This window comes from Callithrix jacchus, chromosome 8 (assembly GCF_049354715.1).
Source record: "Callithrix jacchus isolate 240 chromosome 8, calJac240_pri, whole genome shotgun sequence".
Classification (NCBI taxonomy): domain Eukaryota; kingdom Metazoa; phylum Chordata; class Mammalia; order Primates; family Cebidae; genus Callithrix; species Callithrix jacchus.
The window spans coordinates 13,717,369-13,860,947 of record NC_133509.1 but is presented as its reverse complement, the minus strand read 5'-3'; the positions used below and the strand labels follow the sequence as shown (position 1 = coordinate 13,860,947).

Sequence of the window (143,579 nt, the reverse complement as noted above, 5' to 3'; positions counted from 1 at the left end):
CCTGACTGGTAGGGATATAAACATCTTTGCGCACCAGTTCAATCGCCTTAAAAAGATTGTCAATGTCGAGCTTGCCATCCTTATTTTTATGCAGTGTTGAGGCCAAGCTCATCAGCTTGTTTTCTGGAATGTTCTTAATTTGCTTCCTGTTGCTGATGAGCTCAGTGAGACTGATGACTTTCTCCCCTACTCCCCCTGAGCCCTCTGCCGGACCCAGCTTGCCAGGCCTCTGATGCATCTCCAGCTCTATCCACCAGATGATCTGCTGAACTCTCTTTGTCAGTCTCTTGGTGGCTTCAGATTTTTTTATGTATTTTTCTTTGCTGGTCTCAACTTCCTTCTTGATCTCTTGCAAGTCATCACTATAGTCCTGGACATCCCCCTTCAGCAGCTCCAGCTCCTCGTTCTCCTTGGTCAGGGGCCTCTTTTGCTCCTTCAGTTTAGAACAGGCGTCGTTAAGTACATCCATTTCTTCTTTAGTCATTTCCTCTTCCTTCCAGACCTCCAGCACAGGGGCAGTGTTCTTCAGGGCCTCTGAGGGCAGGATCACATCAGGCACTTCTGGCTGCTGGTCAGCCACTGGCCTCTCAGAGGTGGCTTCTTCCACTTCCTTTGTTTCCTGGGGTAGATTCTGCGGCTCCTTCTCCCCATGCTCCTGCCTCCTCCTGTAACGTGGCCTCCAATTTCACTGTGCTGTCCACCTGCTCACCCTCAACCTTGGCCGCTTTCACCTGAGCTCCCTTCACCACTATCTCCAGAAGAGTCTGCAAGGTGCATTTGAGCTGGTCAGCAGGAGAGAGGGTGTCTGGGAGGCACAGAGCTCGGGACAATAAGAGCAGTGATAGGGCACATGAGGGTGGCTGAGGTTAAGCCAGCCAGGCAGACCCCACCAAGCATGAGCTCCACCCCTCACTAACTGCAATATCTTGGCTTGGTCACTGCCTTTCTGGGGCCTCAGTCCTCATCTGTAGGATTATAAAATAACAGCACTATCCTGGTATAACTGTGGCAGGGAGGAAAATGCCTGGCACTGAGCCTGGCACACCTCAGTGTCTTACAAACACATTTCCTTCTTTACCCTTTAGGAATCACCTCCAATCCAGTATCCCTGCCTTCGCGCTGCTTTTCCTGACTCCTCCCAGGTCAGCACCACCTTCCCTTCATCCCACCCATCCCACCCTGGCCACCCAGAGGAGGGAAAGATGGAAGGCTGACAGCAAGTGGCAGATGTTAATGGCGTTATGTGCCAACCATTCTTCTAAGCATGCTGTATGTATTAGCTTAGATATATGCACCAAAAGAAGGTATGGTCTAGAAAAACTGCTACCACCATACTACAGAAAAGGAAAGTCAAGGTGCAGAGAACTTTAGCAACTTCCAAGATCACAGTCAGTAAGTGGCGGAGCCTGGGTTAGAACCCAGAACCCACATTTTAGGAAGAGACATAAAGGAAGTGAAGATCCTCCACCCTGGGAAGTGGTAACTCAGCAGGGTGAGAGCATCCCACTCGCTGTACTAGTTTGGCTGTGGGGTTTTAAGGGCTGGAGGCTTCCTCCAGTGACCTCAACTTCCTGGGTTAACTGAGGGGATGCTTGTGCCAATGAGGGAGGCGGCGCCCCTGTGGAGCTGGACTGAGCATGGTGCAGATGCCAGATTCCCGTTATCCTGTAGTGGGACGGGGTCAGGGATCTGCCAGTCTGCCTAACCCAGGACTTCTTGAACTTCAATGTGCCCACAAATCCCTGGGGATCTTATTAACATGCAGATTAAGATTCAAAGTCCCAAGTTGGGCCCACGATTCTGCCTTTTTTTTTTTTTTTTTTCTGAGATGGAGTCTTACTTTGTCACCAGGCTGGAGGGCAGTGGCATGATCTCAGCTCACTGCAACCTCTGCCTCCCAGGTTCAAGCAATTCTCCTGCCTCAGCTTCCCAAGTAGCTGGGACTACAGGTGCGTGCCACCATGCCCAGCTAATATCTGTTTTTGTTTTTGTTTTTAGTAGAGATGGGGTTTCACCATCTTGGCCAGGATGGTCTCGATCTCTTGACCTCGTGATCCACCCGCCTCGGCCTCCCAAAGTGCTGGGGTTACAGGCATCAGCCACTGCGCCCAGCTGATTCTGCATTTCTAATAGGCTCTAAGACATTGTTGATGCTGCTGCTACAGGGACCTCATCTGAAGAAACAGTTCTCTGTGGGACCCTATATCTCCCACAGGCCTCACTTCCTTCACTTGTCTTCCGGCTTCTCTCACTCCGCTTGCCTGATTCTCCAGCTCTGAAGTGATCATTCTCCCCACTGCTCCACCTCTCAGGTGGCAGGACAGCTTCTGAAGGGCATTTTAAGAAAAGTCACCCAGGGAACGGCCAGCCAGATGCCATACTACTTAGCCAACATGGACCAATCTATGAGCTGGGCCTAGTACCATCCATCACTTCTGAGATCCCAGAACTGTGGCTTCTGGTGAAAAGCAGCATTTATATCACCTGTAAAATGTAGAAATGATCATAGTACCTGACCTCAGGGTTGGCTTGAGGATTGAATGAGTCAGCACATGCAAAGCCACCCGCTCAGCCCCTGACACAGAGTGAGCACTGCTTACGTCTTAGATCTCACTTTGCTGAATGACTCTTTAACAGATGTGGGTTTGATGCTGGCCCACAGATGACTGCATGCAGTAGTCCTCAGAGTTAAGCATGCATCAGAATTGCCTGCAGGGCTTATTAGATACGAACCGCTGAACTGTGCTCCAAGGTTTCTGATTTAGTAGGTCTGTAGTAGGGAGCTGAGGATTTGCACTTATATCAAGTTCCCAGCTGCTGCTGATGCTGCTGGCCCAGGGACCAACTTTGAGAACCTCTGATCTAGGAGCAACTCCTGCCCCTGCCCTACAAAGAGCCTGAAAGCCAGTGCTGGCAGTGCTGGGCCAGGTCACACCTATAGTTAGAAGCCCTACTAGCCAGGTGCCCTGGGCTTCAAGGACACCAGAGAGGGGCTTGTCTGAGGCCCGAGGTCCCTCCACAGGCCTCTCCTGCAGGCCCCCTGCCTCCTTCCTGGCCCAGTGCCCCGGCCCTCAGAAGGCCCCTCCGCCCAGCTTTGTTTGCATTCCTGGAGCCTGCGTCAGCCTGGGCAGCAGGCATGTCTATACAGGCTGGCCTGGAGCAGCTCTGATGGCTGGTCCTGCACTCCAGGCCTTCTGGGCTAGGGCCACAGTGGCCACGCAGGGCTCACTTTGCAGGCTTGTGACTCATGTTTCCTCCCGGATTCCGGGAAATGACTTCCTGCTGCTGCTGCCGCTGCTTTTTTCTTGTTTAATGAGAAGTTCTCTGCAGACTTCCATGACAACCTCAGGATGGGGAGGCAGGGGGAGGAGGAGACCAAATCTATTCCCAAGAGGGGCCCCAAGAATTCCCATCTCTCTCACACATGCGCACATGCTCCTACCGTGTTGCCAGCCCCGGCCTGAGCCCCCAACCCACCATGGTGCTTTGGTCCAGGAGGGCCAGCCCCAGAAACGCTTGCTTTTATTAAAAAGGAATGGCCTCACAAAGGCACAACTGTAGGAAAGGTTGTAATTTGCCCAAATAAAACTTAATTTGATCCATGAAATAGCTGTGGTTTATTGTGTAATAGATGTGCTCTGTGTTTCAATTTAATAGAAGCCAATATAATAGGGGGCCAGTGGGGGCCTCCAGAGGCCCACCTCTTCCCCTACTCACAGTAGGGCCACACTGTGGGCCCACCCCAATGTTGAGACCGTCCACCAGGAGAGGATGGAGAAGGGCTGGCCATAGACCTCTGGCCCAGACCACGGAGGCTGGTGGGAGAGAGAGCCTGGGGACAGAATGAGTACGAGTGCTTGAAGGGGAAAAAAAGAGGAAAGAAATGAGAACCACCCTTTTTCCAAAGCAAGGCTTCGGGTGTGTGAGTCTGAGGAGGGGGCTGTGGGGGCTGAGTCACTTTCCTGTCCACTGCTGGAATTTGGAGGGAGGGGTGTCTCTGCTAGGGGCTGTGGGAGAAATAAGCCTGGGTCTGTCCACATACAGGAAGTGTACGAGGAAGGGATGTGGAAGAGTATGGAGAGTATGTTGAGGGGATCCCTTTGAACAAGTCTTCAGGGACAGTTCCTGGGGTGGTGGGCAGCTGCTCTGGTCCCCAGACCCTGTGTGTGCAACCTGTGCTCGGGCTCAGGGCAAAGGTAGTACAAGCCAGGGGGAGGAGAAAGACAGGAGTGGGGCTTAGTCAGGTCTGGTGAGGCTCCCAGAGATGGTCCCATCCAGCATCCCTTGTCCCCAGCCCACCCTGGTGGTGCAGACTGAGGCCTGGAGAGAAGGAGTGAACGAGCTCAGCTGGCCCTGGCCCTCCTCCCATAAATTCTTAGTACGCACTTAGATCAGGGAGGGGGGTAGGGTGGGATGCCAGGCTGGCTTTGCAGGACCCACCTCCAGGAGTGCGGAGCCACTGACAGCAGCAGGGGAAGGGGCAGCAGGTAATGCTCTAAGCATGTCACATGCATCATCTCACTTAGTCCTCATGACAACACACTATGGTAGGTATTGGTGGCCCCATTTTTTACCTGAGGAAATTGAGGCTGGGGCAGTGGCTTGTCCAAAAATCACAGTGACCCCTCAACCCTCTGCTGCCTCTCGTGAGCAGAGACAGTATCCACTCCATCCCCCCGGCCTTCTGGATTCTGGGACTCTGACCCCTACATTTAAGTTATTCCTCATTCATTCTTCCCATTGGGTGCTTTTGTTAAAAAGGCCTTTATTTGGCTCACCGTAACCTTGGGCAAACTTCTGAGCCTCAGTTTTCCGATTCGTAAAATGAGAATTGCATGCATCTCCCAAGGGCTGTTCTAAAGGTTAAATGAGATGCCACATGAAAAGCACCTGAGCCAGGGCTTGGCACTCAGTAGGCACTCACAGGTACTCATTAAATTCATCTGTTTCTAACAACCCCCATTGAGAATATCATAAGCCAGGTAAGTTCTGGATATTAATTTGAGAGGGAGAATAGCTGGGATTTGAATTCCAACGCTGCCATTTACTCACCAAGTACTGGAACAGGATCTCATCTTGCCTCTCTGAATCTCAGTTTCATCATCTGTAAAATGGGCATAACATTACCCATCACAGGGATGATGGGACAATTAAATGAGATAATGGATGCCACATAAAAGGTGTTCAATCGGCCAGGTGCGGTGGCTCACGCCTGTAATTCCAGAACTTTGGGAGGCCGAGGTGGGCAGATCACCTGAGGTTGGGAGCTTGAGACCAGCCTGACCAATGTGGAGAAACCCCGACTCTACTAAAAATACAAAAATTAGCCAGGCGTGGTGGCACATGCCTGTAATCCCAGCTACTGGGGAGGCTGAGGCAGGAGAATTCACTCGAACCCAGGAGGCGGAAGTGAGTCAAGATCATGTAACTGCTCTCCAGCCCGGGCAACAGAGTGAGACCCCATCTCAAAAAAAAAAAAAGGTGTTCAATAAACAGTTGTTATTCATCATCATTATTACTGCTTTCTAAATGCTATTCTGAGGGCTGGCCTCCAGGGTAGATGACCAACCTGTCTAGTGTGATGTTCCCCCGCTTAATCTTGCGCCTGTTGGCTCCTCTCATGAGAATTTTTCAGTCTGTCTGTGAGTTGGGGTTTCTGCCCCGGGGCTGAGAGAACCCTCTGTGTCCTGTCTGCCCCAGAAACAAATCACACATGAATTCAATGACTGAAGGAACTGAAAGCAGTTACCCTGGACGCATTTGCAGGGCAGTCTCCTCTTTTGTTCTTCCAAGGAAATGCCACAGCACGGCCAAACCCACTGTTGGGCGGGTTGGGGGGCAACATGAGGGGGAGAACTTAGTCAGGGACGGTGGCAGGAAGCCCTCTCTGAAAGCCACGAGAGATGAGATGCCCCCCGCTCCTCATGAGGACCCTGGGCTGCTCCTTTCCTCATCTGCTGCCCTGACAAATCCCACCAGTGCCCACTGGACCACAGGGAGGCCAGGAGGCCCAGTTAGAAAGCTGGGCTATGACCAGATGCGGTGGCTCATGCCTATAATCCCAGCACTTTGGGAGGCCAAAGAGGGAGGATCACAAGGTCAGGTGTTCAAGACCAGCCTGGCCAATATGATGAAACCCTGTCTCTACTAAAAATGCAAAATTCACCTGGCGTGGTAGTGGGTGCCTGTAGTCCCAGCTACTTAGTAGGCTGAGGCAGTAGAATCACTTGAACCTGGGAGGTGGCAGTTGCAGTGAGTCGAGATCATGCCATTGCACTTCAGCCTGTGCGACAGAGTGAGACTCTGTCTCAAAAAAAAAAAAGAAAAGAAAAGAAAGCTGGGCTTGTTCATCGAAAGCTGCACCATGGGACTTGTATGGGACTGGAGCCCTTGAAGACTGTGATTCACCCAAGGCCACAGCAGATCTGTGTGCATGTGTGTGTGTGCGTGTGTGTGTGCCTGCGTGTGTGTGCATGTGTGTGCGCGTGTGTGCATGTGTGTGCATGTGTCCGTGTGTGCATGTGTGTGCGTGTGTGTGCGTGCATGCGTGTGCATGTGTCCGTGTGTGCATGTGTGTGCACGTGTGTGCGTGCATGTGTGTGCATGTGTCCGTGTGTGCATGTGTGTGTGCGTGTGTGTGTGTCTGCACCTGCTATATCCGTATGTCGAGTGATTTCCCTTCATCTCAGTACTTCACAGGGTGCTACAGGGATCAAGGGAGGTGGTCATGTGCAGAAGTCCACTATTAAATGATACAAATGTGAGGATTTATTTGTTGTCTTTTAATAGAGTCAAACTTCAATAAAGCACTGGCAGCCAGAAATGTTTCATTGAGATTTAATGGCAAATCCTTTCTGTGCAACATTTTTTGTGGAGAAACTTTTTATAATTATAATTCATAATGAAGTTTAATAGAATAAAAATGATATATGATCTGTGTAGGAAATTTCAAAAATGTGGGAAATGATAAAAGAAAAAGGATACAAAAATCATTCCAGAACCCAGACGTATTCACTGGCTATTACTTTATGCTCATATACGAAAGCATTTATATCATTAGAATCATTACTGTAAATCTGTGTGCATATATATATACCATTTTATTATGCCAGGGACTGAATTCAGTGCTTACTACATTTTCTATGTATATATGTATAAATGAAGTATCACATTATATACATGTACGTTTATCACCTGCTTTTTTTTCCATTTAACATTATGTAATGATAATTTTTCTTTTTTCGGTTTTTTTTTTTTTTTTGAGATGCAGTCTCTTTCTATCGCCCAGGCTGGAGTACAGTGGCGCAATCTTGGCTCACTGCAATCCCTGCCCCTCGGGTTAAAGCAATTCTCCTGCCTTAGCCTCCCGAGTAGCTGAGATTACAGGTGCTCACCATTATACCTGGCTAATTTTTGTATTATTAGTAGAGACGGGGTTTCACCATCTTGGCCAGATTGGTCTTGAACTCCTGACCTCATGATCCACCCACCTTGGCCTCCCAGAGTGCTGGGATTACAGGCGTGAGCCACCGTGCCCGGTCTCTAATGATAATTTTTCTACATAATGAAAAATATTATAAAACATGATATTTTTCTTTGTAACAAGAATACATGTGTATGGTAAGGTACCTAGTCCAGAAAAATAGAAAGTAGAAAGAAAAAAACCTACTTGTACTTCCATCTCCCCTCCCATTCCCCAGATGCAAGTGCTAGTAACAATTGGGCATAGTGTTTAAAAGTTGCGTAGTATTTTGACACATAGATGTGCCATAGTTTCTGTAATTTCCTATTACGGGACATTTAGACTGCTTCAGAATTTTTTCTGTTATAGACAAATGAATATTTCTCAGGAAAGATCCCCAGAGGCAGCCTTGCTGGAACAAAGGGCACAAACATTTTTAAGGCTTTTGATCCAGATTGAGAAACTGATTTCCTGAAAGCGGCTGCCGTTAGAGCCCCATCCGCATGGAGAGAACATGCTTTTTGCCCATCTCATTTTATCCCGGCCCCACTGAGCATGACTTAAAAAAAAAAACGCTTTGGCCCAAGTCATCAGTGAAAAACAACATCTCCCTGTTTTAATGGAATCTTTTGTTTTCTACTGAGATGAAGCATTTTTCCCATATACTTAGCCACTGAAATTTTCCCTTTTGATTTTGTTTTTATATCCATTGCCCCATTTTTTCTCATTCTGGGCAGTAGGCTTTTTTCTTTTTGATTTGTAAGTGCTCTTTACATATTTCTTTTTATTTTCATTCTATTTATGGTGTGTTTTGATGTCCAGAAGTTTCTAATTTTAAGTATTCAAATATACGCATCTTTTCCTTTATAATTCCTTCCATTACTGCTGTGCTTAGAGAAGCCCTTCCCATCCAGAGATCAAAATCATGAACATTTTATGTTAGTTATTTGATGATTTCATTGTTTTCACATTTTGCAGTCTCATCCATCTGGAATTTATTCTGCTCTGTAGAGTGAGGTGAACATGGAGTTATTCGCTCCCCTCCCCATCTCCCTCCACCATCTCTTCGGTTGCCCCAGCTCCACTTCTTAAGCAAAGCTGCCTTTCCGGGGAGTTCCGCGAAGTACAGCAGCTCCAGGCACTGCGCTGTCACCATCTGAAGACCCCTCAGTCCAACATCACCTAATTTAGCCAACATGTGCCACCGCCCTCGCCTTCTCCTGGGACACACCCAGCACGACACAGTTGCCACCCTCAGGCAGCTCCCAGGCTAGAGAGGCAACAGGCCTGTGAACAGACAGTCACAATAGCATGTTCGAAAGGCCGGAACAAAGGCAGGGGTCTGGGGGCTGTGGAAACCCTCGGGGAGGACTCAGGGGTTACCTGTGCCAGGTGAGGGGAGGGATGCATCCCTGAGGAAAGGACAGGTGAGCAGGAACATTATCAAGCCAAAATAGTAAAAGAATCCAAGGCACACACCAACAGGTAACCCCAGGGGATCACAGTGGCTGGGCCTGGGCAGGATGAGACAGTTGTCACTATATGTCATTTGGTCCATGTGCATGTATCTCTTAATAAAGACATGAAATGGGGCCAGGTGTGGTGGCTCATGCCTGTAATCCCAGCACTTTGAGAGGCTGAGGTGGGCAGATCACAAGGTCAAGAGATAGACACCAGCCTGGCAGACACATGGTGAAACCCTATCTCTACTAAATATACAAAAATTAGCTGGGCGTGGTGGCGCGCACCTGTAGTCCCAGTGACTCGGGAGCCTGAGGCAGGAGAGTCGCTTGAGTCAGGAAAGTGGAGTGAGCTGAGACCGCACCACGGCACTCCAGCCTGGCGACAGAACGAGATTCTGTCTCAAAAAAAAAAAAAAAAAAGACATGAAATGTTCACAAGATCACTGTTTTAAATGAACAGAGAGGAATTTCTGTTCTGCAGTTCAGCAATGGAGGGTGAAGGGCCTTCTAGGAAGAGCCTATGCCAAGCCTTGGGGTCACAAACCAGGAAGGCGTGACCGCTCAGCCTAGGCAGGGTGAGGCGCTGCAGACCAGGAAGGGCCTTCCATTCCCAGGGAAGAGCTCCGACTTGGGCGGGCAGCCGCGGAAGGCTTTGCACCAGCACTGTCTTGGCCAGGGCTGCTTTTTAGAAAGACCCATCTGGCTGCATTGCAGAACGAGGAACGAAAATCACTCCTGGGGTAAACAGAGAAACCCAGGATGAGACAGCTATGGTGATGTCACAGAGAGACAATTACGTACTCAGAGCCGTGGTCTCAGGCTGCCTCTTCCAGCCTGGAAGCTCCTCCCGGAAGAAGGTGAACCTGTGGACATCTGGCATTTGGTCACTTTGGGACCCTGTCATGGGGGAGGATTCTGGGTCTGCTCTGCCCAGGCCCCAGCCTCAGTGTGCTTGGTTTCTCTGGCAGTGACAGTTAGAGGGCTTGAAAAGCTGAGGAGCCCCAAAACAATTAGCCTCTGCAGCAAGAAAGATCTCAGGCCAGACCCTGACTTGGTCTCTTATTTCTCGTGAGAACTTAAACAAATAACTGAGATCCTGCCAGCTTCATTTTTCTGTATCTGCACAACGTGACAAAGGGGTTAGTGCGAGTACCCAGTGTGAAGTGTCCCATTAGAGAATGTACATAAGGTTCCATGTGCATGGGCTCCCATTATGTTACATGTAAAGTACAATACCACTGTATAAAAGGAGAGTCTGGGCCGGGTGCGGTGGCTCATGCCTGTAATCCCAGCACTTTGAGAGGCCGAGGCGGGTGGATCACCTGAGGTCAGGAGTTTGAGACCAGCCTGGCCAACATGGCAAAACCCTGTCTCTGCTAAAAATACAAAAAATTAGCTGAGCATGGTGGCACATGCCTGTAATCCCAGCTACTCGGGAGGCTGAGGCATGAGAATTGCTTGAACCTGGGAGGCGGAGGTTGCAGTGAGCCAAGGTTGCACCACTGCACTCCAGCCTGGGTAACAGCCTGGGTTTAAGTGAAACCCCACCTTAAAAAAAAAAGAGGGGGGTAGGGAGAGTCTAGAAGATGCATTGCCTAACTCAAAGCCATATCTGGGATTTCAGGCACAGGAAGGCAGCTCATGAGAAACCCTGGCCCAGACTCTGATCAGCCCTTTCCACTCTGCTCTGTCCATCCCACGCCCTCTAGCAAGCCTTTCATTCTCTCCTGGGCCACGTCTCAGACCACATCACTGTCCACATCAGTACCTCCCATTTTCCAAAGCGCTTTCCTGTTTCTTTGCTCATTGTCTCCTCATCACAGGACCTAAGCATGTCTTAGATCCATTTCACAGATGAGGCAATGAAGATCCCCCCATGAGGAGGGGGTGTTAGGGAACCCACCAGCTGCTCCATCCTCCCCCAGCCTTCTAAGCCTCCCAAGGGTGGTTTCCAGAACGAAGAGACATGAAATGCCACAGGACAGGGTCTGTGGGGCCCATGAAAGAATTCCAGCAGTTGGCCAAGCATGGTGGCTCACATCTGTAATCCCAGTGCTTGGGGAGGATCACCTGTGGTCAGGAGTTTGAAACCAGCCTGACCAATATGGAGAAACCCCGTCTCTACTAAAAATACAAAATTAACTGGGTGTGGCAGTGCATGCCTGTAATCCCAGCTACTCAGGAGGCTGAGGCAGAAGAATCACTTGAACCCAGGAGGTAGAGGTTGCTGTGAGCACCGATCATGCCACTGCACTCCAGCCCCGGCAACAAGAGCGAAACTCCATCTCAGAATTTAAAAAAAAAAAAAAAAATTGCAGCATCTTGAATGAGGGAAAACTATTGAGGCTGAACTTAGGGAGCACTGGAACTGAAGTCACGTAGATCTGGTCCCAACGCTGTGCCAACACTTGGTTGTGTGACCTTAAGCAATCGCTTGACTTTTCTGATCTTTTGCTTCTCCTCTGTAAAGCAGGCACCATCCCCCAGAAACTGAAGCATTACTGTGAGCATAAAACAAAAGGCCTGATGGTGCAAGAGTTATCTCTTACCACTGTAACAAATTACGTGTCTTCGAAGAGACTGCCTAAAGGCAGTAGGTCCAATCTGCCCTGTTTGTCTACACCACCAATCAGGTGCCATTCATCACTCCATGGGATGACGCACGCTCCCCCCACCTTCTAAGGTGTCAGAAGAACGATGCGTGTGGGGTGGGGCAGACATCCATAAGTGCTGACAGGTATTTTGCATGGGAGGTGCAGGAGCTGGACTACCTCATGCTATTTCCCATAACTTCTTAGTTTTTCGGTAAGGTTAAGGGAAATGGCGATCAGATAATGGTCAGAGCCGTCTGGTGGAGGATGATCGATCCAGAGTCATTTAAATGTAAGGCACTTGCAACAGTTTGGGAGAGCTGTACCAGGGCATCTTCCACTGTGAGAAAGGCTCCCGGATCTCAAGTGTCCACGCCTGCCCAGGTGCTGGGGTGCTGCTTTCTTCCACCAATCAAAAGCGCCAAGTTCCATTGCAGTAGCTATACATTCACCTTTTTTCCACTTGTACTTACTTTTATTCACACCCTTCTTTCAGAAGCATCAGGTACAAGAGCAACAGGATATTTGTAAAAAATGTAACCAGAATTCAGTTTGAACCCCCAAGAGACCAGCATGGGTAACGTGGCAAAACCCCATGTCTACAAAAATACAAAAATTAGCCAGGTGTGGTGGCATGTGCCTGTGGTCCCAGCTACTCAGGAGGCTGAGGTGGGAGGATCGCTTGAGCCTGGGAGGTCAAGGCTTCAGTGAACCTCTTGTCCAAGCTATCAACTGTAGGTTGTATCAACTAGGCTGGCCATTCAGGGGAAGTCAGAAGTACAAGGCCCAGGAATTGCTAGAGCAGAATCTCAAATTTTCCAAATCGATCTTTTTTTTTTTTTTTTTTTGAGACAGGGTTCTCACTCTGGTGCCCGGGTTGGAGTGCAGTGGTGCAATCCTAGCTCACTACAGCCTCGACTTCCCCCAGGCTCTCCCAAGTAGCTGGGACCACAGGCATATACCACCATGCCCAGCTAATTTTTCTATTTTTGTAGAGATGGAGTTTTGCTATGTTGCCCAGGCTGATCTTAAAGTGATCTGCCCACCTTGGCCTCCCAAAATGCTGGGATTGCAGGCACAAGCCACCATGCCCGGTCTCAAAATTGGTCTTTATAACGCCCTTACCTTTTTCATCCTGGTCATTACCCAGGAAGTGGCCTAGAGTAAATAATCCCTTTGTGGAGTCAGCCAGAAGCAATGACCAAACTGCCTTACTCAGGTGTGTAGACTAGGAGATGGTGAAACTGAGCTGGAAACCTCAACCCAAGTCTTGAGGAGGTTGTTCCAACTCTCAACAACAGTGTCGGATGCCGGTGAATGGCAGGAAGCATGGAAGGTCATCGAATACCTTGACGGTCAGCCATTGTTGAGAGCTTTCTGCAATCAAATGCACATTCTTTTTAATGCACATTCTTTTTTTTTTTTTTTTTTTTTTTGAGATGGAGTTTTGCTCTTGTCACCAGGCTAAAGTGCAATGACACAATCTCAGCTCATTGCAACCCCCACCTCCTGGGTTCAAATGATTTTCCTGCCTCAGCCTCTCTAGTAGCTGGGATTACAAATGCCCACCACCACGCCCAGCTAATTTTTGTATTTTTAGTAGAGACGGGGTTTTACCATGTTGGCCAGGCTGCTCTTGAACTCCTGACCTCAGGCGATCCACCCACTTCCGTCTCCCAAATTGCTGGGATTACAGGCGTAAGCCACTGTGCCAGGCCCAAATGCACACTCTTATCAAGCTGTAAATTGTCCAGAAAGCTGAAAACATGACACAAATAAGTTTCAAGGACTGCAGTGTTGTAGCTGGAACTGGCTGGTGAGACTGCAACAGCAACCCCCGAACCCGAAAAAGCGTCAAGAGCAGTGAGGGAGCCAACAATAGCTACCAGATGGGGCCAACGCTCCAAAGTGGTCAATCTGCGATAAGCAGACGGAGGCCATGCCCACTGAGAGACATCCAGGTCGGCTTTCGGCAGGAGTCACGAGTCTGGGCAATGGCTGAGGCATCGAGTCCTTTACTTTGTATACCTCTATGAAATAGGAGTGTTGTCATGTCTGGCAGGATGACAGGTCCAGGCAGCAATGGGGGCAGTCTGGGCAGAGCAAGCTTGTCAATCAGTATCAGAGCACAGGCCCCTTATGATGGGCACTACAGGAGTGACCCAGGCAATTCAATCAGCAGCCTCAAACGTTTCCAGTTGGCGACCCCAAAGAGGGCTGACTTTAATCTGCCAGTCTGTGGTTTTCCAAGTGGTAGATCAAACAACCAAGCCATGGGCTATGTCCAAGAGTCAGTAAAAATATCACAAGCTTCATCAAAGGGAGTGGGCCTGAACTGTGAAAACAGCATGAAGTTCTCCTCATTTCTGGTTCCACAGAGCTGACACTGAGGTCGGACAGCCATAGCAGCCTGGTGGACAAAGTTGGGTTTTGGCGCAGTTGAACCATCAGTAAACCAGGTCAAGTCATTTGGGGGAACCTCTGTGGATCAGGGTCCTTCGCTTCAGGTGGTAGAGTGGGGACTGAGATGCTGCTGGGCCAGGCAAGCTATGTTGTTGAGTCCATCATTTCCATTGGATGAAGAGAACTTGTTGGACCCTTCCCACCTTGTGAGTCATTGAATCTGAGTTGACCCACCCCAGGTGGGAATATCAGATCATCCAGTCACAAGGCCCCTGCTTAGTTAGGTGTTCAATTGCACCAAGCCCAGTAGCAAGCTAACAATTTATAAAGGAGTATAAATCATATAAAGCTTCTCCCTTGGCTGGGCGTGGTGGCTCACGCCAGTAATCCCAGCACTTTGGGAGGCCAAGGCGGGCGGATCATGATGTCAGGAGTTCGAGACCAGCCTGGCCAACATGGTGAAACCCCGTCTCTACTAAAAATACAAAAATTAGCTGGGCATGGTGGCAGGCGCCTGAAATTCTAGCTACTCAGGAGGCTGAGGCAGGAGAATCGTTTGAACCCAGGAGGCGGAGGTTGCAGTGAGCTGAGATCATGCCATTGCACTCCAGCCTGGGCAACAGGGCAAAACTCTGTCTCTGAAAACAAAAAGCTTCTCCCTATAACCAGAAGCTTCAATCAGCAAAATCACCTGTCAATTTTAGCTTATAGCTCAAAGGGGTCATTAGGATTGAGGGACCCTAAAGGTATCAGCACTTCTCTGTGTATGAATTTTCCCCATTGAGAAAATCTCAATGGCCCTTATGGGACAGGGAAGCACAAGAATCTAATCTGCCAGCCATTTAAATGTAGAAGCCACAGTAGCAGTATATTGACGTGGCCCAAAGGATCATGTTAGTTTCCCTTCCCCACAGTGAACCCTACTCAGTATATTAGCTGAATCCAGGATCTCCTCCCAACATGGGTAGGATGTTGACTTGGCTGCCTGTCTCCTGCAAACCCATAAAAGTTTGAGTTCTCTCCAGAGTTACTCGGTGTGCTTGACTGAGAGCAAACTTTAGCCCCCTTGGGAACGAGAAGACTTTAGCCCCACCCCAATCAGCTTACTCCTTACAGCAGCTGAGGTTGGGGTAGCAGAGGGCACAATCAGAGGGGTGAAGGGAGAGAGTGCTTCGGTGCCAGTAAGCAAGGTGCATTTACTTTTGGCTTCAGCCAGCACGGTGGTTGCTCGTGGCCAAATGAAGCAGTTCACTCAGAGCCCTATTTTGGGACATTCTAATATTAGTGTATTAGGACATTCTTGCATTGCTTTAAAGAAATACCTGAATATCTAAGACCAGGCAATTTATGAGGAAAGATATTTGATTGGCTCATGGTCCTGTAGGCTAGACAGGAAACGTGGGGCTGGCATTTGCCTCAGGAAGCTTCTACTCATGCGGAAGGCAAAGTGGGAGCAAGCCCGTCACGTGACGGAAGCAGGAGCCAGGAGTAAGGGAGAGGTGCCAAACACTTTTAAACAACCGGGTCTCACCCAGTCTCACAAAGACAGCACCAAGCCATGAGGAATCCGCCGCCAGGATAAAACACCTCCCACCGGGTCGCATCTCCAGGACTGGAGATGACAATTCAACATGAGATTTGAGCAGGGACAAATATCCAAACTGTATTAAACAGTCATCGTTGTTGACACCTCTAGCTTAGTTTTAGTGATACCTTGACTCAGCAGCCGTAGCCACATTACTTTCTGGCTGGGGCCAGGGGATTTATGTCCAGAGACCGAGTTGGGCCTGACTCGCAGACAGTGCAGCAACTTGTTAAACATGATCACCTGAATCCAGGGCATCTGCTGCCCCAGATATAAGATCTGTTAACTTCTTATGTGGTTTCCACATAAGACCCAGGGGATTTTCCAGGGTGGTGGGGTTGACAGCAAAAGTTTATCTAGATTTCTTTGGGTCAATTTCTCATTCTCTAATGGGTCACCATTGGTATTGCAAACCCAGCATGAAGCATTAAGAGCCCTAATACCGCCGGGCATGGTGGCTCATGTCTATAATCCCAGCCCTTTGGGAGGCTGAGGCGGGCAGATCACTTGAGGTCAGGAGTTCAAGACCAGCCTGGCCAACATGGTGAAACTGCATCTCTACTAAAAATGCAGAAATTAGCCAGGTGTGGTGGCACATGCCTGTAATCCCAGCTACTCTGGAGGCTGAGGTAGGTGGATCACTTGAACACAGGAGACAGAAGTTGCAGTGAGCTGAGATCGCACCACTGCACTCCCTCCCGCCTAGGCGACAGAGTGAGACTTTGTCTCAAAAAACGAAAAAATAAAGAGCCCTAATACAAACCAATTCTTCATCTATGGTGTCCTGTAGGAGTTTGTCTGTTTCAGAGAACCCCCCACCCCGCCCTCCGCAAGCAGCCAAAACTTCCATCTATTCCCTTAGAGCAGCCAGGGCTCATTGTAACAACAGCAACAGATAAACAACAAAAAAACTGAGACCTATTGCCGTCATTTCCAAATGGATCTAAAGTTGGCATGGTAGAGGGCAGGAGGGGCTGAGCGTTGTCCTTCTTCCTTCACAAGCGTCATGTGCCCATCCCCTCCTCTCCCTAGTGAACCTGCCTAAGTTGTAACAACCCTCTGGTCTCCGCCCACAGCAGGAGTGAGTTTCCCTCCCTTCACTCTCTGGTATATGGCCATCTCTGTAATTGCTATCTGAAAGGCAGTGGCACCTTCTGTCCACCCAGGAGAAAGCTTAGTGCTTCTTTGTTTCAGTGGGGGAGGGATTGAGGATGGCCATTAGATTGGCAAGGAAGCCCAGAGACGAGGTAACAAACACCAAGGCACTGTTTTGGCAGTTATTGCCCACGTGACCATACAATTTGGTCAACATGTTTGCTGCTGATTTCCATAGACTTCCCTCAAATTGCACAAATTGGCTTGTGAGACCATTTCTCTGTCAGCATCCCATCCTGATCACCAAAACTGTCAAGAACTGTAAGCAATCTTGAGATTTTATCCATTTTTTCAATAAGATAAGAAGTTAGCTCACTGCTTCATGAAAGACATGAGAAGACACAAGACTCCTGGGTCAGAGACAAAGGACTTCTTTCTGCTCCTCATGACACAGAACGAGCCACATCATAGTTTCCCTTGTGATGCCAAGAGAGACAGGTGATACCTGCACACTCAGTGGAGGTCCTTACAGGAGAAGAACCCTGGACTTAGGGCACCCAAATCTTTTATAGTGGGCAGTAAACATGCCCGCCCTTTGTACCGAAGGGAGATACTATATCTTCTAATGCTTGTGGCTATATATATCCTTGAAAAGATAGTCCAGGACAAAGGCCGTCAGTGCTTCTGCTTGCAATATTTGCAGAGAGACCCATGGAGAATTGTCTCTAAACACGATATGCTTTCTCCTTTGATTCCTACATGATAGAGGATATATCCCCATTTTACATACGAGAAAATCAAGGCCCAGAGGAAAATAAAATGCCTAACTTCACACAACTGGAAAATGATGGAGCCAGGATTCAAACCTGTGTCCACTTTCACTTTCTCTGAAGCTGGCCCCTCCATCATCATCAGTAGCTCAGGAATAAGGCTTGATGGAGAAGATAGAGAAATCTCTCTGTTCAAGGATGGTTTGCATTGACTCTGGGAACTTTAGGTGCCTAGTGTCTCCTCTCTTCCCAATCATGGGCAATTCAAGAAGAAACTTACATCAAAGGTCTTTGGTTTCTCCTGGTCACTTGGGAGCCCACCCCCAAGGCTTAGAAACTGTCACAGAAGATGTTTGATGACATCTCCTGCTTCCTCTGGAACCTGGCCAATCCTCACCTAGCAGAGCACTCAGGCTCAGATTTAGACAGAACAAAGCTTCCCAGACGTATGGACTGACAATTCCTCAATTTAAAAATCTGCATGGCTCAACTCTGGTTCTTTTCTGCAAGCTGTGACAAGGACACCTCTCATCATGGCCAGGGTAGAGCAAGGATCCTAGATGTGGGCCCAGATGGTGCCAAGTGGCCCAGGAGCCAGACCTCAGAGCCCTGGGCCCTAGAGTGATTAAGGCTCAGGAGCCACCAGGGCAGACCCAGTGCTACTCAGCTTTCTGGGAACCTGATGTGGCTTTTGACATTATTGATATTATATTTGGGGCAGCACAAAGCAGAGAATTCTTAAAGGGTCAAAGTAGTTGTCATCAGGGCCAAGAAGGCAAACATCCTTGCCCCACGGGTAGAGAAGGAAAGGAAATGAGGGGTCGTGGGGGAATCACCACTTCCAAAAGATCAGCTTCTAATACACAGGCTCTACTTAGAAAACACCAAAACGCTGCCCATTTTAGGCAACTTACGGAACTTGGCCGACATTGAACAGCCTATTTTGGAGGAGATTTTTTTTTTCTCCTCTACAAAGACTCATGAATAGTTGAGTTTCTGTTACAATGTTAACAAAAGTGCATCTTGGACCCAGTGCATATATGCTGTGGTGTTTATGTGCGTGTTTTCCTGGGCATTCCAAAAACTCCATTTTGTTCATTGCTCAATGATGAGAAATAGAAAGCAAAACCACTTTAAAAATAAACAGTTCCGATTTGCTGGTTCAAGCAGAACTGACCAAAAAAAAACTGTCAACAGACATAATAGTTTATTTATTTAATTTTTAAGTTTTTTAAATTATAGAGACAGAGTCTCACTATGTGGCCCAGGCTGGCCTCAAAGTCCTAGGCTCAAGTGAACCTCCCACCTCAGCTTCCCAAGTAGCCAGGACTACAGGCGCACACCATCACCACACCTTGCCCAAATGTGATTATTTTAAAAAATTCAACAAATACTAAATATCACTCAGAATGGGCCAGGCCCTGCTTAACTACTTCACAAATATTAACTAATTTAATTTAATTTCCCTGACCACCCTAATCTTATGCCCATTTTAACAGATAAGGAAACTGAGGCTCAGAGACTGTAAGTATCGTGCCTAAGTCACTTAGCTCAAGGAAGAGCTGGGCCTGGAGCCCCAGAAGTTGGCTCCAAAGCCTGTGTGCTCAGCAGCTGTGGAAAGTCAAGTTCAGAAGTGCTGCCACCAGCAGGGGCATGGGGGTAGGAACACCAGCTCTGGAAAGGGATCCGAGTGTGAGATCCAGCTCTGATACTCACAAGCTGTGTGACCTTAGCAAACTTGTTTAACTTCTCTGAGACTCATCTATAAAATGGAATAAGGATTACATGACATAATATAAATATAACAAGTATATAACAAGCCCCTTGGTAATTGATAACTGCTATGAGATCACTAAGTAAGAGTTCTATTGCTAGCAATTGTCCCAGCTTCTCTCAGCAGGTTCAGTGTGAAACTTCACCTTACCTGCCTCTCTTGGAGCACAAGACTTTTGGGTGAGGGGCAGGGGTTCTCTTGAGTTCCTGAGTTCCCCCAGAAGCCATCTGACCTAGACTTTTTTCTTTTCTTTTCTTTTTTTTGCGACAGAGTTTTGCTTTTGTTGCCCAGGCTGGAGTGCAACGGTGTGATCTCAGTTCACCACAACCTCCACCTCCTGGATTCAAGTGATTCTCCAGCCTCAGCCTCCCCAGTAGCTGGGATTATAGGCGTCCACCACCATGCCCGCTAAATAATTTTTTTGTATTTTTAGTAGAGATGGGGTTTCTCCATGTTGGTCAGGCTGGTCTCAAACTCTTGACCTAAGGAGATCTGCCCCCCTCAGCCTCCCAAAGTGCTGGGATACAGGCATGAGCCACCATGCCCAGCCAGACTTTTTATTTGAAGGGGCAGTTGAGGCCTGGGAAGGGGGGAACTCTCCCAGCATCACTTACCCAGGTCTCCCATGGTACCCCAGAGAGTCCAAGGAGGTCAAGTTGAAAACCATCTCTCCGGGCCGGGCATGGTGGCTCACGCCTGTAATCCCAGCACTTTGGGAGGCCGAGGTGGGTGGCTCATGAGGTTAAGAGATCGAGACCATCCTGGTCAACATGGTGAAACCCCATCTCTACTAAAAACACAAAAAATTAGCTGGGCATGGTGGCGCGTGCCCGTAATCCCAGCTACTCAGGAGGCTGAGGCAGGAGAATTGCCTGAACCCAGGAGGCTCAGGTTGCGGCGAGCGGAGATCGTGCCATTACACTCCAGCCTGGGTAACAACAGTGAAACTCCGTCTCAAAAAAAAAGAAAACCATCTCTCCTCGGCTCAGACCATAGATTCCCAATCTCAGGCTCAGAAATCCTGGACACTTAATCTACACTCCACTAGCCCCATTATTAGTTGTTTTGAAAATGGTTAGAGAGGCTATAAGGCAGTTTCACAGGCTGTGTGCCTAGTGATGATCAACCTAGCCTGAACATCCTCTCCCCATCCCCCCACAGCCTCCTGCAGCCCCCCAACTGGGCCAAGGTGACACGCACCCCCTCTAGGTTCTCAGGGCTGCTGGAAGTCAGCAAAGGCTCAATATCCCAGGGTGAAGGATTTAAAAACCTGTCTTCATTCGCCTTTCATTGAAAAGCATAGGGAATGCAACAATAAGAATGTGCTTAATGCCACAGGACTGCGCACTCAAAAAAGGTTAAAAAGGCAAATTGTATGGTATGCATGTTTTACCACAGTAAACTGTAGAAAACACAGGAAAGATGGAAACCATTCTGAAGATGGTTGGGGGTGATGACTGCACAATCATATAAATGTATTTAATGCTGCTAACTGTTCACTTAAACATGGTTAAAATGGGAAATTTTTTTTAATATCTATATATATATATATATATATATATATTTCACTACAATGAAAACAAAATGAAGCATATGATCTGCACCCCAACCTTTCTGGCCTCTCAACTGCTTTGCTCAGGCCAGTGCTGGCTTCCCAGAAGGCTTTGCTGCATTGCTGAGGCTGGCTCTGGAAGAAGCTTCAACTCATGCGCTGGCCTCCAACTGCTACTGTCTTGCTGTGTGACACTCGTTAGCACCCTGCCCTCTCTGGGCCGCAGTTCCGGGATAGCCATGACACTAGACGCACTCTGAGGCCTTTCCCAGTTCAGATGTTCCCTGAGTCTGTGGTTCTAATCCATCCCATGGACCCCCTCCCCACCTCGTCCACCTCCCACCACAAACCAGGAATTCTTTTTTTTCCTCCTGTACTTTAATAGATGCAAACAGCAATTCTTGCCACTACACTCTCAAGGGCGGAGGAGGGGTGAGTGATCTTCGGGGCCTGTAGGGAGAAGCCAGCTGGGGGTTGTCATGGAGACACATGATGCTAATAAACATAGCCCCCTCTACATGCATGCTTGGTCCCTCGGAGTTTACATAACTCGCCCACACCCACTACCTCCGTGTTCTTTTCATTCCACAAACATTCAGGGAGTCCATCCTTTGTATCTGCCACTGGGCTGGCCCCTGGCCACGGGGGCAAGTAAGATATGAGACGTCTCTAGCTCTTGGGAGTCTCCAGGGGAAGAAAGAGTAGAGAGCGGTGTGGTCAGAGCCAGGATGGGGCAGGCTGGGAGACGGTTGAAAGGAGGGGACAACTTGGGCAAAGGCCTGAAAGACAGACAGAGGCAGACAGAGATTTGTCTGGAGTGCAGTGTCTGAAGGGGGTTTCTGGGGTTGCGCTGGGGCTGAACCCGATTTCCCTGGAGCCTCACTCTGAGAGGCAGGTCTATATCCTGCGGGTATAAGGAGCCATCAGGCACTGGGAGGAGGGGCGGGTTGGATTTGGGTACAGATCATCCGGGCAGGTGGAGGATGGAGGTGGCAGGAGAGGGGTCAGGGGAGGGACGCGACTGTGGATCACTGATTCTACTTCCCAGCTGAGGAAATGGGTTCACACAGGTCAGGTGACTGCCCTAGGCCACCAGCAAGTTGAAGGATCTGGATCTGAGTCTTCACACTTGAGGAGTCCCCACACCAAAGCTTTGCTCACCTCGCTGAGCTGCCTTCCAGGCCCCCAAGTCATACCTGGGAACACCTGATGAGTGTCTCTACAGGCCAGAGTTCATCCAATCCTCCCAACAACCCTAGGAGGGTAGATACTCTTATCTCATTACTCCTCACTTTTACAGATGAGGAAACTGAGACAGAAAAGTCAAGTAACTTGCCCAAGGTCACACAGCTGCTAGAACAAGGCGGCTGCAGCCAGAGACAGTTGGAGCTTTTATGTTCCTTGCAATGTGTGGGATGGGAGTTTGCAGGAGGGGACAGATGGGCAGGGAGTGAACTATGGAAGTGTGGAGCACCAGGAAGTCTCCAGAGATGAATAATGTACGTGCATGCTGTGTGACCTCAGGTCACTCACACCCCCTCTCTGGGCTTCAGTTTTCTGAGACAAGAACCCCAAATCTCCAGGCTCCCTGCTCTCTTCCCATCTGTTCCTCACATTCCTTTGGTCAACCCCTCCATTCCTACCTTCAACATACACACCCAGAGACTAAGGCAGGGAAGGCGCCGGAGATCGGGGTGGGATATGGAATGGATGGGCGAGGAGAATATAGGGACTAACCCTTCTCCAAAAACCTAGTCAATTGCAGGAATCCTTTGGTATCGCCTTGGTTTTTGGGGGCAGTAAGTCCTACCAATCTTGCCTCCCGGGGCCTGCAGGGACCGGGCTCCCCAACGCTCTGCAAAGACCCAGGGCTTGTTTAGAAAGTGTCTCTGTCGGAGCCTGAGTCACCCAATCCCTGGGTGGTCTAGGGGAAACCACAAAGACTGGGTGAGGAGGGAGGACAGCAGGTCCCGCCACCGCTGAACTCAGCAGCTACACCAATTCCCAGAACTCAGTTTCCTCATCTGTAAACTGAGGGGCTGGAAATGGACTCTCAGGCCCTCAAGAAGGCAGCCACAGGACCTCTCCCTGACACTCAAGGCCACCTGAGGACCCCAGGGAAGTCCTCAGCTTCAGAGCAGGAGATAGCTTCAAGGTTGAGATCCCTGGAAGAAATCAGTCTTTCAGGTGTGCATATTGTCCCCCAAGGTACAAGCCTACTCCAACAAAGCCAATCACATCCAGGGCATGGGGAGAGCTCCAGACTGGCATTTGAGGTGGGGGCTTGTTCCTTCCTCCAGGGAGCTTGAACAAATGACCATTAATGTCATCGTCAGCTTCTTTATCTGTAAGGGCTCCCAAGCAGTGAGTTAGTGTCACTAGTCATTCCTCCAAGCACATTCTCACATAGGGCAACCGGTTATGAGCCTGCAGAGTTCAGACGGAAGGGCCAAGGCCAGAGCAGTGCAGGGCAACAGACTGAGGAGAGAGGCACGGGGACTCCCACGCTAGGTTTGGGCCTCGGGGTTGCAATGAGAAGGGGTGTAGGAGTTTGAGCTGGCAGCAGAACCAGGAGAGTTTTCCTTGAAGGGCAGGGTAGGGCCAGTGAAGCTTAGCTCTGAGAGGCAATGTCTGCCGGGGATGGTGGTTCATGCCTATAATCCTAGCACTTTGGGAGGCCCAGATGATGGATCATCTGAGGTCAGGAGTTCAAGACCAGCCTGACTAACATGGTGAAACCACGTCTCTACTAAAAAAGTACAAAAATAAGCCAGGAGTAGTGGCAGGTGCCTGTCGTCCCAGCTACTTAGTAGGCCAAGGCAGGAGAATCACTCGAACCCAGAAGGTGGAGGTTACAGTGAGCCAACATCACTGCACTCCAACCTGGGTGACAGAATGAGACTCCATCTCAAAAGAGAAAAAAAAAAAAAAAAAAGCAATGTCCTCTGCCTGGCTGGTCGCCCTCTGAGAATCTGGGGGACGGATGTGGGATCAGGAAACCTGGGTCACACTCCAACATTCCTTGATTACAGGGTTGAGGTGAGCACTTCCCTGCTCCAGGCCTCAGTTTCCTCACTAATAAAACGGGGCTGTCAACCCCGAAGATGTCAGATCATAATGATCACTTCCACATCCAGGCATTGCAGAGTGGAATGGCAAGAAGCCCCTCTCAGGAGACTGGCATTGGTGGGCACCAGGCTCAAGGGGAGCCAGGATGGGTTCAGGGTTCAAGGGATCCTGCAATGATCCTTAGGAGGCCCAGGTCTGCTCATCTCCCTGGCCCACTGAGAAACCAGCTCACCTTCCCCACTGCCCCCTGAAGATCACCCCCGCTCCTCATCTTGGTGTTTGAGATCCCCCAGCTACCTTTCCAGCCCTGGCCCTGTATTAATAATACCACCTGGGTCAGGTGCAGTGGCTCGCACCTGTAATCCTAGCCCTTTGAGAGTGGATCACCTGAAATCAGGAGTTCGAGACCAGCCTGACCAATATGGTGAAATCCCGTCTCTACTAAAAATACAAAAATTGGCCGGGCATGGTGGCATGCGCCTGTAATCCCAGCTACTCGGGAGGCTGAGACAGGAGAATCGCTTGAACCTGGGAAGCAGAGGTTGCAGTGAGCCAGCCTGGGCACAGAGTGAGACTCTATCTGAAAAAATAAATAAATAAAATAATAGCTGCTGTGTCCTGATGGCTGAACAGGTACTGCGTGGCATGCTTCATTCTCCCAATTCGTACCTACTTCTGAGGTGGAGACAATCTTATTCCCATCTTACAAACGGTAACACCCACGCATGTCAAGAAGTCATTGAAGTCACTCCGAGGGGCAGAACTGGGATTTGAACTCGGGCAGCCTGGCCTCTCCTGCTTCCTGGTCTCTGCCACCCCCAAACTCTTTGCTCCTGCACCTTCTGCCAACCTTAGCCTGCAAGCTTGCTGCTCACTTGTCCTGTGAGGACCAGAGGTCAAAGCACTGAACCCTCCTACGAGGCCTCCTGATTCCCCTCTTTGGCACTCCCACCGAAGTGGTTGCTTATTCCGTTTGGCTGTGCACCCACAAACTGCCTGTGAGCCTGAGGTATCTCCCAGACCGCTGCTAGAACAAGAGCTCTCTGAATACTCCAGTGAGACAGACATCCCTGCTGAGTGTTTTCATAGCAGGGCCTCAGTGCGGAGCACCCTGGCATGGCCAGCTGTGGTCAGCCCAGAAGCACCGCTATGCCTCAGTATGGGGTGAGAATTACGGGGGCGGGGGGGGCAGTCTATTGGTAAATAACTATGGGAAACAAAGTTAAGCGGTTTGACTTCTTGGAGGATGTGGCAGCGCTTCTGGCATTCATGACCTTGTGTGATCCCTCCCACATTGTAACAGAGATGGTTTGTATGAGCAGTATGGCAGAAGTGATGGCATGTCACTTCAGAGATATAGTTACAGAAGACAGCAGCTTAGGTTGGGCATGGTGGCTCGTGTCTGTAATCCCAACACTTTGTGGGGCTGAAGTGGGAGGATCACTTGAGCTCAGGAGTTCAAGACAAGCCTAGGCAACATGGTGAAATCCCATCTCTACCAAAAATACAAACATTAGCCAGGCAGGATAGTGTGCACCTGTAGTCCCAGCTACTCAGGAGGCTGACGCAGAAGGATCATGTGAGCCCAGGGAGTCTGAGGCTACAGTGAGTCATGATAGGGCCACTGCACTCCAGCCTGGCTGACAGAGTAAGACCCTGTCTCAAAACAAAACAAAAACCAGCAGCTTCACCCTTGCTCTGTTGATCACTTGCTCTGGGGAAGCCATGTTGCAAGGAGCCAGTGGAGAGGCCCATGTGTAGGGATCTGAGAGATCCTGCCAGCAGCTACGTGAGCGAGCTTGGAGCAGGTCCCCCAAACCCATCAAGACTCAGATGACTGCAACCCTGGCCGACAGCTTGATGGCAACCTCATGAGAGACCCTGAGCCAGAACCACTTGGCCAAGCTGCTCCCAGATTCCTGACCTACAGAAACTGTGAGAGATAATAAATGTTAGTTATTTTAAGCTGCTACGTTTGGGGATAATTTATTATGCAGCAAAAGATGATACATAGGACTTCTCAGAGCACTTAATATGTTAATATAAATGTCCAAGATAAAAGATATACAATGCAACATTCCTCTTCATTATCTGGCCAAGGAGACCTTCTTTTTTTTTTTTTTTTTTTTTTTTGAGAATATTCTTCAGAAAGCTGATCTAATGATGTCTCTGGCCCTACAATTTGATGTAACTTCGAACCTTGATTTTGTGTCACGAGCAAGTCATTTATCCTTCCAGAACCTCAACTTTTCCCTTTTACAAAGTAGAAATAAACCATCTGCCTTTACATAAATCATTAATACAGCCCTGGATGGGCAGATTCTGAGCTATTTTTGGCTGGGGGTGGGAAAGAGCCTGTCTAGGTCCTAAGAGAATCTACTCACCATGGGGCTCGAGATGGCTCTGCAAGGTAGCAGGTGGGTTCAAGGCCCATTTCAGTCTTTGTTCCCCAGGCCGTTTCCACAAAGTGGTGAGCAATAGTGCCTTCTTCAGGCTTGCTCATAGCTCAAAGACGGTGGGTGTGGGCCTGGGCCCTTCTAGGCTAGGACACGAACCTCCTCTATCAGACTGGAAGAGCTTGTCCAGGATAAAATGGCCAGTGGATTCTCCCTTTCCCCACCCCCATCCCTATCCCTATCCGGGGGACATATCACAACCATGGGCAGGAAGGAACAACAGAACCTTCTCTGGTTTATTTCAGAGTAAATGTGACTTTCCTCCCTTTTCAATCTGTTCTGTCTTTATCCAATAAAAGTAAAACTTGCAAACCGAGGTGAAGTTTCAGGGTACATGACGGGTTGGAAATCCACTTAAACCCTACCTGCCCCTCTTCGTAAAAAGAAGACAGTTAAAAAAAAAAACTATAATGCAAATACTTTATTATCGAGTGACTGGTATTAGCTTTTTGTCTGGGCGTTAATAGCTCAAAAACCATACACCAAACCCAGGCTCTTCCACCTAGCTCTGCTGTATCATTTTTGTTTAATATATATATATATAAAGGAAAGAAGAGGAAGGAGGAAGAGAAAGAAAATATATCTGTATTGAAAGAATTATAAGCCAAAGTGCGTCTTTCTTGTTTTGTCCATATACACACATTGCACCATACATAAATAATTACATTGTAAAAATGACTCCATAATTACAAGTATAATATATATTTCCATATAATATATAAAACTTTATATTAAATCTAGGTAGATGATATCTGGGGTTTTCGTCCGTGGGGGCTGTGTCTCTGGGCATCGGCTCCTCTCGAGGCCAGCAGGTGGCTCCTCCCACCTGCCCCTCCGCCTGGGCCGCCGCTATCTGGGGTTGTTGAGGAGGATCTCCAGCCAGCAGGGGCAGGAGGTGATGAACTGCCGGGAGTAGCAGGGCCCCCAGCCCTTGGCGAAGCTGATGCGGACGCTGTTGGGGTCGTAGGGGCCGTCGGCGGCCTCCGGCTCGGGCGCGTGCTGCAGGCCCGAGCGCTCGAAGTCGAACACCTTGATGGAGAAGCCAGGCGGCACCTTGCGCACGACCAGGGCACGGCCGCCGGGCACGTCCAGCGTCGGGGAGTTGACGAAGATGGGGTGCTCGCCGCGGTTGTAGGCCCACACGCCGTCGGGCTCCTTGCTGAGCAGGATGCCGAAGCCGATCTTGCTGCGCGTTCGCCGCACCGACTCGCTGCGCTGCTCCAGGTTGAGCTGGCCCAGGCAGAAGCCGCTGCCCTGAGGTAGGTCGTAGAAGATGCTGACGGCCTGGTCATACACCGCGTAGAGGCGGCCCACGCGCGTCCGGTGCTCCCAGTACGCCACGCTGCACCAGTGGCTCGGCTTGGTGGCGTCCGGAGACATGCTGGCGTCTGTGGGACAAGCACAGGGGCCGCCGCGTTATTTGGGGTGGGGAGGTAGGTGCTGCTGTCTGCACAGTGGGAGCTGGGTAAGGTTTCCAGCATCCAGTGGTCATGTGGGCACCGACTGTGTGCCAGGTTGTCCTCACGAAATGCAGCACACAACGGGACATCTCTTTCACACACGCAACGTCACGCAAAGGAAGAAACAGAGGTCATGAGCCACACAGTGCAAGCCAGAGAGCACCTGCTGCATGCTAGATGCTGTGAACCAATAGACATGAACCCAACATACCCTGCCCCTGACTCTTCTGCTAGCAGGAGAGAGACATCTGCCTGCACCCCGGAAGGAGGGACTGACTGTGGGGCACCCACCGTGGACCAGGCATGGAGCACTGTACTTCTTATTCATCACAGCACATGGGACTCACTTGCTCCTCATGATCACTCTGCAAGGACGCCACCTTCTCCTCATTCTACAGAGGAGGGCACCCTGCCAGGATTTGAACCCACTAGTCCAAGTCCCAACCTGACAGGACTAGGCATTTGGGGGATGGGAGGAGTGAAATCACCACATTCAAGGACTCAAGCACAAGAAGGCGGGCTGGGGGTGGGGGGATGTGCCCCAGGACCCCTTCCGGCATGGAGCAGGGGGATTCCTGTGGTGGCCTTGTTATAAATATGACTACCTGACTGCTCCCTGCCTCAGCCTCAGTCTCCTGGTACCGCCCACCTGAGTTGGCTTTCTTGGCGGGAAATGCAGGTTGGCACCAGAACTGCAGTCACTTCTGCATGGCAGAGGAGCTGAGGGTCCCTAAATGACAAAATGGCTCCTCAAGGGCTCTGGAGATGGCCAGCAATTCTGAGGTGTGTGCTGCTCCTCTCTGGGCCTCAGTTTCCCCACTGTATAGCAAAGGGGTAGCTGTTACTGAAACCCCTTGTCACTCTGACTGGGGGCATCTGTGTGTCTGGAGAAGTTTAACAATTTTCTGAGACCAAAGTTCAGACCAGCACAGGCAAGGGTGCTCCCTGCTCTCACGTGGCCTGCTTCTCAGATTCCGACAGCTGGCCTTTCCTTGGAGCTCACAGCTCTGAGAAGCAGGCAGGCACCCGTAACTGCACAGTGAGGTGACATGATTTGCCTGCCACACCTGCTTCCACACAGGTCCCTGGCCAGGCCTGTGCAGAGGGAGGCATTCTGCTGGAGGCTTGACAGAGCAAAGACAGGTGCTTCATGGCTGTTTCTCCGAGGAAAACTGATCACAGTCCAACCAAATCCCAGAGGACAACACTTCTAACAGCTTAACCTGGGAGCTCGAGTGAGGCCAGCTCTGGCTGCCTTTACCTTGCCCTGGCCTTGCCCCTGCCTAGAGGTCCCAGAAGAACTGGGTGGCAGGGCCCCTGGCATCCCCTTACACACTGGGAGGCCCACCCAGCCACCTGGCAGGAAGCTGTCTGCCTCAGGACATCCTGGAGGCTGACCGCTCTGCTGTGGCTTTGGGCTGGACACAGGTCCAATGAGTGTGCCCCTTGCCCTGTGCCTGGTACTGAGGTCCCAGACACAGGTCCCCAAGTCTGCTGGTGATAATCCAAGTTCTCACACCAGCCCACAGCTTGGATCATTTTGCCTCACAGTCTCCAGCGAGGCCTCTGATACTTTCAGCTGATGGTCAGGAGAGGAGGAAGAGGTCCTGCATCCTGCCCTCAACTGAACTGCCCCTTAGCCAGTGGGCAATAATGACAGAAACAGCTCAAACCCATGGGAGGTCATCAGGCTGCAGGCACCAGGCCAGTCTCAGCAGGGGGGCAGTTGGAAAGAGCCCAACTGAGCTCCAGCCACCCCATGCCAGTGTCCCTCTCCCCACCCATCTATCTGGCATAGGTCTGGGAGCCCCCAGGGGCCAGAAAAGCAGCACTGTGCCAGCATAACCATGAAACTCCAGTACCCACATTGCTCACCAACCAACAAGAATTCCATGAGTGTGCCAGGTAGGGATGCAAAGAAGAGATGCCTGGAGTACACTGGGAGACGGGACAGGCAATGGCGTTCACGAGTGCCTTCTATGAGCTCCACCCCTTCTTCACAACAGCCTTTTTCACCTCTACTAGGTGAGGAAACTGAGGCCCAGGGTACACACCAGTGAATGCTGGGGCCGCCTCAGTGCCAGGCCACATTCTAGAGGGGAGCTCTTCTCCACTCTCCAGAGTGTTCAGCCCTGGCCCCTCCCTAAAACCTGTGCACTAAGCAAGTCCCTCTCCCTCCCTAAGCATCAGTTTCCCTATAGGTAACCATGACTGCTCTCATGGTCCATGAGTCCTAGAGGTGATTTTTTACAAGCTGGGGCATCACTACTCCCACTCTTGGAGGACTCACTGAGGGAGTGGTCACTGCTGCCCTCTTCACAGACAAGGCTCTGAGACAGCTGCCCAGCCACAGAGTGACAGCACTACCCTGTCCATGGAAAAAGGCAAAGTCTAGCTGGAGAAGGGCAGGGGCACAGGGCATGGGTGGAGTGACTTTCTTTTTCCCAGCTTCTGAAAGGTTTCTGGCTGGGAAGTCTAGGAGGCTGAGGCAGGAGGGTCACTTGAGCCCAGGAGTTTAAGCCCAGCCAGGGCAACAAAGCAAGACCTCATCTCTACAAAAACACTTTAAAAAATTAGCTGAGCATGATGGTGTACATCTGTAGTCCCAGCTACTCGGGGAGCTGAGACAGGAGGATTGCTTGAGCCCAAGACTTTGAAGTCACAGGGAACTGTCATTGTGGCACTGCATTCCACAGAGTGAGACCTTGTCTCAAAAAAAAAAAAAAAAAAAAGAAAGGCTTTTGGGTTGGGCGCGGTGGCTTACGCCTGTAATCTCAGCACTTTGGGAGGCCATGGCGGGCGGATCATGAGGTCAAGAGTTTGAGACCAGCCTGGCCAACATAGTGAAACCCTGTCTCTACAAAAAACACAAAATATTAGTCAAGTGTGGTGGCCGGCACCTGTAATCCCAGCTACTCAGGAGGCTGAGACAGGAGAATCGCTTGAACCCCAGAGGCAGAGGTTGCAGTGAGCAGAGATCCCAGCCTGGGCAACAGAGTGAAACTCTGTCTCCAAAAAAAAAAGAGGAAGAAGGAGAGGAGGAAAGGGGAGGGGAGGGGAGGGGAGAGAAGGGGAGGGGAGGAAGCTTTTCAATTCAAGGACAGATGGGACTTCCTATCCCCCTCCTCTCAGTTGCCCCCATCCCAGCCAGGTCAAACTCCCCTCATCCCCCCACCTCAAAACCTATGTCCCCAGCCTAGCCCCAGCGCTCCTTATGGTACCCTATGACTGGGGATGAAGCCACAGAGCTGCCCTTGGGCTGTGCCTGCCCTGGCCATCCAGCTCAGGGACACCCAGGGCAGGAGCCAGGCCCCATCCCCTGCAGCTTCCTTGGTTGAACAGACTGGCTTACACCTCATCAGGTCTGTGCTCCTAGCCAAGTCTCCCAGATTCAGGGACACAGACTGCCACTTCTGGGAAGCCCTCTCTGAACTGTTCCCTCCTGGGGCACCTGAACTGTAGCTCCTCCCTTGGCCTTAACAAGTATCTGTGCTGCTTGTCACTGCCCCCCAGTTGGTCTACACTCTCTGACTAGGAAGGGGTGGGTCTCCATCTATCCCAGGGCCTTGTACATCCCTAGGTCGCTCTCTTGGAACGTGTTATTAGGTTGGTGCAAAAGTAATCGTGGTTTTTGCCATTGCTTTCAATGGCAAAAGTCACGATTACTTTTGCACCAACCTAATAAAAAGGAAGAAGCCAGGAAATAAAATACGTCCTAGTGCCTGCACATTGCCCTCACCCCACGGGAATCCTGCCCAGCAGGTGGGCTGGGGGGCTCAGGCCTTCAGGCACTGAAGGGTGGTGGGTAAACACTGAGGTCCCTTGTCTGATCCGGAGCGGGAGCCGCCCGCTCTCAGTCTCAGGACTTCAGAGCTTCAGTATCTGCCGACATTGTCTTGTCCAAGAAGACCCAACACTTAGGGCTTCCACAAACCAACATGTTTTTTAACAGGGGAGTTGGGAATGACACAGGGCAACCACTGCAGCCTCGACCTCCCAGGCTCATGCGATTCTCCCACCTCAGCCTCCCAAGTAGCTGGGACTACAGGCGCCCACCACCACACTCAGCTATTTTTTTTTTTTCCTAATGTAGAGACAGGGTTTTGCCATGTTGCTCTGGCTGGTCTTGAACTCCTGGGACCAAGCAATCTGCCTGTCTCGATCTCCCAAGTGTTGGAAGGACAGACATGAGCCACTGCACCTGGCCGACCACTGCTTTGCCACATACAGACTTATTTTCGAACTTATTTGTATTTCTTTCACCACGGACCAATGAAAACTTAGTCTTGAGACTGACCTGTTGGGACCACGAATGGAGTCCAATAATCTGGTGACCCAAAGACAGCACCCTGGGGAGCATTGAAGGACTAGCCCAAGGACACACGGCAGTGGGCGGCAGACCTCCGGCCAGAACTTGAGAGCCCGGGACTCTACTTTAACCCATGCTGTGTGATCCAAAAGGTTTCCCAGTGAGACCGACCTAAGGCTGCCACCACAGACTGGATGTGTGGCCATCGATCAACACACTGCTAACTGTCCCCAAGCCTCAGTCTCCCTGTCTGTAAAAGCACCGATTCATAATAAAGTGCCCCACCATTCACACATCTTTGAATTTTCTGGAAACTCCAGCAAAATCAGCTGGATGCAGAAGGAAGGAGCTACCTTGTTTACCAGCCCCAGTGTTGGCCTTACCCTTCAGGGGCCAGGGATCTTTTAGTGGGGCTGGGAGTCACGGCCCAGGGTCACCACTATGGACGGTCTCAATAGTACTGTGCTGACAAGGCCCTTTGCAAACTGCCAAGCATCGTACAAATGTTAGGGATTAGCCCTTAGCCTGGCACCTACAGTGGAAGAGGTGCTCAGTGAGTGACGGAATGGAAGAACAAAGCAATGAATGTCTGAATGTCTCTGTTCCCTCACACATGTGCATTCAGATTTCATGTGGAGTGTCCAACACAAGCTGACATGCTCTCTGCAACACCACGAGTGAGAAGGTAGTGCTCCCCCTAACCTATGGTCCCCCGCTCTGTACTTCCCACAGCTGCACAGCCCCTCCTCCTACGTCTCTGAGTCATAAGCCCAGGCTGCCACTCAGGTGAGGGGACAGTCTCTTGCAGATCTTTTTCTCGTGGTGGCTCCTAGGTTGTGGCACCGCCATCTCCCACAGCCATCAGCCTAATTAGGAATCAGCTCTTTAATTGCAAATAAATACCAGGGAGTCAGACCCGAGTGAACAACATCAAAGATGACCGAGCTTTGACCGAAACTCCCGCTCACTGCCCCCTGCTCAGGGCCTGGCCTAGTTCCCAGCCCTGCTGGGTCCTGCTGGGAGGGTTCTGTGGGGAGGAGGAGAAGAGCTGTGTCTGGGGTGGATCTGGCAGAGTGGCACTAGCCTGGGAGGAGTCCTGCATCCTGGCCCTGATCAGCAGGTCATCTCCCTCCTTTGGCCTGTCTTCCCATCCGAACAATGGCATCATTACTCTCCCCAGCTCTAAATTTCCACGATTTAGTTAACGTGCCTAGGACTAGCAGCTCTAGTCCTAACCACTGAAACTCAGAAACCAGCTCAGATATCTACCAACAGAAAACCAATAAACAAAAACTAGGCACATTCAGCCAACGGAACACTACTCACCAAGAAAAAGGAGCACGCTACTGACACCAGCAACAAGGTGCATGAATCTGAAGAGCGTCCTGCTGAGTGTGGGAAGCCAGACAGAAGGTTCGCGTGTATTTCCACTGAGGCAAAACTCTTGAGAAGGTGAACTAATCTACAGTGCTGTAAATCAGAACAGTGGCCGGGTGTGGAGGCTTATGCCTGTAATCCTAGCACTTTGGGAGGCCAAGGCAGGTGGATCACCTGAGGTCAGGAGTTTGAAAAACCAGCCTGGCCAACACGGTGAAACCCAGTCTCTATTAAAAATACAAAAATTAACCAGGCGTGGCGGCCCATGCCTATAATTCCAGCTACTCGGGAGGCTGAGGCAGGAGAATCGCTTGAACTGGGAGGCAGAGGTTGCAGTGAGGCAAGATCATGCCACTGCACTCCAGCCTGGGCAAGAAGAGCGAGACTCTGTCTCAAGGTTAAAAAAAAAAAAAGCCAGGTGTGGTGGCGGACACCTGTAATCCCAGCTACTCAGAAGGCTGAGGCAGGAGAAGAGCTAAAGCCCAGGAGGCAGAAGTTGCAGTGAGCCCAGATCATGCCATTGCACTCCAGCCTGGGCAACAAGAGTGAAACTCTGTCTCAAAAATAAATAAATAAATAAAGCAAATCAGAACAGTGGGGAGAGGGAGACAGCTGGGAAGACGCACAAGAGAACTTTCCAGCATGATGGAAATGTCTGATTTCTTGATTGGAACTATGGGAACTTGGGCATGTGTGCTGTAAAAAGCCACACCCTGTACACTTAAGAGCTGTGGATTTCATTTTAGGTATGATACCTTGAAAAAATTTAAAAGAAGAAAGTGGTAATGTCTTGTGGCTATCCTAGAGTGGCCCCAGCAGGGCTCCACAGTGGCCCAGGGGACAAGCCCTGTTCCCTCGCTCCCGGTGGCACCCACATTCCTGCCACCAGAGGGTGGTGGCTGTCTGTGCCGAGGAGGAGGTGGAGGAGGAGGCGACTGGCCCCAACAATAGGCCTTCTCCCCTGCACAGAAATCGGCCCCTCCGTGGCCAGCATTCTTTCCTCTTGGCCTCTCTGCCCAGGGAGGGTGCTGTGAGCCCAACATGTAATTTTGTGGGGGCACGGGGGCACCAAGGGGGCTGCCTGCAGTCTGAGGGAGGCAGGGAGTGCTGAAATCCCAAGAAAAGCCTTTTGCTTCTTCGAATCAGCAGTTTTCTGTCAAAACAAAGGCCAGGAACGTTCCTGTGTGCTCCCCCGTGGACTGCATGCTCCAAGAGCCTGAGCACAAACTGCAGCCTGCTTTCTTCCGGCTTCCCGCTTTCCTTTTGGCCAGACTGCCCTGGACTCAGCCATCCCCTGCAGGAACCAGCGATGTGCCCAGCTTAGACTCCAGGGTTCAAGCCATTCTCAGGAGGCTGAGCCTGAGTCCTCCGGGTCTTCGGGGGTCTGGCCGGGAGGTCCCTGCTCCTTCGCCTTCCAAGTCTTTGCTGCTGCTTCACACCCACCTGGGCCACAGCAGCCACCCAGGTGGCTCTCTAGGGCTGGACGGAAAGGGACCCACTCAGCCCCTCGTTAATGGGCCTGAAACAAGGGCAGACAGGCCCAGACCCCACTGAGAGTGAAGAAGAGAGACTCGAAGTCTCAGAAGCCCAGAGAGGTTAAGTGACTTGCCCAGGGTCACCCAGCAAGTTGGTGGCAGAGCTGAAGAGGGGCACAGGGCTGGCTTTTTCAATCTCCTTTGCACAGGGCTGCACTGAGGCCTCCTACCCCCCTGGAAAACTCCTTTCTTCTGTCCTGTGTCATGCCTGTGGCTTCAAGTTCCTGTCCAACCGGCAGCTTTTCATCTGTGGCTCCCAGGCCTGGGAGTAATTACGTGGCCCTGCATCTGGTTAACCTAACACCCCTTTTAAAGCCTTGTTTGCCATTAGATAAGTAGTTTTTGTTATCAAACGTAGAGGGAAAAAGGAGTTTCCACTTGAGTCTCCTTTGTCGTTTTAAGCTACAGAAATGGCTTCAGTTTTTGCAGCAAGTCTAGAGATGCAGCACTAATTAGACGCTCTTTTTCTTTTCTTTGTGAAAGGAGGGGAAGACCAGTTGTTGATCTACCAGGCTCGGGTAGTAAAAGCAGAGAAGGAATATATAGAGGGCCATGTTAATGGTCAACAGCTTAGAACGAGCCTCTCTGCTGAACTCTTTCCAAAAGCTGGGCCCGGCTGACAGGAGTTTCCTCTTGTTCGCTCCCACCCACCCCTCCCCACCCCCAACCTCAACTCCAACACCTTTGGCTCCTAGAGGAAGCCTGGCTTCCAAGGGGAAGTTCCTAATCAGTCATTACATCACGGGCGGTCTGGCCACCACCGCAGCCTGCCTGTACAGGGCCACCTCGGGGGTTCTTTTGGTGGCTGGACTCTACACTGGCCACCACCCTCCAGACAGCTGCTCAGCTGGTCTGCTGGGGGTAGAGGGAAACCCACAAGACAGGGAGTGTGATGGGAACGGGGAGGCCGAGTGACAGCATCAGGAGGAGGGACACGGAGGAACGTGCAGTCCACATGGCTGAAGTGCAAAAACAGGCCCAGAGGTAAAGCGACTTGCCAAGATCACAGTGGAAATTAGCAGTATCCTGCAGAGGGGTAAAAGCACCGACTCAGGAGCAAAGGTGCCTGCGTGTGAGTCCCAGCTCTGCCACTCAGTAGCTGTGAAATCTTAGGCAAGTGCCTTCACCCTTCTAGGCCTCAGTTTCCTAACCTGTAACACCGGGATGCCATCACTCAAAAGAGGCACTGCATCATTTATGATTACTAATATTATTACCACCATGCAGCCTTATTTACATATGTATGTAAATTATATGATAGCGTGACTCCGCCTGTATAGTTCATAAGGGTATTCATATTCGGTAGTAACACGTGCAAACACAGTATCTGCCAGTGGAGTTGAGGATCAAGCGGAAGTAATAGTAGTCACGATAATATAATAAACTAGCTCACATTTAAGAAACCCTTATCAAATAACAGGCAGCATCCGAACCCCTTAAGATGCACCACCTCAACATTCATTCTCCCATCTTTTTATTTATTTATTTATTGAGATGGAGTCCTGCTGTGTCACCCAGGCTGGAGTGCAATGGCACGATCTCGGCTCACTGCAACCTCCACCTCCTGGGTTCAAGCAATTCCCTGCCTCAGCCTCCCGAGTAGCTGGGATTACAGGCACCTGCCACCATGCCTGGCTAATTTTTATATTTTTAGTAGAGACGGAGTTTCAGCATCTTGGCCAGGCTGGTCTTGAACTCCTGACTTCATGATCTCAGCTTCCCAAAGTGTTGGGATTACAGGCGTAAGCCACTGCGCCAGCCAATTCTCCCATTTTAAGATAAGGGAGCTGAGGCCTGAAAGTCTGGAAACATATCTCAACTCCTCAGCCAGGAAGCTGCAAAGCAGGATGTGAGCTTCCATCCATCTAGGCTTAGAGGCGTGGACTCCTTGCATTACTCCTGCAGTTGCAACGTGTGGGCTGCACAATCCAAGAGGACTTCAGGGCGATGGCACAGAGACCATGCTGTAAGAAGCCAGCCACGTCCACTCCAAGTCATCACGTGGGGGGGTTCTGCAAAGACTGGAAGTTAAAAGGGGTCCTCAGTGGTGACAGCGCTACGACATGCTGCCCACCTTCCTAGGAGGGTAGTGGGCTTTTCAAACACCATGCCCTAACAGCTATTTCTGGCCCCTATGCAGCCCTGTAAACACACTTTTTGGCTTTTTTTTTTTTTTTGAGATGGAGTTGCACTTTTGTTGCCCAGGCTGGAGTGCAATGGAGTAATCTTGGCTCACGGCAGCCTCCACCTCCTGGGTTCAAGCAATTCTTCTGCCTCAGCCTCCTGAGTAGCTGGGATTACAGGCGCGCACCACCACGCCCAGCTAATTTTGTATTTTTAGTAGAGATGGGGTTTCTCCATGTTGGTCAGGCTGGTCTCGAACTCCTGACCACAGAGATCCTCCCACCTCAGCCTCCCAAAGTGCTGGGATTACAGGCGTGAGCCACCACACCTGGCCACTTTTTGGCTTTTAAGTGTAGTTTCTCCCCCACACTCAAATATTCTGCCCCTCTAAAATACAAAAGCAAGTATTTTGTAGATGGGCTACACTCATAAGAATTCGTCTTGGAAAAGGGCTGCTGGTCCTGGCTAGTCCCTAGCTAGTCCCCGGGGAGCGGGAGGCGCTCTACACTCTTCATGCATGATCCTTTTTGAACTGTGCAAGTCCAGGAGGCAGAATCCTCCCCATCCTCAGGACAGACCCAAAGTCAGAGTGCAGCACAGGAATTCTGATGGACCAGCCTGATCCTGAGCCCACTGTCTCTCCACTGGGCCCTCCTTGGTGCTGTCATATGCTCCCTGAGCTCTCTGGGGTGGTGTTCAGAGTCCCCCAGTTGCAGGAGGGGTTTAGGAGTGATCTGGGGTATCGTGACGGTTGGAGGCCACCTGGCTGGGCTGTACCCAGCCTTCTCGAGACCGAGGGTTTTCTGCAGGCTTTTCTCTACAGAAAGGCCTTTCTTTCAGTCTCGGCGCCCCGACGGCAGCCTGCTCGGCCCCACGTCTCTGGTGGAACAAAGTGGCGGCCTGGGCTGTGATGGGTAAGGTTTCCATTCTTTTATCTCTTGCAGTACTCAAACAAATCCTGAACAGTTGAACTCATCTTGCAATGACACACAACAAGCTTTTTTGCCCAGGTCCTAATACACAGGCCTGCTCAGTGTCTCCTCCACAGACAGTTCCCCCAGGAGCTATTAGGCCTTACCACTCCAACGGCAAGGGGACCCACCAGAAGATGAAACCCGGGGCCCCACTCCCATAAGCATGCCTCTACCTGCCCTCCACCTACAGCTCACCCGTCTGGCCCTGCCGAAGAGATCGTCTCCCACCTGCTAAGGCTGTTCTGGGTTCCCGGGGCCCAGGCAGTATGACTTTTCTCTCCAGGTCCTGGGGCTCCCTGGTACGGGCTCCCTTCTTCACTACACTCTCTGCAGGCAGCCGTAGCTGCGAAGAGCCACATGGAGGCTGGTGGCAGAGCCATCTCCTGCATCAGAGGACTCATCCATCAGACTGCACCAGAAACAGTGGTGCTGCCCTCTTAAAAGAAACCCCAACAACTTAAGCCTGAAAAGGAGAAGACCACCTGGCAAGCAAACAGGGAGCCTCTCAGGCCCTTGGGGAGGAAAGGATCCCAGGTGGGGGAACTCTGGTTCCCTGTGTCCCGGAGGGAAGGAGGGGGGACAGGGAGAGCCAGGGCAAGATAAGCAGATTATAAAATCAGCCCCGGTTTTGAGAAGGAACCAGTTTCTGCAACAAAAGCCTCTGAACTTTGCTCCCGTTCCAAGTCCTCTTTTGTTTTAACACAAAGTCAGACTCCAGCGTGTGTTTGTTTGTTTTCTTACTCAGAGACCACCTGGAGTGGGAAAGCCTTGCTTTCATCATTGCCTCTGGAAAGGTTCTAAAATAACAGTGTACGGGACAATGAAGCTGGGTACCTCGGTTCCCAGGTGGCAGCTGTGAGATGGCAAGGGGCCCCCAAATCCTCCCAGCCTGTGGGTCTGTACTGCCTAATGGCCGAACTGCTGGATTCACTCTTACATCAGGCATTAAATGCCCAGTTTCTCCGACTGAACCCAACCGTGATGTCCCTGGCTAATCTGAGAACATAGAGACAAAATTGGCCCTTTGGGGGTTCAGAGAGGGACAGCTTGGGCATGCATCAGAGGTAGAGGGATGCTGGTTTGTAGCAGATGATGGTATGCTTCAAGAAAGCGCTTCTTGGCATGGCGTGGTGGCTCACACCTGTAATCCCAGCACTTTGGGAGGCCAAGGCGTGAGGATAACCTGAGGTCAGGAGTTCAAGACCAGCCTGGCCAACATGGTGAAACCCTATCTCTACTAAAAAGACAAAAATTAACTGGGCACCCGTTATCCCAGCTACTTGGGAGGCTGAGGCAGGAGAACTGCTTGAACCCCGGAGGTGGAGGTTGCAGGGAACCAAGATTGGGCCACTGTATCCTCGGCAACAGAGCAAGACTCCATCTCAAAAAACGTGTATTTCTCAAATACAATGTGTATTTCTCAAATACAATGTGTGTGTGTGTGTTTTTGGCAAATCTACTGCCTTAGACTGCTTAGACCCAATATAAAGCCATAAAAGCAAAGTACCTAAAAATTGCCCTCAGTTAGCCTGTCTCAGCTCTCGGGAACAGGCACCCACACTGTGTGGACATGTCCCAGGGGGTAACCAGGTAAGGTACCCACAGCACCCTCAAATGCTCGGCCTCACCATCTCCTGCCTCACTCAGCGTGCGTTTCATCCATCCCACTCTCTTGATCTGGAATGCTTCCTGAGACCACAGCTGATGGAGAGGTGAATTGGTGCGAATCTTCACAGCCGTGTTACTGTGGGCAGGCGACCACATCTCTGACAACCAGGACCAGCTACCGAATTTTGAGGGCCCAGTGAAAAATGAAAATGCAGGGCCCCTTGCTCCGAAATTATTAAGATTTTCAAAATGGTGAAAGCAGAGCATTAAGTTAAGCAGAGACCTCTTCCAAGCAAGAGCCCTGAGTTACCCATACATTGGACACCCATGGAGCAGGCCCTGCCAGGGGCTGGTTTTCTCCAGGAGATTAGCTAACTCGTAGGGGTTAAGGTATTTAGAGAAGGGCCTGACAGTAACCGGCACTCGGTGACCATGAGTGTCCTTCCCCATTGCCCAGTACTTGTCAGAAACTTGCTCAACCATCCAGACACCACTGTCACTTCCTTTGGAGAGCCCTTGGGTCTCAATCATACACCCCTCTTCTGTGACACTCTAATTTCTGCTGTCAACAGAAGGGTATGTGTCTCTACCCAACTCATCCACCAGCGGGCTGGCCTGGGATTCAGCTAGCCTGATCTCTCCTCTCCTCTCCAAGGACCTGGTACTATGTGGCCTAACAGAGGTGCTCTCAGCAATGGGGAACTGAATATAAAAATTCAGAGACTAGAAGGGGTTTTGGAAACTCATCTACCTCCTTTCAAACCCAGCCCCAGGTTTGAAAACGGCACTGTGGCAACATTGTTCCCATTTAACAGATGGTACTACTGATGCTCAGACATTAGGATGTTAGGTAGGTGGGGAGAACCACTGTCCCCATTGGCTGATCCTCATGATGCAGCCTAGTTAACAGAATGACAAATTAGCTTGCCATGTGTGAGGCTTGTTTTAGTGGATCAAAATAAAATAAAATCACCTAAAGCCTACAAGTCATCTTACATGGCAAAGGGGGTGGATTACTCTGGCTTACTAAGTCTTTGAAGGTAAATGGGACAGGGAACATGGCTTTGAATGGAAAAGCAAAGAATGGGGTGGAGGAGCTGGTTTTCTTATTTGCAAACTCTCAAACGCAAGCCTCATCTAACACCAGTTTGTTCTTATTTACCAACTAGACAGAATCATGTGACCTTTGCAAGTCAAACATACCTGCCTCGCTTTACACTAAAGAGATAGGCTGGACGTGGTGGCTCACGCCTGTAATTCCAACACTTTGGGAGGCAAAGGTGAGAGGATCACTTGAGCCTGGAAGATCGAGATCAGCCCTGGCAACATAGCAAGTTCCCATCTCTACAAAAAAAAAACAAAAACTTATCCAGGCATGGTAGCATGCTCCTGTAGTCCCAGATACTCTGGAGGCTGAGGTGGGAGAACCACTTGAGCCCAGGAAGCCGAAGCTGCAGTGAGCCATGACTGCACCATTGTACTCCAGCCTGGGCAACAGAACACGACCCTGTCTCCAAAAAAAAAAGATGCAGCTTGGGATAATCACTCCAAAATTAAAAGTACAAAAATGGGGCACTAGATAATAATCCTTGCATTAAATCCTTTCCTTTAAAATAGGCTTTAAATCCACACCTCTTTGGTGAATGCAGAGGTCTATATACTGAATTTTCTTAAAGTGAGGATTGCCTCGATAGATCTTGGGCTATTTCTGGAACAAACAGGAATGCTTTATAATTAGCAAAAGGCTAATATTGACTGGAGAGACTATTAATCCACAATTAAATACTAATATTTACTGCAGAGAAGGCAGTAACACGAGACTTGACCGTTCCCAACAAAAATGTTGCAAAATGCCCTACTGGCTTGGCAGAAGCATATGGCTCTGCTGTGGCTACCCTTCTATTCTCCGTGGCTGTGCTACTGTGCAGGCAAGCTGAAGCTGCTTGACGCATCCATGCCAAGCGTCCAGGCTGAGTTGCCTTGTTTGATTGGGGTGAAGGGTGCAGAGGAGGGAGAGACAGCCAACCAGTACATCCATCCTACCAGGCCAATAGGCAGACACAGCCCCATAGAGAGACCCCAGGACCCACACCTCTACCCCAAGTCCAAGACTGGTTTCCAAGGTAGGAGGAGGCCAGGCTTGGTTCCCACAGCCCATGCCAAGAAGGTGGTTCTATCCTCATAGATGGTAATAGGGGGAGTATTCTTTTGAACTGTGGAAGGTTTCCCAATTCTGCAAGGCCATTCATAAATGACCTTGTTTCAGCTTATGGAATATAAAGTTCAGAGGTTTGGTGACTGCCCCACGGCCTACAAGGTTAATGACAAAGCGATCAATGTTCCTTCCATTGCCACTGCCACCCGCCCAGCATCTCGAAGAAGGTGAGTTATTATCTCAGTAACAGTTTCGTATTTCTCAGAGTGATTCTTTAGCCTGTGTCTGGGTAAAAGCACACACTGTGTGACTAAAACCAACACAGCAGCAATAATGAGGGCAGTGATCACAGTCGTCACCAGCTTCGATTGGGTCTCACATCCCCAAGGTTAACCTTTCAGTGAAAATGGGCATGCCATGTTTTCCACGATCCAGTTCATAACTGTAAATTTCTTCTAGAGAAGACAAGAGTCCCAGAGAGACATCTGGGCTGAACTTGCTGATGGCAATGCCCAAGTGCCTTCTAGAATGGTCTCCCCCTCTGGAGGGCTGTTTGCAGCTACAGGGACCTACGTGATAGGTGGGAGGAGGGAGCGCCTTTCCTGAATCACAGGGAGGCCTTGCTGGGGTCTAGCTAGCAAGCAACTTACAGGCATGGGCCCAGCAAACATTGACAGAGATTCGCTAAGTAGGGACCTTGCTTAGGGTGCTGCAGACACCCTTTTGTCATCTCTGGGTCTCCTATGGGAATCCAGTGGCTACTGAGTGCCTATGTCCACGTACCCCATCTCCTTCAATGCTGAGAACAATCCTAGGAGGCAGGTATCATTTTACAGAGGAGGAAATGGAGGCTCAGGGAGATTAAGCCCCCTGCCTAAGGTCACACAGCCATCAAGCCCCAGTCCGAACCCAAGGCAGTCAGCCTCTGCAGCCATTCTTCCTGCCATTCATTTCTCTTCACAGAGTACGTCCTGAACGGGGCTTAACTTCTAGCCTGTACCTAGTTCCAACAGGCAGTCAGCACAGTCCCTCTCCCTGACATCTCCCACGGGTGTGACTCGCGCCTCCTCCACGAGGCTGGCGCCTGCCCCCTGCCCCCCATTCCTTCCTCCTCCCTTCCCCATGGGCACAAATGGCCCTGCAGGACGCCAGCGTCTGCATTCCTAGAGCACATGCCCAACTCAGGCCCACTAAGGAGGATCCTGAGTAATTCAGCCCATAAATCATGGCCATTGTGAATTTCCCTTTTAGCCACAGGCAAAGTCAAACTTTTCCTTCCCCCACTGTAGTTAACCACTCTTTGTTCACTGTATCTCTTTCAGCTCCGTCTGGCTGGGGGCCAGCTCTCAATTATTAATTAATCTGGGAGGCGCAGGTTGCATTCCTGGCCACCTAACCACTTCCTCCTCAGTGGGGAACTTGCAGGCCGGGCCTTTTGAGTTACATCAAGCGTCTCACAACATCCCAGCCCTGTCTTGTGGCCACTGCTGCAAGCAAGGACGTCTAAAACCAGAGTCAAAAATAACAGCAGAAAACCCGAATACCCAGAAGTCACCCTTCCCAGCTCCATCCCAGAGCACCAGCCCAACCTGCCGCCATCATCATAAAGCCACGACACACCTTGGTTTCTCCTGTCTGTGAAATGGGGAGACGGGCTGGGCGCGGTGGCTCACGCCTGTAATCCCAGCACTCTGGGAGGCCGAGGTGGGCAGATCACCTGAGGTCAGGAGCTCAAGACCAGCCTGACCAACATGGTAAAACCCTGTCTCTACTAAAAACACAAAAAGTAGCAGGGTATAGTGGCGGGCGCCTGTAATCCCAGCTACTCGGGATGCTGAGGCAGGAGAATCGCTTGAACCCGGGAGGCAGAGGTTGTAGTGAGCTGAGATTGTGCCATTGCACTCCAGCCTAGGCGACACAGTGAGACTCCATTTCAAAAACAAACAAACAAAAAAAGAAACAAAGAAATGGGGAGATGTTCCCCCACTGAGTACGGCTGTGGTCTGTGTGTAGGAAGCGGGTGTCAGCGAAATCAGCAAGCCCTCCCTTCTGGTAATTCTCACTCGTCGGAAAGGGAGACACCAAGACCTACGCAGCAGTCCTGAGGCTGGGCCGGAGCAGGGCTGCTTCTCCCCTTATCCACTCACTTTCTCCTCGCTGGATGAAGTAAAGTGCCAAGCGGCTGGGGTAGAGGGGACAGCATGGGTGAGGGCTGCGACTCAGCCTTATTAAAGTCATTTATGCATCTTCAGAGGTAGTGAGGGAGAGGACAGAAGTATGACCCCTCTTTGCTGGTCAAATTTTTGGGAGGCCTTTGAATGGACAAACACCCCGAGACACAAAGGGACCAACCCAGGTATGAGATGGAGCCCGATGGCGGTGAAACCCAGAGGTGAAATCTGAGCACAGTGTCTTTAATTGCTAAAAGTAATAAAGAGCTTTCCCTCCTTTTAAGTTACAAGTTAGAATGGGTACTTGATGTCAGCAGCAATGCTGAACCTTTGTTGCTAGCTGGATGGAAGACAGAATGAAGCCGTGAGATCACAGAAGGACAAAAATGACAGAGGCGACCTACCATAGCAAGGACAAACACTTATGTGGTCATTGCCATCCAGTGTCCTAGTCTCCTTTTGGTCCTCTCCCTCCTCTGGACCCATACACAGCTTACAATATGTCAACCTCACCCACAGTATCCACCGAGCTATCGACTGTGAGCTCCAAGGACTCAGCACCTTTGGATACACAGTCTAGGAAAGGTCTTTCAATCTCATGCTTTCTGCCTTCCATGTTATATCTGCTTTTGATGTGATAACACAGATGACTTGGCCCCATGTCTTCACATACTCTAGGGAGGAAGGGACGCTTTTGTCTCTTGGCTTCCCTTCCCTAAATACTGAGGCTTTCAGATAAAGCACGAATCCCACCAAGATAAATTACTGGGCACATACAATAAAGTACCATGAATTAGGACTCATAAATCCAGAGTCTGTAATAATTCCGAAAGCAGCTGGGTCGAAGCTAAAAAAAAAAGTTTTGATAAACAAATGCAAAATATAAATAAGGTCCAGGAGAACTGTTTATCCTTCTAGCACTGTGTAAACAACTGGCATACCAATTACAAACTGCTCTTATCTGTTCTCAAAAGCAGATCTCTGCACGACCTCTATCAGGAAATATTATCCAGTTAGTATCACAGTCTACGGTATTTGGAAATCACAAAACCTGGTTTCTTAGACAGTATCCTTTCCAATTGCCCACCATCCAATCAGCCTGAACTGGTGAGGAGCCCCTGAGCCGTGAGTGTTCTTGCTCTGTGTATCTGGAAAGGAAGTCCCGTGGATGGCTGAGGCTCCCCAGCCATGCTCTGGTACTCAGGGCCGCCCCGGAAGGAGCAGCTGCCCTTGGCTCTGACATGCCAATGTGCCAAACAGTTATCTCCATGCCCATCTTCGAGAAGCAGTGTTTCCTAGGGCGTCTGGCCAGGGGACCCTGCCAACACGGGCATTTCTAAATGGGCAGGGTGGGGCCCCACCTGAGTGGAAATCCCTCAGGCGTCAACTGCAGTAGATGAACCAAGGACAGCCCACGTTTGTGGCTTCCTTGGTGATTTCCATGTTAGCTGGGCCCCAGGTTCTCTCCCTGGGAGGAAGCAGCATTTCCAACCCTGGGAGGGACGATAATAGGAATGAAGAGGGGCTGAGAGGCCCCAGATAAGCTGGGGAGTATGGAGTGGCAGGAAGAGGCCCTGGGCGAGGTGGTGCAGCCATCGAGTGGAGAGGGTGCGTCGGTCCTGGCCCGAGAGGGACAGACTGCAAGGCCCCAGAGAGGTGGGCAGGGAGCCAAGCTGGAAATACCAAGGGCTGCTCCAGCTCGAGGAGACTGCCCTGCCAAGTCAGGGAGGCGGCACTGACAAGAGAATGGCAGGTTCCGGCCGGGCCAGTCCCCAAGGGCACCAAGTCAGGAGCAACCGCCTGTGTCTCTGGGCACGTGGGGGCTGGAGCCATGCCAGGGAGACCCAGAGCCGCCAGTCTCCCCAGGGTGCCCCTGTCCTGGTGCTACCCTGCAACCCACTGGCCTGAGGACTGCAGAGCCCCACCAAGTGATACGCTGACCTTGTGCAGGGAGTCAGGTCTGGCCACCGGGCTGGAAGGCTGCTCTTCTCCCCTCACCTTCTGTCCCCTAGTTCTGGAGGTGCTCGGCAGAGCTCACTGAGCCCCGCATGCAAGGGGGCCCTGCTGCCGCTTGCCTTAAGGGCACTTTGGACAGCTTCTGGCTCAACAAGACCCTGACCGCACCCACTGGGTAAAGGAAGCAGCCTCAGAAGGGGATCCCAAGACTGGCAGGGATCTCCCTGCTGTGTCCTTTGGGGACAACACCTCCATTGGAACAGGGAAGCCAGGTGTATTGGTGAACTCCTTTTTCTCTCTCTCTCTACCAACTCCTCTGCATCTTCCCCTGGGGCTTCAAAAATTGCTATCAGGTAAGACCAACAAAAACACTGCGGTTGGGGCTTGGCACTGGGCATGCACCCTGCCACCAGATGGACATCTGCCACAGACACCACAGGTTCTGAAGCTGACCCTTCATCAACGGTACAGTTTGATGGGAAGGATTCTTCATCTGTATGTCTAGAATCTGAGCATCCACCAGGTTCAGCCCTCTTTTCCCTCATGGCATTTACTCTAAAACTGGCAGACCCACACAGAGCCACTTCCCAGCAGGTCCTCCTTGTTGGAGTCTGACCACCTCTACCTCCCCCAAAGCCCCTCTCCAGAGAGTGCTCCCACCCCCCCAACCCCCCCACCCAGAGGGCTGCCCAGGCCTTGAACACAGAGCGCTCCATCCAGAAACCCTGGAAGCAAATTCCCTGAGGGGAAAGAGCGGATAGGATGTTTTCAAGAACATTTCATTGTGGGTTTGGGTTTCAGCCAGCAGAAGTGCCACTGAGGTGCCAGAGAGGCGTTTCCTTGGGAGACTGGACCCCTCTCACCTGCTTGCTAAGCGCCTACTGTGTGCAAGGATGCACCCGCGCAGGCACACGGGAGGAATGATGGATGCTGTGGCGAGGGAAGACTGGAGGTGGAGAGAGGAGAAAAGAATGCGGGAGTCCAAGGAAATCAAGGAAATTTGTTTCTGTAAACATCGTTCCTTCCTGCTGGTCAGTTCCAAGTTTCTTTAGTAGGCGATACACGTGTTATTTTTTGCTCTCACATTGAAAGAGCCCTCCCTCAGACTGGAAGAAGGACACAAACACTCTTTGCTGCTGGCCTGCAGGAGGTGAGCAGTCGCCCAGGACTGAGCCGACTGCAAGCCTGGAGACATCCCAGCCTGGGAGTTCTGAGCATCACTTCCTTGCTCCCAGTTCAAAATGGACTCTGGTGTCTGAGGAATCCGCACATCACCCCAGTGGGTGATGTGACTGTCACGGGGTGAGGTGGGCATGCCACCCTTGGGTTGGCAGAAGCTCTGAAAAGTACAGGGTGCTGTGGAATGCACTGTCTAATAGCAACGGCATGCGTATTTCAAAGAAACCTGGAGGAAGTCAGGGGAATCTAAAGCATTCCTTGGGAATGTCTGGGCTGGAGATCATTCGGCCTGACCTCCTCCCTTTACAGAAGAGGGACCTAAGGCTCAGAGAGCAGAGGTCACTCATCCAAGATCATCCAAGAGGGTAGGGCCTTACAGCTAGGGCTGCTGCCTCCGAGAAAGGGCCCCCGTCCTAGATACCACCAGGCCCAAGGAACGGAGACAAATAATCCTGGTGAGTCCAGCCAACATGAATTATTTTTGCAAAATGGTCTGTTTATTTGTTCTTGTGGGTAGAAGGGAGCGAGTCCTTCCTCGCATTGCTGTCGGAACAACTCCCCGCCTGTGCCTGAGAAGTGACCCGCCCCGGCTGGCCAGCACCACCAACTCTCAGGCAAAGGATGTGCGTTGCAAAAATGGGGCAAAGTTTCCTATTCTGAAGATAACATTGTAAGACACAGGAAGTCTGAGAGCAGAGCCTGGTTTCCAGAAAGGCTCTGCACACCCGTTCACAACCCCTTGCATTGTACGGGGCTGCTAGAGATCCTGAGGCCGAGGGTGGGGCAGGAGGAACGGGGACAGTGCTAGGAAGTGACAGAAGCCACAGACCAAGTAAGAGCCCAGAGAGGAGTTTTCCCAGCTCCCAGCCTCACTGCGCCTCATGGCCATGCAGACACCCCTCTGAGTGCTCCCACCCCCCCAGCTGAAAAATAAAAGGGTTAAAAGAGGCAGTGTTTCTCCTGCCCTGTGTCCAGATTCCCAGGCCCCGCCCCTGGATATTCTGATTCATGGGTCCTGGGTGGAGCCCGGGAATCTATGTTTTTAACAAGATTTAGGAGGCCCCTTTTCTGACTCTGATAGGTTATGATCCCTCGAGAGGAGGGTTCAATGGCCTGGCACGGTGGGGAGGGAGCTAGCTTCCTCCAGGGAGGGATGACAGGGGCAGGAAGGAGACCAAACCAAGTTCACTTCCTAGCATGAGATGGACATGGTTGGTCCCAGTGCCAAGCCTGGGAGACTGGCCGGGAAGGCGACACTCTGGAGCCGTTGCGGATGGCCCTGATGAGTATGTCTGGGTGTGTTTGAGGGCAGGCCCTTGGGACACTGTGCACCTCCCTGTGGGATTTGGAGTCAAGGCCCACAGTTCAAACCCTAGCTCTGCCACTTCCTAGCTGTCTGTCTGGGATGAATGCCTCAGCCTCTCTGGGCCTCAGGTACATGAGACCAGGAGCAGCCACGAGGATGAATCATTGGAAGGGGGCTGAAGTATTAATCGATGACAAGTCCTTCAAGCCTGTCACGTGCCAAGCACGCCCTAGTTCTCACAACAACCCTACAACATAGATGTTCTCAATTTTCAAAGTCACCGGTGACGCGGGATTCACAAACATCCAGTGTGACTTACGCTCTGGCATGCAGCCTTCCCCCAACGCTGCCTTCCTTCCCTTCTCTGGATGCAACAGGCAGTCCCTAGCACCCATGACGGGCACTGCTCCGCACGGGGCACCAGGAGACCGAGACACATCTCTGCCAGCAAAGCTCCAAGTCCAACAGGAAGAAAAAGCGTGACCACAAAACAGTATTATAAATGAGGGCAGCGAGGCAAGGAGCAGAAAGACATCACATCCATCTAGAAAGGAAGGTTAACAATCAGGGATTTGAAGGCTGAGCGCAGTGGCGGGGATGGTGGGAGGGACGGGGAGGAAAAGTGGCATTCCAGGTGTGGGGAATGGCATGGGCAGAGGCACACGGGCAGAAGACAAGGCCAGAATGGTCTCATTTGACCAGACTGCAGAACTTCATAAGGGCTAGTGAAGAACAGACCACGCAAGGCCCTGATTATCTGGCCAGGATAAGCACCTGTGTGGTGGGCACAGGGATGGCAAGGTGTTGAGCAAGGAGAGCCAGGACCCAACCAGTTCCCAGGTTCAGGTACACACACCCCAACAGAGGGCAGGGACCCTGCTCACACTGCCTCTGGATCTCTGGATCCCACCTGGTGCCAACAAGTGGATGCGACTAATACTAGAAGACAGGTGGATTCCACAAGAGCAAACTTTCGGACCGTACAAAGTACTGAACATTCAGAGCTTTTGTTCCTGGTCTTTATTTGTGAAGACTATTCAGAGGTAAGACAGACCACCTAGCTTAAAAAATAAAAGGAGTAGACCAGGCACAGTGACTCATGCCTGTAATCCCAGCACTTTGGGAGGCCTAGGAGGGTGGATCACAAGGTCAGGAGCTCGAGACCAGCCTGACCAACATGGTAAAACCCCAACTGTACTAAAAACACAAAAAATTAGCAGGATGTGGTGGCACTTGCCTATAATCCCAGCTACTCAGGAGGCTGAGACAGGAGAATCGCTTGAACCCAGGAGGTGGAGGCTACAATGAGCCGGATTGCACCACTGCACTCCAGCCTGGGCAACAGAGCAAGACTCCATCTCAAAAAAATAAGAAAGAGAGAGAGAGAGAGAGAGAGAAAGAAAGACAGAAGAAAGAAAGAAAGATGGAAGGAAAGAAGGAAAAGAAGGAAGGAAGGAAGGAAGGAGAAAGAAAGAAAGAAAGAAAGAAAGAAAGAAAGAAAGAAAGAAAGAAAGAAAGAAAGAAAGAAAGAAAGAAAGAAAAGGAAAAGGAGTGAACGAAGATCCAGCAAAGTACAGTGGGACAAGCATCTATAAACGTATGCACATGTAGATCATCAAATTTACTGTGCTGCATGCAGTTCACAGTTGCAAAAATATAGAACCAACCGAAGAGCCCATCTATCAATGAGTGCGTAAAGAAAATGTGGTATTCGGAATACTACCCAGCCATAAAAAGGAACGAACTAATGTCCTTTACAGCAACTTGGATGGAGCTGGAGTCCATTATTCTAAGTGCAGTAACTCAGGAATGGATATCCAAATACTTAGGATGTCCGCACTTCTAAGTGAGAGCTAAGCTATGGGGATGCAGACACATGTAGAGTGATAGAATGGACTTTGGGAATTTGGGGGTAGCAGGGAGGATGGGACGAGGGTGCACTACATATTGGGTACACTGTACACTGCTCAGGTGACAGGTGTACTAAAATCTCAGAATTCACCACTATGCAATTCATCCATGTAACCAAAAACTGCTTGTACCCCAAAAGCCATTGAAACAAAAAAGTTTACTGTGTCATTCATGAATATTTCTCTCTCTGTCTCTCTCTCTCTCTGTCTCTTCCTCTCTCTCTCTGTCCACTAGGTCTGTCCACTTCTGAAAGCACAATTATAAAGCCCCACTTTTCTGGGGGTTTATCAATTCTCTTGTTTCTGTCCATTTTTTATTTAGGTATTTCAAAGATACGTTGTCAGGTGTACAAACATACTTGATTATTGTACCTTATAGATCGTTTTGGTTTCTATATAAATAAGGAATCCGCAAAAGAGAAATGTGGCCTGCCAGCTGATTTTATCGACTTCTTTTGGAATGTAGGCATAGTCACTGTTTTATGTATTATCTATAGATGTTCTCGGGCTGCACTGGCAGAGCTGAACGGTTGCAACAGGACTGTGTGGCCTGCAAAGCCTAAAATGTTTCCTATCTTTTTTACAGAAGCAGTTTGCTCTGAATTCTGTAGAATATGCCTCTCAGTTCCTGCTGTTTTGCCTGGAATTTTATTACTTCGTGTTAATATTGCTCCTCTTGCTTTCTTTTTCTTTAGCATTGACTAGTAAGTCTTCTCTCCATTCCCTTTAGTTTCAACCTTTCTCCATAATTTCGTTAAGGTGTGTCTCTTCTAGATTAGCATGTAGCTGGATGTATAAAGACAAAATCTGAGAGTATTGGAGATAGAGGCTCACCCTGTTGCCCAGCACAACGTCAACTCACTGCAACCTCCACCTCCCAAGTTCAAGTGATTCTCCTGCCTCAGCCTCCCAAGCGGCTGGGATTACAGGCACCTGCAACCATGTCTGGCTAATTTTTGTACTTTTAGTAGAGACAGGGTTTCACCATGTTGGTCAGGCTGGTCTCAAACTCCTGACCTCAGGTGATCTGCCCACCTCAGCCTCCCAAGTGCTGGGATTACAGGCGTGAGCCACTGTGCCCAGCCCCAAGAGCATTTATCTTTAAATATATTATTTTAACACATTCATATTTATTGTTATGAGTATTTGGACCTGCCATGCTGTTCCATGTTTTTTGAAATTTATCATGTTTTGCTGTTGTTTCCATCCTGCTGAGCTTTGGAAATCCCTCTCAGGAAAAGAGTGGGATGGGGAAGAAAGAGAGGCTTCTGCTTTAGCAGTAAGTTTAAATTCTATATAGAGAGAATGTCACTACACTACTTGCATAATCACGTATTATTTCATATTAATAATAAAAAAGAGTTTTCAAGAACCAAGAGTCATGAGTGTACGAGGATTTCTGTGACTAATTCTCAGGTCAGCAAAAGTTCCAGTCACACTTTCCTGCCACTGCATCCACCCATAGACACACAACGACAACAACTTTCTATCCATGGAGTAAATGTGGAGTTTGCTTTAAGGAGGGTCCCACACCCACTCCATCAGACCAACAAGAAGCTGGCCCTTCTGGGCTCTGCTGGTGGCCACGGGAAAGTGCTGTCTAAGGCAGGCACGCGTGTCTGAGATCTATCCCTGCTGCCCCTAGTCAGGCCACAGCACCACGTCTGCAGAGCCTACCGTGGTGCCCAGGACGCCTGGCGCATTCCATGCCACTCTGTTTTCCTGCCAGCACTTCCTTCGAGGCTTGGTGGACATTCTGGCGTCCAGACTGTGTGAGCAGAATGCAGTGCTCAGGAAAGCCCTGGCCAGACCCCCCTCCAGGCACTGAACTGCTGCCCTTGCGCCTCTGCCAGAGGAGGGGGGCCCACCTTCAGAATTCTCTTCAGCCCTCCCCAGAGTGTCAGAGCCAGGCAGGACCTCCAAGAGACTTCGGGATAAGAGCCAGAAGGGGCAAGCATCAAGGCAGAGCAGCCCCCAGCCTGGGAAGCAGGGAGACCCAGCCTGAGGGTCCCACTGGCTGCCCCTCCAGAGTGAGCCTGGGTTCAGGTCTGCCTCCAGCCAGCCCACACCATCTCTGGCCTCTGTTCACTCCCTGGGTCTAATGTGTTTACTGTCTCCTGAGTCTACATGAACCCCTTATTCTGGGGGACTCCTCCTTAAAGAAAGGGTGGCTGGAGGTGGTCCCCAAGCCAAAAGTAAAGTGGCATTTCTTGCTATGTCTGACACCCCTAGATACCAGCTTCACTCCTTCAGAGGCAGGCCAGGGCTGCACACCACGTCTCCTTCTGTACCCTGGGTATCAGAGTTGGCAGATGGTGAGGCTGTTTAGTGTTCCCTGGATGTGTGCGGTGTTTGCTGTGTCTCGCTCCAGCCCCCTCTATTAGATCCTATGGTGTTGCTGCGAGATGAGGACTATCACCTACGCTACAGATGGGGAAACTGAGGCTCAGGGAGCTTAAGCAACGTCCTCAGGACACAGAGCTAGTCAGCAACAGAAGCTTGCCATTGCTAACCCCAAGCCTAGTGATTCTCAGTCGGAGTTTTTCCACTGCCCACAACTGTCTCAGGGAGACATGAGGCAGGACTTCCCTCCCAACATATGATCATCAGGCCCAAAGCTCCCTGTAGGGGAGGAGGAAGGAGTCTTCCCAGGGAGGAAAAACAGCCAAAACAGCCACAGGGGTAGCATCTCCCACCCCCCACCCTCACCTCTGTGCAGGGGACACAGCTCATGCTGCAAACCACTCTGCCCCGAATTCACTGTGTGACTTTAGACAAGTTAATTCCCCACACTGGGCTTTGGTTTCCTCAAACCCAAGAGGATTTGGTGTCCTATCGGAAACTCTGGCGTCCCTTCTGGCCCCACCAGTCCAACCTCCACTGGCAGATTCTGCCATGTGTACGGGACCCTCCCCTTTGTGGGTATGTGGGACGGAGGGGAGGGCAGACAGAACGATGGAAAACAAATATTTTCAAGGGATGGGAGTAAACACCACTGTTGGCATGGCAGCGCCAGTGGAGCTGCTGAACTAGAATCCTGAAACCGTTAAAAATAGGAAAAGAAACGGTACAGTTCACATATTTTGCAAAGCTAAGTTAAATCAACATCTGCAAAAAATATCCCTGTTAAACGGAATAGCAGGATTTCATTAAGTAAATTGCAAGTTGGCAAAAATTCTGAAAGAAAGGGGAAAAGCCACGGGCTGGCCTGTAATTTAAACCTTATTTTAACTGTGACAGCATGACTGCAAAGGGCTCCGTTTCCAAACGAAAGAAAAAAATAAAATAAAATCTAAAAAAAAAAAAAATTTTTTTTTAAGTGCCTCCTGCACTCTCAGGCACCCCCCCCCCCACTCCCAGCTTCCACGTACCCACAATATTTTCAGTAATTATAATGTTACCTAGTTTTCCCATGGATACAACAAATGAGGGACAGAGAGAAGGGGGAGGTGTGGGGAAGAAGGAGGAAAAAGTGAACACACAGACAAAGTCACCATTGTCACCTCTAATTAGGTTTTTTCTTTTTACCAAAATGGCTTAAAGCACAGAACTCTGGGAATCTTTTCCTTCCTCCAGGAGGCCTTTCTGTTTAACCCCACTGTGGGTTCCCCTGGCATGAAGCCCCATACAATGGTAGGGGCCAAGCCCAGCTCAGCCCAAGGAGGAAGAGACTGCCCCCTTCACTTGCTGGGATGACCCTGCTACTCACCTCGGGCTCCTCCCTCCCTGAGCCTCAGGTCCTCAGCCCTGGAATGGGGTGACAACAGTAGCCACTGCCAAGACCCTGGAGTACCAGCACTGCACTGGAGGACAGGAAAGCCCTTTGTAAAACCTAATTAGTTTTTGATGTCCCAAAAGTCTAGGGACAAGTCTGGGGCTCGTCCACCTGAAGCCCAGGTAAGCAGATGGCTGCAGTAGCAATTTCATGAACCTGTAAGCAATTGTGGACACAGCCTTCAACACTCAAGATCCTGCCCTACATCCTCTACTGAGCACTGCACCCTTTCCCCTCACAGCTGAAACCCAGGGTTCCCTGCATCAGTCCCTGGGGTGTCATTCAAGGATGGTTCAATACCTACATTGTGCTTCTCATAAAAGATACTTGAGCAGAAGGGATCATCTACTTGGTTGTTAAAAAATCTGTTTTCTTATTTAGCAATGGAACACACACTCGCCTCTCTCCTCTCACGAAGATTATCTTACTGTTGATGGATGCAGCAAACCACCATGGCACTTTTTTTTTTTTTGAGACGGAGTTTTGCTCTTGTTACCCAGGCTGGAGTGCAATGGCGCAATCTCGGCTCGCCGCAACCTCCGCCTCCTCAGTTCAGGCAATTCTCCTGCCTCAGCCTCCTGAGTAGCTGGGATTACAGGCACGTGCCACCATGCCCAGCTAATTTTTTTTGTATTTTTAGTAGAGACGGGGTTTCACCATGTTGATCAGGATGGTCTCGTGATCCACCTGCCTCGGCCTCCCAAAGTGCTGGGATTACAGGCTTGAGCCACCGTGCCCGGTCTGGCACATTTATATCTATGTAACAAGCCTGTACATTCTGCACATGTACCCCAGAACTTAAAGTACAATTTTTTTTTAAAAAGTGAAAAAAAAAAAAATCTTACTGTTAACCCTCGTACCTAAAAGGATGAATGTGAAGCCAGCCTATCATGCTGGCTGGGCCTGTGAGTCCATGAGAACCTGCCTGGCACCATCCCGTGAACAAACAGAAATTTTTGCTGGACCCTCAAATTGTTGGTGACTCTTCAACATGGCAGTGGCCCTTTGTACTAGGCCATGACTCCTCCTCATCACCCCCAAACTCTTATGAAGGCCCTGAAAGGATAAAGATAGCAGTGGAACGAATAAACAGCTTTTTTTTTCTGCACACAAGTGATCTGCTGCCAGTTTCCAGAAAAAAGCAAAAATGGACTGCATGAGAGTGTGCAGTAATTTACAGGCCCAGAGAAGGTGAGGTGCTTGCCTAAGGTCACACAGGAAATAATCAGCAGAGGAGAGGATTACAGGTAAGAATAAAGCAGCCTATCACCTCAGTCCCTACTGGAATTGTATCTGCTTGGTGAGGTGAGACACAAAGTACCCCCAGCCCACACAGCCTCCCCTTAGCTAGCACTGTTACCTCTGCTGGGAGCCACAAAGCCTCATTCTGTCCTTTCCACTGTTATCTTAAATGGACTTTTAGCTCCCACCCTGTTGGGAGCTAAAAGTTGAAATGTGCCTTTCTTCTGAGCCTCAGTGAATCCATCTGTAAAATGGGGATTATAATTTATCATATCTCATCGTCAGGATAGTTATAAGGATTCTGGGAGACACTCTACATAAAATGCCCAACTCTGTACTGAACAGCTAGTTGGTGCTCATTCTGCATAACCCCACAAAGCCCAGCACAGAAGGCACTCAGAGAAATCACTAAATCGTATGAAAACGAGGATAAATGAATCCTACCCACCTTGTAGTATCAATGCTGAGGGACAGAAAATGGACACATGCATTCACTGAGCTCCTGCCTGGTACCACTGGTTCTACTTCACGAGGGGCCTTGGTGGACGGTGTGTGTCCACGTGCAAGTGGAAGGTGGTCAGGGGAGGCTGTTTAGAAGGTGCAAGCATGAACCCCTGAATACTGCAAAGCTCAGTCCAGTCTTTCTGGAGCACAGGAAGAGCCTGCCCATTCCCCAGGCAGTGACACCCGGAGCTAGGCCAAGGTCTGACCTTTCTGCAAGTATAAGTTTCAGCTTGACCCCTGCCTTTGATTTGAGACCACAAGCGAGAGGTCGGCCCACTTATCCAGAGTGGCAGAGGTTGAAGAAGTCCAGAGAATACAACTGAGTCAGGTGGAGAGACCGGAGGAATGAGAAATGTGCCCTTGTTTTTGAAGACCAGGTAGCCATAGCCTCCATTTATGGAGCACTTACTCGGCATATTCTCAACTCAATCCTGAGATGGGATTTTTACTTTTACAAAGCAGGGCAGATGAGCCATCACCACCCACCTACATGTCACTCATGTAGAGCTGACATCTGAACTTGAGCTCGCAGGCACCCTGTACACTGCCCTTTGGGGTCTCTGAGGGCAGGGAATGCCAGGAAGCTGGCAAAGAAATGAAACCCAAGTCATCCAGCTGGGGCACCCCTGAGCTAGGACCGAGGAGTCCTGGCTCCCTGTTTGGGGCTCTGCCTCAGACCTAAATCTCCAAAAGCGTGATGAAGTCCTGCAAGAAGAGGAAGAAAAAATATACAAATTTCCTCTTCAAGTTAAATGAGGATCTTTGAGGAAGGGAGGCCTGCGTTGTGCAAGGTGGGGAGCCAGTATTAGATCCCACTGGCCCTCCTGCCATGGGAGAGGGCTAGAAGCCACAAGGGTCACTCCTAGTTCTGCCCAGTTCCTAGTATGGTGCAACTTTGAGTAAGTCACTTTCCTTCTCAGAGCCTTGGTTTCTCCACCTGCAGAATGGACTCAGGCCCAGAAATAAGACCCTTATAAAAGGTCACCCAAGGGAGCTGAGGCAGGAGGAGGGATCAGGAGAAGAGATGGTGCCTTGAGCAGCAGTGCTGAGTGTTACAGGAACAAGGGGGTGCCACTGGGGCTCCTCGGAGATGGTTCAATGCAGAAGGACTCATATCTGCCCACAACTCTGTGACTGGGGTGACAGGAGGGCAGGCTGGGGTATAACAGGCTGCTGGCACTGGGATGGGCACTGGGATGTCCTGGCCCCTCCCTGGACATGCCCTCTTACAGGACCCATCACCTTTCCCACATCCCAGATCCTAAAAGTGCTGAGAGGCTCTGATCAGTCCTCAGGGGCCTTTGTGGGAAATGCTTGGGAGGCTGCAGAGAAGAGGAAGGAAGACGAGGGGCTTTAAAACCTGGGCTGTGAGACCCCAAACAAGCCTTCTCCCCTCTCTGGGGCCCTTCAACTTCACCTGCAAAATGGCAATAATTAACACACAATTACAACTTTCCAAGGGTTGTATGTCACAAGAATTCAGTAAGACAGCACACTGAAAGCATGCAGCACATGTACGCCTTTGGCACATGCTACGACTGTCCCCCTACACCTTCTCCCTGGACGCCCCTGCTGTCCGCTGCACTAAACATCACCTCCTCCGTGAAGCCTTCCCACACTTACCTAGACAATTCTGCTGGGTTCCTACAGCAAAATGTTTTGATCTTTATAACAGCTTTCTGTATTTTTTTTTTTAATTTTTAATTTTTTTAAAGAAGATGGGGACTCACTCTGCTGCCCAGGCTGGAGTGAAGTGACACAGTCATAACTCACTGTAGCCTTGAACTCCTGGGCTCAAGCAGTCCTCCCACTTCAGCCTCCTATGTAGCTGATTACAGGTGTGTGCCACCACACCCAGCTAATTTTTAAATTTTTCCGTAGACACAGGGTCTCACTATGTTGCCCAGTCTGGTCTTGAACTTCCAGCTTCAGTAATCCTCCCACCTCACCCTCCCAAAGTGCTGGGATTCAAGGTGTGAGCCACTGTACCTAGCCCTAGGTATGTATTTTTAAATTAGGAGTCCGCTTCCAGTAAACTGTGAGCATTTTGAGAGCTGAGGCAAGAGCTGGTAGACTGACCCAAGACCATCTATCCTAGTGGAAGAACTCAAAACACCCTCCCCAAAGTCACACAGAGAGCCAATGCCAGACCTGGCCTTGAACCTGAATCTTCTGAGCATGAGCCCAGGGCTCTCTCCCCTGAGACCCTCCTCCACCAAGATCTGTGGTCTGTCAGAAAGTGGGGAGGGCCCCCACAGAGGCAAAGCTGCCAGCACTGACCCCGGCCAAACTCACCCCAAACTGACCTACAAGAATCCCAGAGTCCTGAGACCTAGAAAAGATTCCTGGGCCTCAGTGACTCCCGCTTGCAAGTGGGCAATGCTCTTTCAACCTCCCTCAATGGTTTCCTTGAGGAGCAACTGAAAAGCTGGATTATTAACTGCCTGAAAAAAAGGGGTGCCATGAAATGAAGGGATCTTTATTATGTTCATAAGCAACTATAATAAAACATACTTTACATAGCAACTTCCTATGGAAGGAGGAGGAAAGGCAGGCTGGCCCTCCAGGGCCCAACTCCAATCCTGGCCATCACTAAGTCACCGTGTGACTTGGAGAAGTCACTGGTGTCTCTGAGACTGTTTCCTCTTCTCAACAAAACAAAGGTTTGGTCTGGCCAATCGCCAAAGTCCCTCCAGCTCTGACATCCTGCTCTGTGCCTGGCTCTATGCAGGTGTGGGGGCGGGGGTAGAGCGAACAACTCAGGCATCCAAGCTCTGGTGAGTCAAACATCTGGCACAATGACCCACTGAAGACAGGGTGAGGGCCACAGCCAGAGCACAGCCAGCCACCTCCTCCCGCCACTGGCTTCACACTTCGCTTTGACCTGGACACGGGCCAGTCACATCAGGAGACCAGTGTAGACTAGGGACTCAGGAGGCCAGGACCTTGGGTCTTAGTTCCTACGGGCCTCAGTTTCCCACTGTGAAAGAGGCCGAGATAGACCCATCCAGCCTGCCACCTCACAGCCTGATGGGAGGGCCATGGGAGGACATGCGCTATTGGCCAGGAAGGGAAGGGAGTGAGAACAGTCCCGGGCATCCACTATGCGCTCACACCAGGTACTGTTCATGGACTACCATTCAAGGCTCACAATCGGTGGGGAAGTAGGTTCAACAGCTTCTCCGGGGCCACTGGCTACCAGGAGGCCAAGCTGGGACTGGCCCCACCTTCAGATTCTGGAGTAGGAGGTAAAGGCTGCAGGACTGAGCCCTCTAAGCGAAGATGATCACCACCATCACACTCTGACTTCCTGCAGAATAAGGCTCAACATTTTACAAACTGCTTTTACCCAGGGAACCCCAGGCACAGGGCCTTCTCGGTATTTGTTTTCCAAAGGGCAGGGGCTTGCTGGGTGCCCCTTTCCTTAGAACAAACTACTGTAGGAGACCAGTGCGGGGGATAGGGGAGTCTGGGTTACTCTCGGTCTGGCACACGGAGGCCCAGCAAACACTTCTGCGGTGCTCTGCTCACATCCCCTTGGCCCCCACCAATTCCATGCAAATGCCAACACCTGCTTTTGTCCTAGGACCCACCCTGCCTGCAAGGGGCTTGTTCTGCCTGAGTGCTGGGAAGTGCCAGGAACAGATGCGCCAGGAGTGGTGGATTAATACCCCAGCTCCCTTGCCCCTCAAAGAGGATAGCTGGGGTGAGTTCTGCATTGCTTCCCTAAGTTCCCAGCAGGATTTGGCTCCAACTGCCCAAAGAAGTAGCTGGCTTGATAATGCTGCCTGCACTAGCCCCTTCTCTTCCCTTCCAGCACTCTCCTAACTGCTGTTTCCTGGGTAAACCCCCCTGCCTCGATAAACTGTGCACTTGAATTTTTGGTGCGAGATCTGCTCCTGGGGACACTCAAACTAAGATAAACCAAATAAATTAATTTTTTTATTAACCAAATAAATTAATAACCAAACCAAATAAATTAAACCATAGCCAAGCCCAAGTCCCTCAAAAGATGGGAAGCACTGTGAGAACAAGGCTTAGGTCCTATCTGCTTTGTACCCCTCGCTAGGTACCAGGGCTGGGCTCAGAGGAGATTCCCTTAAATGGGGCAAAACGAATTGGATGAGTCATTGAATGAGCATTCACTGGCCACACAGAATGTCCCTATTTTCTGAAAATACAGGACACTTGCCCTTGTCCTGAAGGTACCCCCAGTCTAACTGGGAGCTAAGATATGCAACAGCTTAGGAAGACACCCACAAAGAAAAAGGGATTTGGGGCTGGGCGCGGTGGCTCACGCCTGTAATCCTAGCACTTTGGGAGGCCAAGGTGGGTGGATCACCTGACATCAGGAGTTCAAGACCAGCCTGGCCATCATGGTGAAACCCCATCTTCCAAAAAAAAAAAAAAAAAAAAGGAATAAAAAAGAAAAAGGGATTTGGTACCAAGGGGGCTTTCCTAGGCATCTAGATTTGATGTCTCTGTCTTACTCAGTGGTGACTGGCCCAAGGTCACATTGCTCTGCTGTCTATCTGTAAAAACAGATTTCACGCCATTCCAGGGCAGGGTTGCAAATAAGTCTTCCTGTGTCCCCCATGGCAGCCCACAGGGTAAGCTGGCAATCAATACAGCGCCACTGATTAATCTCTGAGGAAAGAACGTGTCTGTGAGGGCTGTGTGTGCTTCACATGTGTACACATTAACCTCGAAGGATAAATCCTCACCAAGGCTGGAAAACGTGCTGAGGACACATGATCTTCCCTTTCCCTCTTCAGAGCCAAATCCAGTCTGTCAGTAGGCTCCACTGTCCCGGCAACTCTGAACAACTGTCCACGCATAAAGACTTGATTCCAGCACACAGAAGCGGGTGCCACAGGGGTCAGGCCTCCTTGGGCAGGTATCAGCCAAGATTAGAATCACAGAGTCCCTAGACCCAGGAGGATTCAGCCAGGCACCTTCCACCATGCACTGAGCTCACCGGGCACAGGAAGTGCCCACTGATCACTGTGGCTCTGCCCCGGAGTTTCCACTACAGTACATTTTTTGGTTATTTCGAGATAATATCTCTGTCACCCAGGCTGGAGTAGAGCGGAGCTATCGTATCTCACTGCAGCCTCCAACCTTCTGGGCTCAACTCTGCTGCCATCTCGGCCTCCAGGGTAGGTGCGTGCCACCATGCCCAGCTAATTTTTGTTTGTTTGTTTGAGACGGAGTTTTGTTCTTGTTGTCCAGGCTGGAGTGCAATGGCATGATCTCACCTCACAGCGACCTCCACCTCTCAGGTTCAAGCGATTCTCCTGCCTCGGCCTCCTGAGAAGCTGGGATTATAGGCACCCACCACCATGCCCGGCTAATTTTTGTATTTTTAGTAGAAACGACAGGGTTTCACCATATTGGCCAGGCTAGTCTTGAACTCTTGGCCTCATGACTGGCCCACCTCAGTCTCCCAAAGTGCTAAGATTACCAATTTTTGTATTTTTGTAGTCATGAGGTTTTGCCATGTTGCCTAGGCTGGTCTTGAACTCCTATGCTCAAGCACTCTGCCCACCTCAGCCTCCCAAAGTGTTGGGATTACAGGTATGAGCCACCTCACCCAGCCCACTCCAGTAATTTTTAACCAAGAAGGCATGACAGAAGCTCCTGGGCAATTGACTGAATTAGACTGGGCACCGGGCACGTGTACTGTTGACAAAGCTCTCCCGGGGCTCTAACCTGAATTCCTGATTTAACAGAGGAGAAACTGAGTCTCGGGGAGGGTGGTGACTGACCCAGGAATACACAGCTCATATCAAGTCCTGACAAATTAAATATTTTGAAAAACACATCCCCTCTAAGTCTCTCCCTATAGCTTTAAAAGGAAACCGCCATCGAGTCTCCTTTTCCTCATAGTCTTGGGCAAAAAAGCAAGTTAAGGAACAGCAGGGAAGGGGAACAGCCTGGGGAAGGGCAGGAGAATAGGAAGAACTCCCTCCCCTGAAAGGGCCTGTAGAGAGGGAGACTCAGGTGGCAGTTCAAACGCTAAGGTTTTAAAGATGAAAGTATGCAATTCAATTAAATGTTTAGATAGTGTTTTCTCACACTAAATCACTGAAACGTTTGTGCATTCCTTGAATTTCTCAGAGCACTGTTCATTTTTATTTATTGTTGTAACCCAATGCCCTTAGCTGCGTGAATGGTGCTATTTGAAGGAAACTTGTTTTGCAAAGGGGAAAGTTGTCCCAGGTCTCTTAAAAGCTTCATTATGTGCACGGTAACCAGGCTCTATTAATAATCCTGGACTATATAGGCAGGCTTACTTTCCATTTAGCATTATATTTTCCACAATTCTGTAAACAGCTCCTCCACACAAACTCTTTTGATATCTAATTCCTCCCTATTTTTTTTTTTTTGCCTAAACACTCTTCTCTCTGGGCCTACTCCTTATTTAAAAAAAGGGAAGAAAGAAATCACCAAGCACACATATTTTTTCAATTAAGCCATGCTTGGTGCCAAAATATATGGATCCCACTAATAGCCATAAGTAATCTTAAGGTCTTTTCCCCAAATATTTTGATTATTTTACAAATCCCCCAAGGAATGTGCTCTTAGGGTGATTTATGGAGCCCAGGGAGGCTCATGATTAGAAGGAGGGGTCTGGCTACAATGGGGCAAGTTAGGGCATGGGGGTGGCCGTGTGCTGGGGAAGGAGAAGTGGGGTGCAAAGGGCTCTTAGGGAAGACTTTAAGCCATCTCTGCAGGGGTGAGAATGGGAAGGACTAAGGGTTCCTATGTGGGGCAGATGGCTGCAGTCAGTCCTGAGGAAATGGCGGCCAGAGCAGAAGTGAACACCTGATGTCCAATAATCCCGACGTCACTCGAATTGGCCCTGCATTCTCAGGCAGGTGTCTGGTTCCACCTCTATCAAATTTACGCTTCTCATTTTCCAATTATCCTAGGCAGGTATGACTAAGGGGGAAAGCCGGAGTCGGTGTCAGAGGAAGGCCAACCTGGTATTAAAAACTACCTATGAATCAGCTTCAGTGAGAAGCAGCAATAGTAGGCAGACGGGGTGGTGCTAATGCCAGGCAGGCTCTGCAATCAGCATCTCCCACCCTCCTGACCATGAAGCCCCTGACACCCTCAAGGGAACAACCAGAAGAGAAGAGGGTGAGGACCCGAAAAGAGCAGCCGGGAGGAGCAGGCTTAGCTCCCCGTAGGGAAGCCTCCTGCTGACAAAGGGAGTTGAGTCAAGGCCAGGCTCCTTAGCGCCAGCAGGTAAGCGCAGGTATGGGGGAAGGCCAGCCCTTGGCAGCCAGAGGCCCATGGCCTACCCATGCCCCACCCCGCTGGCCTGGCCGTGCAAACTCACAAACCATGCCACCTCTGGCCAAGCCTCATTTTCCCGACTTGTCACAAGAATTTCTGTCCTTCTGGCTCGATCCTCTCAGGGAAGATCAATTGGATCAATTAGATTAGTTGGATTATGGCTGTAAAATGAAAATCAAGCCAGAAAGGATTTTATGCATTAGTGCTCTCAGCAAGAACAGACACACTCAATGACCAAAAGCACAATACCCCAGAAAACCACTCAAACACACTCTTCTCATATTAATACTTCAAAACACAATGAACCCTTTGGAGCCCTGGATCATGCCCCCAACTGTGGGGGATTCAGTTCTTCCCCCGTGGTCAACTCTGAGTTGAAGGGTCTGGGAATCCCATGGAGCAGGGGGACTTGCTAGATTCACTGTGGGCCACTGTAAGTTCCAGTCCAAAAGCGAGCCCTCTGCACCACCTCCGCTGCCTGCTGTCAAATCCAACCTCGCCCCACCTGGTCAGCTGAGCAGTTTCATTATCACGTCCACCAAGGACACGAAATCAGCCACAGCCAGAAGTGGCCAGGCCTCAGCTTGACAAAACTCAGAATACAAAAACCTCAGCAGTCACTGTCTCAGCCTCCCACACTCAAGAGGGTGTCTCAAAACAGCATTTTTCTCTGAACGAGTGAGTGACTTTTAATAAGCAGGTATGCACGGATTCCCCAGCCCCCACCACCAACAGCAGGACCCCCCCGCCCCACCCTAGTGCAAATCCAGAGAGGAACTTGGAGCCTCTGTGTGAGCAGGGGGAACAATAGGCTGAAGTCAGGGTCCTTCAGGATGTGGAACAAAGAGCTGGCTCGCAGGGGAGGGAGACCTTTAACTTCCAGACTTTAAACCACACGTCCCAGCCCGCACGCCCCACAGGCCCCACATGAGAGAGGAGGAGAGCCTATGGGCGGGCAGCCTTTTGAGGGTTCCATCTTTGCTGGGGCCAGAAAACCCCCACTTCACAAAGGATTAATAGGACAAGAGTCACTGAAGTTGCATGGCTGCTATGTCCCTTTCAGCAAATCTAGCATTTATCATGAAACCTTCCCTTACCTGTATCTGAGGGCTTGGGGAGGCCCCAGAAGGGATGGGCAGAGAGGCTGGTGAGCCCAGTGCCAGCCTGCTCCATGCCCCCCACCCCCAGCACTGATTCTTGGGGAGCCTCGGCCTCTTATCAGGGACTGCCAGCCAGGCACTAGCACACATCCCCACTGACCATACTTTCTGCCTGCAGCAGACCTTTGTCTCTGACTCTCAACTGGCTGTGGGCAGTGGGGACAAGGGAGGGGTGGGGGTACCCCAGGGCTTCCGGGGGAAAATGGAGAAACTGCAGGGGGCCTCCTCACTTGACACCGTGTGGTTCTCATGAAGACAGAGTAACAGGTGGAAAGACCTCAAAGAGCATCTACCACCCACCTATTCACTCTGTGGGTGAGCCAGCTGAGGCCCAGAGAGGGAAAGGGACTTGTCCAAGGTCACACAGCAAGCCAGAGGCAGAGCTTGGGCTGGAGCCCAACTCTGAGTCTTATGCCAGGCCACTGCAGTCCCACATACCCTGGACAAGCAGCAGCACTTTTCCGACACTTGGTGTCCTCGTCAGCAAAGCAGACTCAGTATTCAGGTCACCGAGTTACCAGGAAAAGTCTGAGATTCGTGTTTTTGCCAAAGTAGAAGCATCCTCCCGGAGCGGGAAGGCCTTTTCCCCGTGGCCTGTGGGGAAGGGGCATTTAGGGAAAGGAGCAGACGGGAACAGGAGGAAGACCACCGAGAGCTATTTAAAAGCCGGCCCAGGAAGCGGGGTGGGGACAGAAGGTATGCCAGCTGGGGTGGGGGCACTGTGAAAGAGGGACCTGGGGGAAGGGAGCGGGTATGGGGCTCAAGGCTTAGAGGGCTCGGCTAGAGCTCCAGATTTTAAAAGCAGGATGTGTGGCTGGGGCCTCTCTTCTCTCAAATAAACAATCCACAACCTTATTCAAAACAGAGGGGCAGCCAGAGCTGGGTCACCTTCTTTCCATACCTCCTGGGGGTGCCACCAGCCACCTAGGAGGGTCGGTCCTGCTGAGAGGTTTTGGGGAGGGCAGGGTCCTGGGCTAGAAAGCAGTTACCCTCTGGCCAGAGGTCACCTGGTTGTGGGCAGGCTTGCTGGACGTGTAGGGCCTAATTCTGCCAACTAACCCTCTCCCAGCCCCCATCTTGACCACAGGCACCCAGATTCTTGGCAAGAACCAGAAAGGAGACCCCCCAAAACAAAGTCTAATCCCTTAAGAAAATTGAGGCTCAGTGAGGCAACTGCCCAGGTCCCATAGGAGCAGGGGACATGAAATCAGCCCCAGACTCTCCACCCAGTGCTTCCTACCACCTACTAGAGGGACTAATGATGAGGGCTCTGGGCAGCACGCCGGCTCACCCTACTTTCCTGCTGGGATCTAGGCCACTCCACCAACCTTCTTGGATTCTTTGGTCCCATAGAGCCTTTGTTCCCTTGGCCAGTATTCATGACAATGACGAGGTTCTAGGCTTAGGGAGTGTAGCCAGTCATGAACAAGACTCAAACCTTCCTTCGAGGAGTTCACAGTCATCTTCTGTGGGTAGCACACTGCTTTTTGCTGTTCAACAAATATTCATTGCACATCTAGTCTGTGTGGCCCTGAGCGAGTGACAGGGATGGAGGTGGATGGAGTGGACGTGGTGGCCACGGCCCCACCCTCAGCCTGGACTTGGGATCCAGTGGTCTTTAAGGTGTTTGTCAGGTGTCCCGACATGCGTTGTCTTCCCCTTCGAGGCACACGGAAGCCGCCTGAGGACACAGACCTGGTCTCTACTCTTCAGTCCGTTCCCAGATGGCCTGGCCCGAGGCGGGCCACACAGCATTCCCTCAAAAACTGGGACTAGACTATTTGCCAAATGCCTCCCTTCCCCTGGCAGGAAGTCGCTCCCAGAGCTGTGGTTTTTGTTTTTTTCGACTCTTTCTGGGCTCGTGGTTTGGAAATAGCAAGGGGTTGTGAGTTACAGGATCCAGGCCCTCTCCTGGATATGGCCTTTCCAGAGGGCACTGCGACTTTAGAGTGTGTAGCCTTTGACCTGGCAATCCCACTTCTAAGAACACGTTCTAAGGAAATCACCAATGACGTGCACAGAGACGTAAGATGCTCGCCAGGTGGCCATGTTTTGATTTTATGATGGTTTTTTTTTTAAAAAGTCACTGCAACAACCTAAATACCTAGCCCTGGGGGACTGGTTATGGAAATATGGCACAACCGTGATGTGGAATACTAAGCAGCCATGAAAAATCAGACTCTGCGTTGAATTGAGGACACGGCTTCAGTACTGCTAAGAGAAAAGAGCTACAAAACAGCTACATGAACTTTTCCATTTGGCTACATGGAGACCATTTCTATTTCCCATATTTTGCTAAGAAAGAGAATGACACGAAAAATAACATCCAGATAATTTTAAGAATAATAATTATTTTATTTTAGGGTGATTTAAGGGTAATTTGATTTTCCTTTGTGCTTTTCTTGTTTTCTAAATGATCTGCATGAATCATGTATTACTTTTAAAAAAAAAATGAAAGAGGAAATGCTATTGAGATAGAGTTTGGGCCCAGCCCCTTCACTAACTGGCTGGATGAACAAGCCATGTAATGTCTTTGAGAGCCTCCTTTCTGGATAATAAGGGCATCCGAGATGATGACAGCTGGGAGGATTATACCTGCACCCGTGTGGGCACACATGATCTCATTCACATTCACAAAAGCTTTTTCAGGTGTACACCCATTTTACAGATGCAGAAACTGACTCCATGCCAACCCAGAGGCCCCTGCTCACGATTCAAGCCCAGCCACTCCAAAAGAATGTAGTCCAAGTCAGCCTTGTGAGGTTGGCTCGTTGGGGGTGCCCTGGGAAATAACTACTAAGCCCAGAACCACCCTCTTTCTTAGAAAAAAACTGCCACTCTCTCACTGCAAACTGCAGGGAGCTCTCGGCATCCCACCAGGAATAAGGCAATGGAGGGTCTCTGGCTGATGCGAGTGTCCATCCATTCACTCCACCTTCCCTGGTCAACTGCCACATCAAGAGTAGGGTGACACATGGCGGGACAGAGCTAGAAAGGCCCTGTTATTTGACAGAGGGGGAAATGGAGGCCCATAGAGTGAAGGGTCATTCGGTCATGGCATGGACTGTCACCACATGCTAACCGTGGGAGGGCAGCTGTTCTGGAATGCCAGACTCAAGGTGGGGGACTCCAGGGAAAAGATTTCCGGGCTGAAGATTCAGGGAAGAACCCAGTAAGAGCACTCAAACCCAGAAACAAAGCCAGGCCTCAGGCCAGGGAGCACAGCAGGCAGTCTAAGCAAAGGGAACGGCCACCAACCTGGCTTCCTTCCCTGATTTCCCTCCTGGCTTCCTTAAGGACAGCTCGGGGCCCAGGAATGGGTGCTGACTGTGGACAGGGTCAGAAATGCTGGTGGTGACCCTGAGAGCCAATCAGCCACTCCTTCCCAACAGAACGGGTCAACTATGGCTGAATCCCATTTTCAGATCTACCAATTACTATCCAGAGGGGCTGGCTGGTCCCCATGGGACCACAAATATTGGGGCTGCAGAGGATCTGGTATAGAGTTTCACTGCCGGGAAGATCCAAGGGGGAGTTTCCTGGCCAAGACCATCAGACATACCCTCAGCCAAGGCAGGAGCATTGGGAAAAAGCCCATCCCTTTCACTGATAAGGTGGAATGAAAGGACCCTGTCCCACCCCAAGACTGTGACCCTCACAAAGACCTGTCTGTTAGGGTTGAAGCTTCCAGGTACCCCAAGTTGCTCTGAGGGAAACCAGACATTGGTGGGATTATGACAACCAGAGTCTCAGCCCCTGGCAGCCAGAGGAAGGGCACGTGTTCAGGGCAGTGAGGGGATGCTGACTCCGTGAGAGGTGGGCTGAGAAAGGGGAGAGGGGGGTCCTCCAGGGTGCGGGGCCACCACTGCACTACCTGCATTGTGGCTGTGAGATGCTCAAACTGGCACAAGCATTTCATATGCTGAAGCTTAAAGGGTCCCTAGCTCTGAGTAAGTGACTGCCCTGCTCACAGGGTATGGGGCACTGGGGACCAAGAAAGGCAGCAAGACCTCTGCTGCCCTGGAACGGTGCAGGGAAACAGGGTCATCTCTCCCCCAGTCTGGCTTCCTCCTCTCAGAAGCTTCTCATCTTAACTCACAAAGGGCCTGAAAACCTGATTCTGTCACCAGGAAACCCCAACCAGGAGAGTGGGGAACACCGGGGCCCAAGTCAATGCCTCGGGACACGCACTTGAAGAGCTGCCAGAGGGACCAGTGGCAACGGGAATCCCAGGGCATTTGAACGAGGGACGGGTGATAGCTGCAGAAAGCCGCAAATACACTGAAAACCACGCAACTGTGGACTTCAGAATAGAGTTCTGGGAATTTAATCTCCATTTTTTTCAACTGCCCCAAACATGCACACTCAGAGGCCCTAGCCATGAGATTCCGATTAGTGAGCCTGAGCCTGGGAACCTGCATTTAACATGTGCTGCAAGGGATGATGGTTCCCCGTCAGGGCTGAAAACGCCCCACCCCAGGACCCTAGTTTCCGTACAACATTGGATCTATAAATTATATGTCCTCCCTCCCAACCTCCTCCTCATTTTACAGATGGGGAAACTGAGGCCAGGAGCAGGAAAAGGTCCGAAAATTCCTGCAGGAGCCTAACGAAATACAAACAATTCTTCCCTAATTCTTCTGTAGCAGGGTCTGCTACAGAGGGTTCCTCTGACGCAAAGCCCCTCAGCCACCAACCTCATGGCCCAATCTTCTGGCAGGTGAAGGAGGGTTGGGGAGGGCCAGGGTTGGCCTTCCTTGTCCGGCTGCCCTGAACAGAGAGCTGCTTACAGGGAAAAGGCACCCACCATCTCCCCACCTGGGCCCAAAGAAACCAGAAGGCCAGAGGAGATGGAGATTTTTTTTTTATTATTGTTATTTTTTAAACACGAATTATTTCCAGCCGGAAGGCAGAGGGATGAGGGCCTTTGGAGGCCTCCGGCCGCCGGCACCCAGCCAGCCTCGTAAATGTCTGGCAGCTGGAAAGAGACTCAGCTCGTTGCTATCGAAATGAGCTCGTTCCTGCTAATTTCCCTGGCTCACCAACTGATGTATCCAGTGTGTTCCAAATCTCCAAAGACATTTCCTAAGCCAGCCTCCAGGCATCTGAGAAAGTCATGAGGTGTAGGCGGGAACTTCAGGGTAGCCTCAGTTTCCCCAACCAAAGTGCGGGCAGAAGAAAAGGCAGCAAAGATTGTTCACTCGACTGTAGTTGAGTCAACTATAGTTCTGGTCAACCTTTACCCACTGGGCTGCTCATCCCTGTGGGTGAAAGGGGAGATGGCAGGATAATAGTCCCACTGCTGACACTCAGAATAACCCCCATCCCTTATCATGTCCCTGGCACAGTACTCGGCACCTGGTACATAATCTCTTTTTGTTTTCACAAGAACCAGGCAAATGGTCCATTATGATCACCCTTGTTTTACAGAAGAAACACCAAGACTCAGAGAGGTTGAGGAATTTGCCTAAGGTCACACAGCTAGTGAATGGCAAAGTGTTGCTCTAAAGCCAGACTCTGCAAAGAAATCAAGAAAAAAAAGGCAAACGTGGCAGGGACGATCCCATCATGCCATCTGGGCAGCATGTACTAAGGATCAGACTCTCGGGAGTTCAGAGAGGATGGCAAACAGCCACTGGCCACCCCAAGCTGGATGATCAGAGAAGGCTTCCTGAAAGAGCCCTCGATTCATGCCCAGGGCTGCAGAAGCTACAAGAGGGGAATGGATAACGCTGGATGTCCACAGGACCGGGCAGGATGCAGCGCAGCCAGGAGGGCACAGAGGACTGCCAGGGTGAGAGTGCCATGGCCTGCAATGTGGGCAGACCCCACCTCCCAGCTGGGGCTCCTTCTCTCACCTGGGAGGCCAGGTGTCTAACTCACAAGCTAAGAAGTAAGTCAGCCTAGCAGATCCATAGGCCAAAATAGAACGCAGCCATCAAAAACAATGTTTATGAAGAATGTTAATGACACGGGAAAATATTTATGTAATGCAGAGGAGAAAAGGCAGGACACAAAACTGTATTTTTTAACAGAACAGCCAGGTGCCGTGGTGTGTTCCTGTGGTCCCAGCTACTTGGAAGGCTGAGGTGGATGGAGCACTGGAGCCCAGGAGTTTGAAGCTACCCTGGGCAACAAAGCGAGCCTATTTCTTAAAAACTATTTTTTTTTTCTTAATTTAAACAGAATACAGGAAAATGTTAACAGTGGCTATCTCTGGACAGTCAGATTATGGGAGTTCCCTCCCTGCATCTCTTTGCACTTTTCTCTGCCTTCCAAGTTTTCCCTAACAAGTCACACACTTCTTTGCAAAACAAAAGCAAATAGGTGTATTTAAAGCAAACCACAAAGATGCCACAGTCAGCTCCCCACACACCTTCTGCACCCCTTACACCAAGGGCTCTTAACAACACACACCTGCAGTCCCAGAGCAGCTCTGAGCTGCCTGCCTGCCCACCGCTCCATGGGGGACAGGAGCAGCTCTGTGCTGGCAGAGAGAAGGCCTGGGTAAGGCTCCCTCTCTAGAGCCCTGGGACAATGGACACATAGTGCCAGACATTCACTGGTCACCTCTAGTGTCCAAAGGCTACAGGGTAGAACAGTCCACACCCGGGTTCCATTTGCAACCAGATGAGGGCCTTAGTTACCCTCCATTGATGCAGGACCCAGAGAAGAACGCCTATGAATGCACTGCAGTGACTCGAGGATGCCACCTAAACAGTCTCGGCCTCCACCATCCATGACCTTGCTCCAAACAGATGCCCTCAAACTGCCAAAGCGTCCCTCCTCACTCCTACAGTTCAGCCTCCCCAGCTGAACCCGCTCTCTGGCCCCAGATGCAGCCACTTCCACACCCCCCCTGCCGCTTGGGGAGGAAATTCATGGCGGACACGCTCCCTGGACAAAGCAGGGTTATTCGTAGACATTTGAAAGCCTGGGTGCAACATGGAAAAGTGTTTACTGTGATGTAAGGTGAGGAAGACAGAGAGGAAAATGTTATCTTCTGGGGCACTGGGCTATGATCAAGCGGAAATATGTGCATGAGACAAGAACTTGAAGGACAGAGGAAACTGAGCATGGCAGTTGTGGAACAGCCAATATTTTTCTATTTTCCAAACTTCCGGGAGGATCGTGACACTCCGCTCACAGCCCCCTGCAATGTTCACAGTGACATGAACAGATCCATGTATGACAGCAGCACACACGCACATCCCCGGTGTCTTGTTCAGAGCTGAGCTTGGAGAGTGCACCCTCTTGAACATCCCCAGCTGTGCCTTGCCATCCTCCACTTCACCATCCTGCCTCGTACAAGCCTTCCCTGGCTCCATGGGCCCCTCTCTGTCCTGGGACTGCCTGCCCTACAACTGTGGGAGCTTCCCACAGGCAAGGGGCTGTTTTCTTCATCCGTGTTCCCAGCTATTGACATAAAACAGCCTCTCAGAACTGGGCGCGGTGGCTCACGCCTGTAATCCCAGCACTTTGGGAGGCCAAGGAGGGCGGATTGCCTGAGGTCAGGAGTTTGAGACCAGTCTGGCTAACATGGTGAAACCCCATCTCTACTAAAAATAGAAAAATTAGCCGGGGGTGGTGGCACACGCCTGTAGTCCCAGCTACTCAGGAGGCAGGAGAATCGCTTGAAACCCCAGGAGGCAGAGGTTGCAGTGAGCCAAGATCACACCAGTGCACTTCAGCCTGGGCGACAGAGCAAGACTCTGTCTCAAAAAACAAGCCTCTTGGTGTACATTTTCCACGGGATAAAATATGAAGCTTTATAAAGCCATTCTCCTTTTGCCAGATTCAGAGTTCTGTGGATAAATGGTGGTGATAACGGACAGCGATGTAAATGTACTTGCCGCCACTGACCTGAGCGCTCAAACGGTCCAGACGGCCAACCATATCACAATTTTTAAAAAGCCTTTCTATTTTTGCCATAGAGCAGGTACCCCGGGGCTCCCTCTCCTAACCAGGGTCCTCACTCCCTCTCCTCCTCCCTTGCCCTGTTTCAGAAGGGAAGAGGCAGCACTCCGCACTTCCGTGTTTATCCAGAGTGAAGTTCTGGAAAGCAGAGGCTCAGCTCCTCTGGGGCTTGGGTCCCAGGCTCTGGGTTTGCCACTGGGGCCTTTTTCCACCTCCCCAGCCCTGAAGCTGGAACTGCATGACTTCCTGGCTCACTCGCTTTCACTCGCTTTTTTTTCCCTTTTTCTCTAAAGTTTTTATAAACCTGTTTACCTTTGGGCTGCAAAGGGCCAACGCTCCAGGCAAACAGAAATTACGTGCCAAGCAGGAAGAGGAGTAGGGGAAAAGGGGGATCCCTCCAGGGCCAATGGGGTGAGGGGGAAAGACGGGACCTCACACCCCCAACAAAATCCTTCCTCTTCCTTCAATTCAACACCCATGTGCCAAGTGCCTACACCACGCCAGGCACTGCCTTCGGATGTGGAGAAATACTGAGAGAGCAGTGAAGTGGGTGAGCAGACCCTTGCTCACTTCTGCTAGCAGAGTGCTACTCCTGAAGCCTGTGCCACGACTCAATGAAGGATGGGGTGACTAGCTCTGCTGTGGGGTCAGGGCAGACTCCAGAGAGAGGTGATGTGCGTGGGACCTTCAGAAGGAACAGGAGGAGCCAGCCAGATGGGCAAAACCAGCCTGACAAGGGCATTCCAAGTAGAGGGACTGGCAAAGGCTGTGAAGGAGCCTAGCATGCAGGCAGTTTGGGGCAAAGCCCGTGAGCCAGGCTGAACCTGGGCCTGCTGGAGGCAAGGATCCGGCAGGATGCTGAAAGGAGAGGTGGAGGTGATACAAGCTCCTTCGGAGGCCTGTGCTCCCTGCCTTCCCCCTGGGTTTATTCCTTCCCAAATTCATGAACAATGAGAGCTGGCAGCCCAGACCAATGATCCTCGGCCCTGGGTGCATGTTACACTCACCTGCAGTTTTAAAAGGAAATTGAGGGGGAAGGAGAGAGTGTCTAATAGGGACCCTGATGTAATTGGTCTGGAACCACATTAAGAATCCAGAAAGAGGCCGGGCACGGTGGCTCACGCCTGCAATCCCAGCACTTTGGGAGGCCAAAGTGGGTGGATCATGAGGTCAGGAGGTCGAGACCAGCCTGATCAACATGGTGAAACCTCATCTCTACTAAAAATACAAAAATTCGCCAGGCACAGGCTAATTTTGGTGGCACCCAGGCATCAATATGTTTGCAAAGCTGCCCAGATGATCCTCATGGGCTCTGCTGTCAGGCAACACCCTCTGAGGGCCTGGTGAGAGAATGCCCCCAAAACCCTTTTGTTAATGCTGTACCCAGCAGGGGTGAAAGACATAAGCTTCGGGGTCAGCTCCACCTCACTATGAATCTTAGCTCCACCACTTATAAGATGTGTGACCTAGGTAGTGTTATCAGCAAAACACAGGACACCCAGTTAAAAACCTGAGTTCCCGATAAACAGCAAATAACTTTTCAGCATGCGTATGTCCCCAGTATTGCATGGGACACATTACACTAAAACTTAGTTAAACTCTGTTTACTGTTCTGAAATTCCAACATACGTGGGCATCCTGTAGTTTTATTTGCTAAATCTGGCCGCCCTACACCGGGAGCTGCTCCTTTAACTTTCCCGGGTCTCACTTTCCCATTTGTCTGGGTGAGATCACCGAGATGGAGACAGGCGGCAAGATGCTTGGCATAGAGCCAGCCCTTGGTGGGTGGCTTTGCTTCCTTCCTCCTCAGAACTTTGTTCTAGTAGAGGGTTATTTTTTAGGAAAAACTTCAAGCATACACCAAAAGTGAAAGAATAGTAATAATAAACCCCCATGAACCCATGTCATGGATGCTGGGACACGTCCTGTCCAGGTCCTCTTTACCTCTACCTACTGGGAATTTTGGGGTAATGGCTCACAGAGGTCACTTTTCGGGAGAATTGTCCTGGGTCAGACAATGATGCTCGCCTCCAGCATGGGGTGTGTGTATGTGTGTGCATGCACGTGCATGTGCCTGTCTGCCTATAGCCAATGACCAACCGACATAGGAGCCAAGGTCGGCCCCATACCTCAAGGTGTGACCACTCGGAGGGGCAGTTCCCTCTCCATGTCCCCATGGGATCAGGCTGAGCTGGACTCCAGCTGAGACCACATTCTTGCTGCCCTATCCTGCTCCCCTCACTCCTTTCTTCTGAGAACATGCCCCCCAATAAACTATGTGCATCTAAGTCCCATCTCAGGCTGTGCTTCTAAGAACCCAACCTAAACTACCTCTCACCAAGATTCAACAGTTATCAAGAGTTGTGCCACACTTCATTCATCTAGCCCCTTTTATTTGGTGTCTTACTTGTTTGTTTTGGCTGAAGTATATAATTTCCTCCTGCATCCTTCAGGATGCATCTCTAAAAAAATAAAGGCAGCTAAGTTTTGACTTCCTTCCCTGGTTTCCCTTCCAAAGGAGAAGGCTCTTGCTGGGGAAAGAGTCATAACTCCCAGCAGTGCCAACAGACAGAGGCCAGAGGCCAAACAGGCAGGCACCTGGCCATCCACTCTGGCTCCCACCCAGCCCTGGACTATGGCATGGCCAGCAGGCCATGGTCACCTCAGGTTCCACCTCTTTTGTGTGGACCAAGGGCTCTGGGATGGCATCCTGGCATCCTCATGATGACGCTGCCAGGGCCTGAGTTTCTCTCTATCCTAAAAGCAGGGGATGGTGTGAAAAGGCCAAGCTGGCTGGCTCTCCTGCTGGCCACAGCCCCTACGCATCCTTCTGCTGGGATCCTGGGCGGTCCCACCCACTGGGCGACACAGCCCTGAGGGGCCACACTCTACCATGCCACGGAGCATGCTATGGCAGAGGCAGCATGGAAGGCGCAACAGCTTTTATTTTAAAATATAGTAAAATACACATAACATAAAACTTACACCATCTTAACGGTTTTAACGTGCACGGTTCAGTGGCATTAAGTACATGCACAATGTCGTACAACCATCATCCTGTCTAGCTCCAGAGCTCTGACACCATCCTAAACGGAAACCGTCTACCTAATAAACGGTCACCTCCGTCACACCAGCGTTTGAGTTCAGGGAAAATTTGGGTTCGCATCACAGCTCTTTCACTTGTAATCTGTGTGACTCTGGTAAGTAAGTGAAACCTCTGTGAGCCTCAGTTTCTTTTTTTGAGACGGAGTTTCGCTGTTGTTACCCAGGCTGGAGTGCAATGGCACGATCTCGGCTCACCGCAACCTCCGCCTTCTGGGTTCAGGCAATTCTCCTGCCTCAGCCTCCTGAGTAGCTGGGACTACAGGCACGCGCCACCATGCCCAGCTAATGTTTGTATTTTTAGTAGAGACGGGGTTTCACCATGTTGACCAGGATGGTCTTGATCTCTTGACCTCATGATCCACCCGCCTCGGCCTCCTTACAGGTCTTCACAAAAGTCAAAGCTAAAGGGTAGAAAGTACTTAGAGCTGCCCCCGCACAATTAAATAAAGACCAGGCTAGGGCCTCTCTGACTGAAGAGGTTCCTCCCCTGCCTCGACCTCTGTTCCCCCTTCAGGTTCCAGAGCTGCCTGCGGTGATCAAGGGAGAGGAGGCAGCTTCCCTCTCCCAGAGGCAGGGCGAAGGGAATGAGCACGAATGCGTTCCAGTGTTTTCCCCTAGCCATGCCCAGAACCCAGTTCCAAACCAAAGAGTTACAAAGGCCTTTAAACTCCACATTCAGTACCTCCGGGTGAGGTCAGCCAAAACCCGCATTTCCAAGCATAGTGCTTTTCTACTCTGAAAACAGCCAAATGTGAACTGGCCACTCCTGAGGGTCAGAGCTCCCAGAAAAGCCTTGGGCTTCCTGGCTGCAGGCACTGATGGCCACCTCTCCACCTCTCCCTCCCTCCCAGCTGTGGAGTCGCCTCCTAGTCACCAGGCTGGGTTGCCTTTCCCAGTCCAAATCAAGAGTGCAAGTCCCCAGGTTGGGCACAGGAGACCTGTCCTCTCATCAGCCACTGTGCAGCCGCAGGCAAATGCCCTGCTCTCTCAGTTCTGTAAAATGAGGAAAGGGTTCCCATGACAAGGATTCAGCTCTCTGCAAATCTCCCATCCCGCAGTTTATGTGAACATCAGTGCCCGGGCGGGATGGACCCTCACCAGGTCTTTGAATCCAGTTTTCTCCACTGCCTTCCATTTTACAGACAAGAAACTCACAGCCAAAGGCCAACACAACTTGCGCAAAATGTCACATTTGTTTCTGGGAATCCAGAAGAAATAGATTCTTCACTTTGCAACCCTTCTCCTGAAACAAGGCACTCAACACCAAGCATCCAACCTGTGAAAGTCCTATGCATACATGGTCAGGATGTAAAATCAATTATATTTCTATATACGAGCAATAAATAACTGGAGAATGTTTAAAAGTAACACTGACAATAACACCAAGAAACACGAACTGCATAAGTACAAGTTTAACAATAATGTGCAAGATCTGTATATTGAAAACTACGAATCATTGATGAGAAAAATCAAAGACATAAATGTATGGAGAGATATATTATGTTCATTGACTGTAAGAACTAATATTATCAAAATGGCAATGATGCCCAAATTCATCAATAGATTCAATGCAATCCCAATCAAAACCCTAGCAGGCATTTTTTAATAGAAATCAACAGCAAATTCTAAAATTTATATAAACATGCAAATGCCTAGCATAGCCAAAACAACTTTGAAAAAGTCAAAAGACTCACATGACCTGATTTCAAAACGTACTATAATAAGCTTCAGCAATCAAGACAGTCCAGGATTGGTAAAAGGATAGACACAGAGACGATGGAACAAAATTAAGGATCCAGAAAGAGGCCAGGTGCGGTGGCTCACGCCTGTAATCCCAGCACTTTGGGAAGCTGAGGTGGGCAGATCACGAGGTCAGGAGTTCGAGACCAGCCTGATCAACATGGTGAAACCCTATCTCTACTAAAAACACAAAAAGTATTTTTTGGTATTTTTACCAAAAATACCATGGTGGTGCATGCCTGTAGTGCCAGCTACTCAGGAGGCTGAGGCAAGAGAATCTCTAGAATCCAGGAGGCAGAGGTTGCAATGAGCCAAGACTGCACCACTGCGCTCCAGCCTGGGTGACAGAGTGAGACTCCGTCTCAAAAAAAAAAAAAAGAGCACACATATATGATACTATTTGAGACAAAGTTTGTTCAAAAAGAAAAAAGGAGTCTTTTAACAAATGATACTATAATAGAACCTCTATATGTTAAAAAAAAAAAATAGAAACTAGACCATATTTACACCTTACACAAAAATTAACTCAACAAGGATTATAAACCTAAAACTATAAAACTTCTAGAAGAAAACATTAAAAAAAAGTTACGTCCTTGGGTTTGGCAGAGTTCTTTATATAACTGACATAAAAAGCATGAAAAGAAATAATTGATAAATTGAATTTCAGCAAAATTAAAACCTTCAAAAAACTTCATTTAAAAAAAGACAAGCCACAGACTGGGAGGAAATACTTGTAAAATACATGTATTTTAAATGGCTGCTAACTAGAATATATAAAGAACCCTCAGAATTCAATAATAAGAAAACAAACCAATATTTAAAAATCAGACAAGTGAGATGGCTCACACCTGCAATTCCAGTACTATGAGAGGCTGAGACAGGAGGATCACTTGAGGCCAGGAGTTTGAGACCAGCCTGAGCAACATAGCAAGACTCTGTCTCTAAAAATATATATAAAATACAATAAAACTGGCCGGGCCCGGTGGCTCACGCCTGTAATCCCAGCACTTTGGGAGGCCGAGGCGGGTGGATCACGAGGTCAAGAGTTTGTAGACCATACTGGTCAACATGGTGAAGCCCCGTCTCTACTAAAAATACAAAATATTAGCTGGGCACAGTGGCGCGTGCCTGTAATCCCAGCTACTCGGGAGGCTGAGGCAGGAGAATTGCCTGGACCCAGGAGGCAGAGGTTGCGGTGAGCTGAGATCAAGCCGTTGCACTCCAACCTGGGTAACAAAAGCGAAACTCCGTCTCAAAAAAAAAAAAACTTAGCCAGGCACAGTGGCACACAGCTGTAGTCCCAGCTACTTGGGACTCTGAGACACGAGGATCACTTGAGCCCAGGAATTCAAGGTTACAGTGAGCTATGGCTGCACCACTGTACTCCAGCCTGGGTGACAGGGTGAGACCCTGTCTCTTTGGGGGAGAGGGGAAGTGCAAGATTTGAGCAGACACTTCACCAAAGAAGATATACAGATTGTAAGTCAGCACATGAAAAGATGTTCAACATAATTCATCATTAGGAATATGATTTAAAACCTCAGTGAGGCCAGGCACAGTGGCTCATGTGTGTAATCCCAGCACTTTGGGTGGCTGAGGTGGGCGGATCACCTGAAGCCAGAGGTTCAAGACTAGCCTGGCCAACATGGTAAAACCTCACCTCTACAAAAAATACAAAAATCAGCTGGGCGTGGTGGTGCACGCGTGCAGTCCCAGCTACTCAAGAAGCTAAGGCACAAGAATCACTTGAATCCGGGAGGCAGAGGTTGCAGTGAGCCACGATGACACCACTGCACTCTGCACTCTAGTCTGGGTGATGGCACAAGACCATCTCAAAAAAAAAACCCAAAAAACAAAAAACCACCTTGAGATACCGATACCACCACTTATCTATTAGAATAACTCAAATAAAAACAAACTGATCACATCAAGTGCTGGTGAGGATGTGGAGTAACTAGAATTCTCATACACTGTTGTTGGGATTGCAAAATTGTACAACCACTTTGGAAAACAGTGCCTGTTGTAAAGTTAAATGTACCGTCAACCATATACCCAGCAATCCTACTCCTAGGTGTTTACTCAAGAGAACTAAAAACCACACAAAAGCCTGAACACAAATGTTTGTAGCCAAAAAAACTGGAAATAACCCAAATGTCCATCCAAGCAACAACACAGATAAATCTCAAAGCAGTATACTGAGTTTTTTAAAAAAGGTACAAAAGGTTACTTGCTATATGATTACATTTGGAAGACAGTCCAGAAAATGCAAAACTATAGAGACAGAAATCAGATAGATAAGTGCCAACAGCTGGGGGTTGGGGTCGGGGCTGACTACAAAGACTCACCAAGGAACTTTCAAGGATAATGGAAATGTTCTCTATCTCCACTGCACAATAAGCATAACTATAAAAACCCATACAACAGTACACTTTCACAACCTTTTACTGTCTGTAGAGTATACCTTAATAAACCAAAGCCAAAACAACAAACTCTACGCAGCCCCATGAGGGCTCCTTGTTTCTCCACTCAGTCTCTGAGCTCACTGATAGAATGTGACGATCATTCTGGCCCAGAAAATAAAGTGACTCATCCAAAGACACAAGCTCGGAAGGAAGGCAGGCCTGGGCTCCAAACCCAGCTCCGCCATTTACCAGCTTGGTGCCCCTGGGCAAATTACCTCTCCCCTCCGAGCCTCAGTTTCCTCATCCGTCAAGTGGAGATAAATTGCACTAGAACTCGTCTTGTTAGTAGGACTAAATAAGCTTAAGGAATAAGGAATAGCACAGGGTCTGTCACCTGTTTTGTACTCATGTTTTAGCCGCTGTTATTACTGCTCCTACAGCTATTGGCATTACTACTATGTAAAAGCCAGGACTGGCCCAGTGCAGTAGCTCACACCTGCAATCCCAGCATTTTGGGAGGCTGAGGTGGATCACCTGAGGTCAGGAGTCCCAAGACCAGCCTGACCAACATGGTGAAACCCCATCTCTACTAAAAATACAAATTAGTCAGGCATGGTGGCACATGCTTGTAATCCCAGCTCCTTGGGAGGCTGAGGCAGGAGAATCACTTGAACTGGGGAGCAGAGGTTGCAGTGAGCCTCAGCGCCACTGCACTCTAGCCTGGGCAACAGAGCGAAACTCTGTCTCAAAAAGAAAGAAAGAAAGAGCTGACTGGTGGGGAATGACTCCACACCGTGTCCTCCTGCATGAAGCGGGCCATGCCAGGTGCCAGGGCCACCAGTTTTCTGGTTACAACCCCAAGATGCAAAAGCAGGCCAAGGTCCTGCCCAGAAGTCACTCACAGTCTGGATGGGACAGCAGATAAATTCAATGCACTACGAGGGAGCCATAGAGAGATGAAAGCCACTGAAGAGAGAGGCCACTGTGGGCTGTGCAATCCCTGAAGGCTTCCTGGAAAAGGAAGGCTTTTCATGAGCCTTCCGGTCAAATCAGATATAACAAAATCAAAGGAGAGGAGCTCTCAGGAAGGGAGGAACCAGAAAATCCCTCTACCCAGCTTCTCCCCCACAGCCCAGCCAATCCCTCCATCCATCCCTGGCAAAAGGCAGTGGGCAGTCTGCATCCTTGGCGTTTCCTTCCAAGGAACAGCCCTGCACAAGGGGAGGTGCGGGCGTGACAACAGAGAATCCAGACACCCACATGTGTCCCCGCATCTGGGCAGGGGGGTCTGATAGAGGGCTGGTCTGGGATCTTGTGCTTTAACTCCCTCCCCACCCTTTTTTTCCATGGACCTGAATTTGGGTTTGTCTGGGGAGTGTTTTCATAAGCCCGAGTGTTTTTCCTGCAGCCCGGGCCCACCCCCTCCCCGCCCCTTCTGCGGGCCCAGGCCCTCCTCTGGAGCAGCAAAATGCTGACTGGCCGGCCCGCGGTGCCGCCTTTGATGCACACCACCCTCCAGACTTCAATGTTGCTGTGTGCACGGCCCCTTTAATAAGTTATTTCCGTGGAAAACCCTGGTAACTCGGTCGTGAATCAAGCCTATAAACACCTCAAACCCATCAAAGCACCCAAGAAAGAGAGGGGGCGGGCCAGGGAAGAAAACCCCTTACGGTAACTCACACAGTGCTCCCTCAGAAGGGCCCGGGAGTCCATGCTGTCAGAGGGGCCCGCGCCCCCTCGCCTGGGGCCCAGCCAGCCGGCTGAAAACACCATGCTGTCACCCTGAAATCCAAGGATCCAGAGACCCAAAGGACACTGCCCGTCTGTGTGTCCTGGGGACAATCCTGACCCAACTCCTAGCAAGATTTACAGCCCAGAGAGGCAGACCCGGCCGGCTGCTCGGGGTACAGGAATGTAATGTTTTGGCTACCGGTGAAAGGCCCAGTTTATTGGAAACACACTTATTTTCCAATGTTTAGTTTCCTTTCACTCTTTTCTCCTTTTTGTTTTTCCCAGAGTGCACTGCCCAGGGCCTTAGGAAAGGACATTAAGGAGCTCAAAATCCTGCCTCAGGGTGCTGGGGGTTCAGGGGGACAGGACTCAGTTTTATTGGGCAGCAGGATGGCCACCACCTCGGTGTGGACAGAGGTCCTGGACCCAGAGAGGGGAGACCCTGCTCTAGGCCGAGCTCTACCACTTGGGAGCTGGGGACCAAGCACAGGTGCTACCCCTCTCAGGGCACCCCCGGTCTGTAAGGTAATGAATGACCCAAATCTCCCCCACAGGGGCTTCTGACTAAAGTGCTGTGGTTTCGGAACACAGTCTGGCACAGCATCTAACAAGGCTGAGCACACCTATCACGTATAGCTCAGCAATCCCACTCACAGGTATGTACCCAAGAGAAGGATGACCTGTGTCCTCAAGAAGGCTGGTATAAGATATTGATTGTAACATCACAGATGGGAACCAAAAGTCGGGCACTATCAGTAACTGGGAACCATCGGTAATAGAATGGACGCGTTAGACTAGTAGAATCACGGTTCATTCCCACAGAAAATTATCCACCTTTAAGAATGAGCAATCGGCAATACACACAACAATACAGATGAGGCCAGGTGCGGTGGCTCACTCCTGTAATCCCAGCACTTTGGGAAGCCAAGGCAGGCAGATCACAAGGTCAGGAGTTCAAGACCAGCCTGACCAATATGGTGAAACCCCAACTCTACTAAAAATACAAAAAATTAGCCAGGTGTGGTGGCACGTGCTTGTAATCCCCGCTACTCAGGAGGCTGAGGCAGGAGAATTGCTTGAACCTGGGAGGCAGAGGTTGCAGTGAGCCAAGATCACGTCACTGTACTCCAGCCTGGGCAACAAAATGAGACTCCATCTCAAAACAAACAAACAAAAAACAAAAATAACACGGATGAACCCCATGAATATTGTGTTGAGCTAAAGAAGCTATATTCCAAAAAGGCCACCGGATATGCTTCTGTATGAATTGGGTTCAAAAACCAGAAAACTAGACAATGGGGTTGGAAGTCAGGATACAGCTGAAGTACCCTTGGGGAGTGGCTGAAAGGGGACAGGAGAGGGGGCTTTTGAGGTCCTGGTCTGTTGCTTCATCTGGGCTTTGGTGACACAAGAATGCTCACTTTGTGAAAATTGTTCATATGTGACATCTGCACTTTTTCGCATGTATTATGCATTGGTAAAAAGTTTACGTTAAACAAACAAATAAACTCTACATTTTGGGGCCATACAAACCCATTCACTAAGCCCACAGTCATCCGTCTATCAATCAAAAGTATTTCTAGGATGCCCATCCCTGACCGACCACAGATAGAAGGCCAGCCCTCTCTGAAGCGGCATTCAAGGCCCTCTCCCTGTGGGCGTTAATCCTTACTGCCCTGCCACGATCGCTCCCCATTCCCAGAACAAGTGTCCTCACATCTTCCTGCTTTTGCCCAACAGTCCCCTCGGCTGGGATGCCCTTTCCCTGCTGAAGCCTGATGAAGCCCTCCACCTACAAACCCAGCCCTGACCCCAGCCTCCCTGGCAGCTGATCTGGGCAGCAGCTTCCTCCCAGCCCACACTACCCATTGAAAAAACAGCATCTATGGCCGGGCACAGTGGCTCACGCCTGTAATCTCAGCACTTTGGAAGGCCAAGCCAGGTAGATCACTTGAAGCCAGGAGTTTGAGACCAGCCTGGCCAACATGGTGAAACCCCGTCTCTACTAAAAATACAAAAATTAGCCAGGCATGGTGGTGCACACCTGTAGTCTCAGCTACTCCAGAGGCTGAGGGAGGGGAATCCCTTGAACTTGGGAGGTGAAAGTTGCAGTGAGCTAAGATAGCACCACTGCACTCCAACCTGATGACAGAGTGAGACTCTGCGAAAGAAAGAAAGAAAGAAAGATAGAGAGGGGGGGGGAGGGAGAGGGAGAGGGAGAGGGAGAGGGGGAGGGGGAGGGGGAGGGGGAGGGGGAGGGGGAGGGGGAGGGGGAGGGGGAGGGAGGGAAGGAAGGAAGGAAGGAAGGAAGGAAGGAAGGAAGGAAGGAAGGAAGGAAGGAAGGAAGGAAAAAGGGCATTTGCCCTGCCTCCCTAGGAGGCACTTTTCCCCTAGTCTTTTCTATTAGATTCTAAGTTTGCTGAGAATGCCCAGTCTCCTGGGTATTTTCTCCTTCTCACAATCCCATCCCTCAAGCTAACACTTGATTTCCAATTCACTAAATTACCATTCACTGAAAATTACACGTGTCCCAGGTACACCATGCTACATATTGTCATTGTGATCTCTGTGACCTGTACAAGCTGGTGCTGAGTCCACCTTTAGGAGAGGAAATGCAGGCTGCAAAGGGAAGCAAAGTGACGTTGATGGCAGGTCTGCCTGGCCCCAAAGCCTGAGCTTTCAGCCTCTGCCTTCCCCTAGCATCCCCTGGTCTTCCCTACCCCTCATTCCACACCCCATTGCAAGGTCTGGAAGCAATCCTTGGCAGAACTGTGTCTTCCTTCCTTCCTTCCTTTCCTCCTTCTCTCCCTCCCTCCCTCCTTCCTTCCTTCCTTTCCTCCTTCTCTCCCTCCCTCCCTCCTTCCTTCCTTTCCTCCTTCTCTCCCTCCCTCCCTCCTTCCTTCCTTCCTTTCCTCCTTCTCTCCCTCCCTCCCTTCTTCCTTCCTTCCTTTCCTCCTTCTCTCCCTCCCTCCCTCCTTCCTTCCTTTCCTCCTTCCCTCCCTCCTTCCTTCCTTCCTTCTTTCCCTCCCTCCCTCCCTCCTTCCTTCCTTTCTTCTTCTTACTACTTTTAGACACGAGGTCTCGCTGTGTAGCCCAGGCTGGAGTGCAGTGGCTATTCAAAGGAGAGATCCCACTACTGATCAGCATGGGAATTTTAACCTGCTCCATTTCTGACCTGGGCCAATTCACCCCTCCTTAGGCAACCTGGTGGTCCCCGGCTCCCGGGAAGTCACCATATTGACGCCGAACTTAGTGTGGACACCCGACCAGCATAGCACACTACAGCCCAGAACTCCTGGGCTCAAGCGATCCTCCCACCTCAGCCTCCCAAGTAGCTGGGACTACAGGCATGCACCACCACGCCCAGCATAATTCTTTATTTTTTAGTAAAACTATTCAGACCCAAGGGAGGCATCAGGGCAAGGGTGTATCAGGGCAAGGGTGGGGCTGGCTCCAGCTTTCCTGAGCAATCACAGAGAATCTACCTGCCTGCACAAGATAGGATGACAACATCTGCTTGGAGGAGTTGGTCACAAATGTCACTTTAACTGAGCACCAGACTCAGTGTGCTCATCTAAATACTGGAAGTTACAACAGCTGCCCCACCAGGTTGTGGCAAGAATGGAATGCCACAGTGACCCTGAGAGGGATGGTCAGAGGTAACCTTCCTGCACAGCTAACCCCCAGAACACAGATCGCAGCTATAGACCAGGGCCAGCATAGCTCACAAAAGAACAGGCTGTTTCAAGACGCCACGTATGCTTATGCCCAGAAGTAATCAGGCACCGGTTGGGGGCTCCCATACAGAAAGGACTCCTGCCTTGAGGAGAAGATGGTCTGGGTGCTCTGCGATCCTCCCAGGTCCATCTAGATTTGTGTTCTTAGTCCAGGCTGCACCTTATAATTGCCTGGGGAATTTTTAAAAATCCCAATGCCCCAGTCCAGCCCCAACTGTTTTTGAAATGGGGTCTGAGCTTTTCCAAAACTCTTCAGGGGACTAATGTGCAAAGAGGGTGAAGAACCGATTAGTTGGACCAACTGACCCATTTACACATGAACAAGCCCAAGTGGAAGTAGTTTGAGGCCACCAAGAAACAGGGAACAGAGTCAGGACTCGGAGCTGAGCCTCCTGGCCCCCAGGTAGAGGTGGTGCTATCTCTAGACTCAGTGGAAACCCCTGGGCTCTCTCTGACCTTCACCCTGTGAGGGAGAAGGCAGCTAAAACAGCTGGGCAGCCAGGTGGTAGGAGACAGGGTCTGCCTTCTGAAGAGCCTGGGCCCTCTCTCCACCCTCCTCAGCTCCTCTCTCGGTCAAACAGCAGAGGAGGCCCCAGAGATTTCATCACCTAGACCCCTAACCTGAGTCAAAGTCTCCTTGGGCCTGAGACAGACAATCCCAGCTGAGAGTCTAGGGGTGTGGAGAAGGCTTGGCCTCTCTGTGCAATCCGTCCTGTTTTATTTTGAACCCTTGGAGGGGAGGAAGGGACAGTGGACCCCTCTGTGAATCACAAACTTAACTCCAACATCTACTACACACCAGGCTCTGCCCTCAGAGCCAAGCCCCCAAGCCTCATTCCCACCATCTGCCCTTGGGGAACAGCCTGGAATGCCCATTTTGGAAACAGTGTCTCCTCTTACCCAGTGATCCCGCCCAGGGCGGGGTACAGCAGTGGGGGTAAGAGGACTAGGAATGACCCTGCACATCCCTCGGGCCCAGCAGCCTCCTCCAGGGCCGAACCGGAGGTCCAGAGTGGACATGTGGTTTGCAGACCACACAGCCAGACACATTCCCTAGTGGCAGGGCCAGGAACATTCTCTGTGAATGCCCTATATAAGGCAGTCGTCAGAAGGACTGAGGAAGGTGAGTGAAGGGGTGACAGGTTGGGGAGATCAGTCCTGGGACACCAGGGCACACATGCCCTGATGGGCTGGCATGGCCACCTGTCTGCAGCGATGCCTGCTGGGTTCCCCATTTGACCTCATTTCTCCAAAGAGGCTGGAGCCAGACAGCTGTACCCACCCCAACCCCTCTCCCAATTCTCTCCCCACTGACCACGTCTGCCCAGCAAAGCCCCTCACCTTAGCTGCCTCCCATGGCTGCTGAGGAGCCAAATGGTGTCCCAACCCTCCCAATTTCAGTCTGTGTGACGGAAGTGGCCTCCCCTCCTTCTTCCCCACCTGGCATGGAAGGCCTCCCAGCCCAGCTTCTCCCGGCTCTGTCCAGCACTGGCACTATCCCGGACAACTCAAAGAGATCCAAATGACTGCCAGGCCCCTATATCTGAGCTCCCACCTCTCCTTTTCAAGATCAATTAAAGTCTTGGCAATAATTCACCTTGCAGTCTGGGATGGTGGCTTTGATGTCCACTCCAGACATGAGACCTCTGTTTTTCCAAATCTAGAAACTGCTACCAAATGGTGAGGGTAGGGGCCCTCCCTGAGGCCAGAGCAGCCCCTGCTTTGCAGAGATGCCAGCCCCAAGGTCTTACCCTCTCTGGCAGGGGTGCCAGTCACTGACTGGGGGGCATGGGGAAACAGCCCATGAATATCAGGAATTCCTTCCACAAAGGACAACTGGAAAAGCAATGCACCTCTGCTTCCCTTGGCAGCCAAGGGCCATGGAGGAAAAATGTTTAATATAAAAACATCTGACAAAGTGCCTTCAGGATATATTTTCTGCATCAAAGAAGTAGCTCTTGGCAACAGCCACTCTATCCTGACAAGGAAACTTTCGAGCACGGTTCCCGATTGTTACAGACGCCCGGGAAAGCATGCCAGTGGGGATGAGAGGAGGGGGACCATGGAGCCCGGCAGGCAGATGGTTGTGATTAGGCTGGACACAACCAAGTACATTTTCTGGAATTTCAGGTCTCCTCAGACAACCTGTTCGTTCCCCTGATGATGCAGGCTGCCAGTGTACAGTGAGGGGTAGGGGCAATCCGCAGCTGGCCCTGGACAGGCACTTGACACCCCACCTTGCCAGCAGCCTCCCCGCAGAAGCCCACCCACCTGCCATCTCACTGGTCATTTATTTATCCAGTCAGTAACCAGCCAATGAGCAGAGCCGGTGAGGGGCTCAGGTGATCATTGCTCATGCTGAATCTCAGGTACTATGGGACACAGATGCCCCAGAAGCTCAAGAACTGCGTTTGCATCCTGAATCTTCCAGGGCCAGCAAGCGTGCCTCATCAGACACTGAGGAACCCAACAAGCGCCAGACTGCCTGGGTTCTAATCCCAGCTCTATTGCTTTCTAGCTAGGTGACCTTGGGCAAGTTACTTAACCTCTCTGAGCCTGTTATTTCTTCCTTTAATTTGGCTAACGAAAGTGGCTTCGTCAGAGGGTTGTAGGGAATAGTCCATGAATAAATGTATTTATGGCCCTTAGAATACCTGGCACAGAGCACTGTGTTAGCTGTGATTATTAAATATGTGTGATGATCTTTGTCTTTATGCTCTCTCTCTGGATCTCTTTGTCCCAGGCAAAAATTCATTCATTCATTCATTCATTCATTCCACAATGACTTCCTGCTGTGAGCTAGGTACAGTACTAGAAGGTGGATGAGGTCCTTCAGGACCAAGTATATCCCACGGTTCCCTGGTCTCCATGACCACGATCCCTCTGTTCCAGCTCATTCCTCTAGTGTTCAGGACAACCACTCTGGATTCATCTTTCCCCATTCCTCCATCTCTCGCATATTTACCTTCTAGCCACAAACTCCTAGAACATGTGGTATTCAATGCGAGCCTCCTTGCTTTTGCACAAGCTGTTCTTCCTACTTGAAAGGATATCTATAGCCTGTTGTCCTCTTGGTGAATTCCTAGTCATTCTACAAAACCCAACTCAGAATCACCTTCTCTGTCAAAATGAACACCCCCTGAACACCCCCATCCCCACCCCAACAGAGTCCCCGGTTTTGAGCACATCTCGAGGGCCGCACTTAGCATGATGAGTCTCCATGGTTTGTTTGCTGTCTGCCTCTCCTCTAGACCAACAGCTCTGAGAGCGTAAGGCCCAGCCTTTCTCCATTTTGTATTGTCTGCCACTGGCATGCAGGAGATTATTTTTCCCCTTTTTTATAGTAGATTCTTCTTTTTTCTTTTCTTCTTCTTGATTCATTGTTTTAGAATCAGGCAGGGTCCTGGTCTGTCGCTCAGGTTGGATCAGAGTGCAGTGGTGCTCACTATAGCCTCCAGCTCCTGAGCTCAAGTGATCCTCCCATCTCAATGGCTGGGACTACAGGTGTGTGCCACCATGGCCAGCTAATTTTTTAATTTTTTTAAGAGGCAGGGTCTTGCTATGTTGGCCCCGGCTGGTCTCAGACTCCCAGGCTCAAGCAATCCTCCTGCCTCAGCCACGCATGCACAAGCTACCATGCTTGGCTGCAGTAGATCCTGAATAATAACTGACTTGTCATTCAAAAGCCCACACTCAGGAAACACAATAGCCCTGAGGTCCTTTGTCTGAGGCCATGGGGAGTCTAAAACCTCTGTTACCGCTGCTGAGTCAGTTGCCCTCTCTTGACATTCCAAATATACCTCCACCGCAGTCCCCAAGCTTTAGTGCCTTGGGATAGAGGGGTGGAGGGCCAAGACACTAATCCTCTCCCTCCTCATGACTTTGTTCCATGCCACCACTGTGCTTTTGGACAATGATAGGAGAAGCTAAGATGCCCAGGCCAGAAGCCCTAGCTCTATGACTATTCCGCATCCCAAGGCCTGGGAGCTGGTACTTAGAGCCTGCTCCATCAACACCAAGGAGCCCCTGAGATCAGTGACCCAGTGGACCCAATATACAGCTGAGCAAACTGAGACTAGAGAGGTGAAGAATTTGCCTGAGGTCGCACGGCAGGGAATGGGCACAGCTAAGCCTAGAACCCACTCTGGCACACTGCCTATCACCCCGCATTGCTTCTTGGCAGACACGAGTTGGCTGAGCCCTCCTTCAACTGCCTGTTCCCCCGGGACTGCTCTAGTCACCCCCATCACTCCTGCTAACCACCCCTGACACCTCTGCCTCAGCCCAGGAAGAATGGGTACTATGAGATACTCAAGGAGTTAGGAAGGGAAGGCATTTTTTTTCTCCCTTTGGTTGGTCAAAGCTAGAAAGACACATGTCAGGGGCATGATGTGAGTAGTAAATACTGCCCATTTGGAACTGGAGCTAAATACTCCTTCTCCCCCACCCATTCCTGAGTTGGAAATGGCAGGCTGGTGCTGGCCAGAATCGGTGTCAGTCTGGCAACCTGTCCACCGCCTCTAGGCTGGAGCCTGACCCCTGGGGATACGCAGAGTGGGCATAGGTCACACCCGAGGGCCACCTCTTAAACCCATGGGGACCAGGTCAGGTTCAAGTCTGATTGTTTCAAGGCACCATTCACCCCAGATGAAATGCCCTTCCTGCTCTCCAAAACCTAAAGAAATGTTCTTTTCAGCTAAAATGTATTGTATCCTCTGCCCTCCTGCTTTCTCTTTGAAACCACTCTGCATACAGTGCCCCAGACCCACAGGCAATAAGCATGTCACGTGACAGACTTTAGCATCATCATGTAACAGCAATGTTCTACAGGCCCTGTCTATCGGTCAGGTGTGATCACCCCATGAAAATTCAGTGAGCTGGGCACTTATATGTGCATTCTGCATATTTAGAAAAAAGTGAAAATAAAATCTTTCCCAGGTCCTGGCCTCTACCTATCTCATCTCCCACCAACATCTGGAGCTTTGCTTCCCAGTCCCTTGAAACTCCTTTGGTTTCTCAACATCAAGCTCTTTTCACACCTCCAGGTCTTTGCACTTGCTATTCTTTCTACCTGGAACGCTCCAAATCCTGTCTTTTTGACTCCATTCATTCTTTAAAACCCAATGTGGATATCGCCTCTTCCAGGAAGCCTTCCCGAGCTACCTCCCTACCACGCCAAGAGTTGATCACTAATCCCTTCTTCCTCTGGACTGCCTGTTGTCACTGTTTGTGTCTTTACCTACCTCTGAATGCCTCGAGGACAGAAATAAAGTAACTTTTATCTCTGTACCCCTAGCCCTACGCACAACGCCCGGAACATTGCAATGGCCACCCCCAGCACATACAGTGTGCCAGGCCTTGGCTGACTCAAAGGCATCATCTCATTTAACCCTCACCACTAGGAACACATTGTTATATCATCCCCATTTTACAGGTGAGAAAACTGAGGGACAAAGCAGCTGAGTGGCTCTCCCAAGATCACTCAACTAATAGATGGCAGACTCAAGGCTTGATCGCTGGGCCTACGGGTGCAGAGCCCATGCCCTTCGGCCCACACAGCTATCGGGACTCAGAACACACTGAATGGGCTGAACCGCGCGCCTCGGAACACAGAACTCTAGAATCTGTTACATGAGGGTGTCAAGTGGGAACACACTTGGTCCCTGTGATCGAGAAAGCAGCAGGAAATGACACTGCATACACACACTGCTCTCCCAGCTTCAGCAGTCACCGACGATGACACCAGACAGGTCCGACCCCAAGTGACCCCTGAAACGGCCAAATGGCAGGCACAGTTCCTATCAAGTGGTGGGTGGGTAAGCAGTGTGGACCCACCTACGGTTGCAACCTAGGTGAGTCCCTACTGCTATGCTTGCTGTATGGCTCTGAGCCAGTCTCCCAACCTCCCTGAGCCTCTGTTCCCAAACTCTGCCACCTTACACAATGCAACAATCTACAGCATGATTTGTGCCCTCAAGGAGCTTACGGTCCGGTTGGTGGAGCTTACGGCCCCCTACTCTCCATGTAGTCTAACATGGCTCCCTTCCTTCCCTGGGAATTCTCCTTTCTAAGCTGAAGGGCCGGCTCTCAATAACACAATTCTAAAGAAACCCACATGCTGAGTACTGAGATCCCAGGCACACACGGCCAAGGTCCTAGAAAGGACTGCCCAATCTCAGTGATGACTACCCAGCTCCCACCCTGAGGGCTCTGCCCCATGTTCTACAACAAGCATCCCTTCCCCCTTCCCCATGTCAGACCCTGCCAGGGGCAAAGTATCTCATTTAACCCTCACCATTAGGGAATATGTTGTTATTATCATCCTCATTTTACAGGTGAGAAAACTGAGGGGCAGGGTGCTTAATAAAATATGTGAATGGTCTAGAATAAGACAGTACAGGTTCTAGAATAAGACAGTACAGGGAAGCCACTGTTCTAAAGAAGCTTGCCCAGTGCCCTGTCCCCAGCCCCGAAGCATGGAGTCAGGCAGGCCTGAGTGCTTCAGCAGCCCCACCACGTCAGGCTCCTGCTAAGTGACTCAGAGCTCACCCAGCCCGGCCTGGCCAGGGCTCCTTCCCTCACCCAAGGCTTAAAGCTCCTTATGACATGTTCATTGTTTTTCTAGGCTGGAGTCAGAGATGCTGAGAGAACCCTTCCCTCTGCCACCAGCCTTTCTCGGAACTGCCATTCCTTCATCCTGCAATCCTGAGATTTATGGCATGTTCTACTTTAAAGTTGGGGGGAAAAAAGTTTGCCTACCAGCCACTCACACCTTAGTATAAATTTATTTAACTAGCTTGTCTTCTTTTCTTCCCCAAACTAAACTGAAATCAAGCAAATGGAAGAGGAATAGAAATACTGCTGAGAAGAGGACAGCCTGACAGAGGCCTTGGACGGGCAGGGGACAGCACCCCAGGCCCTGAATTCGGCGAGGAAACCAGAGTGCCAGAGTTCTGAAGGGACTTCAAAAGTTCTAGGCTTTTAATTTTTCCCAAATCCTATCGAAGACTCCAGGCGTAAGGTCTTCGGATTTGGTCAAAGCTCTGCATTCCAGCCTTCCTCCACCACCCCGCTCCCTAGTGACCTTGGTGAAGCCACTTGCCCCCTCTACACTGTTCAGTGGCGATCACGTATCCAAATTGGGAGCTGACATAGATATCAAATGAAGGCTTTCCATCAACTACTCAGCAGAGAGCTGAAGCAAGTGTGTCTCCTTTCCGCGGCCCCTCGCCCTGCCCCCTCAAGCATCCTTGCCTGCCCAGGCCTGGGACTAAGCCTCAAGAGCCCCACCATTCCCCTAAGTGGCCTCAACAACAGGACAGGGAAGTAAAGCAGAGACCATGGAGCTGGATAAAACACACAGAGTCCCAGGCCCAGCACTGGGATTGTCATTGTGGGAGACAAACAAGGGCAGTCTCCATCCTGGGGCTGCAGACACCCTGTTTGGGGATGACATCCATCCCAGGACACTGAGGGTGACAAGGCTCTCAGGATCAGCAGACCCCAGAACACAGGGAGATGGAGGGCCAGGCAGCCAAGTGGTGTGATCTCTGGGTGGTCCGCAGGTTTGTCCAGTGGTGGCCTGGAAGGCCATGGAGCCACCCTGCACCCTTGCTAGGCCCCTCATTCCTTTCCCCGGTACTTAAATCAGGACAGGTGCCCCCAGGCTCCTTGTGATCATTTTACTTTGCTCCTGCCGGGTCTAGCTTGGGGAAGGGGACGAGGACACTTGTTGTGGAACGCTGGGCAGGGCCCTCAGGGTGGGAGCTGGGCAGTCACACTGTCGAGGCTCAAATTCCAAGCCTGCCACTTATATTATGGGCAGTTGGTGCAGCAATGAACCTCAGTTTCCTTTTCTATGAAATGGGGAGAATCACACCTGTCTCACTGGGTCATGGAAAAGAATCACTGAAATGCAGAATGACAGAGCTTAGCAAAGTGCCTGACGCATAGTGAATGTCGATAAATGTCAACTGCTGTCATCATCAGCACCATCATCATTTGTCCTTAGATATCAAATACCCTGGCCTGGCCCAACGTATTGTGCCTACCTCTGCCCCTTACCTTTCTGACTTCACCTCTGGCCCTGCCCTCCCACACAACCTTGCACTCCATCTTGCAGGATGATTCATGCCTTCACCACCCACCAAAACCTGTCACCCCCAGGCCATTTCCCTCCCTGAATATGTCCTCCAGTATGACAGCCCACAGTACATCCCCATGTCTGTGGGCTCCCAGTAGGCAGGGGGGCAGCTTAACCCACAGGACCTCAGATCCCGATAGCACAGAGCAAGCTGGGAAAGCTAACAGTGGGCCCTCAGGACAGTGGGGACATTCCATGCACGGCATCTCTGGAAGGGACTGGGAGGACACAAAGGGAAACACTCCACTCAAATACTGAGGCCACCCAGAACTCAGACCAAAGTCCTTTAAGACCTCACTCAATGCCCTTGGCATAGGAAATCCCCAATTTCTTCCCCAAATCCTTCAACCCCTTAGAATTCTAAGGCACTGGACACATTTCCAACACAGTCCTTTTGCACCGTCAAGAGTAGCTGGGACCTTCTCACTAACCAGTACCAAAGACTATTCTGGGATATCCACGCAGAAATCTCAGAAACAGGCCAAGTAAGGCCCAAAGGCAACCAAAACAAATGGCCTGGGGGTCTCTAGAGACCTCCCAGCCTCCAGATTGAGGGGCAGGCCTTCTGCCAGTGCTTGCGGGTCTGGTCCTTCTAGCCCGAGCCACACCAGGCCCCCTCTGGAATGGCTGAGATCAAATAAGACTACATCTGCAAACACCTTAACACTGCAAGGTGTGCACGCGCACACACACACACACACACACACACACCACGGACTTTCTGACATTAACAATTGGGAGAAAGAGGATGTCAAAAAATTACCCATCTGTCCAGACAACCAATGCCAGTGCAATCCATCTGAATCAAATATACTCTGAGGGCTGGCAGTGACATAAAATCATAAACTCAGAAATACTTTTAAGCTCCTTGCTTCAAAATTATATGTGGCTTTCATTCATGTAGGTGCAGAAGAAAAAGACTGAAATTTTAACTTGTGTTCATCTAGTTGGTCTTTGAGGGAAAGAAATTAGAGAAGGAAGTACCCTAATTGGGTGGGCCACTAGAGACCAGAAGGCATTTGGGAGTAAGACCCAGAAGACGTGGACCCAGTATCACCTGGACCCCAGCACCACCTGGACCTCAGCATCACCTGGACCCCAGCATCACCTGGACCCCAGTACCAGGTTGCCCAGTGTGGAACCCTGTGTGGCAAGTCACGTTCCTGCTTCTGCTCCCAGCCTCTCCATCTTTGCAACAACCTACTCGTGAGCTCCTGTGCCTTGGTGAGAAGGGAATGGATGGGCGAAGGCTGGGGGCTGGGGAAATGCCCAGGCAGCCGTGAGCAGCCACAGCTGCATTAATTATCCTTAGAGTTACAGAGAGTCTACATCAAGAACGACAGAACTTTACAGGAAATACATTTATCGAAGGTGCATTTGGCCCTTGCAGAAAAGTGGGGGACAAACAGTGATTAGGAGCAGAGACCCTAGAGGCAAATAGCCCGTGGCTGTTCCTGGAGAATGCACATAAAGGGACTGAGTGGAGTGTCGGGCCATAGTATACCAATAAACGGCTATGATGACTGCGACTGCTACCATGCATAGATGTGGGCAAGGGAAGAATGGCTCAGATGGAGACATGCAGCCATCCAGCCATACCCACTAGGGAGGCAGCCCCAGCCTGAGGGGCTGTCAGTCTCAGCCAGCACACCCCCAGGCCACACGCCCACCAGCCATGCTCCCAAAGGGCCCCACAGACCTTGCCCCTGGCCCTCGATGTCCCCAGTCCAACACCAGCCTCTCATTTCTCAAGGGAAGTTTGATTCAGGTATTCCTCCAGATATGGGGGTCCCTAAAACCAGCTTCTAACTGCAGGGGCTAGAGGACTCCAAACCAGGGTTCCCTCGGCTTCTATCCCAGCCTCTGCTGCTCAGGGAGAGACACAGAAACCACTGGCCTTTGCCAAACTCCTCACTTGCCAGATCCTCCCTGCAAGTTCATTCAACCGGCTTCATTTCCCCCAATCTTCTAACCCTTCACATCAGTCCCTCCCGCAGAGTGGGGACAGGAGGAAGATAAACGCATGACACAACCACTTTGCTGCCTCTCGCAGCTGGGGGAAGAGGATCCCTTGCTAAAAGCAGAGATGGAGAGCTGTGCTGGACTTTTATCACTTCCAAGAGAGACAAGATACAGACAAGTGGTTAAAACGTGGTAGACAGGTGCTTTAAAAGTTATCTTCAGGTTTCACTCACACAGAACTGTTCTTAACCCCGAGAACACCAGCGAGTGAAACACTGGCAATCTTCCCATCCAAAGACTGGAGGAGAAGGGAAGCAAAAAGAAGAGGGGAAGTCAACGAGTCTCCCACCAAGCCCCCTCCCCAGCTGTCCCCTTTGATACATTTAAACACCACAGCAATGTACAAGAAGAAAAACTGCCGACCTGAGAATTCACCCGGAGCAGTGATGAGGGAGTTGGTGGCCTCTGTTTCAGTGTAAGACAATGTGGAATCGGACAGATCTGTGGGAGGAAAGAAAAAGAGAACTTAGTTGGTCGCGGGGCAGTGAGCTCTTTCTGCTTCTTTCCCATGCATCTGTGTATGTGTGCACGCATGTGGATGTGTGTGCTTGCAAAGGGCAGCATGTCCCTCCCGACTTTCCGATGTCACCCTGTAACCCCATCTCAGGATCACCCCAGACCAGACCAGCCAGCCCAGGAGCTCTTCTGGAAAATGCTGACTAGTGAAGCTGGTACCTGAAAAGGTTGCAATTGCCCTGACCACAGAAATAGCCCAAGTTCAGGGGACAGAGCAAGTAGCAACTTGGAGCCTCTGAGGTTAAATTAAGCCCCTAAACAATTCATAGTTGCTATTCTTAATTACAACCATTAAAATTCTTGAAGCTGTTCCTTCTTGCTTCCTTCCTTCCTTTCTTCCTTCCTTCCTTCCTCCCTCCGGCTGGAGCTGGGGAAACTGTTTTAACAAGTCACCAGCCGTCCTCACTCTGTCCTGCTTACACCCCTCTAATTAAGGGCTCAAGCGTTTGCTCCCCAGATTAACTTTGTTTTTTCTCTCCCCTCCCCCAATCCCCGACATCCAAACCTGCTCACAGAGCAACTTTCAAAGCCTGGACTGTTTTTTTTAAGGTGTTCTTCTTTCTTAAGTAGTTTTAAGTACTTCATATGTACATTGTTGGTTTTCCTCTGTCTGCAGTACAGTTAGATGAGAAAAAGAAATTCTTTTGCACATTTTCTCTAGAACACGGAGCTGCTAGCTTGGCAAGCCAATGGCTTTTGGGACAGGTAGACTTGGAAAATTTTTCCTGGGCCTGTGCCTCTGCTACCAGCAATGGGTGTTGTCCCCGTTAAGGGACAGGCCTGTCCAGGCGTTAGATGGCCTACAGCACACTTGTCTTCTCACCTAACACAACCCAGGACCGGCTCGGGTGGCCCCACCTGGCCCCACCTGGCCCGGCAGAGCTACTCCAGGCGAGGGATTCCTGGGATGAAACCGTTTGCCTAGGCTGCCACTAGCTAGATCCTGCAGGAATTTTTTTCCTTTTACCACATGGCTTGGGGAGTCGGAAGATAAAACATTAACCAATTTGGCCTTTTTTTTTTTTTCCCTCTCTCGTTTCCCACTTGCCAGATGCTGACTGGGTGTTCTGGGTTTTATTTTGTTTTTTTGTTCTCATGTGATCACAGAGGCTTAGAAGTGAACTGGCTTTTTGTTTACAAAAAAGCAACAATGCAAGGAAGAGAAATTATTTCCCAAAAAATAACCTGGGACTATTTATAAGGGAATGAAAAAGTTATCTGCTGGTAAACATGTTAGGAGAAAAATAAGGACACAGAAAAATCTTTAAAACAAACAAACAAAACAAAACAAAAACACCTCAATGCTCAAGTGGGAACTTCTTAAAAGAGTTTTGCTTTTAATACCTAATGTTCCCGAAGTGCTCTGTGCCCAGAGCCCCACTGCCACTTCTCATCTGAAGCAGCAACATCGCAAGCCGACTCCTATTTCTCAGTGAACTGCCTTACAGCCAACACAGACAGCATTGTGAGGTTTCCAGAAGAGTGGGAATGACAGGCGGTTTCCACCTTTCACAGCTAGAAAGTCCTGATCACGCCCTTGCCAAACCCTCACATCTAGTGTTTCTAGTGAGGCCCTGGACAGTGCCTCAATGGCTGCTGTACAAAAGGATGTTCCCAGCCTCCATCGCTGCTCAAGCCTCTGCAAACTGGAGCCCCAGGTTCAGGTCCCCACCTCCACTATTAGTCAAGCAACATCAGGGCTCACCAGCTTTCACTATAAAGGGCCAGAGGTTAATATTTTCAGCTGTATGAACTATTCACTGTCTTCTGCAACCACACAACTCTGCCAAAGCCATGGACAAAATGGAAATGGACAAGCCTGGCTGCGTTCCAGTCAAACTCCACTTCCAGACACCAAAATTGGAATTCCATGTCATTTTCAGGTGTCACGAAATAGTATGCATCTTTTGATTTTTTGTTCAACAACTTCAAAAACAAAAACCATTCTTAGCTTGCAAGGCATATAAAAACAAGGGGTGGGCTGAGCCATTTGACCACCCGTAAGCGTCACTTCCTCTTTCTGGGCCTCAGTTGTTTCATTTGTAAAATCATGGGAACAACTGTCGGTTTGGTTTCTACACAAACAGTTTCCTGATTTTTGCTGCTTTATCACAGGCTGACTGACAAACCTTCAGGGCGACGATCCTTGACATTCAAACTGAGGTGCTAAGAACTTTCACTAAGAACTTTTGAGGGTTTTCTTCTCTAATGGAACTGGGGACCTTGCAAGCAACTAGTGCAATTATGCTGACTTAGGAAATGCTGAGACCGGCCTACGAGGGAAGGACAGCAAGCCACGGACCTGAGTCAGGGCTGCTCTGAGTTTGTGCCTCAACGCTGCTGCTCATTAGCTGGGCAGCTCCTCACCCTCAGTCAGCCTGATGCTTCATCTCTTACGTGACAAGATCCCACCAAAGAATCTCTCCAGTTCCCCAGAGAACTAAGGCTCCTCCATGCATGGGACAATCCTACTTCTAGAACAAACAATAGGTTGGCCACCATGTTTGGCCGCCGACTCCCACACCCTCATGGGACAGCCTCTGCCCACCTAGCCTGAGAAGGTCACACTCCTGAAGGGGCTGATGGGCATGTCTGACTTCATGGCGGGTGAGGGGTCTGGAAGGAAAACTGGGGCAGATGTCTAAGCATCTACGACACTAAGAAGTGACCTCCCAGATGATGCTGACACGCTACTGGGAGGAGGCCCTTACCAAAAACCAAACGCAACCCAGTAAAAGCGGTCACTTGGTGGAAAGTTTCAGCATCGTTGCCACGCCATCTGACTTTGAAAGCTTGAGTCCCATGGGAACTGCTCGGGCCACACCGTTGCTCTCCTGGTACTGTCAGGGCCAAACTAACTTGCCCCATGATCAAGATCCTGCAGACTCCATCGCTCCTCTGCCTCAGAACCCATGCTCTGAACTCCCACTGGAGGAAACAGAAAGCCAAGTAATCTCCACTTTTATTTTCTTTCTTTTAGAGATGGGATCTTGCTCTGTCACCCAGACTGGAGGGCAGTGCCACAATCATACCTCACTGCAGCCTCAAACTCCTGGGCTTAAGTGATCCTCCCACCTCAGCCTCCTAAGTAGCTAGGATTACAGGCCTGAGCCACCACATCCAGCTAATTTTTGTATGTTTTGTAGAGATGGGTCTTGCTATGTTGCCCAGGGTGGTCTGAAACTCCTGGCTTCAAGCAATTCTCCCATCTTAGCCTCCTTAAATGCTGGGATTACAGGCATGAGCCATCATTTCCAGCCACGATCTCTACTTTTTTTTTTTTTTTTTTTTGAGACAAGAGTTTCACTCACTCTGTAGCCCAGACTGCAGTGCAGTGGCGTGACCTCAGCTCACTGCAGCCTCTGCCTCCCGGGTTCAAGCAATTCTCCTGCCTCAGCCTCCCAAGTAGCTGCGATTACAGCTACTTGGGACCATGTGCACCACCACCATGCCTGGCTAATTTTTGTATTTTTAGTAGAGACAGGGTTTCACCATTTGGCCAGCCTGGTCTCAAACTCCTAACCTCAAGTGATTTGCTGGCCTCAGCCTCTCAAAGTGCTGGGATTCCAGGTGTGAGCCAACAATCTCTACTTCCGAAACCACTTGCATCTACCCCAGAATATGGGCTGATCATCTAGGCTCCAGGTTTTGCAGAAAACACATTCTGCCTCTGATGGGAGTGGTCTAAAATTACATTACCAACTCCACTAAACTCACCTAGGGGACAGTGCACGCCAGGGGCTTTGAGTACCAATACACATTCCTTTCTAACACTCCAAATGTTGTTTCTGCTCAAGTGAACATCTTGGCTTAAAAAGGGGGGAAATATACAGCTCCTCTCAACAAAGACTTCATGCTCAACCTATTTGTGTCATACTACTAATTAATACACTCTAAAGGAGAATAACCCAAAGCTGGGGTGGCCCGAGAGAGACAGAAGAGGCACAGAAACACCAACCCACCTCCAGCGAAATGCTTAAGTCAAAACCCATTCATCTCCGACAGGCCCATGTTTAAAGGTCACAGAGAGGTTAATGATGAGCCGTGGAATTCTGAGATGTAAATAGCCTGCTTTGGCCCAACTGTGGGAGTGTCTGTATAACTTCACCCCACTTCACGGCAACCAGCGCGGCTTCCACCCCTTCCCTCCAGCCCTCCAGCCCGGAAGCTGGACAGACCCTGGGCTGAAGGGGAGCCAGTGAGGGACACACCTCTATAAGGGGAGGAAGGAGGGCACACTTACCCAGTGGCTTGTACTCGTCGCGAGGAGACAGCCGAGAATAGGGAGGTGGCGGAGATTCTGAAAGACAGGAGACAGCATGTCACTGCCAGGGTGGGGGAACTCACACCTCAGGTTCTACATGCTTTTAATTATTGGTTTCCTCCAATAATAAACTCAGTCTCCAGGAAGCCCTCCCTCCCCACTTTGTCCCACCTCTTCTGCTGCCCAAATCCCCTCAACAGTTAAAGCCACAGGCTTGGGGCGCAGACAGATATGGGCTCAATCCCAGCCCTGCCAGCTTTCGCTGTGTGATCTCAAGCAAGTTACTTCGCCTCTCTGAGCCTATTTCCTCACCTCTATAATGAGGATAATAATCATCTAGACCTCCCAGGTTTGCTGGGATAATGTATGTAAAATGCTTAGTGCAGCTCTTGGCACTGTTGAAAAACACCTCCATAAACAGTAACTGTTACTACTTTAACAAGAGAAACGTGAGTGCAGGAGAAGGCAGAGCCAGCACTGCCAGATAAAATACCGAATGCTCAGTTACATTTGAACTTTGGATTAACATGGCATCGTTTTGTAGTCTGACTGTGTCCCTTTCAAAACTGGGGGCGCACGTATACTAAAACATGGTGTGTTGTTCATCGGACACTCAAATTTAACTGGGCATCCTGCATCTTATTTGCTAAATGTGGCAAGCCTCGTCAGAGCCAAGTGTGAGTGCAAAGGCCCAGACACGGAAACTCACGTCCAAACAAGCTGCTTTAGAAGCTAGCATTCCTAGGTGCAGGGGAGGACAGCGGAAAGGGTTAGGACCCAAAAGGCCAAACCCAGCTATGTCAACAGGAGGCCTTAAGCCAGTCACTTCCAGCTCCTGGACTCAGTCTCCCCTTTTGCAAAGGGCAGGGGTGAAACACAAGCTCTCTGTAGCTCAGACACTACGATTCCTTATTGTCTATGATATTTTTCTTTGGGTTTCCTTTCATTTGCCTAAAATACTCCTCCTTAGAAACATACACTTTGCCTTCAGAAGAATTCCTTAGCTTCTTGCTTTACGGGAAGTAACAATTTGCTAAACTAAGTAACAATTTGCATGAATGAAATGACCCTTCATTTTCTGTAAATGAAACTAAACACAATCAAATCACAAACTAAAACAAACTCTCAGTGGTAATAAACTGGTAATAACTATTATTAGGCGGGTATCAGTAATGACACAGGGGTAATAAGTGTTTTTCGCAATTGTAATAGGGCACAATTAGTTGTAGGAGCATTTGTTTTGCTCCATACACCCAGTGAGGCTTCTCCTTCTCCCCACCCTGGCTTTTCCAGCTCCCAGTTACTTCCAACAAAGTGAAGGCTCTGAGGTTTAGAAACAGAGACTTTCTATGGACAGATGATAGGGAGAAGGAAACAGGAATCAGAGTAGCCTCTGAAAGAGCCGTGAACGTTTGCTCGGTGCCTACCTTGTATCCATCCCACTCCATGCCAATCACGTTCCATTTTATTTATTGTATTTTATTGTTTTAGACCTCAGGTACAGAGCAGTTAATCATGCTCATCAGGCACCTGTTTTTATATCATTCTTTCTTAAAATAAATAAATAAATAAATGAGATGGCATTATTATCCCCATTTTACAGATGAGAATACTGGTTTGCGCATGTCCCCTGAGCCGGTCATGGTGCAGCTGGGACTCCAGTCCAGGCCTGACTCTGCTCTGCCACCTGCTGAGATGAATCAAGAGATGCCCTGTCTTATATCCCTTCATCCCCACTGTATCTGGGACACCACCTACTCACAACGTGCTCACTAAATATGAACAAAGACAACTGGGATGAGGTTAATGGTAAAGTTGAATGCACCTGTGGACAAAGACGCGCAGAAGGAGGACCTAGGGGGCTCTCAGGCCTAGAGGCCAGCCTCGAGTGAAGAGCAGCCTCTCAGAACAAGACGCAGGGTATAGGAAGGGCCGGAATTCCACGATAAAAGAGAATTGAGGTCAGTGCTCCCACCATACAGAGGAGGAGACTGCAGCCCAGCGAGCCCAAGTGACTCCCTCAGGAGTCAGGTACTGGACCAGAACCAAAGCCAGGTCTCTGACCTCCATGCCCTTTCCGCGATCCCCATGAGCATATCAGAAAGCCTGCAATTCCTTAGGGTTACTTGTGCAAAAATCTGATTGGCTGAGGCCCAGGCCACACATGGCATGGAGCTCTGGACATCTGCCCCCCAGATTTGTCCCCAAAGGTGAAACTTGACAACAATGGGCAGTAGTGGCTGGAGTCAAGCCTCTGTAACCAATGCCAGCATCTCTTCCAGGGGCTGCTTACCTGGAGCTCAAAAGGTGAAAGGCAGGAAGGGCTCATGAACTCCCACCTGGAAGAGCTACCTGGGCCTTGAGTTGTGACACTCACTACCCATGGCCATAGCTGAGTTGGGAGTTCCAATGCTGTGAGATAGAAAGAAAATCCATGAACCTGAACCATGAGACATGCCAGCTAGTGGAGCACTGCAAAGCCTTCAGGAGGGACCTCACTAGGCTCCCACTATTGGCTCTGGCAAATCGCACACAACTGTTTAGGAAATGCAGAGACTGAAAGCTAATAATGAGATTCCATGATTCTAAAAAAGTATGAAGGCTTTAGACTCCATCCCACAACACAAGAATTTAGTGTCAGAGACAGAAGGGGCCTTGGGGTTCACCCAACTCAACTCCTTCTTTTCACTGATAGGAAAACTAAGGTCCCACTTGAAGGACCTGCCCAAATGGACCATGCCCATTCTTTGGATGTACATGAAGGTAGCTGCAGGTGTAATGGGGGTATAACAGAGACCAGCTGGAGACCACTATCAGGTAACCCTTTCCAAAAATTGAGATATAATTCATATACCCTAAGATTTATCCTTTTAAAATATACCATTCAGTGGTTTTTAGTATATTCACAGTGTCGCGCAACCATCAACCACAGTCTAAACACATTCTTTTCATCACAAAAAGAAATACCATTCCCATTAGAAGTCAATTCCTAGACCCCAACCCAAAACCCTGGGCAACCACTAACCTACTTTCATCTCTACGGGTTTGCCCATTTCTGGATATTTCATTTAAATGGAATCATACAATATATGGCCTGTGCGGCTGGCTTCTTCTTTCGTGTGGCACAAAGTCGTCGTGGTTCATCCATGTTGTAGCATATTTCAGTACTGTCCTTCATTCTTTTTCATGGCTGAACGATAGTCCATTCTTTGGATGTACCATATTCCATTTACGCATTCATCAGCTAATGGACATTTGGGTTGCTTCCTCTCTTTAGATGTTACAAATAATGTGCTATGAACACTACTGGGTAAGAATCAACTGCCACTCCCACAAGGCTGCGCCTCATGGACCTGGACTGACGGAGCCCCAGGACGTTACCTCAGGTGGACAAGGTGGGCACTCAGGTGAGACACGTGGTGGGTGAGACCAAAGGTCATAAGAGAAACTGAGCTGCCACCAGGCCCTCTGTCCACTCCCCTTTTAGAAGTTGTGTTGATTTTAAAATAACCAATATGCTCTAAATTTTAACAGAACTTTTAGAGCGCCACTTCTTTCTTCTGAAAGAAGTGGACCTGGTAAAGAGAAAACGAAAAGAGAGGGAGACAGAAAGACATCAGAAACTCCAACCCCTTGGACATCCAGCCTGAGGCATCCACTTTAGGAATCTCCTCCAACTTCCTTCAGAAGCAGGAGCAGTCAGCCAGGGGCCAATGCGCCCGAAGGTTCAGCTCAGCCCAGGCAAGCCTCTGTAGCCCCCAGGGGGTACTTAGCCTTTTGGGATCTAAACCTAAATTCTAAAGCCAGAAAAGAGTTCACAGCCTCTCCCAGTGCCTGGCAACGTTTCAGCTGGGGACATTTACCTTCCACCCCCATCTTCGCAGCTCAGCATCTTGCCTAGGAAAAGATCCACATGGCTCCCGAGTTGCCAAGTTTCCCCCCTCCCAAAGAGGGGCTGTGGGTGGGGAGGGGGCCTCCCAAGTGCCCCTCCTTCCTGCCCCCAGAACCTGAAGACTCAACCCTAAGCCCCATGATGGGAGATGCAGAAAAGGAGCTCCTGGCACTTTAAGGCCGGCTGAGCCTAATTGCCCAGATTTCCCTGGCAGCCAGATAAACAGCGCGGCCGGCTGGCGCCAGCAAGAGGCAAACTGCACATTATCACCCCTTCCTCACCTCCAGGAGGAGCTGGGAGGAGCAGACAAGCAGGGCTAGGGGCCGCTGAGCTGGGCAGGGCGGGGGCTTGGAAGCCCAACTTGAAATTGATCTCATTTCAAAGGGATAATGCCAGGCCAAATAAAAGGAAAACTTTCTAGCCCATTCTAATTCCTATAGTCCTGGCCTGGGAACCCTGTGTTTTCCTAGGCGGCCTCCTCCAGTCGTTCAGAAGTTCTCTCTCTTGCTCTGTCTCTCTTCCCCGGGCGCAATTTGGATAATAGTAATTTACAGAATATAATTACAGAAAAAAAAAGTGGGGAAGCAAAGAGCAGGAGATTTATTCCGAAGTTAATGGATACTTTGAGGAGAAAGGAGCTCTATAAACACAGGTTACAGCTGTGATTAAAGTATTTCTCCACATTTCCGTCCACATAGGCACCCACCGAGCTCAGCGAACTGGCTTTTCCTGGGACAGAAAGACACCCAAGGGGGAGGCAGAGCTGGGCCTGACTCCCAGGGGCTGAGAGGCCAGGAGGCCCCCAGCCCCTGCCCAGCAGAGGCGGGTCACCTGCTGAGGACCCCAGTTTCTGAGACCAGCCTGGAGCAGAGCAGGAGAGGGGAGAGAGGCCTCTGTGGCCTGGCATCTGCACATTAGCCCTCAGGGTTTCCCTCCAACCCCTTACTTTAGAGATGGGAAAAGCCCAAAGAGGAAATTTGCCCCAAGGCTCCAAAGCAAGTTGACCGGGATGGAGAGTGGGCTCTGAACAGCAGGGGTCCACACTGCCAATGAGGGGTCTCCTGTCACTGGGGCTACCTGCTGTGGCCGGTGGAGGTGGGGGGGAGGGGTGTGACTGCTGCCAGGTGGGAGTCCCCCTTTGCCAGTGTTCCAGCGTACTTTGCTCGCTAGCTGTGTGCCTGCGCTGTGTGTGTGCGCGTCTGCCTGCCCAGTGCCCGGGCCCTTTCCCCAGAGCCCTGGAAGGAGCAGTCTCCTTATCAGGACGCGCACCGCTGAGCCCCAGCTATGCGCCTGCCCAGTTACGGGAGCCAGGCTGGCGGCCAGGCGGCGGGGGCGGGGTGGGCAGCCCAGGGCTCCCCCAGCTCTCAGGCCAGCAACAAGAGGGTCAACCCGGCACATGCTGGAAACTCTTCCCTAGCCATCGGTCCTCCCAGCTGTCCCCAGGGTGGCTGAATGCGGGCCCCAGAGGCTAGCAGCTAGCAAAGAAGGTAGGGGAGGAGACTCGGGGTGCTGCAGCCCCCGCAACAGCGCCTCCTTCTGGGAGAAGGAGAAGAATCAAGTCCTAAGGCTTAGTTCAGATTTTGATGTGGAGAACGTTCCCAGAGCCACCCCCACTGACCACCACAGTAGCTGACAGGGGAGGTAACTCATCCAAAGTCAAACTGCAGGTTACTAGCTAGGCAGAGCCTAGGACTAGGTCCATAGTAAAGAACCCCTCTACTCCAGCTTGCCAGGTATCCCTTGACCTGTACCTGTCCAAGACCACCAAATGCAAACCAACACCCACGGCAACTCCTAGTCCAAGGAGTAGTAGCAGGAGCGGTCCTGTCCAAAGTCTCCAACTTTTTCACTCCTCCCCTCCCTGCCCACCCACCTGAGTGTGCCTGGCACCCTGACTGAGCTGGCTGGCTCCCTCTCCTCTGACCCATCCTCCAAGGCCCTGCTCCAGGTTGGAGCTGCAGAGCTCCTGCAGGTGATCCTATTACATACACACCCATAGCCTTCTGGTAGTTCAGACCCACAGACCTGGCCCTGCACACTTCCCTTCCTCCCCCATCTCTTCCCCATAAATCCCCCATGGGATTATGTTTCTTGAGGGCACAGATCCAACCCATACTTCCACTCTGCCAGCTGCAGCACCCAGCACAGTGCCTGGCCCAGAGTAGTTGCTCAACGAACATTTGTTGGCACACTGAAGTGGCGAGAGAGAAAAATACCTGCCAAGGGCTTCTACAAGAGTGGAATAGGCCCACTTAAAAAAAGAAAAAGATAAGCAGGAACAAGACAGCCAACCACAAACAGGGTCTCCTTCCCCAGAGGGAGGGAGGAGGCAGAGTTCAAAGAGGAGAGAAAGCCACTTTCAGGGAAGCTGTCAGGAAGGGGAAAAGAGTACACAGAAAGCCTGGCATGAGCCACAGGTCAGAGACTGCTCATAGCTCCTGAACTGGGCCTGGAGTGACCAGGAGGGGAGTAGGGTGCCTGATCAACATGGCCCCTCCACACCCACCCCCATCAATGCCCTCTATTCAGGAAGCATCACTGAGGAAAAACCTTTTTTCCTCTCCAGAAACTACTCCACACGCAAACAAGATACCTGGGACAAGTGCACAATCCCAGGCCCACCTTCCCCTTCCAAAGTGAGAGTCGGGAGACCTACAATCGGACCTTCCACGTGCTCCTAACCTGGGTGCTGACTCTCACCAGGGAAGCCAGAATGAAGGGACCCAGAGCCCTCTTGGGCTCAATAGCCTGTGACTCCCTGACAGTCCTACCCCTGCAAAACCCCAGTGCCACCTAATGGATTCCCATACATCCCTCAGAGGCTACAAGCTAACATGTGTGTTCCCCGCAGGGCAGAGTTCAGAGCAAGGCGAACGAAAGCTCATGACCTGCTGGGGCCTCCTGGCCTGCTGGGGCTTCTGCCTGTCTGGACCTGAGCACCAGGGCCTGGCCAGGTGAGCAAGGCTGACGGTGGGGTGTGTGCAGGGAATCTCAAGAGGAGAACAAAGAAGGGGGACAGTACTCAGAGGTCATCAAGTATCTGGCTTCTTCACCTACTCATGGATGCCTACAAGACCCTCAACGCTATACAAAAGCTGAACATACGAGAAGGAGGATGGGAGATCCTGGCACTTGACACCCAAGGGATGTGGGGAATAATAGCATGTGGGAAATAAAGAGGATGCTCTTTACTCCAGAGAGAGGCTACCTGCAAAGCTTTGTCCAAAGTATACAAAGGCATTAGTGAGATATTTGATGAACACTTGATTCTAGCTATGATTTGTGTACACCCAATTTTACAACTTACAGCTACTTGGACATAGAAATGCATAATATGGGTATGACCACATGCCTACAAATGCTAGAAGCCTGGGCACAGTCTGGGGCAGACTCTGGAATAGGGTTAGGAGGAGACAGCATCTACTTCTTTGACCTCTTGTTGGCCTGCCCTCTGCTTTCCCTGCCTATGAAGTTGGAACCTACATCATGTCCCTGAAACTGCACAGAGAAAACCACGACGTGCACCCTTTTAAGTTTACTGGAGCCTCGAGATAAAGCTGCCACTTGATGTGTGTGCTGGGACACCCACTCCCCTGGGCCGGGCTGAGACGCCTCCCCTGGGGGCTCCCACACTCCAAGGACACCCGGGGGAGCACCTGCAGCTGCGCCGACCTGCAGTGTCACAGTTAGAGAGAAGGCAAGGAAGGGGACAGGGAGAAGGAGCCGGGGACTCCCCGCTCCTGCATCGCGCTCACCTGGCCCGCAGAGCCGGCTGAAGTGGTAGGGGTTGCAGCACACGGTGGGGCCGTCGGCGGCGGCGGCGAAGCTGTGACAGCCACACAGGGGCTTCAGCTCCACGGCGTGCTGCAGGTCGGGCCAGCGGAAGAGGCGGCCGAGCAGCAGCTGCGGCGGCGCGGGCTGGCCGCCCAGGCGGAGGTCGGCGCGCGGCACCAGCACGCAGCCGCCCAGCACGCCGCCGCGGGACTCCACCGCCTCCAGCAGCGTGTCCAGCGAGCGCTCCTTGAGCCGCTTCAGCAGCGAGTACGTGACCGTTTCGAGTTCCTGCTCCAGCAGCAGCAGCCGTGAGCGCGCTTCGCGACTCCGCCCGCCGCCCGCCGGCTCCAGGGCCGCCCCGGCCTGGGGGTCGCTGGCGTCCCGGGGAGCGCCGGCGGCGTCCCGCTCCGAAAAGAGACAGCAGGTCACCGTCTCGCAGTCACTCTCGGGCAGCCAGCCCGGGCCTCCTGGCTCCGCCAAGTCCAGCAGGGAGCTCCCAGCGCCGGCCCCTGGCTCCGACAAGGGCCTAGGGGAGCCCCCTGCGCGCCGGCGCCTCCCCGCGCTCTGGGCGCCTCGCTGTCCCACTGCGTCCCGGGGCCGCCGCGAGTCTACCAGGCGGACTTCGGAGCTGCCGCAGCCTCCGCCCTCTCGTGCCCGCGGGGCCGGCTCAGCTCGGCTGCCCAAGCTCCCATCCTCGTCGCCGCCGCCGCCGCCGTCGCCGCTGCCGCCTTCCTCCCGGTCGGGGACCACACGACTTCGCCAAAGTCGCCGCACCAGCCCCGAGCGTTTGGACCTGAACATACGATATCCTTTGGCGCCAGGGGTGGGGGGGAGGCGGTCTCCGGTTACCGGGGGTCCGTTCCCTCAGCGAGGCGCCGGCTGCGCGGGTCGCAGCCCCACATGAAGCACCGCAGCGGAGCGCCGTGCAGACCGCGCACAGCCTGTCGTCGAAGGGGCGCCGCAGGGCTGCAACATGAGGGAGCTCGCCGAGGCGGGACGGCCGGGAACACGCGCAAGCCGAGCCGCAGTCCGCGCGCGGCCAGCGGCTACATGGACCGCAGTGGCGGGGCTGCTCAACAACTCCAGCCCCCGCGCTTTAGGGGGGCTGCAGGCGGCGCGTCGCCAGAAAGACCCCACATGGGCCGGCGAGCCTTCAGAAGTTGCGCGGCTGGTCCATGAGCACAAAGCGCTCGCGCCGAACTCCCAAACGGGTATTGAAAGCCCTGCCTTTTAAACCCAAGCGCTTAACTACATGGGCTTTTCCTGCAGGATCCGAAAGGCAGGCTTGTTGATACCCCCAGCTCCCTTCTTACGCCCTGCAAAAAGAAAAAAGAAAAAAAAAGGAAAGAAAGAAAAGGAAATCCCAAACAAAACCTAAATCCCTGGATTTGCATGCACGAAAGGCCAACTCCGTCTCAGGTCCCAGGCGCTAGATGCACTTGGAGCGAGTTTCCCCTGGACGCGGGTGTCAACACATGAGTGGAAGCTGTAAAAATCCCGAAGAGCTGCTGGGATCCTTAATTTAAAATGCAATCCACCGAGGCAGAGGTCGCAGCCCGCCCTACGCTGCGCTCGGACGCTCCGGGCGCGGAGGCTGCCGAGGTCGCCCCTCCTCCCCCCTTCACAAAAGTGCCTCCCGGTGGCCCCGGGGTCCCAGCGAGGTCTGGCGAGGCAGCGCCCGGCGGCTTTTTCTCTCGGCTCGACTCCCTCGATCGCTCCCCCGCTCGGCTCTCTCTCTCTTTTTTGTTCTCCTCAAACGCACACTGAGGGCCCCCGGAGGAGCGCCGCGGAGTCATTGGCTGCCTCCCATCATATGCCAGTCTAGACACTTTGGCGGCTCCGCGGCGCTGATTGTTGCGCAAACAAGGTTTCAAGTTTCTTAACTCTTAAAGGAGAACACGTCCCATTGCAGGTCCCAAGGCTCCAAGGGGCAGGCTCCCGAGGCGGGCGGAGCTCGGGCCCCCGCCCCACACACCACCCCGGCACCCCCGCCCCAGGCCTGACAGGACCCGCGGCCTGCTTTCTGATTTGCGTTGCGCCCCGGGCACGGATGCGAGCGATCACACACACGCGCGCGCGGACACACACACACACACACACACAGGGTTACACAAACCACGGGGAGGAGCACGGGGGCTCGGCGGACGCTCTGAGACTCGGACGCAGACGGGGCGCTTTGCCTATCCCTGACTTGTGCACAAACTTAGAAACACAGTTTACACTTTAAAGTTGTCCCAAACCCCCATTCCAGGGCAGGCTAATAAAAATGGGTGTGCTTGTGTGTGCCTTCCTGGGCTGAGCCTCTGAGGAGCAGGGGGCAGGTGATATGTTGCGGTAGCGGATTTTCCGTGACTGCACGAGGGGCTCCACGCTCCCTGCACAAAGTCGGGGGTAGCTCTGCCTGGCCAAACTGGGTGCTTAGGACGCTTTGCGCACGACGGCTCCAGGCTCGTCCGGAGTGGGGAGATGGAGAGGGTGGGGTAGAGGCGGGGAGTGTCTACTCGCTGGCTCCTCTCGGTCGCCACGGCCCTCCCTCGGAACGAGGCTGGCGGCTGGCCGGCCGGGCCCCCTTCAGACTGGGTGCTTCCTCTCCCTTCCCCAGTTTACTCTCCGCACCTCAGAGACGGCTGTGGGTGAGGGATCACGCTTTCCCTGGTTTCCACGCAAAAATGGGGGTGGGCTGCGGGAGGGATGGGGGCGCGGCGGCAGCAGCCTGACGCCTGGCGCGGGAAGAGTTAAGGCAGCTCCTGCCCCTGGAGCCGGCGCGGCGGGGTACCTCCTCGGGCGCGCTCGCTCGTCCGAGGGTGGCAAAAGTTCAAGCTTGTAAAGTCGGGATTGGTCCCGCGCGGAGGGGAAAAAAGGCCTGGCCCCCCTCCGCCCCCGGGCGCGGCGCCGATTGGCCAGACTGCGAGGCCGGCACCGCCCTCTCCCCCCGCGCGCGGCGGCCCCACCCACGGCGCGGCGCCCCGCCCCTTTCCGGGCAGGAGCCTGGCCGCGCGCTGAATGAAAGAAATTCCGCTATTCTCATTGGCCGGGGGCTAGGCGCCATTCCCCAGCCTTGGCCTCCTGGCGCTGGCGAGCGGGTCTCCCTCGAGGGTGGCCACGCGTGGGGCTGGCCTGGGGAGTGTGCGGCGGTGTGAGCCCCCGGGCGGGCCCTGAGGGAAGAGTGGTATTTGCAAGCAGGATTCAGAACCATTTGCTGAGCTTCACCTGAGGTCAGGTACTGTTCGCGCTGCGCTCTCTGGAAGTGGCAGTTGTTCCCAGAATGAAAGGTCGGACTCAGAAACTTCCTCACACCCATCCGCTACTACTTTGGCCAAATTAAATTAGCCGTCCTAGCCACACTTTCTTATTTGAAACCGCGGATGAGGATGCCTGCCGTTCGTGCTTCACAGAACCACGAGGGTCCCAGGAGATAGTGCAGGTTAAATTCAAATCGCAAGCGAACAGCAGGATGACTTTTCACAAGTAAACAAACACACGTGATGTCACCAACACCCAAAAACCAGCGCGACCGGCACCCCAGAAGCCCGTCTTGTGTAAGTCACTTTTCGCTTTGGGGAAATTAATACATCTTAAAATACAAAGAGAAACTAAATGTATTTTCTTTTATCCCCGTGTCTGCTCTTTGAGTGTGGATTACAATAATAATAGTTCATGCTTATTGAGTCGTTACTATGGGCAAGGTAATGTTCCAGGATTTAGGTAATTCTCACAACACTTAACAGATACTATCATTAATATATAAGCACTGAACATAGTTACTATTATTATCTACACTTACAGATGAGGAAAGCTGAGGCACAGGAACGCACTCCTGTAACTTGCCAGTAAAACAAGGATGGCACTGACAATACTAACGTGCTAAAACCAGAGGGTCAGGAACCAGCGCGCCTGCTCATCCTGGCTGGAAGTGGGGTGGAGGTCTGTGTTGCCAGATTACACTCTTCAAGAAGGGATTTCCAAAGAGGCCCACCTGCTGAATCAAAGTGTCAGGGGTTGAGGTCCCCAGACTACAACATTTTGGGGATAGGTATGGTTGTGACTACCATTTTATTTTTATATTTTATTTTATTTATTTATTTTGAGACAGAGTCTTGCTCTGTCCCCCCATCTGCAGTGCAGTGGTGTGATCTCCGCTCACTGCAGCCTCCGCCTCCCAGGCTCAAGTGATTCTCGTGCCTCAGCCTCCCAAGAAGCTGGGACTACAGGCTTGCACCACCCTGCCTGGCTAATTCTTGTATTTGTAGTAGAGATGGGGTTTCACCATGTTGGCCAGTCTGGTCTCGAACTCCTAACCTGAAGTGATCCACCCGCCTCAGCCTCCCAAAGTGCCGGTATTATAGGCGAGAGAGTTACCAGCATTTTGTAGATAAGGATGCTGAAGCACAAAGGCTTGCACAAAGTAACTTGTAGTTACTGGCAGAGGCCGGATTAAAACCCAGACAGTTTGGCTAAAGAAGGCGTGTGCTTGTGTAATGGGAAGCAAAGGAAATGGGCCGACAGGAAGAAGGATTACCAGCAGGTAACCTGCAGGACCTCCCCTGAGGGCAGGGACTTATGTGCTTCCACAGTTGCTCAGCACAGAGCCCTAGGGGCTCCCTTCCCCCCACTTCCACCCCCATGCCTCTCTGAGGTACCATGGCCTCCCAATCTGCAGAGTTCCTGGAGGAGCACGCTCAGAGATGCCCCAGTAGCCTCAGACCAAGGAGAGACTGCAGCAGTGACCTTTCTCAGGAGACCTCCCTTCTTTGCTGGGCAGTAATGGGCAAAATCTGGCATCATCTCTTGCTCACTGGGAGACGTGGCATGGTTCCTGATGTGCTCAGGAATGATGCTGAATGAAGCTCTCTGAAACCAGAGTCCCATGGGCCTAAATTCAGTACTGACCCTACTGACCTCCCTCAACGCTATAAGCCTTGGGATTTTCATCTGTGAAGTAGAAATAAGAATCATGCTGGAGGCCGGCGCAGTGGCTCACGCCTGTAATCCCAGCACTCTAGGAGGCCAAGGTGGGCGGATCACGAGGTCAGGAGATCGACACCATCCTGGCTAACATGGTGAAACCCCATCTCTACTAAAAATACAAAAAATTACCCGGGCATGGTGGCACATGCCTGTAGTCCCAGCTACTCAGGAGGCTGAGGCAAGAAAATCGCTTGAACCTGGGAGGCAGAGGTTGCAGGGAGCCGAGATCGTGCCACTGCACTCCAGCCTGGGTGACAGAGCAAGACTCCATCTCAAAAAAAAATCATGCTGGAGGTGGTTGACAAAATTAAGTGACAAGAGGACCTAGAAGCAGCCCTCGTTACAGGAGCCCTCGTTGCATCTGAATGAAGGTAATTCAGGAAGGGAAGGGCAGTGGTAGTCCTGCTGTCCTCGGATTCCTAGGGCCCATCCAGCCTGGAGCCTGGCACGCGTTGTGACCACTAGAGGGTGTGTGTGGCTGGGCCCGGCAGGGCAGGGCCAAACTACAGCTTAAAAACACCCTCCCCCGAGGCTGCCAGACGGAAGAGCAAGCTCCAAATCCCTAGGGATGTAGGAAAAAGAGAGGAAAGGAAGAAGGCAGGGTCCCTGATGCTTATCCCCAGGTCTCTGCACCCAAGTTACTCACAAAATAACTCACAAGTAACTCTGACCCCCTCAGATTCAAATCTACCCCCCACTTTGTTATTCCAGTATTTTCCCCAAAGCACTCTATGCTTCTGCTTTACTGGGCTTGTCCCATTTCAAAACCATACACTCTTTTATCTGTTCTCCTCTACCTTTGGGATATAAGCTCCACAAGGGATGGCGAACGTAGCAGGCCCAGGCTACCTACAGCAGTGTGGAGGCAGCAGAGTCAGAAACAGGCCAGTGAGCCTGTCTGTGCCATTGAAAAGCTAAATCACATAAGACAGCTCTTGCCCCATTTATTCTTTCTGGTCCCTAGTTCAATGTCTGTCACATAGCGGGCACTCAATAAATATTTGTAGGGTGGTTGAATGAAAATCCCTCACTTAACTCCATACTTAACCCTGTGCCAAGCACATCAGTAGCTCATCAAATCCGCCAAGCACATCAGTAGCTCATCAAATCCCCCAAGCAACACAGTGAAGGAGGTATTATTCTTCCTAGACCCATATTTTTAGAGAAGGAAACAGAGACGTTAAGTAACTTGTTGCAGATCACACAGTGAGTAGGTAGTAGAGTCAAGACTTGAACCCATAGCTGCTTGAGATGTGTGTGCATCTTCTTAATTCCTAGTCCTAGAAAAAAAAAAACAGTCCCTTGCCCTTGGGAAATGTCCCACATTACTGGAAAGGCACAAGGCATGAAACAGCAGAAATCATGGAAGGGAAAAGTTACATCTGGGTGGTGGGAAAGGGACAGTATTTAGAGCTATCACTTATGAACAGAGACACCACAGAGGGGATCTGAGCCACCTCTTGCTATAGACAGGTGGTTTGGCAGGGAGACTGAGTCGTCAAGACCCACTTCATAAGAGACTGATGGATAAACCAGGGTCTCATTTATTAACTTTGAAGGCCCAAATTTTATAGACTAACTACAGGCCCAAGTGGCTAAGTGGCATTCTCTCCGCCTTTGGAAGGTAAATCTGCTTGGTCAACATAGCCCCAAATGGGAGACAACCTTGGGCAGTGTGGTAAACAACCCAATGAATGCTCTGGACCCTCTCTGCCTTGGAAAATGCACATGTGGATGAATGGAACTTTGTGTTCATTCATTTAACACATAATTACTGAGCTCCTACTGAGTGCCAGGCCCTCTTCTAGGTGCTACCAATCCTGCAGTAAGCAGAACACAAAAATTCCTCAACTCAAGGAGTCTAAGGGGAAGATCACAACAAAATAACCAGGTACCCAGTGGATTGGAAGGTAAAGGTGCAAGGTCAAAAATAAAGCAGAGAAGAAGAGAGAGGAGTGTTAGGAGCAGGCAGGTTGCGGTTTAGGGAAAGTGGTCAGGGAAGGCTTTCCTGAGAAGGTGACATTTGAGCTAGGTCTTGATGGTGGGGGTAGAGTGAGAAGAAAGCTAGCTATGATGCTCTCTGGGGGAAGAATGTCACAGGCACAGAGAACGGCAAGGGCAAGGGCCCTGAAACAGGAGCAGACCTGGCACGTTCCAGGATCATCAAAAGAGTAATGACATCAGAGTAATACTGGGGGCAGATTGTAGGTTCGCATAGGCTATTGTTGGGTCTTTGGCTTGTCATCCGAGTGATTTGGGAGCCCCTGGAGGTTCCGAGCAGAGAAGGAACAAAATCTCCCTCTGTTCCAACAGGCTGCCTTGAACTGCCTTGTGAACTGACTGCAAGGGGGCGGTGGGAGCAGGGCTGGGTAGGAGGTTGTGGCCGCGGTCCAGGCCAGAGGCCATGGTGGCTTGGACCAGGGTGGGAGCAGTGGATGTGGGGGAGCAGCAGCTGGATCCTGGACATTTTATATATCCTGAGGATACAGCCAGCATGGTTTGCTGTCATATCTTTGAAAGTATAAAGGAACATCTGAGGCTGGGTGCAGTGGCTCATCTCTACAATTCCAGTACTTTGGGAGATCGAGGCGGGCAGATCACCTGAGGTCAGGAGTTCAAGACCAGCCTAGCCAACACAGCAAAACCCTGTCTCTACTAAAAGTACAAAGATTAGCTGGCATCGTGGGGAGTACTTGTAATCCCAGCTACTCAGGAGGCTGAGGCAGGAGAATTGCTTGAACCCAGGAGGCAGAGGTTGCAGTGAGCCGAGATCACGTCACTGCACTCCAGCCTAGGCAACAAGAGCGAGATTCCATCTCAAAAAAAAAAAAAGAACATCTGAACAGTGTACCCATGTCATTGATGTTTAATCTTTTACTGGTAATAGCAATGATAGCATTAGGAGGTCGTTTTGAAGATCGAAATGCTTAGTGCAGTGTCTGGCACCTACTAAGTGCTCAATTTAAAGTAGTTTTTATTAGTGAAATGAGCATGGAGTCATTCACTCCCAAGTTAAGCCGCTGAACTAAAAGCAGCCCTGCAAACTGTTTAACCTCTGTGACCCTCAGTTCCCTTGCCTGTAAAATGGACCGACTTGACCAAGGTGGAAATTAAATGAATAAAGTTCTGGCACACTGTGGGGCTCAGCAGCTCGATAAGCCGATTAATGGGCTGACTAAGCGTAGTTACCTACCTCATTTGGTCATTGTGAGAGTTGATTGAGATAATATGTGCAAAGCATTTGAAGCTACCACTGTTATTCTGCTCCTTATGTACCAATAGGGGAGGGCCATGCCCTGGACATTATCAGCTTTCAAAAATATTGCATGGATGAATGAATGAATGAGCAAAGTGCAGTGAGTTTCATGGTTGTTAAAAGGGATGGAGGCAGTTGCACAGAGGCCAGGGTGAGGACGGTGAGCCTGCATTACCTGGATCCATCCTCCTCAAACTGGGCTAATGTGGGGCCTTTTGGAATCAAGGGATTTTTTTGGAGAGCTTAGTTCATTCACAGATGTTAGGGAAATTTACTTATTTATTTATTTATTTCATTTTCTTTTTTTTTTAAGACAGATTTTCGCTTTTGTCACCCAGGCTGGAGTGCAAAGGAGTGATCTCAGGTTACTGCAACCTCCACCTCCCAGGTTCAAGTGAGTCTCTTGCCTCAGCCTCCCTAGTAGCTGGGATTACAGGTGACTCCACCACACCCAACTAAGTTTTTGTATTTTCAGTAGAGACAGGGTTTTACCATGTGGGCCAGGCTGGTTTCGAACTCCTGACCTCAGGTGATCCACTGGCCTCGGCCTCCCGAAGTTCTGGGATTATAGATGTGAGCCACCACGCCAGCCCAGAAATTTTTATATTACATTTGTAATATATTTGATCTTTAATATTAAAGCTAACCCAGATATATCAGGGAATAGAATGCACAATTCTCATGAGTTCTAAACAGATTTGAGAAACTTTTTTGTCGGGGGGAGTGTCGTTCTTTCACCCAGGCTGGAGTGCAGTGGCACAATCTCAGCTCACTGAAACCTCTGCCTCCTAGGTTCAAGTGATTATCCTGCCTCAGCTTCCTGAGTAACTAGGAATACAGGCGTCAGCCACCACACCCGGCTGATTTTTGTATTTTTAGTAGAGACAGGATTTCACTGTGTTGGTCAGGCTGGTCTCAAACTCCTGGTCTCACGATACGCCCACCTCGGCCTCCCAAAGTGCTGGAATTACAGGCCTGAGCCACTGCACCCAGCCTGAGATGGGAGACTTCTCATCAAGCATGTCACGGTCACTATGAGCAGCATCAGACCCTGACCTCAGACTGATCGCAGACCTGACCCCGGCCCTCCTGAAGGAGGCTCACTCTTCCAACTTTCAGGGAATTGTAGAAGCCCTCATTTGAGAAACGATAGCCAGGGATGTGCCACATTTTGGTGCTTGGCTATAATTTGACAGAGCATTTCTACTGGGCACTTACTATGGGCATTTACTGCAGGGAGCCCTGCCCTTCAGCCACTAGGAGTTTATTTGAAGATACGTCTGCATTCAATCACTCTTCTATAGCATGGCCAGAGAGAGCCTTCTAGCAGTCCTCTCTGACTATCAGGCTTCCGGATTGAGAAAGCTCTAGTAAATCCCAGTGGCTAACCAGCTAAAGAGTAACCTCCCAGCCCTGTTAGGAGCGGGTCTCACTTCATCTCCCCTACCCGGCTCCACCCATGAATCCTGAACAAGAGAAGGCTGCTTTCTGGAAAACCCCAAAGGGCCCCACCTGCTCTCTGATATCCCAGACTTTGCACTTGCTGGTTCATCTACCTGGAATGTCCTTCCTCCCATTCCTCTGGGCAAATTTTTTCCCCCTTTCTCCCCAGTGACTAGCCCAAAGCTATCTTCCTTGCACTGCCCTGGCATTTTACATTCCTGCTTCCCAGGGCTGGAGAGAATTTGTCCACATTGAAGAGACCCTCAAGAGCAAAGCCTGAGTCTTCCTCATTTCTGCACCTCCTAACCCAGCACCCAGGAGGTGCTCCCTTTTAGGGAGAGGAGGAGGATCTTAACTTTTGATAGAAGTAGCCAAACTGGGTACCCCAGAGAAATTCTACCAATTTCCACTCCCTGCAGCAATGCCCACACGTCAACCCTGCAATTCCAGTTTATACATATACCATACAGATGTGCTTGCATATGAGTGAAATGATATATGTATAAGGTCATGTATTGTATAAATGAAAGGGGGGAGTTAGGCTCCATAAGGTTACTTTATAGCAAAAGGAAAGAGATTGGAAACAACCTTAACTTTATCAATACAAGATAAAGAAATTAGTACTAGTTAAATTATGGTATATCATCCAGCTGTTGAAAAAGAAGGAGGGAGCCTCCCCGTCCCATATAAAAAGATAAAACAGGCTATGCATGGTGGCTCATGCCTGTAATCCCAGCACTATGGGAGGCTGAGGCCAGCAAATCACCTGAGGTCAGGAGTTCAAGACCAGCGTGGCCAACATGGTGAAACCCCATCTCTACCCAAAATACAAAAATTAGCTGGGCCTGGTGGCACATGCCTGTAATCCCAGCTACTCGGGAGGCTGAAGCAGGAGAATTGCTTGAACCCAGGAAGTGGAGGTTGCAGTGAGCCGAGATTGCACCATTGCACTCCAGCCTGGGTGACAAGAGTGAAACTCCATCTTGAAAGAAAAAAAGAAGATCAAGACATTAACTAACAATGTGTATGCTACAATTTGCATGAAATTTTTAAAAGCATATATGCTTGTATGCACATAAATGTTGGAAAGATACACGATAACCTTGTGTAAATGGTTGCTTCTGGGGAAGGAAACCAGAAGGCTAGAAAGCTGGGTAAATTAACTCCTTTTTTTTTTTTGAGATGGAGTTTTGCTCCCGTTACCCAGGCTGGAGTGCAATGGCACGATCTCGGCTCACGGCAATCTCTACCTCCTAGGTTCAGGCAGTTCTCCTGCCTCAGCCTCCCGAGTAGCTGGGATTACAGGCACGTGCCACCATGCCCAGCTAAATTTTTGTTTGTATTTTTAGTAGCGATGGGGTTTCACCATGTTGACCAGGATGGTCTCGATCTCTTGACCTTGTGATCCACCCGCCTCGGCCTCCCAAAGTGCTGGGATTACAGGCTTGGGCCACCGCGCCCGGCCTAAATTAACTCTTAAACCCATATGCACCTGGTTTTTTGTTTGCTTGCTTGTTTTTATTCTATTAAATAGGTAATACTTGAACTTGGTACAAAATATAAGCGATACCAAAGATTCAATACAAAAGGGGCCTCCCTCTCTCGCCTGCCCTTGGCCTTCTTGGTGTATATCCTACAGTACTTCCTGAATGTTTGTACCATGAGCTGAATTACCCATTCAGAAACAATTAAGTCAGGGCCAGGCATGGTGGCTCATGCCTGTAATCCCAGCATTTGGGGAGGCCGAGGCAGGCAGATCAGGAGGTCAGGAGTTTGAGACCAGCCTGGCCAACATAATGAAACCCTGTTTCTACTAAAAATACAAAAATCAGCCAGGTCTGGTGGCACACACCTGTAGTACCAGCTACTTGGGAGGCTAAGACAGGAGAATTTCTTGAACCTGGGAGGCGGACGTTGCAATGAGCTGAGACCTGGTCACTGCACTCCAGCCTGGGTGACAGAGTGAGACCTCTCCTCAAAAACAATTAAATTAGAGCCAGGTACACCGGTAGTCCCAGCTACTTGTGAAGCTGAGACACAAGGATTGCTTAAAGCCAAGAGTTTGAGGCTAAAATATGTTCTGACCATGCTTTGAATAACCACTGCACCCCAGAGCCTGGCAACATAGTGAGACCCTGTCTCAAACACACACACACACACACACACACACACACACACAGTCAAATATTTTAAAATAATAAATATATTATTAAAATAGTAAATATTTGTTGAAGAAAGGAAGAAATCAACAAAAGAATTGTTGATAAACCATTAAGTACATGAAACAGTTCAGTAATCTACAAAGCGGAACACCAAGTGACAAACGAAACGACAAAAACAAGAGATCTAAGTAAGAAGTGACGACAGCCGGAGCGCGCACCCTGTCTTGTCTTGCTTTAGTTTCCTGTGTGTACATCTTCTCTTCCTAGCCAGACCAGGGCAGACTTTATGCTCTTATTTACTTCCCAGAGTGAGGCGTACAGAAAGCATGTAATAAACATTCCTTGCTTAATTCCCACTAGCCTGAGCCATGCTCTGGAAAGGGCTGAGGGACACAGTCTCCAGTGCCCTCAGGCCATTATGACTTCCAGGGGCCTTGGACACTGTCTCCACAGGCCCCTTCTCCCATACAATTTTAAAAATATAGTGTACTGGCATCAAAATAAATGAAATCCAGGCTGGACTTATTGTTATATATTTATTATTACTATTATTATTATTATTGTTTTAAAGAAAATTAAAATGACCCAAGAGTGGTAGCTCATGCCTGTAATCCCAACACTTTGGGAGACCGAGGTGGGCAGATCACGAGGTCAGGAAATCGAGACTATCCTGGCTAACACAGTGAAACCCTGTCTCTACTAAAACACACACACACACACACACACACAATTAGCTGAGTGTGGTGGCACGTGCCTGTAGTCCCAGCCAGTGGGGAGGCTGAGGCAGGAGAATCCCTTGAACCCAGGAAGTGGAGGTTGGAGTGAGCCGAGATCGCATCACTGCACTCTAGCCTGGGTGACAGAGTGTGACTCCGTCTCAAAAAAAGAAAATTAAAATGAAAACATTTTGTAGGCCGCCTAAAATATCATGGGCCCTAGGCCCTGGACCTGCTGTACCTAATGGATAAGTCAGCCCTGGGCCTGTACCTTGGGCATGACTGGCATTCAGTAAACAAGCACTGCTTCTAGGAGCAGCCTGGCTCAGAGAAATACACATTGGCTTTAGAATCGTGAAGACCTGGATTTGATCCCAGCTCCAGCACTTACCCTCTGGGCAACTGTAAAGCAAACACTAAGGCTTCCTGAGCTCAGAATCCTCCCTGTTAAAATGCAGGGCTGTCCTGAGGATTAGAAATAATGTATGATGCTTAATAAACGCCCATTACTACTGGTTGATCTGTCCCCAGAATGGAAGGGGTGCACTGGAGGTGGGCCAGGTACGTGGTTGGCATGGAGAACACTGACCACAGCCAGGAGTCCTGGCCCCTTCAGAGGGAGAGATGGAAGTAATGGTGGGAGGTGGCCTTCTCTTAGTATAAGTCTGGAGCAGATAAGGAAAGATTAAAATTCAGAATCAAGTTTCTGCTCAGCGGTTCTCAGCTTTGGCTGTGTATTAGCGGCACCTGGGTGTTTTAAAAAAAACTACTAAATCACAATCCCCACCCCAAACCGATTTAATCAGAATATTTGGTGTGGGGCCCAAGTGTGTTGACTGGTTATTTTTGTTTCTTTAGCTCCCCAAGGTGATACTAGTATGGGACAGGATTCAAGATCTCCATGGCTGTACCTATAGATGGAAAGGGTGAGTGATCTGTCTTGTCTAGCAAACAACTTCTCACCTCAATAACATTTAAGACCATGAATTCTTGGTGGCTGCCAGGAGTGGATTGAAAGTGGGCAAACATCAGTTGTAGGAAGCCCTCACAAGACCCTGTACCAACAAAGTATTCTTTGTTTGTTGTTTGTTTGTTTTTGAGATGGAGTTTTGCTCTTATTGCCCAGGCTGGAGTGCAATGGCACAATCTTGGCTCACGACAACCTCTGCCTGTCAAGTTCCAGCGATTCTCCTGCCTCAGCCTCCCGAGTAGCTGGGATTACAGGCATGTGCCACCACCGGCTAATTTTGTATTTTTAGTAGAGATGAGTTTTCTCCATCTTGGACAGCCTCGTCTTGAAGTCCTGACCTCAGGTGATCCGCCCGCCTCAGCCTCCCAAAGTGCTGGGATTACAGGCATGAGCCACCATGCCCAGCCCAAAGTATTCTTTTCTTTTTTTTGAGACGGAGTTTCGCTCTTGTTGCCCAGGCTGGAGTGCAATGGCGCGATCTCCACTCACCACAACCTCCGCCTCCTGGGTTCAGGCAATTCTCCTGCCTCAGCCTCCTGAGTAGCTGGGATTACAGGCACGTGCCACCATGCCCGGCTAATTTTTTGTATTTTTAGTAGAGACGGGGTTTCACCATGTTGACCAGGATGGTCTTGATCTCTTGACCTCGTGATCCACCCACCTCGGCCACCGAAAGTATTCTTTTCTTAAAGACAGCTTCCCAAATTGCAGTTTCAGGCTGCATCCAGCCTGAATCCATCCCTGCAGGTGCTGTTTTTAACCCAAAACCTTGCTGAGCCCCCAGTTAAAAGGGACCAGAGCATGCCCCACTCCCCCAACAGGGAGTAACTAAGAAGAAACAGAACTTAACCCAGCAAGCAATGGGTGGGTTTCTGCAAGGGTGGACTGCAGGCCCCTCTACCTGAAGGCCTAGGTGTAACTAACCTGGGCCATCTCAGGCCCATTGAATCAGCATCTCTGTGTTAGGCCAGAGGCTGCATTTTTTACCTGCTCCTGAGGGGTTTCTTACACACGGTTAACATTTTTGAGTTAAGAAAGGATGTACATTTCAATCCGGAAAAAGGTTAAATGTTAGATATATATGTAAGAAAATCATCAAGGTTTACACGTAAGATGTATGCTTTACACACCTGACTCAAAAGACAAAAGAGAATCTACCGGCCATGAGTCAACAGCTTTGGGAAGGAGAATCAGGGGAGGCTGCCTGGAAGAGGAGATTTTTGAGCTGGGGCTAGATGGGCAGAGAAACAGTGAACAGAGCAGAGGGAGTTGTGAGGTCCAAAAAGAGACTCTTGTAGCAATCGCAGCGGAGAAGTGGAGTGGAAATGGAGGGAGGGTTGGTTCTGAGACCTTGTCAGTTAGCTGCCTCATCCCCACCCAGGAGCAGGGTGTCCTCAGAGGACCAGGGGCTGTGTGGTCAGCAAAGGTAGCCCATGTAAACTCCCAACTTGCCTGCAAGTGCATCCAGGTCATTCTCCCCAACAAGACAGCATTGTTTGGGGTTCCAATGCAGGGCAAGAAAAACAGAGAGCCCAATTGTCCCTGTCATCGTGGGTATATAATTTATAATAATGTCAGCTATTAAAGGATTTCTGGTAATTAACTGACAGTGGTGTGCTATTTCACTGCATTTTTGCCTGCCATAATGATCTTGAACTTTGCAAAGCAGTTTTGAACTTGCTCAAAATAAGCCCTGAATACAAAGAAGGGTGAGAGAATTCCAAATGAGGAGTAAGAGGGGTTGGACAAAATGGGGCTGTCCTCCTCCCAGGAAGAGGGATGCACTGTGCAGAGCCATGGAGGCTGAGGCCCCCTGTCTTCCCAGGGAGCTACCCACCCAGGAAAGTGCCTGTCAGCCCAGAATGATCAGTAAAGCAAGTCAGCTGTTTCACGTTAATGTGATAAGTTGCATATTTTCCTTTTTTTTTTTTTTTTTTTTGAGACAGAGTCTCACTCTGTCACCCAGGCTGGAGTGCAGTGGTGCTATTTTGGCTCACTGCAACCTCTGCCTCCCATGTTCCAGCGATTCTCCTGCCTCAGCCTCCCAAGTAGCTGGGACTACAGGTGTGTGCCACCACTCCCGGCTAATTTTTTGTATTTTTTATTAGAGATGGTGTTTCGCCATATTGGCCAGGCTGGTCTCAAAGTCCTGACCTTGTGATCTGCCTGCCTCAGCCTCCCAAAGTGCTGGGATTACAGGCGTAAGCCACTGCACCCAGCCTTTTTTCTTTTTTTTTTTTTTTGAGGCAGAGTCTCACATAAAAGAAGTCGGAAGATTAATAGCTCAGGCCTGGCATGGAAGGCTCAAAAGCCATCAGGGACTTAGCTCTTCTCTCTGTTCTTCCATCTTCGGTGTATGGTGTTTTTTTTTAGTTTCTTTTCTTTTTTTTTTTTTTTTGAGACGAAGTTTCCCTCTTGTTGCCCAGGCTGGAGTGCAATGGAATGATCTCAGCTCACCATGACCTCCACCTCCTGGGTTCAAGCGATTCTCCCACCGCAGGCTCCCAAGTAGCTAGGATCACAGGCACGTGCCGCCATGCCCGGCTAATTTTGTATTTTTAGTAGAAACGGGGTTTCTCCGTGTTGGTCAGGCTGATCTCAAACTCCTGACCTCAGGTGATCTCCTGACCTCCCAAAGTGCTGGGGTGTGGCTTTTATCTCAAAGGTTGCTTCATAATCCATCGTGACTTCCAGGGTTCCAGCCATCACATCTATAACCTGGACCAAAGAAGGAAAGGTGGAAGGCAAAAAAAAGGGTGCTTCTTGTCTGACTCAGCAGCCTTGATGCAGTCTTTCCCCCAGTCTCATACAATGCTTTGATTCACATCTTTTTTTTTAAATCCCACCAATTTATTTCCAGTGTTAGAGAACATCTCCCTCTTTCCAGACATAGTAACTAGAACTTTCCCACAAATCCCGTTTCCAACAAGCTACCTCTGGGAAGTCCTATAAAGCCAAAGAGATGCTACAGTATTCTGCCCAAAGCCCATGGAGGGAGAATGCGCATGCCTCCTCTCACCTGAATTCTCTTGACTTCACAGAGAAATGGGACAATGAGACTCTCCATTTCTGCAGCAAGCCCCCAGCTGACTCGATTTACATCTTATTGGCTAGAAATAGTCACATGGCTACAGTAAGTGCAAGGGAAAGACTAGGGGTAGTCACGTGACTGTGCTCAGGCCAAGGTAGTCTTTTTCTCCAGGACAAAATTTGCCCAGTTAAAAATAACTTAAATAAGAATGATCATTCTGCTGCTAAAGAGAAAGGGGAGAATTGGGATTGTCAGTTAAGGTTGTCTCTGCCTTGGGCCTGCAGTCCTGATTGTGGAGAAGCAGATGCTTCTCTAAAACTGGGCCTGAGTTCACTGATTTGCCACAGACGCCTCCATGGTTTAATAACTTTCTAGTACTCAGTGTCGGTGACTATTCATCTTTGGGCTTATGTTGGCTTTTTTTTTTTTTTTTTTTTTTAATTAGATGGGGTTTCACCCTGATGGCCAGGCTTGTCTTGAACTCCTGACCTCAGGTGATCCATCCACCTCGGTCTCCAAAAGTGCTAGGATTAGAGGTGTGAGCCACCATGCCCGGCCCAGCATTTTTTTTTTTTTTTAAGTGAAACTAAGAGGAGAAAGAAATATTTCCTATTCTTCTGTCTCTGTTAAAAATCAAAAGAGCAAAAGATATACCAAGAGAGTCACATATTTCAGGAAAAGCAAAAAAAAAGATGCATATTTCTTTGGGGAAGGGAAAAATATTCCTAGCTGTGTATCATGCAAACAAGGTGCGTTGAAAATATGCAACTTGGCCAGGTACGGTGGCTCACACCTGTAATCCCAGTGCTGTGGGAGGCCAAGGCGGGTAGATCACAAGGTCAGGAATTCAAATGGCCAACAGGGTGAAACCCTGCTGCTAAAAATACAAAAATTAGCTGGGTGTGGTGGCACGCTCCTGTAGTCTCAGCTACTCGGGAAGCTGAGGCAGGAAAATCGCTTGAACCCAGGAGGTGGAGGTTGTAGTGAGCCGAGATCGTGCCACTGCACTCCAGCCTGGGCAACAAGAGGGAAACTTCATCTCAAAAAAAAAAAAAAGAAAAGAAAAGCCATACACTGAAGATGGAAGAACAGAGAGAAGAGCTAAGTCCCTGATGGCTTTTTGAGCCTTCCGTGCCAGGCCTGAGCTATTAATCTTCCAACTTCTTTTATGTAAGAAAGAAGCATCCGTCTCATTTAAGCTGCACTATTTTGAGTTTTTCTGTTATAATTGGCCCAACTTAATCCAGGTCAAAGTAACCAGGCTCAGTGCAATGGACTGAGGTTTGTGTGCCTGCAAAATTTATACGCTGAAACCTAATCACCAATGTGATGATATCAGGAGGTGGGGCATTGGGGGTGGTTAGGTCACGAGGGGAGAGCCCTCTTGAATGGAATTAGTGACCTTATAAAGGAGGCTCCAGAGAACTCCTTCCACCTTCTACCATGTAAGGACACAGCAAAAAGACAGCCGTCTATGAACCAGGAAGGACCTCACTAGATACCAAATCTGCTGGTGCCTTGATCTTGGACTTCCCAGATCTGTGAGAAATCAGTTTCTGTTGATTATGAACCACCTGGTCTATGGTATTTTATGGTAGCACCCTGAACGGACCAAGATACTCACTGTCACCTCACAGTGCAAATTTCAAACCTAGCCAGGTATACAGATTTGTAGATGACATATGATGTCAGAAATGTTAGAAACCACATAAAAATATTTAAAACACTGAGGAGGCCAAACAAACCATGTCTGTGAGCTGCATTCAGCCCAAGTGGCCCTCTGGCCTATAGCACAGATGGTGGTAATTAGTCCTGTTGAAAGCAGCCAGTCCTGTCATTTTCGTAAGGATTATACTTCTGCATCCACTTGAACTTAAGGGTGACCATATAACTTGTTTTGACCGATGAAATATGAGCCGAAGGGATGTAAGACATTTCTGAGGAGAAAATTTCGGAACCAGTGTGGGGTTTGCCACATCTTGTTTTCCCTGCTGCCGCCATCATGAAAGCATGTCTGTAATCCCAGCTACTCAGGAGGCTGAGGCAGGAGAATCACTTGAACCCAGAAGGCGGAGGTTGCAATGAGCTGAGATCGCGCCATTGCACTCTAGCCTGGGCAACAAGAGTGAAACTCCGTTTCAAAAATAAAAAATTAAAATAAAACCTAGTTTCAGAAGAGTCAACCCAATAGTCACTTTAGCAGTATTCTATTGGTGAGAAGCAAGTCTCCAGGTCCAGCCCATACTAAATGGGAGAGGATCACACAAGGAGTTCACACCAGGAGCCATTTTCAAGGCTGCTGGTCACACCAGGCTTAATCTTAGGCCATAGCAGTGTTCCGCCTAAGAACAGCAAGAGTGAGTGCAAAAGTATGCAAAGTCTTCTGAGGCCCCAGCTTAGAATTTGCATACGGTTAGCCAAGGCAAGTCATAGGGCTTAACACAGATTCAAGATGTGAAGAAATAGACTCTTACCTCTTGATGGGAAGAGTTGCCAAGTTACGTTGCAAAGGGGCATAGGTGCTGGCAGGCATGAGGAATTATGTCCATTTCTGCAAAGAACCACATGAGCTTTCCCAAGTGCTTCCCTGAAATGTCTTGTGTTTTCAAGCCGACAGCCTTTTCTTTTTGTTAGATGGAGTCTTGCGCTGTCACCCAGCCAGGCTGGAGTGCAGTGGCATGATAGCTCACTGCTGCAACCTCCACCTCCCGGGTTCAAGAGATTCTCCTGCCTCAGCCTCCCAGGTAGCCAGGATTACCTGCCACCAAACCTGGCTAATTTTTGTATTTTTAGTAGAGACAGGGTTTTACCATATTGCCCAGGCAGGTCTTGAACTCCCGACCTCAAATGATCTGCCCGCCTCAGTCTCCCAAAATGCTGGGATTGTAGGCATGAGCCACTAGGCCTGGCTGCCCACAGGACTTTGAAGGCTCAGTTTCCGCCTCCTGTGCTGTCCTGCCCCACCTCTGCCTGTGACCATCCTGCCAGTCTTCAAGGACCAACTCACACACTGTATCACTTTCCTTTTTCTCCTATAACAAATTACTATGAACTTAGTGGTTTCAAACAACACATATTTATTATCTTTCTTACAGTTCTGGGAGTCTGAAGTCCAAAATGGGTGTCACCAGGTTAAAATCAGAGCATTGGCAGGGCCTCATGCCTTTCAGGAGGCTCTAGGAGAGAATTCGTTTTCTTGCCTTGTCCAGCTTCCAGAGCAGCCTGCATTCCTTGGGTTGTGGCCCCTTCCTCCAATTCAAAGTCATGAATGGCTGGCAGAGCCACTCTGACACTGACTCTTCTGCCTCCCTCTGCCACTTATAAGGACACTTGTGATTACACACATCCCCATCAGATAACCCAAGATAATTTCCCCCATCTCAAAGTCAGCTCATTAGCAACCTTAATTCTATCTGCAACCTTCATTCCCCTTTGCCATGTAACCTAACACATTCACAGGCTTCAGGGATTAAGACATGACATCTTTAGGGACCCATTATTCTGCCCACCACCCTACCTCACTCCCACCCCCTTAGTGCCCTGTAAACAATTATGCCAGAAGCATTTATTGAGCACTTACTAGGTGCCTGCCATTGTGCCCAGAGCTTCTTCCCAGAAGGTCTCTTTGACCTTTGAATGATCTCATCCATTCCTCACAGCCCTATGGAGAGTTTTTTTGTAAGTGTTCTCATTTTACAAACTCAAAGAATTAACCCCGCCAGGGTCACAGTGAGTAAGGGCTGGCTATAAGAATTTGAACTTGAGTCTGCCCAACTCTGAAGCCAGAGTCCCAACCACTTGCTCATGCTGCCTCCTTTGAGGATACCCTGATCCCTTCTATGAGAAGTCACTCCTCTTCTGTGCTCCCATAACTGAGTAATTGGGCCTTGCTTCTAACAGACACTCATCTGAAGTTTCCATTTTGGACAGGCCACCCCCCCGGTGCCTCTGTCACAGTAGTCATAGTACTTCTTGAATGAAAATCTCCTATGTGCCAGATCTTTCACATAAAACATCTGATACTCTGTGCTAAGGCAGCTGCTGTTTCCACTTTCCAGTGGAGAAAACTGCAATGTACAGAGTTCTGATTCTGCCACAGCGTTCATCAGTGTCAGTGCCGGGAGTAGGACGCAGGTGTAATTCCAAAGCCCTTCTCCTGTGCTAGGCCGCCTCCTGCAGCTGTAAATACCCATGACCTTGGAACACAGAGTAGAAATACATCACAAGCTTGCCTCAAGATGGCTGTGCAGCACCTTGGTTATAGTGGGGATTCTGGAGCCATGCTGCTTGAGTTCAAATCCCAGCCCTTCCATTTTCTTTTTGTGTGACTTTAGGCAAGCTACTTAACCCATGTCTGACTCAATTTCCTCATCTGGAAAATGAATATAATGATAGCACCTACCTCCTAAGGGCTATTGCAAAGATTAAATGAGTTAATATACTTTAAGTGGCCAGGCACCATGGCTCACACCTGTAATCCCAGCACTTTGGAGGCCAAGGCAGGCAGATCACCTGATGTCAAGAGTTCAAGACCAGCCTGGCCAGCATGGTGAAGCCCCATCTCTACTAAAAATACAAAAATTAGCTGGGCATGGTGGCACACACCTGTAGTGCCAGCTACTCGGGAGGCTGAGGCAGGAGAGTCACTTGAACTCAGGAGGCGGAGGTTGCAGTGAGCAGAGATCACGCGCACTCTACCTGGGTAACAGAGCAAGAATCCGTCTCAAAATAAAATAAATATATATATATGAAGTGTCTTTGCAGTCATGCCACATGGTAAGTACTCAAAAGTGTTAGCTATGAATGTGAGTTGGCCTGGTCAGCTGAGGGTCACTCAGGTCCCCTGCCCTATCCCAGTTTGCTGGGCATTTCCCTTCTGTGAAGCATTACCCCAGAGAGTATGAATGGAAGGCCATCTGGAAGACCCACAAAGATAAATGTTGAGAACATACTTTGTAAACTGTAGAGTGCTGTACCCATGTTGGCTATTAATGATCTAAAGTACTTGACAATCAGGCTGGGAAACCTGAATCCCCCTGGAGGACCCATTTCATGCCTCCTCAGTATCAGCCCCAGGGAAACAGAGGGCCGCAGCTGTCATACTGCGTCCTCCCCACCCATCTCCGCCACTCCCTCCCCCGGTCCATCCTGGGGTGGCCGAGGCTGCAGGAATGTGATGCTATCTCCACAAACAGACAGTCTGTTCCCAGAGGAGACAGGGCTGCCCCTGGGAGGCCCGACTCTCCCCGGACTCGGCCCCAGTAAACACAAGGCTCTGTCCTCTTTATCAGCTTTGCTCTGCAGCAGCGGAGACAGTCTGCCCGATGGGGAGTCACTGCAGAGCGATAAGCGGCTAGGCCCCTTGTTGGCCGTCCTCCTGGGGCCACAGCCCAGCTGCCTGGGAATAAGAATCTTCAGGCTGGCCTGGCTTGGGGCCTGAACAACCTCCAGGGACTGGGGGGCTAAGAGTGGGGAGACTGGCTGTCTGTACCCCCCAAGGATGAAAGAAGCAAAGACCCAGAGTTGTGTCAAGGGGCCAGGTGACACAGTCTGCATGGCACCCAATTGCTCTTAAAGACATGTGAATCTGTTCATTACACTGCTTTGCAAGATACCTTTATCATCATCCTCATTATCTTTACATATTGAGGATGCTTTTACTAAGTCCTCCCTTTACTGGATGAATTAATGCAAGTAAACCACTTCCCACTGGGCCTCGGGAGGGCTCAGTGAAAGTCAGCTAGCAATAGGAGCAGTGTCCTGGTGTCCTTGTCATCATTCTGGTGGTATGGGCAAACCCCAGTTTCTTTTTTTTTTTTTTTTGAGACGGAGTCTCGCTCTATCACCAGGCTGGAGTGCAGTGGCGTGATCTCAGCTCACTGCAATCTCTGCCTCCTGGATTCAAGTGATTCTCCTGCCTCAGGCTCCTGAGTAGCTGGGATGACAGGCATGCACCACCACACCTGGCTAATTCTGTATTTTTTGTAGAGACAAGTTTTCTCCATGTTAGTCAGGCTGGTCTCGAACTCCCAACCTCAGGTGATCTGCCCGCTTCAGCCTCCCAAAGTGTTGGGATTACGGGGGTGAGCCACTGCGCCCAGCCCTCCAGTTTCTTATAAATCATACTAGCTAATGTTTATATGGGTGGGTCATACCCATTATGGCTTCAGTTTCTCAACTCCCTGGAGGTGGGGAGTACTGGAGTGAACAGTGTCCTATCTGATAGAGCCCGAAACTGAAGGGCCCAGAGAGGTGAAGAAGGTCGCCCAAGGCCGTACAGCCAGGACATGGGACCAGCTGGGAAGAGCCCCAACTCCTCAGACTCAAAGTCTGCGGCGTTTTTTTTTCCCCCATTCTGAGCATTGTCTACTGTTGACCAACCAGTGAGGAGCCTGGAGTGCGTCACTGGTCCCTGTCCTGGACCCTTTCTGGAGTCAGAGAGGGGACAGAGAAAGATCCTTGGTGATAGGAATTTGCTGACAGCACATTGGAAAACAACCAGTGACTTCTGTGAACCCACAGGATGAGCACTTGGCCAGGAATCCAACAGCTCTGGGTTCTAATCCCAACTCTGCTGCTGTCGGGCTGGTAACCTGGGACTGAATGGCTACCGTGTCTGGGCTTAGTCCCAAGATCCTTATTTCCTCATCTTGTAAAATAAGTCACTTCCTCTGCCTTGGCCATATCCAAGTTGCTGGGTGAATTCAGTGAAGCGATACATGGTCAAACCTCCTGGTGAGGAGCTCCGGAGTAGAACCATCTTCTCCTCCCAAACAATTGACTTTCAAACCCCTGACCACCACGGAGGGTGCTCAGATGCTCCCTCTTCCAGGAAGCCCTCTCTGGTCTTCCAGCTCGGCACAACCATGGCCTCCTCAGAGCTGGCACATCTCTTGTGGAGTACCCTCTGCCTTGCATGGAGTCAAAATTCAGAACCGACTTCTGGTGGCATCCCCCGATTTCAGAATAGAGTCTAGCACACATTACGTGCTTAATAAAGTGAATGAGTGACAGAGCGAATGAATGAACTGCCGAAGGGAAAGAGCCTCTCCATCCCTCTTCTCTGTCTAATAGAAGGCTTAGAGAGCATGTCTCCCTTCCCGTTTGGGCAACTGGCACTGGGAAAGACCCCTGAGTGGCAGTTCTTCCTGAATACAACTTCCTTCCACTGCCACCTCCTATGCTTGGCTCCAGATCATCAGGGACTTCCTGGGGCCCCTGGGATTCTATCCTGACTCCCTGGCCTATTCTTTGAAGCCCTTCCCAGCCAGGCCTCTTCTCTGGCCCCTGGTCCCATGAGCATTCTCTGGTCCTGGACCTTGCTCTCATTCTCCAACGTTCAGAGAAACATGTCTGTTCTCATTAAGCCTGCAATCCAGCCACCGCTGCAGGCTTTCCTTTGCCTCCTCCCTTCTAAATGCCCTCTACACAGCTAGGTACTTTCCCCTAGCCAAGACACTTCCATGCGGCCTTCAGTTCTCACAGATGGGTCCACCAGCACCTCCCCCAACCTCCAAATGTGTCCTCTGACTATTCCCTCCCTGGCATCAACAGGCTGTGAATCTCAGGGTGGCAGAGGGAGGAGATGGGCACTGAGTTAGAATCTGGGGCATGCAGAATGGCCTCCAAAATGTCTCAGGCTTTCTCAGGCCATGTCTTTCTACCTGTCCCTGTTGGACTGTTTCCGCCTCCACCACCCCATCCACATCAGATCCCACATCACAGATGCCCCTTCAGTCCACTGCTGCCACCTCAGACCTCCAGCCGTCCCTCCAGCATAGAGGGGTGTGTCCGCAGCCTGGCTGCCATCTGCCCCAAACATTCACCCTATCACCACCATAGCCACTAATACTTCCTGTGTGCCTGTTATTGCCAGGTGCTGTTCTAGACGCCGGAGACACAGCTGTGAACAAAGCAGACATGTGGCTTCCCGCATGGAGCTTTCATTCTACTGTAGGAAATGAGGAAAACAGATAATAAATCAAAATAAATGAGTAAAACATCCAGCATTTTAAGTTAGTTTGAGTATAGGTAACTTTGCTGTCTTTGAAAATAAATGCAGTGGGGCACGGTGGCTCACACCTGTAATCCTAACACTTTGGGATGCTGAGGCAGGAAGATTGCTTGAGTTCAGGAGTTTGAGACCAGCCTGGGCAACATAGCGAGACCTCCTTCACCACAAAAAAATAAATAAAAAGTTAGCTGGGCATGGTGGTGCATGCCTGTGGTCCCAGATCCTAGGAAGGCTGAGGTGGGAGGATTGCTTGAACCTGGGAGGTCAAGACTGCAGTGAGCCATCATCGTTCTACTGCGGTCCAGCCTGAGCAACAGAGCAAGACCCTGCCAAAACCAAACAAAACGAAGAAATGCATTGGCTATAAACATATAAATAAAGCGGGACTGGGTTTAGTGGGATGAAGTTGCTATTTATTTATTTAGAGACAGGGTCTCACTCTGTTGCCCAGGCTGGAGTACAGGGGCACAATCACTGCTCACTGCAGCCTCGACCTCCTTGGGTTCAAGTGATCCTCCCACCTCTGCCTCCCAAGTAGCTGGGACCACAGGCACGCACCACAATACTCGGCTAATTTTTGTATTTCTTGGAGGGATGGGGTTTCACCATGCTGCCCAAGCTGGTCTCAAACTCCTGGGCTCAAGTGATCCTCTTCCGTTGGCCTCTCAAAGTGCTGAGATTACAGAACGAGTCATAGTTGCCCAGTCTGAAAGTTGCTATTTCAATGGGGTGGCCAAGTGGGCCTTGTTGAGAAGGTGTTAGAGTAGGGTAAGAGAGAGGGCCTTGAGGATCCTGGGGGAAGAGCATTTCAAGCAGAGGGAATAGCTAGTGCTAAGGCCCCTGTTTGAGTCTGTGTGTTCCCTCATCTGTACACCCATATTTTTCAGCCCTTTATTTGGCCCGTGTCAGAGTTCCAGAATGTTAAAGGAAGTTTTTCACTTGGCCTCCTGTCTTGCTGCACCAGGAGCTCCTTGGGGCAGAGACCCTGTAATGGTCAACTTCACAGTCAACACACACCCCACCCAACCATGTCTAGACACACAGAGAGACACACACACACCCAGACTCGCACAGAGACCCTCACGCTGTGGCCAAAAGAGAAGGCCTGAACTATTGTCTCCTGAGAGGGACTGAATGAAGAGTAAATAATAATTAGGTGTGCCCAGCCCCGTCTAGTCTACAGAACTCCCTCTTGGAGCCTAAGAACTGGGTAGTTGTTAAAGTGAGTCTCTGAAAGACCGAGGTGAACAGGCTGGTTATTGGTATGCACAATACTGGAAGCTGGCTTTTCCGATTATGCTCCAATTTGTGTTCATTTTTTTAAAAAATAGGTCGGATGTGAACACAGAACAAATTTCAAAATGTCCTTAGAGGGAAGTGTCCCTCCCCACGCCCCCCCAGCACCTGGCTCCTGCCTTAGAGTCTGAGGGCATTCACTAGTTTAGTTCTCCTTTACCTAAATGAAGACCTAGGCTCTCTTCTCTCTTCAAAGAGATTCTGCTTTGCAAATACGTTTGACAGAATGAAAAGAGGCCAGGAGCCTCTGGTCTGCAAGCACATCCTCTTTGCTCCTAGTACCCAGGCTGTCTGGGGCCAGGCTTGGCATCCATCTGGTTTCTCTAAAACCACAAGCCTTTTGGATCTAGGACAGAGCCGCTGTATGTCTCACGTAGAAGTCCCTGGGGAAGATCCCCTGATCATGAGGAGCCTCTGTCCTCAGAGGGAGGAGATGGGGACCAAGGAAGAAGTGGGAAGAAGCAAGAAGGGGTTTGAGAGGGGGAAACCGGACACTTTAGAGGAAACCACACTTTCTAGAGTTTTTTTCAAATGAGGACCCCATTGAATTGCTTCTCTTTCTTTTTCTTTTTCTTTTTTTTTATTTGAGACGCAGCCTTTCAGTCACCCAGGCTGGAGTGCAGTGGCACAATCTTGGCTCACTGCAACTTCCACCCCCTGGGTTCAAGCAATTCTCCTGCCTCAGCCTGCCAAGTAGCTGGGACTACAGGCACATGCCACCCCATCCAGCTAATTTTTGTATTTTTAGTAGATACAGGGTTTCACTATGTTGGCCAGGTTGGTCTTGAACTACTGATTTCGTGATCCACCCACCTCAGCCTCCCAAAGCGCTGGGATTACAGGTGTGAGCCACTGCACCAGCCTCTATTTTCTTTTTTCTTTCTTTATTTTTTATACAGAGTCTCGCTCTGTCGCCCAGGCTGGAGTAAAGTGGTGCGATCTCAGCTCACTGCAAACTCCACCTCCCAGGTTCAAGCAATTCTGCTGCCTCAGCCTCCTGAGTAGCTGGGATTATAGGCCTGTGCCACCATGCTTGTATTTGTGGTAGAGATGGGGTTTCATCATGTTGCCCAGGTTGGTCTCGAACTCTTGACTTCAGGTGATCCACCCACCTCGGCCTCCCAAAGTGCTGGGATTACAGGTGTGAGCCACTGCGCCCAGCCTACTTTTATTTTCTTCCTTGGAAGTTTTATAGTTGACAGACTGTAAGTTCCCCATGAAAAAAATGGATTTGAATCAGCAGATGACCACTCCCTCCACACCCCAGTACAGTATCTCAAACACTCAGCTACAACTGCGTACTGTAATGAGTGCCTTCCCTGCCCTGGGAACAGATCAAGAGTCGCCATGGGCCTGCCACCAGGTGGAGATTTTTAAGTAGGATTGTGGCAGGATCCAACTTCTGTTTTCTCTGTATCTCTCACAGCCAGTGAGCAGTGGAGGGGATGGGTTGGAGGCAGAAGATTCTGACTAAAGTTGAGTAGAGAGAAAGCATTTATTTATCTATTTATTTATTGACTTATTTATTTTGGAGACAGAGTTTCATTCTGTCGCCCAGGCTGGAGTGCAGTGGTACAATCTTGGCTCACTATGACCTCCGCCTTCTGGGTTCAAGTGATTCTCCTGCCTCAGCCACCCTGAATAGCTGGGATTACAGGCACCCACCACCATGCCAGGCTATTTTTTGTATTTTTAGTAGAGAAAGGGTTTCACCATATTAGCCAGGCTGGTCTCGAACTCCTCACTTCTTGATCCACCTGCCTCGGCCTCCCAAATTGCTGGGATTACAGGCATGAGCCATCATGCCCAGCCAATGCGTTCATTCTTAAACTGGGTGATGGGGACACAGTTTTTCTATTTTTTATGTTCTTTTTTAATGTCTGAAATACATCATAATGAAAAAAATTAATAAAGAAGAATGAAATGAGTGAATCAGGGCTCCAACAGGGCAAAGATATCAATAATTATCACTAATAACGAAGCTTATACATTTAGTAACAGTGCTTAATAGGCAGTATTCCTAGGACTTCAAGAGTACATACTTTTTTTTTTTTTGAGACAGAGTTTCACTCTTGTTACCCAGGCTGGAGTGCAGTCCCACGATCTCGGCTCACTGCAACCTCCACCTCCTGGGTTGTAGCAATTCTCCCGCTTCTGCCTCCCGAATAGCTGGGACTACAGGCGTGTGCCACCATGCCCAGCTAATTTTTGTATTTTTAGTAGAGACGGGGTTTCACCATGTTGACCAGGATGGTCTCGATCTCTTGACCTCGTGATCCACCCGCCTCAGCTTCCCAAAGTGCTGGGATTATAGGCATGAGCCACCGCGCCCGGCCCCAAGTACACAATTTTTTGATCTTCATAATAACCCTACGGGACAGTTGTTTCCCAAATTACAGATGAGGAGAATGAAGAACAGAAAAGTTGAGTGTCTCACCCAAGGTCACCCAGTCGGTAGGAAGAAGAGCTGGGATTCAGAGATTGCACTCTTAACCGGGAGGGCGGGGCTGGTGCAGGGGGCGTGGCAATATTGGGCTAAGTCTGAGACGGGGCTGGTTTGTGGGGGTTGGGACGGGGCCTCTCTGGGTGAAGACAGTTAAACCCCGGGCCCAGCTGGAAAGCGCCGCACTCCTGCTCTGTCTGCTGGGCCTCCTTGTCCTTCCCACGTTCTGGGAGTCTTAGCTGTTTGCTACTCGTATTCTAAGCAAAAACCGCAGTGCCCTTGCAAGAGCCTGGACCAGATGGACCCCAGAGGAGGTGCCTGAGGAGCCTTTGTGCTCCAGGCTCCGGGTGCCATGACATCCTAGACCCAAGAATCTAGGTCAAGAGCTGGAAACGACACCAGCTGTGGCCGTTGGCTTCCGGGCTTCAGTTCTGGTCTCAAATATGGGAGTTAGGGGCCTTTCCACGGCCAGTGCCTCAGAGAGGAGCCATACCTCTCACCTCCCACTCCTGCTCTTGCCCTGCAGCGAAGCTTCCGGTGATTTTCACATTACACAGAGCACCAGTGACAGCAACCCCTGATAACTTGTCAGAAATGAGAACTCTCAGCCCTGCCTCAGACCCACTGAATCAGGAACTCTGGAAATGGGGTCCCACCCCAGGGATTCCCGCCACAGCCAACCGAATTCTTCCGTTCCAATATGGATGGTTTAAAATTTATTTTTCTCATCTGACTTCCCCGACTAGAACCTCTAGTACAGTGTTGATGGAAGCACTGAAAGCAGCCAGGCTTCTTCTGTTCCTGACCTTAGGAGGAAAACATTCCGTCTCTCACCACTAAGATATTAGCTTTGGATTTTTCACAGATGCCATTGATGAGGTTGGGAAGTTCCCTTCTGTTCCTAATTTACTGCGAGTTTTTATCAGGAATGAAAGTCGTATTTGTCCAATGCTTTTCCTGCACTTACTAACATGGTCATATGATTTTTCATTTTTAGTCTGTTGCTACAGTAAATTACATTGATCGATTTTTTTTATACCAACTTTGCATTCCTGGGATAAACTCCACTTGCTATAATGCATTATCCTCTTCATATAATACTGAATTCAATTTGCTAACATTTTGTTTTAAATTTTTGCATCTATATTCATGAGGGATATTGGTCTGTTGTTTTCTTGTGATATGCGTGTCTGGTTTTGGTATGAGAGTCATGCTGGCCTAATAGAATGGGTTAGGAATTATTCCCTCCTTTTCAGTTTTCTAGAAGATTTTGTATGTAAATGATAGGCTTTCTTCCTTAAATGTCTGGTAGAATTCTTCAGTGAGGCTGTCTGAGCCTAGAATCTTCTTTGTGGAAAGGTTTTCACTACAAATTCAATGTCTTTAATAGATAGTGGGCTATTCAGGTTATCTGTTTCTTCTTGAGTGAGTTTTGGAAGTTTGTGTCTTTCAAAGAATTTGTCCATGTCATCTAAGTTTTCAAATCTGTTGGTATATTTTGTACACAACGGTCCCTTCTTATCCTTTTAATCCATGTAGAATTTGTAGTGACATCTCTCATTCCTGGTATTATTTCTCCGTTTTTTATTTTATCGAGTTTTGCTCTGATTTTTACTATTTTTCTTCTTCTACTTACTTCGTGTTTCATTTGGTCTTCTAGTTCCTCGGGGTAGACTCTGAGGTAACAGAGCGAAGACCTTTGTCTTTTTAACGTAGGCATTTTGGTGCTATCCTTTTTTCTCTAAATACTACTCTAGGGAGATTCTACACATTTGTTTCTTTTACATTCATTTCAAAATACTTTCTAATTTGCCTTTGATTTCTCCTTTGACCCATAGTGTACTTAGAAATATGTTACTTCGTTTCCACATATTTGGGGATTTTCCAGAGATCTTTGTTGTCAATTTGTAATTACTTCCATTGTGATCAGAGAACATACTTGGCACGATTTGAATGATTTTAAAGTCAGTGAGACTTGTTTAATGTCCTGACGTGTAGTCTTTCTTGAGAAATGTTGTGTAGGCACTTGAAAATGTACGCTCTGCAGTTAATGGATGTAATGTTCTGGAAATGTCAATCAGGTCAAGTTGGTTGGTAGTGCTGTTGAAATCTTCTATATCATTACCGATTTTCTGTCTACTTGTTCTATGAATTATTGAGGGAGGAACGTTGAATCTACAGTTGCAGATTTGTACAGTTCTTCTTGCGGTACTATTACTTTTTGCTCCATGTACTTTGAAGGGTGGTCAGTAAGTACATAAACATCTTGTTAAATCGCCGTGATAAGCTGACTTCCTTATCATTATGAAATGACCTTGCTTATTCTTGGTAATATGTTTGGCTCTGAGATCTACTTTTTCCAGTATTAACATAGCTACTTCAGCTTTCTTTTGATTAGTATTAGTATAGTGTATATTTTTCTATATTTTTACTTGTAACTTATTTTTTCCTGATATTTAAATGTCTTGCAGGCAGCATATAGTTGTGTATTGCTTTTTTACCCAGTCTGAAAATCTCTGATTTTTAATCAGAATGTTCACATATAATCACATTTAACGTGATTATTGATAAGGTTGGGTTTTAATCTATTTTCCTATTGGTTTTCTATTTGTCCCATCTGTTATTCATTTCATTTTCCTCTTTTTCTGCCTTTTTATTATTAACTGAATAGTTTTTATGATTCTGTTTTATTTCCTTTGCTGGCTTATTTAACTCCTTTTCCTGTTGTTTCGGTTTGTTGTTTCTTTATTATACCTCTTTAGTTTATCACAGTCCACCTTCAGTTGATACTGTATCATTTCACATAGTACACAAGTATGTCATAATAGTTTCTTACATTTGTGCCTTCCCAGCCTTTATGCTATTGCTATTAAGCATTTCGCAAGAGTGTGTCAGAGAAAGTCTATTTCCCCTTTACTTTTAAAAGATGTCTTCACTGAATAGAGAATTCTAGTCTTGTTTCTTTGATGCTTTAAAAAAGTTAATCTCTTGCATTGGTTATGATGAGAAATCTGCTGTCATCTTTAGCTTTGTTTCTGTATGGAATGTATGCCCCCACCTCCTGGCTGCTTCTAAATTTTTAGGTTAATCGTCGGTTTCCAGCAATTTGTTATTGTGTGATGTGGGATAGTTTTCTATTTCTTTCTTTCTTTTTTTTTGAGATGGGATCTCACTCCGTTGTCTAGGCTGGAGTGCAGTGGTAAGCACAGTGGCTCGATCTTAGCTCACTGCAGTCCACCTCCCAGGCTCACGTGATCCTTGCACCTCAGCCCCCCACCCCGAGTAGCTGGGACCACAGGCATGCATCACCACATCCAGTTTGTTTGGCGGTGTGTGTATGTGTGTGTGTGTGTGCGTGTGTGTGTGTGTGTGTGTGTTTTATTTTTGGTAGAGATGGGGTTTCACCATGTTGCCCAGGCTGGAGTTTTCTATTTCTATAGCTGGAATTTGTTGAACTTACTGTGGGTTTCTAGTTTTTGTCAAGTTTGAAACATTTTCAGTCATATTACTTTAAATATTTTGTTGGTTCCACCGTTTTTCTCACTTTCTGCAAGGATTCCAATTACACATACATTTGGCCTGATAAAGTTGTCCCACAGTCCATTGGTGCTTTGTTCATTTTTCTTAATTCGTTTTCTTTCTTTTTCTTTTTTTTTTTTTATTGAGAGAGAATTTCGCTCTTGTTGCCCAAGCTGGAGTGCAATGCCATGATCTTGGCTCAGTGCAGCCTCTGCCTCCCAGGTTCAGTGATTCTCCTGCCTCAGTCTCCCAAGCAGCTGGGATTACAGGTGTGCACCACCACGCCTGGCTAATTTTTTGCATTTTTAGTAGAAATGAGGTTTCACCATGTTGGCCAGGCTGATCTCAAACTCCTACTCCTGACCTCAGATGATTTGCCTGCCTCTGCCTCCCAAAGTGCTGGGATTACAGGTGTGAGCCACCACGCCCAGCCTTTCTTGCTGTTTTTCTTTTTGGATAGTTTATTTTACTGTTTTCAAGTTCACTATTCTTTTCTTCTGTAATGTTGAATCTGTCATTCATTCAGTATATTTTTGATCTCAGATACTGTGGTTTTCACCTCTAGAGGTTTCCTTTGGATTTTTTAATGTTTTCCGTATCTCCACTTTAACATGTTCAATCTTCCCTTCAGCTTCTTGAACTCATGGGATCCAGTTATAAAAGCGTTTTAATGCCTGTTCTTCACTGTGCGTTAAAGACCCTCTTTTCATTGTGCGCTTTATTCTCCTTCTCCTTTGAATGCCTGGTAATTTTGATTAGACTCTAGGCATTATGGATATTATCTTGTTAAGTGAAATTCTTTTGTATTTCTAAAATTATTATTATTATTATTATTATTATTATTTTGAGACGGAGTTTCACTCCTGTTACCCAGACTGGAGTGCAATGGCGCGATCTCGGCTCACCGCAACCTCCACCTCCTGGGTTCAGGCAATTCTCCTGCCTCAGCCTCCTGAGTAGCTGGGATTACAGGCATGCGCCACCATGCCCAGCTAATTTTTGTATTTTTAGTAGAGACGGGGTTTCACCTTGTTGACCAGGAGGGTCTCAATCTCTTGACCTCGTGATCCACCCGCCTCAGCCTCCCAAAGTGCTGGGATTACAGGCGTGAGCCACCGTGCCCGGCTTCTAAAATTATTTTTAAGATTAATTCTGAGATGTGGTTAAGTCACATCTCAGAATTAATCTTAAAAATAATTTGGAAATTATTGGGAAGAGTTTGATTCTTTTAGGTGTTGATTTGAAGCTTTATTAGGCAGGACAAGAGTAGGATTTAGTCTAGGGTTGTCTCCCTACTACTGTGATGAGACATTTTGTAGGACCCTAACTGATGTCCCATAGGTTAGGATATTTTACATTCTGGCTGTTGGGAACAGGCACTATTCTGAGTCCTATGAGAGCTCCAAGCACTGCTCCCTCTAATCTTTTAGGATTCTTTCCCGGCCTCAAGTAGTTTTCTCACATGTGTTTGCTGATCATTACTCATCTGGATACTAGAAGAGACTCTGACTTTCTCTCCTTACATAGTTCTCCCCATCTCTCCTCTCCAGTACCCTTCCCTGTGAATCCTAGCTACCTCGGACTCCCGGCTCCATCTCCTCGACTCAAGGCCACTGCTGGGCTCTGCCTGGGTTCGCTGTCCCTTCGCTTGAGCCCAGGAGTTGGAAGCTGGAGTGAGCTGTGAGAGTATCACTGCACTCCAGCCTGGGCAGCAGAGCAAAATCCTGTCCCACAAAAAAGGAGGGCAGTGGGGTGGTGCTGAATAATTGGATATCCGTATGCAAAAAAAAAAAAACAAAGACACCTGAAGTACCTTGCACCATATATAAAACCTAACTCAAAACAGATAATCGACCTAAATGTAAAACCTAACACCATAAAATTTAGAAAAGAAAATCTTTGCAACTTCAGATTAGGCAAAGATTTCTTAGATACACAACAAAAGCATAGTCAACACAAGAAAACAAAGAAGTTGGATTTTATTGATGTAGAACTTCTGCTCTTTGAGAGACATAGTGAAGAAAATGAAAAGACAAGCCACAGACTGGGAGAAAACGCTGGCAAACCAGGTATTTTATAACTTATACCCAGAACATAATGAGAACTCTCAAAACTAGGCCAGGCACGGTGGCTCACGCCTATAATCCCAGCACTTTGGGAGGCTGAGGCGGGTGGATCACGAGGTCAAGAGATTGAGACCATCCTGGTCAACATGGTGAAACCCCGTCTCTACTAAAAATACAAAAAAATTAGTTGGGCATGGTGGTGCGCGCCTGTAGTCCCAGCTACTCAGGAGGCTGAGGCAGGAGAATTGCTTGAACCCAGGAGGCGGAAGTTACAGTGAGCCGAGATCGTGCCATTGCACTCCAGTCTGGGTAACAACAGCAAAACTCTGTCTCAAAAAAAAAAAAGAACTCTCAAAACTCAATAATAAGAAACAAATAAGGCTGGGCACAGTGGCTCATACCTGTGATCTCAGCACTTTGGGAGGCCAAGGTGGGAGGGCTGCTTGAGCCTAGGAGTTGGAGTTCAGCCTGGGCAACATAAGGAGACCATCTCTACAAAAAAATAAATATAAGATAAATAAAATTAAAAATTAAAAATATCCAAACAACTTTTTTTTTTTTTTTTGAGATGGAGTCTTGCTCTGTCACCCAGGTTGGACTGCAGTGCTGTGATCTCGGCTCACTACAACCTCTGACTCCCTGTTCAAGTGATTCCCCTGCTGCAGCCTCCCAAGTAGCTGGGATTACAGGCACCTGTCATCACGCCTGGCTAATTTTGTATTTTTAGAAGAGACAGTGTTTCACCAAGTTGGCCAGGCTGGTCTCGAACTCCTGACCTCAGGTGATCCATCCGTCTTGGCCTCGCAAAGTGCCAGGATTACAGGTGTGAGCCCCTGGGCCCGGCCCCAGTTATTTTTAAAGGCAAAAAATTTGAACAGACACTTCACCAAAGAAGATATGCATGTACCAGGTAAGCAAATGTAAAGATGCTCAATGTCATGAACCATTAGGGAAATGTGAATGAAAATCACAATGAGATACCACTATATACCTATTAGAATGCCTAAAACCAGAAGGACTAATCATACCAAGTGCTGGTGAGCAACTGGGACTCTATTACACTACTAGTTGGAGTTAAAATGGTACAACCACATTGGAAAATAGCTTAGCAGGTTTTTTGGAAAGTTAAACCTACGCTATGATCCAGTCTTCAATTCCTAGGGATTTACCCAGGAGAAATGAAAGCCTATGTTCATAAAGACTTGTACACAGGCCAGGCGCAATGGCTCATGCCTGTAATCCCAACATTTTGAGAAGCCGAGGCAGGTGGATCACTTGAGCCCAGGAGTTTGGGACCAGGCAACAGCGTGAAACACTGTCTACACACACACACACACACACACACACACACACACACACACACGCATGCATGCAAACACAAGCATGCACACACAAAATCACCAGCAGCTCCAGCGACTCGCGAGGCTGACATGGGAAGATTGCTTGAGCCTGGGAGGTGGAGGCTGCAGTGAGCCGTGATTGTGTCACTGCACTCCAGCCTGGCCACAGAGAGACCCTGTCTCAAAAAATTAAATAAATACTAAACAACCAACTAACATATAGTAATGTAACACAGATCAGTGGTCACCTGGGGACTGGGCTGGAGTTGGGGTGAGTTTACAAAAGGGAGGCAAGGATTATAAAGTGGCAGGGGGAGACTTTTGGCAGTGATGGGCATGACCATTTTCCTGATTATGGTGATAGTTGCATGAGAGTAAACATATGTCAGAACGTATCACACTGTGCACTTTAAGTATGTGGAGTTTACGTATGCCAACGACACCTCAACGGAGCAGTTTTTATTTTTTTCAATGAAAAATACGAAATACAGAAATAAGCCTCACCTGGACTTTACTGCCAGCACTCTGGGGTTGGGGGGGTCGGGGTGGGATGGGCCATGCATTCGATCGAAGCCTGAGACTCAAAAGGTGAAGCTGGACGTGCAGAGCGTTGGCAGAGAATGGCAGTGGGGACAGAGCTGAAGGCCTGGGGCCTCCTGACTTTCTGAAGTCACCCTCCCGTGTGAGGGACTGGCTTGGCTTTCTTTCTAATGGCCTTCTCTCTCCAACATTCTTTCATCCTAAGAAGCTTCCCGCCAAAAAGGACTTCCTGAAATTGGGCAGGGCCGCCTGAGGAGGCGAGAACAATAGCTGAGCTCCGACTGTGCGGCCTGGCTCCCTGC

At 49.9% G+C, this 143,579-nt stretch overlaps 1 protein-coding gene across 2 annotated transcripts; it reads right to left on the bottom strand.

Annotated features, from left to right (window-relative positions):
• Positions 1–26,626: 26,626 nt before the first annotated feature.
• Positions 26,627–109,328, bottom strand: SMAD6 (SMAD family member 6). 2 transcript variants are annotated; one of them, XM_035258969.3, is made up of 5 exons: positions 107,495–109,328; positions 102,141–102,259; positions 99,827–99,883; positions 95,431–95,508; positions 26,627–27,608 (listed from the first exon to the last, which is right to left on the bottom strand). In XM_035258969.3, exons 1-5 carry the CDS (start codon positions 108,312–108,314, stop codon positions 26,958–26,960), a joined length of 1,725 nt encoding a protein of 574 aa, XP_035114860.2. In that variant the 5' UTR covers positions 108,315–109,328; the 3' UTR covers positions 26,627–26,957. The 2 variants fall into 2 exon arrangements, with proteins under 2 accessions (XP_035114860.2, XP_002753310.1); XM_002753264.7 differs by lacking the exon at positions 102,141–102,259.
• Positions 109,329–143,579: the final 34,251 nt, after the last annotated feature.

Coding starts and splice junctions, on each gene's coding strand:
- SMAD6 (XM_035258969.3), bottom strand. CDS start 108,314: ATGTTCAGGTCCAAACGCTCGGGGCTGGTGCGGCGACTTTGGCGAAGT. Junction 99,884..102,140: donor TTTCACCTTTTGAGCTCCAG/GTAAGCAGCCCC, acceptor CCTGTCTTTCAG/AATCTCCGCCACCTCCCTAT. Junction 27,609..95,430: donor TGCTCCGGGTGAATTCTCAG/GTCGGCAGTTTT, acceptor CTTGTCCCACAG/ACGCCAGCATGTCTCCGGAC.